At 35.4% G+C, this 144,179-nt stretch overlaps 1 protein-coding gene across 3 annotated transcripts; it reads right to left on the bottom strand.

Moving 5' to 3' along the window:
- Positions 1-9,421: 9,421 nt before the first annotated feature.
- On the bottom strand, positions 9,422-70,803 carry NETO1 (neuropilin and tolloid like 1). 3 transcript variants are annotated; one of them, XM_021530867.3, is made up of 11 exons: positions 70,268-70,803; positions 66,606-66,659; positions 64,940-65,077; positions 56,707-56,955; positions 37,040-37,081; positions 36,799-36,926; positions 25,605-25,833; positions 15,226-15,339; positions 12,364-12,922; positions 11,170-11,220; positions 9,422-9,947 (listed from the first exon to the last, which is right to left on the bottom strand). In XM_021530867.3, exons 1-10 carry the CDS (start codon positions 70,293-70,295, stop codon positions 11,184-11,186), a joined length of 1,578 nt encoding a protein of 525 aa, XP_021386542.1. In that variant the 5' UTR covers positions 70,296-70,803; the 3' UTR covers positions 9,422-9,947; positions 11,170-11,183. The 3 variants fall into 3 exon arrangements, with proteins under 3 accessions (XP_021386542.1, XP_021386541.1, XP_021386543.1); XM_021530866.3 differs by having other exon boundaries at positions 11,170-11,244; XM_021530868.3 differs by lacking the exons at positions 9,422-9,947; positions 11,170-11,220; positions 12,364-12,922; positions 15,226-15,339; positions 25,605-25,833 and having other exon boundaries at positions 36,809-36,957; positions 70,268-70,599.
- Positions 70,804-144,179: the final 73,376 nt, after the last annotated feature.

The following is a 144,179-nucleotide window of genomic DNA, read 5'->3' on the forward strand; positions in this document are numbered from 1 at the left end:
GAAACACGGAAAGACAGAACCAATATCAGAGACTGCCTTCAGCTGGAAGGTTTCAGATACTGTTACCTGAAGCTGTGAATTCAGCTTAATGGAAACTATTCTAAAACTAATTGCCTGTAAGCACAGCACTGTAGTTGTTCTTGCATAGTTCTCTGTTAAATTACTCATGTAAGAATTATTCCTTCTCTTTTTAAAGACAAACATTCATTAGATTAATAGGGAAAGTGAAAGGAGTAAAGAGGAGTCCCATTCCTTGGCCCACTGGTTAGATGCCATTTTCTTTCATGTGGCAGGCTAAGCTTGAAACTTTCCAGATCAGAGTTTCATGAAAATGAATGCAGATGAACAACCACCTGCTAATAAATTAGAAGAATGTCAGACAGCCTTAATCTGCCTCTCATGTTTTCGGGTTTTGTTTGTTTGGTTGGTTTTTTCTTGTTTTTTGTGGGGTTTTTTTGTTTGGTTGGGTTTTTTTGATGACAGGAAAAGACACCCTTTTACAGCAGTGGGACTTTATTTACAGTACTTTTGTTTCTGATGGGCTGAAGAGTTTAAAAACTTTTAAAGTTTTTCAGATGAGGCTGTTTCCTTCTCAACTCTCCCAGCAGTGGCACAGGCTTGAGTCTGTTGTGCTTAAGCCAGAAAAGGTTAAACTTTACAAGTTTTCAACCAAGATTCAGCTTTAAGACATTAAATACCTTTGACTAATATTCATGAAGAGAGATTTAAAGACACAGAAACCAATAGCAAAATGCAAATAAATTTAGGATGGAGTTTCCTTAGTCATGAGCTGGTTGAACAGATATTTCCTAAACATCGTGACATTTCAGCTGTATCTTTTTTTCCCCCAGAATAGAGCAGCTTCAGAAAGTAAACTGATAAGTCTTTAAATAAATTGAAAGACATTATGTAATGCCAAGTATAAAATATTCTGGAAACAGTTTAAAGCCTTCCTTTGTATTTCTCTGTCCAGCTTTGTGTAATATCAGTCCAAATACTTGAGGCATTAGCATGGGCACATTTGCAGTTTTCAGCAAGTTGATGACTGCTTATTGCTCTCTGGGGATATACAAGCTCCTGTAATAGAGTATCCATGTACCTGGGAGAGATGCATTCTAAGTGATGCCACATCAGAATATTGATAGCATATGTCAGCACAAGCACCACATTTTAGCAAATTAGTCAGTATTAAACTCCACAATATGCATGACTTGGAGTGGGGAGAGATTAATGACTTTTGTTCAAACTTGAGCTTTCTGCAGATTTTTTAATCTAGAATGAATTTCCTGCTGAAACCAACAAAGGTAAAATGATATTCTCATTTCATGTTTATTGGATTTATGAATTTTATGAAACTTCAATAACAATCTTGGAGAAGGCTTGCATAAGCATCATCCTTGCGTGTTATGATTGAAAGGCTATATCAGCACTGAATTCTCCCCAAACAATACATTACCCAAGCAGTAGATGCAGAGATAAGCATTACTATTATTATGAAAGAAAAAAAATCTGCTTTATGCCTTTGCTCTCCCTTTCTCCTTCACAATGTTTGCTATTATTGTAGAAATCAGCATATGAAAAAGAACAAAGGAAAGCTTTTTAGAGGTGATCTGTACTGCCTTGTCTCTAAAATGTTCTTTCCTAGGGTTCTGTGGATTGCATCCTTCAATGTGACATTATAAAACATCATTGTATTTTTCCCATTTTTCAAGCAATGCTCTATGATTACAGTACTGACTTGATGTCATAGCTATGTATATTTTTTTCTAGGCTCAAGAGGCATTCCATATTCTAGTTCCTGTGATCTGTATATGACCTATATATGATCTACAAAATAAGTGAAGTAGTGGAAATTGTTGAAACTGTGTTTCTAACACCTTTAAACAGCTTTTAGGAATGTAGAGTCCTTAAATATCAGAAATAGATTAAGACAAATTAATTAAGTGTTAGCAGACAATGCCTGATCCAGGTCTAAAAACAATTTCCATAAACTCATTAGAGAATTTGCAAATTATTCCAAAGGAACAGAAGGGGCTCTGCTCCATATTATGCTGTACATTAACTTTAGGCACTAGTCTACTATTATTTATTTACTTACCACTGCTAGGGTTTTGCTTTCTTTTTTTTCCTTATCATTCTCCTTTGATTTCCACTTTCTCCTCAATAAGCTTTGAAATTGAAGACAAGGACTGTTTTCACATAGCAAAAATACAACCCATGAATTGAAATGTTGGGGTTTTTTCCCACCTAGCAGTAGAAGGCACCACGTGGCTCTAGTACTCAGATTGTTCTTCTCATTGAGAAAATGGATTAATAATCTGCTGATGAAAAGTTTTTCTTCTTTCTTCTGACACGGCTGGTATTCAGCACTGACAAAAGTCAGCTTCAAACTGGATAGCAGATCCTGAGAGGCTGGAGAGCTTTGAAATGTTAATAAATGTCAAGGGGTGAGGTAAGATAACAAAATTTAAATCTTCAGAACTTCATTCTCAAATTAAATGTCTGAGCCATGGCATAAAATAAGAAACATTTGATAGGTGTTTATCAGCAAAGAGGTTTCAAGAATGCTAAAGAAAATCCAGACAGAGTGATAGAACATATTTTAAATTAAATTAGCTACCCTCTAACTTCTACTTTAATTTGGTAAAATGTAAAGACAAATAAAAGGCAATACAGCTACATAGTTAAAGGTTAATTGAAGCAATTTTTTCATCACCCACTAACTTCTGCTATTACTGTCATATCTGGAGGTGGGTTTTGTAGTCCTAACAAAAACAAGAGGTCTGTCACAAAAAGCCTTCTGAATTATCAGCTCATTTAGTGACACCAGCAGCAGAGGGTGCTGAGTTTCAGAGGCTGGATGACAAGATTCTGATTCAGGAGCTCTGAGAGAGAAATTTCCTATTTAATTAATTTCCAGTTTAATTAATTGGCTATTATGCCCTCGGTATGTCATAGCTTTAAATCATATGCCTTATAGTAAGGAAACCAGAGGGACTAAAATTTTGCAGTATTTCAAGGTGTATTTACTAGGTTCAGAATCACACACCATACTTCTGAATACTTTCACTACCATGATCTACTTCTGTTCCTTCTTAAATATTGCATCTTATACCTCCCATTTAAATGGATTGTTCATTACTATGCAGAGATTGTATAGAAAACAGCTTCTTGAAAATATGTTTGATTAATACTGAGACACAAGAAGCACTCGTTTTCTCAAAGCATTGAAAAAGTTTCTAAATGTTCTCTTACTTTTTACTCCATAAATTCCAAACAGATGTGTGTTTAAAACTTGATGCTGTATAAAGCTTATATCCTTCTTGAGATTTCCATAAAAATTTATGCCTGTTGAGATTTCTCTTTTGATCAAATCCAATTGAATAATAAAATCTTAGAACTCTAAAGCTGTCCAGAACTTCTAGAGTAATCTCCTATTTTAATTTTTATGCATCTGCAATCTAATAATTTTTAGCAGCACATTGTGATCCAGATAAACTCTAATGACATTTGATAGACTTTTTATAAATCTGTATGCTATATGCCAGCACAGGAAATATTTTTTCTTTTTGAATCCCTGTAAACTCCTGAATTGCAAAAGAGATGCTACTCTGATAGTCACATAAAGGCTACAAAGTTTGTATCACAAAAGGGAGGAGTAAAACTAAGAATTCTAGCTGAATGAAAGGGAAAAAAATCCCAGATCTGAAAATTGTAGCATATTTAATAATAATGTCATAAAATCCTTGCTGCCTTCTGCTATGAACTCTAAGTTTTCCATGTTAACATCACTCTCTTCTTCAATCATCAAAGAAATGGTGATATTAACACATGGAGATGTCATGTTGACATTTTCAAAATGTAGGATTTAAATTATTTCTAGTGAAACAATATTTGCCTAGATTAGTGTAGACTTTTTACCAAGATACTAAAAGCTAACAAGATACTTTATATCACTGAAGTTATTCTCAAATGACAGTAAAGGTCTCTGGGCCTGGATCTTGGCCATGAAACTTAGATAACAGTTCAAGAAATTCTTCCTGCAGGCAGAGCTGTAATGTAGTGTTTCATTACTAAAGTGGTGCCAGATATGCTCAGAATATCAAACAAAATCACCCCATGGGTGTTTTCTGCACCAAAACTAGTCAGTAGAATGTGGGAGTGAAAATGTTGGAAAGAAGTTAAAAATGTCTTCCATTTGGCAAGGAAAACTCAAAATGCAGAGGCTTGTCTCTGAAAAAAAAGAAAAGCAGTAATTCTTTCTGACCAGCAAAATCAGTTGTGCTTAAAGTAAAGGATGTAAGCACCTTACAGATTTTTAAATGTTAGATTTGAATTTTTAAATTGTATAAAAATATAAAATCACTCATATTCCTGAGCTGAACTTTATCTTATAATAATATGAAATTTATTTAAAAAATGAAGTCTAGGATTGAGCTTGTGTAATAACCAAGGGTTCAAATGTAACTTCTGAAAATATTATTGTTGCTTTGATCATTGGGAAAATATGCTTTCTTTAGAATTCTAGTGTTCTCTTTCATTGTTTTACTTCTCTTTTCAAATTTACATGGATCACCTAAGTATAGAGCATTGAATTTTCTTTAAATTTCTGATTTTTAAAACAAAGGGAAAGAGTAGAAAACTTGTGTTGAAAACTCCTCTAGCACTGACAAATGAGAATGAAACTCTCCTTCACCAGTACAAATAATATTTTTGGCTTCATTAAAAATGGAAATCACTTACAACAAACTGATTTTTCTTCACTAAAACTTTCACTGAACTCAGAAAAAAAGCAGGACCTAGAAGGAGGATGTGACTAAAGCATGAATCAGACACTGCAGTTTTACAAGTAAAATCTCAGATGAAAGTTGTTTTCATTTAGTGATGCAGTTGATCCAACTGAATGGTTCATTTAACCAGATACATTTATCTAGCATCTCTGCAAAAAAAAGCACTTTTTTTCACAATAGCTGCAGCAAGCACCACAAGTATTTTCACATCCAACTAAACTAAAGTGATTTCTTTCTTTTAAAGCCACCATTTTTTAAAGTTGTTAAATCTGTCTATTATGTACCTTTCTGGAGGACTGACTGAAGAATGAAAACTTAAAAGATCTAAATAACTAGATGTTACAAAGGCTGCATGTAGCAGCACAAGACTACCCTCATATGCCCAGTATGTCATTGTCTGCCTACATTTATGCAAGAAGTTTTTAAATCCTTCCAGAGGTCTGAATAGAATTGGTACTCACAGTTGTAGCATCCTTCTCCTTGGGACGAGGAAGGTTTCAACTACAGTTTCCTTTAACTAAGAATGGAGATGAAATGCTGCTGCAGAGTGTTGGTCAGGACTGTTACTTTAGTAAAGAAATCTAAGCAGTCTTGTTCTTTCCATTTTTCATCATGGGCTTCTTAATTTGTCTCTCTTCTCCCAGCTAGGATTCATTGCTTGAAGGAGACAGCAGCTTCCCTTTTTTTCCCATATTGACCTTGTTTGGAGATTGTGGATCAGCACAATTCCTTTTCTTGGGAAAGAAAATGGATGGAAGCAGCAACTCCTGCTTCTTCTGGTAGGTGATGTTCTTACCTTGCTGTTCTTACCTTACCTCTGCCACACTATTGGCAGGTGTTTGCCAGGCTGTGCACTATTTTAATAATTATGTGAAGGAGGATAGGACAAGAATTTATGTTGTATGGAGATACATACTAATATAAATGCAGCACAGAAGAAAACTTAGAGGTGCTGGACATGGTTTGACAATGGTGTAAACTGGGAGAATTAGAATGGTGGATGAACACTGAGGTATGGATATCACAAGAGTGTTCATGCCAACACATGGAGGTAGACAGCCCAGACAACACTGATGCACAGTCATTAAAACTCAGACCCAGTATGCCCAGTATTCCCTAATGAGCCCATCCTCCTGTCCATTCCAGTGCACCTCCACAGCTTTTCTTGTTTTACATACATTGAGAATGATTAGGATATGCTGAGATCTCAGGTTTTCATTTTGCCATTTATAGGCAAGGTATGATTAAGACATCTCTAAAATGACAGATGGGAAAGAGGTGGTGGATTCAAGGGTAACACAAAGGCAGGGAGCTGGTAGGAATTCAGTATTTTCAGTGAATTTTGAGGTAAGACAGGAACAGAGCAATACTCAAACTAAACTCACTGTGGACAGAAATGAAAGGCAGCAAGTGATAAAGATGTAAAGTGATCATCAAAGAGTAAAGAGAGATGATCCTAAGGTAATGATGATGAGCAGTGGAGATGTGAATGTAAGACTTCACATCAAGTGCTGAGCCACAAATAAGGAAATATTTTCAGATCAGATATAGAATTCTATCTTCAAAACAGTTTTGAATGGTGCAGCTTTTGTCCTTTGTATATGCCTTAGTACTTCAGCTCTGCTCCCTCATCTGAAATATCTTTGTAGTATCAGGGAGATTCACACATAAAGTAAAAGACACACACACAAAAAAAATTGTTTGTAGGACAGTGTTCTGTGAAGTATCCTGTCTTTCAAGGTTGGACATGAACAGAATGCTTTTATTTGGTGGTTAAAGAAATTATCAGTCATAAAAATGTTTGCAAATATGGGAATAGGTATTAGCAAAAGTCCTTTATAATCTTCTTCTAATTATACTACCTTTCTGTGTTTCTTTTCTTTGTCTAATTTTTTTGAGCGGTGTGGGAGGGTGTGGGGGCTAACAATTTCTCTTTAACAAGAAACCTTCCTACTTTCTCTTATTGCCTCTCGCAGGCTACATTGTTTATAGGTTCAAGAAAATGTCTCCAGCATAAAAATTGAAGGATAAGATGGTAACATTTATCAGAGACTTTTTTTCCCCAACCTGTTTTTAGAATTGTGAAGATAGAAAAAGTTTAAATGAGGATGATTTACAATATTAACTTTCTGAGTTTTTTAAATGATGCTGCAGAGAGTCCTTGGTAAATTGCAAAGGCCATATTTCCCAGAGCAGAGAAAAAAGGTTGGGTGTGGCTGTTCAACTATCATGCAAAAATAAAAGTATATCCATCACACTACATTTATGGAGGGAAAAAAATAAAAAGACCACAAAACTATAAATAATATTTCAATGTACTATGATAACAAAACCTCATTTTTAAAAAGTATGTAAGAAACAACCATACTGTCAACATAGTTGTAAATCACCCTCATTACACCAAACAAAAAAAATATCTAGTAAATATAATTCTTAGTTTTAGTTTATGGCAAACATGAGGTAAAATGCATGAAGCTAGGACTAGCAGTTCAGCTAATCAGTAATTTACTGTTTTATACAATATTAACACATACAGATGCCTAAATTTAACCCAAACTTCCCTTCCATAAAATTTAAAGCTTGTTTGAACTTCCTTCTGGTTTTAAACATGTGGATTCATAGTAATTAAAAATACTAATAGAAAAAGAAAACTGCTTTCTTATACTTTGAGTTTCATAGATCACATTAAGATATCCTACTATTGTGTGATAAGAAGCAAATATTATCTTTATTGTTTGTGGTATAGTGGACTTGGCTATTATTCACACTGACTATACAAAGAATTCAATTACTTGAAATTAAATATTTTAATTATAGTATTTTATCTGTGTTTGAATTATTTTTAAAAAATATTTTAATAGATACAATTTGACCTTGTTACTCCACTATACCTGTATTTTGTAATTACAATGTTTTTTGTTTAAGGGTATACCTAGATATTAGACACTATGTTTCTAAAGGAGTTTCCAGGATCAAGCATTTACATTCTCACTTTGCTTGACTTGTTCAGTTTACACAGCATTTTATGTTTCTCCCTCCTTTCTCTGTGACACAATTAGAGATTTTTAAAAGAAAACAAGGATGTGCATACAGTATAATTATTAATATCCATGTCTTCTCCGGTTCAGTTCTTTCAGTTAGCACTTCATTGGAAAAATCTTAAAATTAGATTTGTTATGTACTTTCTAGGAGGGACTGGTCAAACTCCATGTTACAGTGGGATTTAGGCACTTAGTTATAATTATACAGTGACTTTAACAAACAAGTTCAGCATTTTTCTGTGTGAACAATATAATTCATTCAAAGCTAAATTTAAATTTAGATTTTTCCTTATTTTATCCACTATATCCAATACTAAATATCTATAAATATACATACAAGTGTCTGCATGTATATACATTTCATTTAGCAAATCTTGAATTCTTCCTTCATTTTATAATGGATGCATGGGTGCATCCATTTTAAGCATGGATGTGGCAAATATCTTAACATCTACTTAAAAAAAGGATGATGAGCTAGGACTTGGAAAGGTTAAGGAAAAAAAAGTCATAAATCACATGAACTTGTGAAGAGCTCCTGATCTGGAAATGAACTTTTAGTGCATACTGCAAACCCATGTAACTGAGGGGTGACTCAATGACTCTCAATGACTGCAGAAGATAAGAGGACTGCTTTTGCAGCTAATATGTGAGACAAACAAATTATTCAAGCTAAAAAAAATAGTTGCACAATACATTGTAAATATAAAAGTAGTCAAGTACCTGTAACCCTTCTTCTCAAGTCACTATTATGTCACAGTTGTAGAAATCAGATTTTCTGTATTTTTAATTATGCAAATTATATATTATATATTTAAATAGCTCATATAGATCACCTTATATTTTTACGTCAGTCTTTTAGTTTTTCTTTTTTCTCATGTTCGTATAGTTTAGGAACATAGATGGAATTATTTACACTTTTTCTAATAAATCTAGCAACATTTTTCTGCAGAAAAACCTAACTACCATGAATGACACAAGATGATTCAGAAGGAGCTGAGATTTGTTTTGGGAGAGAACTTGAAAGATACACTTCAAATAGATAATGAAACTGTGATTTTATGCATGGTTATTGAGTTCTTAAATGAGGAGGCTTTCAACTTTACATAATAGTGGCTCTTCAACCTATAGTAATTCCTTGAAAATTTAACCTCTCAAAATTTGATTTTGGTATTGGTTATTAATACTTACAGCTTGAATTACAAACATATTTTTACCTTGCATAAGGAAAAGGTCTATGTCTGTATTTCTAAAGTTGGAACCATAAGATTTGTATAGCAAATAAAAATCTGCTACTCTCCTGGACAGAAGTAAACTTCCTAACTATTGCCATGGAAATAAATTAGTTAAGAATACAGAATGGAATACACAGATTATCACAAACCTTTTAATTGAAATTAGGGGACCAACCCATTATTAATTAATTTAAATCTTAAAAAATTAAGATCTGTTGGGTAATTGAGGGATGAGAGGCAGTTGATTCTCTGCTATATCTGTGTTTCAAATTCCTAGAAACTACATTTTGAGCTTAATCTCCTGAATTACACAAAATTGGTAAATTAGGTAAAAGAAAACATTGCATTAAACTCAAGGTACGAAATTATTATACATTGTTTTATGTATTTTTATATAAAAGTTACAAGTAGCAAGCATATGACACAGAAATGGAACAGTAACAGCAATAACTGTGAATGCATGCTTTTTACAATGTATCTAATAAAGGGATTTTTGCCAACTCAAATATTCAGTAACATTCATGCAGATTAATTTCTCAATGTCAAATTCAGTCATATTGCTAGATGCTTATCCAACAAACGTTTCTATTGAAGTGATTATGAATGGCTAAATACCTGATTTCAATAAATTGTTCCTGAAATTGGGAATTTTACTTGCAACAAAAAGAAGAGAGAAAAACAAAAAGAGAAATGACTGATAAGCATAATAACCAAAGTCTTATTGCCTTCTAGTAATTTTACTCAACACTGCTGAATTATTTCATGATAAGAGAATAGCTGGTCAGAGTCCATAAAACCTCTAGCTGGTGTTTCCAAGGACGATAGTTTCATATTTCACTGTAGCATGTTCAAAATCACCCAGGAGCGCACTATTCTCAAGCAGTCTATATAATGAAAACAACGTACATATAACAAAAGTTCAATGTAAATCTTCTTCTATATATCACACAACATACAAGTAAATAACAGACATAAAACAGGTCACCTTAAAGAAAACTATGACTTAAAAAAATTAAAATAAATAAAAGGACAGTCTCAGGAACTAATTTCTTCCTCAAGTTTTCAACAAATTTCCAAACACTAAGAAGGACTTTGTGGCCAGATTACAAAAGAAATATATTTTTGTGCAATGGGAATATCTTGACAAGGAAGTAAGATATGTCTATATTCCTTAGGTTTGCATAAAGGCAATTAAATTAAGTTGGATAATTGTCTACTCTCTTTCAGAGAGTTGAGATCGTTCATTATAGATTTTTCCATCCAGAGTTTGCATGTCTGCATGAATAGTTGTCTGAAATTAAAACTAAGTTAAAATATGTTCTTTCTGAGGAAAAAAAAAAAAAAAAAGCAGAAAAATATTTACTTAAACTATCTCCAGGCAATAATACCATTAATGGATTATTTAACTATAAAATTGCTTTATACATATATACACATAAAAACATATATACACATATCTATGCTTATATATACACATATATAAAACTGATAGACTAGCAGCTATCTATAAATCCAATACAAATATCTGAGATTATGTTTATTAATTGCTGATAAAAATTATGCAAAATGAAAAGTCTCGGTTAATACCCCAAAAAGTAAGTTTAATTTGAAAACATTAATCCTAGTGCTACAGAATACTAAATTTATCAATACTAACACACACTCTTTCCCCAAAAATTCACAAGATTGGATGAAAAAAATTAACTGAAAACACATAGTTCCACATCTTACTGATTTGAATTAAATTGCCAAGTTTTACATTCTATTTCACATGCTGAGGCTCTAACTTTTATTTCTGTAAATATTAATAAATAAATAAATAAATGAAATGCAAGAGCCATGCAAAGCACATGACTTCATAATGCAGTTGGAATGAAGATAGTTTTTGCTATGGGCTGACTGTAATTCTGTCAAGAATAAGAAATTGACAGATTTTGCTTAGTTTGCAATACTAAAGTGATCATCTGGCTTTCAGTTTTTTAACATTCAAACCCGTTTCCATACAAGATGACATACAATTTGAGACCTAATACTCTTTTTAGCAATATAACAAATAAAATGGAAAGCAACAGATGGTTCAATTGCTGTATAGGTATGTTTACTTACCTCAGGTTTTTCTCTTAGACCCTAGTTGTGTTGTACTCAGACTCATGTTTGCTTAGAGACCCAATGAGGCAGAACCTGGAATGTTATGGCTATTTCATTCAAAATAATAGAAAATTTCTTTTTCATAGAAAGAAGAAATATATGCATATAGATACTTTATAAACAGTACACTTTGATAATCTGATTGATATTCATGAAGTAATTTACATAGACATGCAATTGGATTAAAATGACAAAATAACTTTTTTTTTTTAAGAGAAAGAAATGCCTTAATGTGCAAAGAAAATATGGAGGTCATGTAAGCAATAACAAGAAATGCATAAATAATGCATGCAAGAGAAAGCACAAATATATTAAAAAAGGGTTATGTGTTCTTTTTCAAATAAATTGTTCATAAATTTTTTGGTTTTCTTTTTCTTTTACTTGTAAACTTTTGATCATATTTACAGTGATTCAAAGTGCAATATACAGAAGAAATAGCTCTTTTATTAAAAATATTATGCTTGATTTTTTTTAATTGATAAGAAATATTAGCTTTGAATTCATTTTAATATATAAATATATATGTGTTCATTATGTTGTCATATTTGACAAATCAAAACACTGTGATGAATAATGGAAGAGATATAGTAAAGTTTTGGGAATAGTACCATGCATTATATAAAAGGTAATGTTCCATGAGGAAAGTGGTTTCCTAACCCCAGGACTCTGTTCCTCATTTTTGTGTCATGCATCAAAATGGATATATGTATCTTTTATTTATTGATGAATTTGTTTAGAGATGGTTAGACCAACAGTGGATGATATTCAAGGCCACCTCTGTTACAGTGAAACCACATGTATGCAGCTATTGCAAAAATCTAAATTCACACAATCTTCTTTGGTTTTTAAAAATTGCACCTGTTCCCTGTTGACCTATGTGTGTATGCATGTAGGTATATGTAAAGCAGTAAAAGAAAAAGAAAAAAAGAAATTAGAAAAGTAAAACAGAAATACAAGATCCCTCAGGAAAGAAGAGCAGAAACGAGAGAGACAGAAAAAGAGATAATGTAATGGCATGTGCTATCGGGAAACAGAAATTTAAAGAATAAATAAAGAAGAAATAAAATATGTCTTTACTGAACAAAGAGTGAATATGTTTGGGCAATCAAGTCTTTACACAATAGTCTTCATCAAAAATCTATTGATACTGACCGCTGAACAGCTTTATCATGTCTGGACAGCCTGTGACTTGTGGTTGGCACCTCTTCAATTTCATCTATCTCGCACGCATCAGCAGCATCTTGTGAGTAGCTATGCTTCATGACAAGGATATTTCTCCTGTTCATGGGCTGAACAAGTGGTTTTACAGGCTGGGGTTGTATTTCTGTCAAGACAGAAGCATCTCTTGTGCTGAGGTTACTACGGCTGCCCTTAATACTAGACACTTGTGATCCACAGTGATGGTCATGAATGCATTTTGAAGAGGATCTCCGCAGTTTATGATAATTTTCAAAGTCATCTGCAACGTCAGCAAGGTCAGCTGTAGTCCCTGTCCCTCTAAGGGTGCATAATTCATAATGAGGAGGCTCAAACACCTCCTGGAATACTGTTTGATCAAAGTCTGTTTTCCTTTGGACAAATTTTTTACGAGGCTGCTTGATCTGTACTATAATAGAGATAACAATGAGGATGATCACAATGCAAGAAGTCACCCCAATTATAGTCCCACTGGTATTGGTAAGTTGGTCCAATAGGTTTGCTTTTCTTTTTTCTGTGTGATAGGGAATAAAAAAAACAACAAACAAACAAACAAGCACAGCATTAATTGCAGTTCGAAAATAAAAATAGCTATGATGGGTTCACAGATTACTACAAGGCTGAGCCTAGTCTACTTCTAAGTTCACGTAATCAATCTCACCAACAAAAAGAAAAGAGGAAGAAATCAGATATTTGTGAAAGACAAAGAAGCAACACACAAATAATTTGTGTGCCTATTCATTTGGAAATTTATTTATTCAGGGTATATTGCAAGTTTAATTAAAAAAAAATAATTATTTTAATTTTTTATAAAAAACAATGACCATAACAAACAGATGGCTTCAGTGTCACCTCTGAACTTCATTTGGCTGCTAAAGCCCCTAAGACTTTTACAGATGTTCTCTTCATTATTTTCTCTCTCCCAGTAAATTTATGCAGCTAGGACATTAGGTCCTATGAAAGAACAAGATTTTACAGGATTTAAGATCTAGTATTTGTTAGCTGAGTGGGAATTTCAACAGCATTCAATGAAAAAGCTAAATCAGGAGAAAATAGAAAAGTTATTAACACTTAGATTTCAGAAAGGAAAAAACCATAAATTTGTGCAACATATTTCTGCTTTTTTTCCCCCCTATTAATTACCAAAACCTTTCTAAACAGACATAAAAATCCAAAAGCTGATCATACCTACTACTCTTTACTCAGGAGCCTCTAATAAATTAGTCAGCAAATTCTGTGTAGTGAATAAAGCAGAAAAATGCAATAAAATAATAAAATAAAAACAGTTTCTCCCACATCTTGTGCATCTTTGTCTGTGGTTTTCACAAGGCTGCAGGCACAATATGGTAACTGAGCCTTGTAGAAATTCAAGTTGAAAGTGTTTGCATCAGTCTCTCTCAGGCATAGCAAGACACCTGTGGTTCAGGTTCAACACCCAGTTTAGTGCAATTTTCCCTGGCTACCTAAAACATATAGAAGGAATTAAGAAAAAGCCTTTGAAATTGAAGTTATTGGCACCAAAATGGTAACATTCATCTCTTCAAAATATCCTAGTTACCAAAACTTAACTCTTCAGTAGATCATTGTCTAAGCTTGTAGATTCACTCTATTTCTCTATTTGACTGACACAGACTCTGGAGAAAAAGCAGAGTTAGAAAAAGAAACACTGCAGAAAACATTTTTGCTGGAATCAGCAAACCTCCTTTTTGCAGTCAGAAAAACAAGGGAGGATAAATGCACAAAACCTGGTAAAAGATACTTGACAGAGGAAAGATGAAAATCATTCTCGAAATTCAAGAGTGATTAAGGTTTTCTGTTTTCCTCTGTTGTGAAGAACAAGAGAATGAATAATCATTTCCCAATTGTCTGTTTAGTTTCCCTGAAGAATATTATGCTATGCCACAGTTTGGCTCTCTTCTTTTGAAGTATATGATTTCATTTTTGTTTTACCATATTGCACTGCTTGTCAGGATTTTACAGGCTTCAGTAGACTAATGGGCTGACTGCTAATCCACTTCATTCTGAATTTTTTTCTTGATTGGTTCCTAAATTTGACATATCCCATGCTTTTAGGAACAAATCTGCAGTAAGGGGGAGACGGGGGTATAAGACAGAAGTGAACTGTCTCCCTAGCCTGCAATGTAAGTTTGTCAAGCTCTTTTCCCTGAAGACTACACAGATACTGTTTTGGGGCTTGTTTGGTTGGTTTTTGTAACAGAGCCACAGAAATATTTAGAAAACATTGTCAGTACATGGGTAGGATACATCACTACCTACCTATGAAATAAATACTACCTCTGATTTCCAGATGTAACATTTATAAGCTTGTTCCTTGCACTTCAATTTCACTTGATTATAGGTAGATTTGGTTGCTTCCTTACAGTGTTAATTCTACCTTCCTTTATAAGACTACCTGGGCTAATATGGGCATATCATGCAGCTAAAAGACATCTGCTACTTATATTTACTCCACTACAAAGGTAACTATGGCAAAGGAACGAAAGTATTACATTTAATTATACTTTAAATTGTATGGAAAGCAGAGACCAAATGATAAGAAAGCCTTCCAGAAGTGCATAAACAGACAGCAGGATACAACCAATGCAACACCAGAGCAAAAAAAAATTAAAACACTGAAAGTAAAATCCGCTGTCATTTTTTTACTTTCCTTCATTTTCTCTGTTCTTTAATGTATTCTCTCCCTGAAAACTCTTCCTGAGTTTTCACCTATTTGGCACATACTTAGCAAGAAAATGAGTATTATATGCTGTATCTCATGCAGTGCAAATGACAACATATTTCAATTCTACATGTTACCTTTGCAGTGGTTTTCATCCCAGGGATACACACAGTTCTGGAGTCCATTGCAGACCAATGTATTATTTATACACATATTACTGTGGCAAAAGAATGTGTTGGCTTCACAAGGGGCTAAAAATGAGAGAAATTATAAATTATATTAAATTAGCAAATCATTCAGCTCTCCTCTACAAACACATCTAGGAGTGGACATGTATTCTATAACAGGACAAAGCTATACAACGTGTGTTTCTTGTGTATATTAAATATTTGACATGCAGCATGGCGAGCACTCAAGTCACAGACTGTTTATTATTCTGTGGCAAGACGTTCTGAGTTTCATCTAAAATGACTGAACCTTCCCCTAGTATGACTCTCCTGGATGTAGTGGGTTGGATTCCAAACACTGTTGGGAATTACCAATGTGCTATCAACAGTTTAACCACAGATCCAAAACATATCACTTTATAGGCTGCTACAAAAATAATTAACTGTATCCTGGACTGATACAATGAATGACAGATAACGTTTTTTAAAGTTTTTGCTGAAACCTCAATTTTATAAGAAAATTTGCGTGACTCAAAGAAGATGTGTACTTGATGGTACATATCAACGGTGTCTGACCATTTATACACAGAGAAAGTAAAATTATTCTAAAATTCTTTTAGTCATAAAAAGGGCTACATAAAAAAAACATCCTTTTGATCATGAGTATGAAGTTAAAGAAGCACAATAGTCTTCAGTGTTCCTGAAGCCCATAACCTAGAAGAATCATGCAGATTAAAGCTGCAGGAAAATGTTTTTACTGATGGCCATGTACTATTACTGTGAAGAAACTGCATGAAAGCTTTTGGAAGGTACTGAAGATGCTGCTAAGCTGTGGTGTTTACAGAAGTATTGGGAGATCATTATGTGTTGGGGTTGTGAAGCTATTGATCCAAATGTGCATTATATAGTTGAGATAAATTACTCCTCATATCTCTTCTTTAAACAAAAAAGACTTCCATAACTTAGAAGAGCTACAAACTTTGTCAGTGTTAAATTGTCAAAAATGAACTTCTTATGTATAATTAGCTCAAGCAACCCAAAAGTGTTAATATATTTATTTTTAAGGGAGAAATAAATAATAAACTGAGACCCCTAGCTAATCAGAAAGCAGTTATGATGCTCATATTACTGGTACTTCGAGTTTGATTCTTCATGGAAATTGTTCTCCTCTGCAATTTTAGAAGCAGTTCCTATGACAACATAAATGCATAGCAGAAAGAATGGTTTAGTGGTTTGCAAATGAAGGACAAGACAAAGGATTTGTATTGTAGAACTTAATGACTCAATAGATCATGTCAGTAAATCTGCTTACCAATAAGTGTTTAAGTTAAGCTATCCATAACTGGCTTATTTGGAGCAGTTATGGTGTGTTAAGCAAAGAGTAAATGCCATCAAAATCAAAAAGCACACCCCAAATATGCAACCACTCATTCAGATATAAAGCTGTACATATACTGTATCTCTTAGCCAGAAGATATCAACCAGCCTGTCGACTGTTCAATTTTTGTTTTTAAATCTGGTATACCATCTCCTGAGGTGCAGGGAGCCTGGTCACATTTTAAGTTTGTTACAGAAAGGATTCTACTTTATGCTGGACAGACCAGAAGAGCACATGTGTCTATTAGAAAGGGAGAATGTTTCAGGACAGTCCTTATCTATCTGTTGCTGTCATTTGGGGACAATGAAGGCTGAGCCTGGAGGATGCTGTGCTGCATCATGATGTGACACATAACGTAGATAACACATCAGAGACATAATCATCCTTTCACACTCTAGCTGCAATCCCTGTTTCCAGGCAAGGTGAGGATCTTTTGGGATGTTTCCCACATGCAGAAACAGTCTCACTGCCTACTCTGAGCAAAAAGAAGTGAGAAACCTAAGATCTAAAGAGGCACCCATTCAAAATACAAAGTGTACCCAAAAAAAAAGACCCAAATATCAAACAGAGAAACTTCAAGGAGTGACACAGGAACAACAGGTAAATATTAAAACAAAAGCAAACAAACATTTGCAGGATTACAATAGGTTATATGATTAAAGCCACAAAGAAAAAGCAAGCAAACAAACAAACAAAACAAAACAAAAAAAAACCCTGTTCAAAACACCAAAAAACATTCAGAGTGGCATGATGGATCTTAGAAATTAAGTCAGAAGAACAGAGTGCTGTCTGAATTCAGAAGTATAGCAGCTATACGTGGAAAAGGAGAACTAAAGGAAGGGAGCAAGGAAGTGAAGTCTACAGGAAAAAACAAAGTCAATTGGTTATTTTGTTCTGCACTAAAAGAAATAGCGAGATTTTCTATAAAATAAAAAAAAAATTAAGAAATGTTCAATAGATAAAAGAAAATAAAGCACAATAAAAAAGACCTTTTTTTCAGGTTTAAGAAGAAGGAATAATTATGCAGAAAGGTGACAGGGACATCTGGAAACCAAAAGCAAGAGAAAGGAGGAAAAAAGAATGAAAATTTAAGTTTTCTTAAATTGTGCTATTGAATGGTGGAGGGAAAAAAATGGTATGTGAATAAGTGTCAAAACAAGATGAATAGTGAAGCAAAGCAATTTCAGAACCAGTACAGCAAACTTAGCATGAGATAAACCCAAATATAAGATTCAGAAAACTAATGACAAACCCCCTCTTGTTTATGTTTGTAAAATTAAAATTTCCAAGTTGTCTCTGTGGTCCCATGAACGCGGAGTGATTAAACTGGTCAAGAAGTCAATATGTTTCCCCTACTCTAATTAAGGTATTTTTTTGAATGAATGAAAACATTAAGGGAAGTTAAAAACTTATCAGTCCTGTTGTACATCGGAGGAATTTGCTTTCTTTCCCAAAAAAAGGCACAGCAAAGGAGCACAGCATCTTGGGATGCTACATCAAGGACATTCTAGTAATATAAAAAAGATAAATGAACTGATGGCAAACCAGATTCTTTCACAGCAAGATGGATCTGGTCCTGATGCAGTCCTATAGCTGTTACAGAACCAAGATGACAGTGGAATCAAGCAATATGTGACAGCAAGCTTGTGGATGCTTTCACAAAAGGAAAGTGCTGCTATCATTAACTTCAGCTACATAAAGCAGCACAAGCCTCTCCACACACCAGAAGCTGTACTCTATCACTCCATGGTCTTCCCCATCACTATAGAAATGCCCTTCATATGAGAGAAGAGCAGGAATGCAGAGAGCTCACCCAGGTGAGGAGCCAAGTGACTTTTTGGTCATGATTAGTGGAAAGCCCAGTGGAAAGGTACCAATATTGTACTTTGTATCTAGACTACTTGATGAGGAACAAGCAGACAATGAAATCTTCTTCAGGAAGTTGGAAGTAACCTCACAATCACAGGCCCTGGTCCTCCTGGGGATTTGATCCACATGATATCTGTGGAGGGCAACACAGCAGGGTACAAGAAAGCCAGGAAGTTTCCAGAGTGTGTTGATAACTTCCTGACACAGGTAATCACAGAGTTGGTGAAGGTAGTTCTACTGTTCCTCATACTTTTGCAAACATGAATCAGTTGGGAAGGTGAATGTCAGGAGCATGAGATGATGGAGTTTGGGATGCTGCAGAGAAGGAATAAACCAAAATGCACAATCATAATTCTGGGCCTCAGAAAAGCAAAAGTTCACTGTTGAGGGGTCTGGGTGGACAAATACCATGGGAGGTGGTCCTGGAAAGATACAAGTTCAAGGAGAGTTGGTTGATTCTGTAAGATCACCTCCTCCAAGCTCAGCAGTTGTCTATCTGGACTGGCCAAAAATCAAGATAGGGTATCAGTTATCCTGCATGGATGGACAATGAGCTCCTGACTACGCTGAAATATAGAAAGGATGTATATGAGTGGTGGCAGTAGGGACCCATGATCCCAGCAGAAATATGACTTCTCTAAGTAGAAGGGACTGAGGTTAGGGAATATTTAATCAACTGGACAGAGATGAACTCCTGGATCCTAATGCGATGGCCCCCTTAGGTGAATCACATCATTGTGAAGCCACTCTTGACTATCCATGAAAAGTCCTGCTGCTTCAGGCCTCAAGGGCTGCTGGGCAAACAGGACCTTCAAGCAGATCAACAAAAGGAAATGCAAAGTCCTGTGCCTTGGGAGGAATTTCATACACTGATATGTGCTGAGGACTGACTGACTAAAAAGCAAGCTTGCAGAAAATGATCTGGTATGCAATAAGGTCACTTTAAAAATCACCTCGAGCCAGCAATGTGCCCTTGTGGCCAAGAGGGCCACCACTGTCCTGGGCTGCATTAAAAGCAGAATTGTCAGCAGGCTGAGAGGCATGATGCTTCCCCTGTATTTAGCACTGGAGAGTCCACATCTGCAGTGTTGTACAGGTTCTGGGCCCCTCAGCACACAAGGGACACAGATGTCTGCAGTGAGCCCAGTAAGAGGCCATGAAAGCTTTAAAGGCTTGAGATATTGGAGGTGAGAGGAGAGAATGACAAAGCTGGGATAGTTTTGAGCAGGCTCTTGTCAATGCATCCAAACAATCACTAGGAGGGAGTGAAGAATTTTATATAAAATAATAGTTTTTATAAAATCATATATACAATATTAAAAATACCAAACATTTTCATTCTGCATTATTTTTAATGATAATATTTTATTTTTATGGCTGTGAATGCTATGCGTAAGAACACCTTGTATCGTAATATACAAACAAATTGTATAGCTCTTGAATTCATTATAATGCAACATCTCGTGCTTTGCAACAGCTATTTACACTGAGCACAAGATGGTGCTCTTATCCTAGAAGATACATAAGGAAGAACATTAATAGGAATGGACATGATATACCAGAGTCTTTTTCAGACATAGGAAACCTATGTTTTAAAACTCCAACTATAATAATGACAATAACTCTGTTATCAAGAATATAAATATATTCTGTTTCTAGTACAAACTAGGAGATTGTTATATTATTCATATTTCCAGAAGATTTCCACCACAGTATGCAAAACAGCTTCTGTTTGGTATTTGAAGGTTACTGCTTTCAAAATTCTTAGAAACTGAACCAATGTAGTTGCCTATGTTTTCTTATTATAAGAATGGTTTATAAATGCATGTGCCCATAATCTACACTTTTTAATTTATTATCAAAAAATTAATATTTTAATTCTGAATATCCCTAAGGCAGAGAAACATAAACTCTGTTAATAGTTCATCCATATGTCATCCTGATAAAAAAAGAAAATAAAAGCATATGTAATTGATATTTTACAAAAGTTATACTGGCTTCACTCAGACAATAAAATAAATAGTCACATGTAAGGGCATTCCAATTTATACTATAAAATTACAGAATTTGTAAAGCAGTATAGAAATAAAATATTCCATGTTATTAATAATTATTGTACCATTGTGATGCTATTTCATAAGTAATAAAATGCTTCTGTCTCTGTAATAAAATCTCTGTGCATTAAGCATCACTTTGTTGGGCATTGCAGGATACTCTGGATATTTATTGCAGTCATAGGCAGGCCAAAATACTTTTACAAGATGGAGCTAAAAGCAGATCTGTTATGGAACTGGTGTGCAGCCTGGCTGTTCCACTTCAGTGCAGTGCTTTCTCCAGTGTATTTCTCACTATTTCTCAGCACCATCCACAGTTAGTGTAACTCCTTTTCTTCCAGGGTGAGAACTGGCTGAGCAAGCCAGCTTGGGTGTCTATGCTGTACTTCATTGAACTGTGTGGATTTACCCTTTGAGACTGTTTCAAGGAAGGGATTTCAGGCCAGGATGGGATAATCTTAGAAAAATGTCCTACCCTACTTGTTATTTTTAGGCATATCTCTCTCCCTCCTTTCTCCCCTTCCTCTCTTGTCATACCATTTTTGAAAGGTCTTCCTTCCTCCGAAGGGTGAATGGAAAAACTCTGAAATCTTAACAATGGTTAGATGTGAGAAACATTTTACACTGAAGTTGTTAGAAATTTCACACCTACTCCTCCTCTACTCAAGATAGCTCATTGCATCATGCTCTGCACACACGAATTCTTTGAGTACAGATCACTTGGATTTTCCCATTGCCCTTTAATTAAGAATAAGACTTTCTTTCCTCCACACGAGAAGGAAAATTTAAATTCTTCAGATGTTCCTTGAATCATCATTGGAAGGAAGAAGTTTTCTATCAGTCTCTTCAAGGAAAAATATTTATTGAGAGACAGTTTCACTTGCTTTATTAAAGTTGTAAAATTATTAGGATTGTTATAGTACTGTGAGCTACAAGTATATGATTTGCCACTAATGAAAAAAAAAAAAAAGGCTCATTAAAATACAGCTATTAGAAACTTGAAAATGAGATGACTTAATACTTATGCTCTTCAGACAGCTCCACAATCACCTTCAGACAGCTCTGTGCAAGATATATGTAACTTTTATGGATAGTTAATACCACATACAGATCAATAATCTAGTCTTTCAAAAACACCTATATGTGTTTTCATGGTTTTTTGTTCAGGGTTTTTTTTGATATACAGACTGACCAGACAATGGCAGGTCAGGAGCCTGTGCTCAGACCTCCAGCCTGTGTTCTGTTAATACACTCTGGGCACCAAAAACAATTATTTTGTTCAGGATCAGAGAGTCACTGGGGTGCTTAACCAGTGAGGGTTTTTCACCAGAGATAGCTGCAAATAGCACAGAAGGGAAGAAAATCACAGCTGAGTGCTCACCAGTAAGGAGGCAATCCCAACGGTTTCTTTTTAAAATATTAGTGTGGAAGCAGAGAGCAAAACCAGCAAAGCTGCAATCTGTTTACATGCCTAAGTCCTTGCCAAGAGAAACTACCTCTTCACAGGTTGCACTAAGCAGCTTGCTGTTCCCTTTTTCAGTACTTCCCTTAGCTTTGCCACAAAGATACAGTCCCTAGGACCGCATGCCTGCCGTCCCTCTTCCCCATTAAGGAACTGCTCATGCTGGGTCATCCTGTAAACAAGGATTTGAGTGCCATTGCTTGATCAAACTGCACACTACTCTTCTAAGCATGGCCTTAGACTTCTGTCCAAATATGACTTTTGTTCATAAAAATAAAATAAGATAGAACTTGTTCTCCATTAGGAAAGTTGAGTGTGACAGGGCTCTAAAAACAGACTTCAAGCTCAAAGGGACAATAAGAGAAGGAATTAAGTTTTCCTGGTCTGGGGTTTCTGGTGCAGGGTTATGGGCACAGAAGGAAGCTGTGCTACCAAAGGGCAGTCAGATGTGAGAAAGTGAACATCTTGTCTGTGCTTACAGAGGGTTTTTCTCTTATGCCATATGCCCTGGTTCTACAAATCTGCTTTTAGGCTAAAGCGTAGGTGTGTCTGCTGAGGAGCAGCTCTTTGAAGAAGCTGTAGGTGTAGCATGTCTGTCATTAATCAGGCTGGAGATCACTCTTCAATCATAGAAAATGAAATGAACATTTAGTCAGTGGGTGAGAAAACAAAGACTCAGTTTTCAAGTTTTCTTATCAGATGAACATACACCTTCTGATTATACCAGATTTTTGTTTACCTTTTACTGATTCTTATATTATTTTACTGATTCTTAATTTATTGGATATTTAAAATCTAGCATAACAGTTACTCCCATGCACAAAGACATGATCATGCTTAGAAGATATCTTAAAGATAAAAAGGTAAGAATATAAGGAGTAAAACCTCACAATGACAGTTGGAATAGTTAATAATGCTGACAATGAAATATCAGAGCATCACTATAAATTATCACCTATTAAGAATTAATCAGTTATTAAGTATTTGAGCTCAACTAGTATTTTGATGATGATGATCACTCCTGATTTTCTGGTGCAGGAAATTTAACAACCTCATGCATTGTATGCCTTTCCTTAAGACATATTTATAGCACTGCTGCTCTGAAAGCATCACTGTGAGAGGTTTGGAAACTTTTAAGACCACTTTTTAGATGCCAACCAAAAAATACATGCATACTTTAAATGGATTTGGAACACACTGATCGAAACATATGAAAATAATCATAGAAGAAATATCTTTAAGACTTCTCTGTTTTACACAAATGTCAAGTGCCCAGGAAATGGCTCTGTAACTGGAATAAACACTGAATAGACTTAGACTTAAAGAAAACAATGGCTTAGTAGCTTGTTTCCACAAGATAACACTTCCAGTACACAGAACCTTGTGTAAGGGAAAACTCACAGTCTCAACAGCCTAACTCCACACTAAGGAGAGGAGCTTGAGGAGCAACAGATCACAACACCTCCTGCCATGGTAGGAGGTGTGGTTCATTCCCACAGGAACAGAAAATACAGGAATTCTACTTTGTCACTCTTTCCCGCACACAGTACTGCAACATAAATGTAATCTTCTTTTTCCTTTCTCAGTTCTATATGAACAAAATAGCATTTTTTCCTCTCTTTGTCCCTGAATAGACACACAGGTGTTTGTTCCCTGATGTACATCTCCCTGAATGAGGTCTGACATTCCTTCTCTTCCATGCAGATGATCTAATTATTCCCACATGCTGCTGAAAGACGCTGCAGTTTACATGCCAAGAGCTGTGTCTCAGAGTGTGTCTCACTGACATCTGTTCTAGCCAGCTCCTGACAGCCAGCACCAGTGTGTGGCATAGGGCAGCACTTAGGGACAACTGACGAGACACAGAAAATACCATCTGCATCACCTTTAAATCTTTAAAGTTAATTCCCAGCATTAAAATCACAGATGCAGTTTCTTCTACTATTTATGAGCAGGCTATGTAGACATATTTCAAAGTATTAAAGCCTAAATGCCTTTAATAAATTTTCAGCCTTTAGTGAGCAATGACTCTTCAGAGCAAATTCACAGAAAGCACATTATGTTTGTATTTTGAATTTCTCAGTCAGAATACTATTCAGTATAAACTATCATCTGCTTACAAGAAAGGAGTAGCTCATAAGATGTAGCATGTCAGATAAATATATTAGGAATACTGTAAGAGAAAAAAAAACCAACATTTTTCCTTATTATCCTTTAAAATATGGGAGTTTTGCAAACATAAGCTATTCAAACCTTAGTTTCAAGTTAGTCATCATAGTGCTTCACTCTTTATATGCTGTGAACCTCCAGTGTCTATGCAGTTGTTTCTAAGGTAACAGATCAAGATGCGTTGTGAAAAAAATGAATCAGATCTTGAATATTCAAGACATCTCCAGTTGCAGAAATGAGAAAAGGGCAGTATCATCTCAACCCAGGGTTCTCAGTGTCTTTTAGACCCCAGCCTGATTTGCAGGCAAGATAAATATAATCCACCCTAAGGCTGCAAGTGTGAGAGTACAGGGGTTCATGCAGTTTCAGGCATGCAAAATGTCAGAAATTTTTTAATCAGAGCCATAATTAAGGAATTATGGAGGCTGTTCTCAACAGAGACTCATTGCTTCATTGCAGGGTACACACACACAGAATATAGATGAAGAATGTATTTGGAGGGTTGAGCCTTCATTCCAACCACTGACAGCTGCAAAGAAATCTTTTTTTCTGTCAGACAGACGATGCACAAACCAAAAACACATTAAAAATTAACACAAACCAGCATGTGAAAATAAATGCTCCTTTCTAAAGAGGCCAAATAGGTATTATTCCTATCAAAGGAAACAAATTGATATGTTTCACAGGACTTTCAAAAGGTTGTCTGGGTCAATAGTTTTCAATTAATGGAACTATTGGGTTTTGTTGAGGGGTTTTTGTGATTTGTTTGATTATTTATTTTCTTAAACTAGCTAGAGCTACATTTTGTTTCTTTAACAGGTTATATTGCCTATTATTTTAATCCACATTTCATATAAAAATATAAACACAAGTAAGGCACATAAAGAGACTATTAATCAAAATATGAAAGGCTTTTAGAAAGTTTTTGTTGCTACAAAAAACCCTAAACTCTTTGCTAAACAATATCTGACACACATGTTCACTGCTATACGCACACACTATCTGTGCTAAAATAATCATAAGGTATTATTCAAATTCATATCATAATGAGATCTAAAAAATCAAATTCAGATAAAATCATTTGACTTAATAAAAACTTTCAGGGCTGTTTTATTTTCCATGTTGTGTAAGGAAAAACTTTCATGTAGCTTGGGGATCAGACAAAAGTCACAGTTATATGACTGGACAGGTCATGACCATTTGTACCTGTTTTGCTGGTTTTGAATCTTGTAGTCTGTCTACTGCATTACAAATTATTGCTCACTACAAATGCTTGGGATAAAAACTGTTTTGAATATTTACATAGCTTGTTTGGCAATATACTTCAGTGACTGCTCTGCATGAAGAAAATATTAACAGGTTTTATGACTTGTATCATTTAACAAACTGAAAGGCAGGTGCATTGATTAGGTCTTACGTTCTTGGAAAGATGTGAAGAGCATCTGGAATCGGCTGTTTCGACTGCCTTCATCTGCCCACATGCGGATTACACCCAAACCTGTCCTCAGCATCACATCGTTAGCAACTGTGCTGCAAAACTTTGCCTTCAAATCCTCCACCGAGCTGCTTCCGTCATAGACTGCTACAAAATTCCTTTTGCATTCATTGGAATTCTGCATCTCGTAGTCCAAAAATCGCAAATAGATCTATAAATCAACCAAACAACAAAGGCAACATGTACAGACATTTGAGAATGACTGAAAAAACATTAAGCAACTTTGCTCTGCATTGCAGAAGAAAGAGTACACAACAATTCCATCAAAATAATTTTTCTGGATCTGATGATCCATAGGGTACTTCCTTGGAAGGCCATTAATATGCAAACTGAGCACTGTTTCTAATTCTTGGTATTTTGTCCTGATTCCAAGTAGAATGTCTCAGAAGATCTAGATATTTCTTTGTTCTTACCCATAATAAAGTCCTAATTTGCAAATACATACTTTTCATTTCAGAAAAATTTGCAATGGTTCTTCAAGCTGGAGAACAGATAAGCTAGAAATTTCTTCTTTTACTGCTTGGCACAATATTGCTCTATTACATGACTGACATGTGAAATAATAAGGCAAATCATTGTTGCTCTCTCCCCAGAGTCAATGTGTCATCTTATATGTTTCTGCTACACTGATTCAGGAAGTGAGAATCTGAGAGCCAGGCAGAACTCCATCATTAATCTTTTTATGTTTCCTCAAGGATCTGGCCACCATCTCAGCTCTTCTAAACAAAGCATTATGGTATACATTTTCATAATTTAACTGGCTTGAAATCAAGCATATTTTGTGTAAACTCCTAGAAACCTATGTCTCTTGCATACAAGCTAAATTGTCTCATAATGTAATAGATATATTTCCCTTTGCAAGGAACTCTTTAAATCTACCTAAAAAGAAGCAGGGGTGAGGATAAAAGACTATTATTTGATATTAAAGTGTAGGGAAAGTGATATTGAAATATTACTTGATATTCAAGTTTAGGGAAAGCCACCAATTTAAAAAGCAATTGACTATAAAAGCAAAATCAAATATTCAATTCACAGAGAAGGCAAGTACTATTTTAAACAGTTTTAAAGTATTTTAAACATAATCAAACTGCCAAGATTTCTCCTGAGATTTCAGGAGAATGATATAGAAAGGTGAATTAGGGCAGAAATTGTATAAAAAGGCAGTAAGCATACAAAACATAGAGTTGTATTCATCTTCACTTGAAAAAAATTACTAAAAATAGAAATCTCACTGTATTAGACATAAAATATACTTATTTCAAAGAAATTTTATGGGCTTAAGGTATTTTTATATGCACAGAACAAATGTTTCTTAAGCTCCTCTTAAGCTTTTGCAAAAAGTACACAACCAGTGCATATCCTAGTAACAACAAGCCTCATAATTTCACCTCATTAATATATTAAAACTCTTATCATTTAAGAATTATGTGCTCTCAAGAAGTCTGCTACAGTTTAATGATAGCTCAGATTTTTTAATGGGCCTTTTCAGAGATTGTATTATTGCATATTTTCATTCCTTGTTATGCTTTGCATGTGTCCCTCTGAAAAGAATATTTGTGAAAAAATTTTACTAGCAAATGAAATTAGGTATAGCAAAGGCATGTTTTCTTTCTAACCCATTATTCTTATGGTGACTTTTACTCATATTCCATCATTTCCATTTTTCAGAAGAGTTGAGAGGAATATATTTCAATTAAAGTGCAGTTAAAGTGTACCTTACTTTCACCATGTATCCTGGAGTTTACATAGTATAAATTAAGGAACCTGCTTGTATTGGTGTCTACAAAATGGAACAACTATCAGAAATATACAAAGACATATTGGGATTGCAATATCTTATATCAAGGTATAATTTTTATAGTTTCTCCCTTCATTTACTGTTTGTTCAGTAAAATGGTGAAACGATACACACTGCTGTGCTGACAGAGAAAGATCTGATGTGGGGAGATCCCAGATGGGGGAGGGAGGTATGGGAAGAGGCAGAGCCATGATACAAACACCCAGCAACTGGTCACATTTGGGACACACCAGAGAGCTGCTTCTGTGTCCCACACACCAGATCCTCTTTCTCAAGGAAGGATGCAACAGCCACTGTGCAACGCTGGCACCCAGCTTTCCTGGGAAATGCTGAGACAGCCCAGATTATATCTCTGCATAATTTAGGGAATTAAGTGTGTCCCTTGCTTTTCTTTTCTCAGATAACTGAAGAAGTCTGCTTCAGACAGGTGTCCCAGTGCCTGCCAGCCTTGTCACAGGCAATGCAATGAAATTTTCCTGCAGGTGATTATACCCAATATTGCATACATGTGAGTGTTTCCCAGGAAGAGAAATGTGTCAGATAGGTGGTTCACAGAGAACAGAGGGCTTGCAACATGCTTGTTAACATCATTATTTTTACTGTCTGTATATGTTTATCATATGTACACAATTTATATTTATTTGCCATATACATACGTATGCATACATATGCATATATATATATATATATATATATATATATATATATGTGTGTGTGTGTGTGTGTGATAGACCACAAAGTTATACTGCAATGTACCACATCACATTTTTGTCTATTCTCCTTTTCAGGAAAGCTCATACTTACTCCAGAAAAAAAGATTACATTAATCAGATGGCAGAACAATCATAAAACTAGACCTACTGGTGAAAGGCCTTGCACACTTTTTCACATGTTCTCTATTTCTATCCTGCTGCCTTTTATATATGCATTTATATGTACAATTGCATGTGCATATATATAAGCATATGTATTTCTTTTAAAGGGCATCCCATTTCAGTACAGAGATGTATTTTTAATGAGTTTTCATTCTTACAAGAAATGTGTGCTAATCCTCACTGTGGTTACAAAATATCAGCTCTCCCAGCAATTTCCAGCATTCATCAATTATTCCTGACCTGTTCAGAAACGCTGTTCATTTAGGAGTACAGACAAAATCTTATTTCTATGGGCTTATCATTCGACATTCTTTAGTTTCTGGAGGCACACCAGCCTTATAAAATAGTAAAATATTTCTCAGAGTAGCAGTCATAAATACTGAAAGGGAATCAAGAGAATATTAACTCATCATTTTGTTTTGAGTCTTCCAGTGAAGAGGCCAAAGTCTTCAGTTTTTCCCAAGACTACATTCTGCTGTCAGTCATACATGTTCATTCCTCTGTGTGAGAAATTCAGCCAACACCATAACATATATAAACCTGATAGGTAGTGGAACCACTAGGAAGAAATATTTGACTTAGAAATTTATGTCTATCCTGTGGAAGAAAGATGCCACTTTCTACAATGCCATGAAGTTTCATAAATTAGAGAGAATAAATTACTGATATTCTGAGGTGAGTTGGAGCTCCTTTCTCATAATTGTCTTTGGAGATGACTACTCCCAAAACTTTATATAAAATATTGAAGACTTGGTACAACACTCGCTGAAATCAATAGGTATATTTCAATCTATTTATTTGAATAAGACCTTTGGCTTAAGACTGCAGTGCATTTTTAAAAATGGGAAACTGATTACACAAACTGACAACCTGATATTGGATTAGATTTTATTTTAAAGAGCTGGAATAATTTAATCGCATCTGCACGTCTCTGCCAACTTGTATGGCTTCACTGCTATATATTTACCATCGTTCCTGTCACTGGCTGTAAGACCCACACTGGCAGAATAAAATGACTAATAATAAATTGAGTTCCCCAGGGAAAGAATAAAACTGATTATCTGACAAACTCTTATTCAATGCAAAATGTTCCCTATACATAGCTTTTTTAAATCAGTGGCAATATTCTCATTACTTTTGCTGGTATGTGGATGTCACTAAAACAAACGCATCAGAAAGTGAGAGAAAAATTATCAGTATTGCTGGGTATTTCATTTACAGAGATCGTAGCCATTACTTCTACCATCAGTGGATAAGAAACTTTGTTCCCCTGAAAGAAAACGAACTAAAGCAGAGGTCACATACTCAAACACCACCATCTACCTTCATTAAGCATTTTTTCATTGATGCCAATAGGAGCTTTTGGAATGTACATTTCCATAGATACTGACTCATTATATTATCATAATCGAGGCATTCTTGCTGAAGAGAACATCTTATTTGAAAGAAGAAGCATAACTGCCATATCTTCTTCTTTCACATTTTTTTGCAAAGTATTAATAAGACACTTTTGTCAAGTCATCAGCTCCACATTACTTAGGAAAGGGGGCTGTTCAAGTATTAGATTAACTAAGTTTTGAGATGTCACTGCAAATGCCAATGTCATTAGCAACAAAACAGATAAAGCCTCCCTGCAGCTGTGGCACATGTAATTTACACTCAGTCACATAATATAAATAATTCTCTTGTCACCTATAGGTTTTGTATGACACATAAATAATAATCAAAAAAGGAAATTATGGGAAAGGTTTACTATTTATTTTCATTTAAATTTGAAAACAAAAAATCTCTGACTGAACATACCAGGAAAAAAACCCCAAAATTATTATAAACTATGAATAATATATCACCCCAGTAAAATAGTCAGATTATAATCTCCTCATAGTGAATCACTGCTGATGAGTTCTGCTTTTTAATCAATCACTGAAGGTTACGGATGACAACATGATTGATCAGGCCAGTCAGGAAAAGCTTCAAACCATATCCCAACATATCAGACTTAATATATCTGCACAGACACTCAGTTGCCTTAAACCAAACCAAACCAAACCAAACAAAAAGCCATTGTTCAGCTGCCAAAAGTAATTTAGACATAAGATAAAAACTTCCTCTTCATCCAAGCATAATGTACAGGTTTTACATATTCTGCTTCTGGTTTCTGTCAATTCACTTGTAAGCACAGGACTGGGTTAAATTGTCCCATTGTTCAGTGATCAGTTGCAGCTCCTGCTTTATATTCTACATCTTTTTCAGCTCTGTGTGATTAACAAAGTACTTTCAAGATGATACCTCCAGTATTTAGGCCTGGGAAACACAATTTTTTTAAAGCAGATTGTGCAGCACTAATTGAACTCCTTCAAGGCAACCAGATACCAAGTACACCAGCCTAAAAAGCATATTACCAATGAGTCTGGAATTTGTCATCTGGAATGGTCTATCCTCTTACTTGGATGCTAGTTTTTTGTTTTCAGTCAACATTACTTCAATGCTAAAGTGTTAACAATACATGATCTGTTTGGATTTTTGTTTGTTATTTAGGGAGATTATTCTACATTTTTGGTCCCTCTCTTACTAGTCTGAGACCATGTTGTGCAAACAGAGAGCTCCATACACCATATTTTCATCTGTTCTGGAGCATGGAGAATACTGTCTGTCAAAGATAATAATTTTATGTGGTACTTCTAAAATACTGTGATTCACAGCCAAGGCTCATGTATCAGAACACCATTTTTCTAGACAGGTGAAGCTCTTTGGATTTCCTTGCTTTGTCCTATTTGTTTCTCCAAACTTCTGTGACTATCCAATAGTTGACATTTACTCTGTCAAGTCATCCTTATTTTTTTCTAGTATAGTCCAAAAATGCTCACAAGTGAGCAACATTTACAACTCCTTGGTGCTATTCTGTTTTTAAACACTGGAAACTGGAGATCAAATCCTGATTCTGCTGTTCCCTTTGACAGAAATTTTATTGCTTTCTTTAATAGCTTTTAAAAATTACATTTCTTAATAGCTATTTGGTTTGAGGATTTTGATGTTCATTATATTTCTATATCTGAATGAAATAGATTCATGGTAACTTAAAAGTGGGGTTTTTGAAAGTGTTACTCTGGCATATGCATTGACATGCCTTCATAGCAGAGATTCTATATACATGATTCCAAACATGTCTTGCACCTTCATCTCAGAAAACTATTTCACATAAGGGATTTTAATAGTTTAATATAGGTAAATAATATTTTCTACTTGTTTAAACATAATTTATTCATCTTGTACTGACCATATATATATATGCTGGACTTTTAAAAATTCATAATATTATTTCACTTATCTGTATGTTAGTAAGCTTCAGAGCTTCTTCAGAGAAGGAAATCATCGGGAGCTTGCAAAAGTATCTCTGGCTGGTAAGTTATTCAGCCTTTAAATTTTATTTTTCTCCAACATTTCAAGAATCACCACTCAAAAGGTTCCTATTAAGTTTTAGTGCACTACTTAAAGCTTCTCTTCTACAACTGATTAAGAAGCCTCCAAAAATTAGTGTATCTTAGTCTGCCAGTGCCAACCGCTTATACTGTTTTTCTTAAAGATCTCATCTAAAAGCACGAATTTCCACTTCACATGGGAGAGCAGAAAATGTTTTGGTTTAGTCAGATCAGTTTAAATAGACTCACTCACAGCTCTGCAATTTTCTTCACCTCATGTTTTCACCTCCTGACTATCTAGGAAACGCACGTACAACAGCCCAGTCTCTCTCCAGACTGCACTCCCTATGAAGGCAGGCACCTGGCACCAGAGTCATCCCTGCATTTGATCAGGAGCGTGCCAGGCAGCAGTGCAAGTCCTCAGTAACCATACAAGTGTCTTGATCACACTGAGCCCCACTGCCCCACTCCCAGCCTCCTTCCTCACCACCCCAGACTGGTCCATTGCCAAACTGCTGGCCAGCTTGGGCTTGGGCCAGCCCCACTGCCTGGACAAGTCCAGCCACCAAGGCCAGGTCTGTCCCAGTCTCATTAGTCATATCCTGGCACTGTGGCCTCCGTCATCCCAGCCCCCTCCCATGTGCTGTGTATCCCCTTCCCACTGCTCCCCAGTGGTTCTGCTTGAAACAGATGCCACCACTCCCTGGCAGCTCAGGGTTAAGGATGATCCCATGATGTGTCAAATTTAGGTACTAATTAATTGACACTATATGTTTCTTTAATCTCTTATGTTATAACCTTTATCCAATATCCTGTTCAGGTTGAGCAAGAGAATTAGACATCACTTTGCATAACTACCTTGTAACTTCATTTTATTTCTCATGGTGCAAATAAAGAGGCTACTCCCACTATTCATTCGGTCTAAATATACTTATTGCTTATTCCTCCAGAACAGATTATTTCCACTGGACTACATTCAAATTAATTCCTCTTTTGATTCTGTTTTCTGAGGTGCCTGAGAACGTCTGATAATAAATGGTGTTTTTAACACCACTGCTTACTGATTTTTTCCCAACATAAGAATATCATATTTGTAAATATTTTATTACTCTTACTATCAAGTTCTGCTGTGTTATTTTTTCTACAGAGCCTCTCAAAGAACAAGCATGACAGAATGGTACTTTGCTGGGGAAGTTACCCACCAAAGAGAGCACAAACATGGTTTTGTCTTCCTGGGGGCTTTGTCAAACCATTCTGTCCCATCCAGCATAGAAAAATACTTGTTGAGATTATCTTCCAATATTTCACTGTTAACAGAAAGCAAGAAAACTATAATTCTATTCATTTTCTTACTTTCTATCCACTGCTTGCAACGAATGATGTCCCTGAAATTTTTCAAATCACTGTGCAACAAGCTTATACACGTCCTTCTTTGGGAAGGAAGTTCCCAAAGAAAGAAGTTCTTCTACACTGAAGAATTTTCAGATCAGGAAATTCCTCCAGAACTTTTTTGTTCTGGGTGAGTTGGCACTTTCAGTCAGCAGCTCTCTTCTTAATTTTCCATTCTTGCTCTGAATACTAATTGTGGCCACATGATGTGCAGAACCGCAGTGTTACTCCACTCAAAACTCACAGCTGTCTTACTCAGCAGGAACTGACTTTGAATGATTACAAGAACCACAGACTTTACAACTAGTCACTTTCACTATATAAGACTCTCACTCTGCATATAAGTTGTGTTCAGACTGCTTTCTTCACTTAGAGAATGTTTGGATTTGGCATGCATTTCAGATTTATTTTTCTCTGTGTGCGTGTCTGTGTCAGGGTGTGTGTGTATGTGATATAAGGTAAACAGTGATGGCTATCTTTTAAGTGTGTGCAACAAATTTTCTGCTCTCTGTCCCATTCCAGAACACTGAGCATAGAAGCATTAGACCCAGACTGTCAGTCTGAAGCTCAAGTTTAGAGTCCTTAAGTATACACTTCCTGGCTGATCTCATTGCTCATATATTGAGCTCAGACTTGGCTGGAATCTGGAATTGGAAACCAAGGGAAGGACTTGCATCTTGCTTCTGCAGACAGCTTAGACTGGATGAGCTTACGCCAAATGAAATTGCCAGCAACTCACATTCTGGCACAGTTTAATTAAGAAACTAAAGATTAAAAAATCCAACACAAATTCCCTCTGAGAAACTTGCCTTTTAGGCATAATTCCCAGTAACAAACTGTGCAGCCCAGGGTACAGGAACATGTGGGTTTAAAGATGTCTACTGAGTTCTCACTGTTCTTTGCAGGAGAGCTTGTTTTCATAGGTGCAAACTGACATAAATAAAAATGATGTCATTAAATAACTGCACTGAATATGTCATTAATTCAAGGTTAGATAGAGACAAAGGAATCTGACTATAAAAAATGGACAGTAGATTCTAGTTCAATTGAAGCGAATCCATAAACAATCTTATCATAAACCTTACTTCATACAAAGTTCTTAAAAATTTATCCACTTGTTCCTCCTTCCTTAATATCTGCATATTTTTCAACTTGTCCCAGTATGATGAAACCATGACTGTATGTGTATGTGTGTGTCTATGCATGTATATACTTGTCTGTGTGTACATAAATATATCTGTTTGAAAACCACACTCAAGATCAAATACTAAATTGGGCTTACCCCCCCAAAGATTGATCTAGGCATGAAAAATCTTTTTTTTTTTGCTTGTTGTGAAACCTTTCAACTCCACATTAAGAAACACTGATTTATATACTTTTATATTGCTCAGTCTCTCCACACAGGTAATTCTGTAAGATGGGAACAGCAGTATCCATCAAGAGATGACCCAGTTCAGCCTTCTACCTAAAGGTAGGATTATTAATGTTTTTCTCATTTTTCACAGGTTGTTATCTAACCTGCACTTTCAGACCACTAATAATGCCAGCTGAACCAATCAGCTCTCCCCGATGTTTGAATTTTTTTCCTTTGTATTTAGTCTGAAGCTTTCTTTTAGAGTATAGGACCCTGAGTAATCTTACAGACACAGGTACAACATTCCTTCTTCCTTCTAAGAGCCTGTTATTTTATTTTATTACTATCCTTCACAAAATCTTCTAGATGACATCAAATAACATTCAGTATTACTTCATTTTTCTAAAACTTTTTTGTTGCACTCCATTCCAGGTGCCCTTCAGCTAGGATATACTTTTTGGAATGCAGCACAACTAAATGCAGATATGGAAGTTTATGAAGAATTAATGAACTTTATATTTAGACCTCTACTAAGAGTGGTAGTTTAGCATTTTTCCGATACACAATGTATTTTCAGTTACATAAATACCTAATTTGGAGTTTTACATCAGAACTGAAGGATGGATAAATACTGCAGGTAGGTAAAATTATGATTTTTAGCAGGGCTTTGTATCATGTAGAACTTCAGAGTCAGGCCAAGTAAGAATATCACAATTACATTATATGATCAACCATAAACTTGAATTTAGACTATGAGGAAATGCTATTGTCTTAATTAACTGTGCTGATTCTAATAACAATTCTGTGTTTGTCTGTTTCATTTCTACTAATACCTAAATAGAATAGTTTAAATTTGAAGGAATGTATAAAGGCCAACTGGTCCAACTTCCTTGTTGTAAACAAGGATGTTTTCAACTAAATCCAGTTGCTCAGAGCCCTCAGGACACAACCGGTTTTCTGGGCTGGATGTGTACATTTCTGGGGCATGTTCAGCCTCTTATCCACCAGAATCCCCAAAACCTTATCAGCTGGGCTGCTCTCCATCTGAAGTTCATATTGATACTGCGATTTGTGCTGAATGAATATAAACTGCCTATAACATATGGAATAATCATTCATCAGTCCAATAATTTCATTTCACTACTTAGTGTAACAAAATGGGAAGCTCATCTACTTAATTGAAAACCTCTATCAATATTAATTTTATCCAAAAGTAAAAAAAAAAAAAGTTATAAGATGAAAGTATATTCTGGAAATCATTTATCTGTAGTCTTTGTGAGCCAGCTCTTTTCCTATACTTTTCCAATAGAAAAATGCTGATACTAATGACTTTTTCTCTTCTGAAAACCTTTCCTGAGGAGAACCCTTCAACATTCATCCATGTGTCATTCTGATGATGAAACAATTACATATTCAGTGCAGTCTTCTCACTGAGGTTATACAAAAAAAAGCCTTGATCAGTTTAAAGACAGCAGAGAGTAGTGCATATATAAATTCTACTTTCTAAAACCTTTCCTGTCCAATAAAGACAACTAGAAAAAGTATACTGTGGGGTGTCTTTTATACAGTGAATGGAAGTAGGTGGGAGGCATAAAGTTGTTTCTATTGCAAAGAGGGGAGAAGTGGTAGTGTAGCCAGCAACAATTAATGCATATCATAACTGATAAGTTATGGATAAGGGAGAAAATTAAGGGGAATCCAAGAAAAGTATTTTTTAATTCATTGCAGCCCTCTCATGTTTCTTACAAAACCCTGGCTTGCTGACTGTGGAGGAAAAGAAATGAGAATACTCTTTTTGTCTCTGTCTCTAAACCAAAGGAATTAAAGGCTTCATATGGAGGAACATTAATTTATTTTATGTCCATTTTCACAGTTCCCAGATGAGAAAAAAAGATGACCTCAGGGAGCCAGCAGCGCTCCCTTAGTTGTCGCTATGTTAGGTATTTAAACATATTGAAAATTTAAATTATAAGATTAATTCCAACTTTAAAGCACACATAGATCCTTTAAAAATATGAACAAAATTAAAGATGAATTTAAGAAAATTACTTATGGCACAAAATATACATTAGTACTGCCCAAATAATCATTTATGAAGAAAGGTGGTTATTTTGGCTGAGATGACAAATTACCCTTCCACAGCAGAAGGAAAAAAAATAGTTTACAGTTCAAGCTGTAAAGTTATTAAACAAGATCTGACTGTACTAAGAAATGCACAATATATTAGAAAAGGCAATTTCTTAAATTAAATGGCAAATCAGCAATTTAATGAAGGACTGACCTTGGATCGGGGTGGTGCTCGGATGTACCATTTACAGTCTACTGCTTCAGTTTCAGAAGCTTTTCCTTCTTTAACAATTTGTACAGATTCCACAATTCCTTCAGGTCCTCCCATCTCAAACTCACAAACTGAATAACAAAACACCAGAAAAAATGAAACCTGAACAGCAAACAAAAATGTTTTCTACAGCAGAGTATAATGGCCTTCAAGTTAGAAAAAAACCCAAAACCAACATACCAACCTGGCAATGGCTTCAAAACACCAAGGTCCTTAAAATCTGGATCTTAAAAATAGAGAAAGACAAAATTAGTTTCATTCAATATCTGAGATGTTATGTTACTATGCTCAAATTTTATAATACACTTGAGTTATATAATTATACATATACTTATTGGAAATGGGAACTATTTCAAAACTATGGCAACACAATAATTATTAATGCAGAAATGATTGATACCATCATACCAAGATTTTTTTTCTGTTATTAAATCCTGCTTTTCTCTGTCTCTCTCTTTCAGAAGGGTATAAAAATATTTCTGCATACATTAGCAGGGGAGAACATCACATAGCTAACCACATGACATTTTAATACCTCAGCATAGTGAAAGAAGATATATTTACAGATCCATTCAGAATCTTTTTGCTTATTTTGCATTTTTAAGAATAACACTCAACTTAACTGAAGAAATCTGAACTTAAATCTGTGTTTATGAATACTATGCCATCCCAACTGACCAAAAGGAGACGCTTTCTTTGTCAGAAGCATCCTTTTGGTCTTACTGGAAAAAAATACCATAGGAATTACTATTAGCAGCCATTGTACAAACATCATAATAACTCTAGTACATTGCTATTTTCCATCTGATAAACATGATTGTATTTACTGTCTGAGAGGGCTTGTATCATGCCTTTATAATCAGGTATAATACAAAGATGAAATAAGTTTGGTCTTAGACCTGTGCCTCAATGGGAAATCATCCATATGCAAATAATAATTTAACAAAATTTGGCTCAGGTTGCAGATACTGCCCAAAACCGGAAATATGGGAGGCTAAAACAATTCAAGAAGTGATTTCTTAGAATAGACTGGTCTTGTCTGGGAAATTATTATCACTTGCACTGTTTTTCTACCTAAAATGAATGTTGTGCGCTGTTTTTCTCATTTATGCATAAAACTGATTTTGTTTCAGAACTGGGTCAGTGTAGAAAGAACTATAAATAAATATTTAAAAAATGAAGAAGAGAAGCTTTGGAAGAAGGACATGCATCAAATGCAAAAAACTATACTCACAAGCAAGCCACAAAAACTGCCCTTTCCCTCTAGCCTTATTCAATTAAGAACAGTAAGAGTCATAACCAAATAATATAACAAAGTAGTCTAATGCTGTATAAGCAAGATCAGCCATTTTAATCTAAACAGTCAAAATGTGACTTCAAAACCTGCAGTTGTAAGATCACTTTTTAAATTACCCCTCTACAACCAGGCTGCTGTTCTTACCAAATGTCTTTTACAGTTGTACAACATAAACCATGAGTAAATACTTATGAACTTACAGGACTGCAAATACAGCTGAGTAGGCAATTAGTATTAATTGTTACACATTTTTATAGGTCAGTAGATAGACATTATTACCAACAACATTAAAGGTAATGAAATATTTCACCTAATGTACTTGGGATGCTGATATCCAGCTCTGAAAGTGAGACACTTAAAGGAAATCTGCTTTTACTTATGTTTCAAATTACCATCCCAATGGTATCTCATGTAACTATTGCATTTCTTCCTTTTACTGGGTTTGCAGGGATTACTCTGATTTACTGAAAACACTCCACCACATTAGTAAAGTACATAGGAGAAAAGAAAGCAAAACTGTCCTGCCAGAAATTTCCCCATATGAGAGTTTCCATATAAAGCAATGTTAGTAGCAAGAATGCAGACTGAAGTACAATCTAAACCATACAATTTGACTCACAAAACAACTCCGAAATTATGTTCTCATTTAACAATACAGTAACACTGGAACAACACATACAGAAATGCACAATTCATTAATATGGTAGACCTGCTCAGTCTTAAAAAATAACTTTTTGCACATTCTCAACATTTCAAGACTGAAAGAGAAATAAAATGTACATCTAAGGTGATAACCCTTCACCAAATATTGCCATTATACCAATACTACTATAATAAAAACAAAATCTCTAAATAAGGTATTATCACGCATGCGTAAAATTCACCCATGTTTGAGCATATTTAACAAGAAAATATTTGTTTTTTAGATAGTGTCCCATCAAATGGATTAGATTTTAGGAGCTCTTCAGTATGTAATTCAATCAAATTTTTATTCTCAGTCCAGCTGGGTCAAAACATTAATGTTATATTAACTGACTAGCTAGATCTTACAATAGACAAGTCAAAATCATGTTCCTGTGTGGAAAACATCCAAGATTGGAAAATTTTCTGTGAAAAATAAGATAGATCACCCATAAGTAAAGGAAAAAAAAAAAAACAGAGGCAAAATAGGAAGCAATATGGAGCTGCTAGTGACAATCCAACAGAGGGTCATGAAATTTTTAAGGGACATATGAGGAAAGGCTGATTGAGTTGGCATGGGTCAGTCTGGATAGGGAAGGGTCAGAGTTGATCCCATCAATGTGTACAAAAACCAAATGGAGGAGTGCAAAGAGAGTGAGGTCAGGCTCTTTTCAGTGGTATCCAGTAACAGAACAAGATGCAATGAGCACACATTGAATCATGGGAAGTTCCATCTGAATATCAGGAAACACTTCTCCAGTATGAGGTAGCTCAGAACTAGCAAGGGAACCAAGAGCTTGTGGAGTCTCTATCCTTGGAGATATTCAATAGCTGTCTAGACACGATCCTAGGAAAACAGCTTTAGGTGACCCTGCTTGAAAGGGGGTTGAACAGAGGTACCTTCTGAGACCAGCCATTTTCTGATCCTCTGATTTTGTAATAACTAAACAATAGAATTGGATAATAGTGAAATAGCCAATCAAAAGTCTAGACCTGTTATCTGAGGTAACAGCAGAAGTTAGACAAATCTCTATCACAATGCAGACTTGGTTTTGTGGAATTTGCTCTGAGTTGCAGGAACATATATATCCACCCTGGAGAAATATGAAGTACTTAGGCCTGGTTTCAAAAACCTCGATTAGGTCTTCATATGAGACACTAAAGATTTTAGATGCTAGCTTTGGAATCTATTTTTTCCATAGAAACCGTATTACATTTCTTTATTTTTCATTTCACCGTTCCTATGTGATAGGTCTGGCTCTTCTAAGTGGCTGGCAAACATGGAATTTAAGTAGAAAAATAGGAGGCCAATGGAAAGGAGTTAGGGCAACTAATTGCTCAAAAATCTTATGAAATTAAGAAAATTGTAAAGTTAGAAGGCATTGTACAACAACTGTACTAAGTCTTCAAAAAGTATGTAAATTACCTTCTTTACAAGTACACTGCAGCATCTTATGGAATTGCCCAACTGAGGTATAACCTCACAGAAACTTTTACCCACACATGTGTGCACGTACGCATGAAATGCCTCACTCTGTGTCACTTACACAGAAAGTGAAATTGTTTAAAATTATATTGCTTGAATAATTTCTGTAAGACACGGGAAAAATATATAAAGTTCAAACTAATTACTAGTAACATGATGTTCTTCTGGTAAGTATTATTGCAAATCAATTTTAAAAGATCATATGTTGAATTAAAAATTCCACACTTATATAAAGGTCATTCAACTTCTCTTCAAAGAGAGATGGCACAAGACTTTTTTTAAAAGTAATGTTGTAATACAGAAAAAGTTGAGTATTTTTACTCTTGAAGGCAAGAGGCAAAATTTGCAAGTAACACCTCTCACATTTGATTCATCTTTCCTTAGCTTTTCATATAAAATTCATCTGGGCACTTTCTTACCCAGCTAACTTCAAACCTGCTGCTTTCACTGATAATAGATATAAAAGATAGATAAAAAAATAATAAATATCTCACTCTGGAAGTCAAAAGTAATAAGTCAAAATTTTAATATCACTTTTAAAAAATGGAATATTGAGTTTGTGTTCCTGATAATATCTGGACTACAGTATACTTAATTACATATTTTTTTTTTTAATATCTGAAGTGCAATACATACAGTAAAGAACACGAGCAATTGCTGTAGAGTTAAAAGTCAAGAGGAAAGAAATGTGTAATACAAAATTCTGGTGCTGAATAACTTTTGAAGTATTTTTCTCTTTTCTTCCATAAATGAGATGTGGATTAATTATTTGAACTATCTGAATAAGCCATACACTACAAAGGGTTGAAGTTTAAAACCTAAGGGGGTTTTTACTGTTTGTGAATACAAAAACCTCTTTTTAATGGATACATACAGAAAGTAGTCACAACAGGTTGAAGCCATATTTCCTAATCAGAAGTAGGCAAGCAGTCCACTTTTATTCACTTATCAGATATAGCTGTAAATATAACTTTTCACTTCTCTGTCTTTGACTAGAAATAGATATTAAAGTCCTATCCATCAATATTTAAGTAATTTTAATGCATGCACATGCTTGTCTGTCAGATAACTTATTTATCTGTAAATTTACTAAGTCAGGTTCTTTTACAATGATTTCTGGGAGCCTAAACCAGCTTTGCCCTTTTGAGGGGTGAGGGATAGGTCTCTATAAAAGAAGAGCTTGCACAGCTCAAAACAGAAAAGCATGATTATTCTAAGGTTATTTTATGTCATTGCCTCATAGTATATTATGATAGAGCAAAAGTATTGGAAGAAGATGTCGAAAAGATTTTAAAAGCATAAAAGTCTTCTCAAAGAATCCCTAATATAATTCTAAAATAGAAGAACATTTCAGTATATAAACATTTTTTGTGTGGTGTTCAAAGGAAACTTTGCTATTCTGCTGGGAGAGTAGAGAAAAAGTAATAAGAAAAACAATATGAAGTGAAATCTCTATGCAAAACCCGATAATTATTTCTTATTAGCCTAAAATAAAATTTGTTTTGATGGCTCTTGTCATATTTGTAGTCTTCTTGAAACTTCCATATGTGTCTATATTTGTAATAATGATATCAAAAGATGTTCAAAGAAACCTATAATTTGCTAGACCCTGTAGTAAGTTCTGTAATAATTATAGTTGGTTATATGTGCTGTATTTGCTCTTTATTTTCTATGTTTTCTTTTTAAGGACAATATTGTGATCAATTGCAGCTCTTTTGAAGATTACATATTTGTAGCCTAAAATAATGCTTCTCAAATTTTTCACTTCTTAACTTCATAGTCATGAAAGAACTCAAACCTGATAAGTACAAATGTAGCAGTGAATATGAATCCTGTTATTTCACCTTGAACACAAGCTATTACCCAAAAGTTTGATTTATACAATACCTTCTTTCTTCTTTAGTTTTTTTTTTTGTTTGTCACTTTATGACTCTCTGTTCATGCTTACAAAGTATCTGTTTAGTGTTATTAGTATATATAGTTATTTGTAAACTAATTATATTGCTATGATGAGCTCAGTAAAATGAGATATACTGCAACTGTTAGCAATAGTTGGACATTTGTATGCCACAATTAGGTCTTTCTTTATTTTGTCAAAATCTTTTTAGAAATTACAAAGACAACATCAGGAAAAAAAAGAACAAAAAATGAAAAACAAAATCCATGTCTTTGCATACCTTCTTGCTAAGACTGGTCAAACTGAGCAAATAAGAAGCACCTGAATAAATTCCACTGCAATAGATCACATGATAACAGAAGTTGCAGTTAAATTTCTATTTTCATGCACACAATGACAGGCTTTGAGATTTTAGCCTGCTTGTCTTTGTTGTCTATTCTGCAAACCCTTTAAAAACTAGGGCCTTTCTCCGATGTAAATTTTGTTATGGATGGGAGCCATGTCAGAAAGCAAAACGTTGCATGAGATTCTGGGTCTGATCCTCAAAGGCTGTTTCAACCCCTTGATATGTGCTCCTAAATCCCAGAGCTGAGAAGTGCTTTTGGAAAAGTGGCCGAGTGGCAAAGGAGAGCAAGAATGGGCAACAATGTGATACTCAAGCTGATGAGTGGAAAGAGGAAGTCCTGGAGCCTTGCTATGTGTGGGATCATTTTTATTATGTCAAATATTTACACTAGCAGCTGAGCACTCCAATTAGGAAATATATTCCCTTTATGCAGCACACTGGGTGGAAATGCAGGGAAAAAATGATCCCATGATGAATATTTCAAGGGCTACATATACCTTCACCTACTGGCTGCCTGAAAATATTGAAACAAGACTGAATGAGCTCAGGAGTCCACTTTATCTGAGTAACACAGCCTTGCTGTGACAGTGCAGCTGACTTGACCACCAGGACTGACTATCAGTCAAGGGCAGCACCTTGTCTGTGTCTCCCCAAGATAATATCCTGGAAGCTTCCTATAATTGACTAATCATCTCTGAACTGGACTATGAAGAAGGATGTGCAACGCTATGGTGCTTTTCCTGAATAATGTTAAATTCTAAGTATTCCTAGTCATGCAATTTCAGCAGGATGTTACTAAAGGCTCAGGATTTGTCTCATCCTTTTTTTTAATAGATGACTCCTAGCCCAGTCCAAGGAAATAACTCTTTAAGTTCATGTCAGAAGACCAGGAGGGGGAAATGAGACCAAAGATTTAGCCACAACTGAGTACCAGGCATTACTTCTGCAGATTGGACCTATTTACGCATTCCTATTTCTTGCTACCACTGAGTGGAGAATCTGCACATCCTTTTCAGGATATTTATCCTGTATCAGTCTGCTGGGCAGATTTTTCAGGACAGAAGGATCTTATGAGAATAACTTCGTGATTTAAAATAACCTTTGTTGTTTTCAAATGTTTTCTCCTAGTTTCACCTCTGAACATTTAACAGAATGAATGCATTCACTGTAGTGTTCTTTTGAATAGCTACATCTTATAGTTAACAGAATTACTACTTCTGCTGCTTAAAGTAGCACTGTATAACCTGTTGCTCACTGCACATTGTGGCACATTTTCAGTTAATAAAGAAATTCAACACAGCGTTTACACCTACTAATATTCCCCTGCTGTAGCTGGCCATGACAGTGGTGGCATCCTTTTGAAGATAACTGCCTCTCATATGAGAAACCCAAATATCTCCTGTAGTTTCCACGTGTGAATAACCCACTTGCCACTTTAACAAGCAAATTCTTCCACTGTCTCCAAATTTTTTTCCTGTTACAGACTAGCAAAACACCAGGTGGTCTTTTGCTAAAGCAAAGAATTGTGTCAGAGAGGACCAAAGGGAGGTGAATTTTGTTTGTAAAAGCAATTGCTTGCTTAATTGTGTGGCCATATATCAAGAGGCTGAAGAGACAAAATACTACAGAAAATAAGAATCTTAGAGTAGAAACAAATTAAATAGCCACAGACAGAAAAACATTAGTTTACTGTCCAACTGCTAGGTTTTTGAAAGCTGTTGGGTGAATCATATTCTACTACTCTCCTGTGACAAACTCATTGTATGATTCAAAAAGTCAATGTCACAGGATGTTTTTAAAATGTATTCTGTATCCAGGGTAGAAATCTTTAAGATCAAAGGGGAAAAATCTAGGTTTTCATCCCCACTGGAACCTGAAGGCTCTCTTTCTAAAGGAAAAAAAATAGGAAAAAAAAAATAGCATATATCAAAGAAAAAGTGAAATTCAGTTTTTAAACCCAGTTGTCACCTCTAATTTTAATTATGTATACACACACCACAGACACTTTCAGTGAGCAAGCAGGGGAATTAAAAAAGCCACACAGCTCAGTGAGTTGCCGAGAAAGGCATATTAGCACCAAGTCCCAAAAACAACTGTAGGAAAAATAAGTCTTCTGTCCTGTCCTTTCAGAATTCATAGCAGTATAAATTTCAGTGACACCAGATATTTCCTTTTTCTTCTGCTACTTTTAGTAGGTTTTCTGGCTAGAAACTCTCCATTCAGGGAACACTGAGCTGTTGACCTCAGCAGTTTACCCAAAAGTACAGAATAAGAAGATATGTTTTTAAGAACTTTAGCTGCAGAGTATATTGGGGAGTGTCTTTGGAGACATTCTAACACTTTTGCTTCTTCATCTTTTAAATACGTAGGGCAGCAGCTCTGTCTGAGGAAGTGTTTCAGAAAGAAAACAGCTCTGTTTTAAACTGTGAATTCCCTACGTAATTACCCACTTACATTACCCACAAACATCAGTTTTACATTTTATTATACAAGGTAACATTCAGATATTAAAAGGATATAAATAATACATCGGATGTAAGAAATAACAATTCCCCCTTTTTCAGTATTATGCAATTCAGCTTCCCCTGAGATTATGAGAGGAAAAAGTTAAGACAATTTTTGCTTAATCTAGACTTTAGAGCCAGGTTTTTTGCCTTACAGTTAATTTGCTTCCTGTTGGTTCCTGAGAGTGACATTCACTTTAACTTCATGAGAGTGACATTCAATTTTGCTCAAATTGATAATTTTTCTCCAATTTCATGCAATTAAAAGTGCCAGAGGAAGTACAAACCACACTTAATTCCTTATACTGACCTAGAGTAGATATAAACTGTTAGAAACAAGAGAGAGGTCAGCTGTGACTTCTATTATTTTGAAGAGAAAAGTCCTACTGTATGCTTTACTATGTAAACCAAACATAATTCATAGCAACTCTAGGCCCAAACTTTTCCATTGAAATTAATGACTAAAAATTTTTTCTCATAAACAACACTAGCATATGTTTTACTACATGCCTGTATGAAAAAATCAACATGAAAATAAATTCTAAACCAGGATAAACCATTGTCTTCAATCTTTTTTACTTTTTCTTTTAACAACATTCTTCTGGTGGATCTTCAGTCCTCTCTAAATAGCATTTATGCCACATGCTCTGTGTTCGCAAAATAACCTCAAAGTGGTTTGTCAAGAAAATCACAAGCAAGTGAGTCTGTGGGTAAGTGAAGATTTCAAACCAAGAATATGAGTAGTTACATTCATATCTATAAAACTCTTTTGCCTCTGACTTTTCCTTACCCCAGAAACTCCAGATTCTATCACAAAACAGTGATTATATTAAGTATAGATTAGTAAACTTTTAATCTATTATCATAACTTTAGATTTTAGGTTTAAAAATTATAGTTTACATGGAATTTAACTGATTTACATTTTTTGCCCCTCTGATCAATATTTACTGGTCTGAAGAAGTAATTTTCTTTTCACTGGATTTACTCACAATTTTAATACTGATTCTAAAATAAGCCAGTTTAGGCCCACAATCTGAGCTGAATTTAGCAATTGATTGAGTCCTACACTAGCTGACTGGTTCAGCCTAATACAGAGAATAAATAGTGATCTTCTGCATCACATTAATAAAAAAGACATTGTGATTCATTGAATCACAACTTAGAAAGGCAGTGTTCATAAGTCCTTATGTCTGCTTTATACAATACCCAATATTGCTCTGTAAGTGGCTGAAGAGACAGGGAAAAGAACAGCAAAGTGGGTACTGATTAGAGATTGTCTAGTTCTGCCATTGATGTGGTAATATTTAGGAGGAATGAGGTCTCAGGAGAGTTTTGACTTGCAGCAGAAGCCGGCCAAAGCATGATGGCCAGTCACAGCTCCCAGGATTGTTATGTAGGGGTCAGCCGCTTACCCAGCAAGTAGACAATAATTAAATTTCATTTGACCAGATCAAGGTTTTGACTGCCAAGCTGCAGGATTTTTTCCTAGCTTGATTTAAAAGAGTCATTTAAAGTTCTAGAGATAAAAAGAAAAAAAAAGAAAGTCAAATATAAATTAAACCTTTCATTTAAAAATACTTGGTAAATAATTGGTCTATACTTGAACTATCACTAATACGCAATATTCTAGAATACAAATAACTGTTTTATTGCTAAAAATTATTTGTGTGGAGGATGCACATAAAATTACAGAGATCCAAACTACCAAATCTGATTTTTAAAAGCCTAGGCCAGTATAAACTATTTTGTACAATTTCAGTATGAGATTCATAGTTAGTAGCAGTTAATAACCAACTGTATAAACCACATAATGAAATCAACTTTTAAGAATAAAATATTTTTAGGAAGTATTTTCTGCATTCTCTTTTAATATTAATTTTCACATAGACTTGAGAAATGAGCTACAGCAAAAGAAAAGGAAAAAAACCCAAAAGACAACAAGAGGAGTATAATACAATCTTTTGTTAACCCACATACTGCAACCAGCAGATTTGATAACATTGTCTCTTGAGCTTCAACTATCAGATAACATCTGGCAAATGATGTATGTAAGTCCTGTTACACAACATCTTCTGGCTTCTCAGTGTCATCTAGGGGACTGATATGTGACTAGAATAACACATTTCACACTGCCTGCTTCTGTCATGCTAGTACAAAATTTTAACCATGGATGTGTCACAAAAAACTACTTTATTAATTTATGAATTCTTAAAAAACATTTTGCAATTCCCTTTTTATCATCTTATTCATGACTCAAGAAAACTTTCTTAACAGAAATTGCTGGATATTACATAGACTTTCGATATCCAAGTATTCAAATGAAGTTTGTGCATCTCTAATTTAATAGCTCCAGTAATGACCTCTGAAGCAATATTTTTGAAATGTTGATCAAAAGTACTTGCTTATTTATTTTCACAAGTTTACAATGAATTTATTACTTTCAATGGCATCTTGAATTGTTTGGTAAATATCATAACTCTATATATTATAAAACAAAAATTAATTGGAAGTACATTTTATAATGTGTATTCCAGAACAATTTTTTCCTCATTGAAGTTAAAACCTCCTTTACAAACCTATTTGAGGAAACCACAATGTCAGGCATTCATCTCCCTAGTGAATTGCAGACTATGCTGTAGTCATGTAAGCAATGTGCATTTGAAATAATCAAGAAGAGTTTTCAGAGAAAGAACAATATAATTATTATTATACAATAATATAATTTTTATCTTTCAAAAAACTATCCACAAGTACTGCTCCATTTTTATTTTAAAAAAGACTCTTTGACAATGGATGCACAAACAAAAGTTGTAGTGGGAATGTGGTAAAAAATTCACTGGAAATTTATGTTTCAAATTTTAAATCCAAGGTGTGGAACCCGTACTCACTGCAAATGATTGCGGAACTTGTATCACTTCATTTTACAACTTGTAAATCTGACTGACCAACTGAATAAAACCAAAAAAGCTTATCTGAATTAATTATGTTCTAAGCAGAAGAAGATTGAAGAAATAATTTCATTTCAGACAATTCCAGGCTAACTTTTATAGGTATAAGGGTATCTAGAGGAAGAATGGCACAGGAAGACAGAAAAATCATTAATAATGTCTTTTTTAATAACAAAAAAAACTTCAGCTTACTGTAACAGAATATTAAAAAAAAATAAAAAGCTGAGAAAGTTGAATCTATTTAAGACTATATTAGTTTGTTACTGATCAAATCCTGAATTGATATAGATCAATCACATAATTTGTGTGAAGGTAAAAAACTAGTTTTAATTCATTAAAAGAGTTGAAGAAACAGTAGTTTTGCTCTCCAAAACTAAGAGATATTTATTTTTTCCTTAGTTCAATATCTAGAAAGGTAGAGCATAGTCTTTAAACATACTTATTTTTAAGTAAGAACCCAAGCCTAGAGATTGCCTGGATTTAGGCACATGCTTAGATGTAGGCTTCCTGAAATTCTTTGCTAAATTGAGACTAGATTTAGTGGCTTGTCAGTGCAGCATTTGAGTATAGTAAGCTTAAGCAACTGTTCTTTGGAATTATCCTTGGGCATATCAGAAAGTAATTTCAGAGATTTTTGATGGATTAGTGTTAAATTATAGTAGCTTGTATTTTTATTTGGCCTGGGGGCCTTTATGAAATGAACAGGTTTTGTAGAGAAAAAATCAGGACACCTAGCATTTGGATTTGTCACAATCAAAAAAAAAAAAAAGTCCAAATTGAAAATATGTATACATTGAACATAAATTGAACAAAAAAAATTACTTGTTGCTTTTCCCCAACAAAAGATTAAGTATATCTCTAACTAAGGTGAATTAATAGTATAAGGGAAAAAACCCTCATTGAATCTACTCAATATTCACAAATATTAAGCAACACCCACAATGAGCAGATGACTCTTGTATGAACCTAACTATATTGAAAATGGAACCCTTTTAAAATAGGATTTAAAAAACATTTAGCCTCTCTCTACCTCAATTTGTCATGATCATTTTTAGGACAGCACACCTTGTTGTACAGGTGTCATCAGTCAATGTTTTGAGAGGAAGTTTGCTTGTATCTCCTCAGTAAGATAAAAGTATAAGATAAAAGTATAAGATATAAATATATGGTGAATGGAAGTTGTCAGAAACTTGAGACAAGCTATCATTGTACAGAGAGAGAGAGACACAAAGTGTAAAAAAGGAAAAAAACAATCGGACTTAGTCAGGGTGTTCATAACTTTGATTCACAGTCTTGATTTTCCAGGAGTTTTGTGTCTAGCAACAGACATATTGACCAGATGTAAACATAGAGATGACACCTACTTTTCACAGAAATCATTGTACTATCTGTTTCTCACATGAAAAAGACTTTACATGATAGTATTTCCCTACCCCATGACAGCAGTATGATACTAAAGATTGCTGACTCTTCAGTATCTTAGTACATAGTAGGGGAAAAAGAGAAGATGGATCAAAGGCATAGATGCTCTAATGGGCAAGGTAGATTTATTTGCAAAATATTTAAAATATTTTAAACAATAAACAATATTTGTGTCAAAGTTGAATTAAGCATGATCTTATTTTTTAGACCTGACCATCAAAGAAGCTCAAGTGTAATATCTAAAATCAATCTATTACATAGCCTGCATTACTCAACAAGACAGTAAACAAATCAAGACAGGTCTCAGCAATCAATATGGCAAAAGATATATTAAGATGACAACACCTACTAGAACTACAAATATGCAAATAATATTCAGTAGCATTCACCTCAGTACTGATAGGCAAAAGAGTTTTTCTGGATTGTCCTCTTTACAAAACTATGAGTACTGTCCTTGGAAAATGAACCAATGCTAGACAATATTTGAGTGTAGATAACAAGTGGTGACAGAGGATTTACATATTATCTGACACATTTAGTCATTTACTAAACATTGTATACTGACAAAATATTCAGTTCTAGAAATAGAAACAGTTTTGCAAAGACTTAAATTTGGAAAGCTACTAATTATTTGTCAAGAAGCCTGTTTATTAGTTACAGGGAACTGAGTGACTTCTAATAACAGTTTTTGTATATTTCTTTAAGAAGAATTAGCTAGAAGCACTATACATACAGGAAAAAATCTGTTAAGGAAAGGTAAATATCTCAATAAAGATCAATATTTATTGCTGTTAGAATTGAGAAATGCTTCATTAAATAATTGAGAAATGCTTCATTAAATAAATTAGACAAATAACAAGAACAATCTACAATCACAGTTTCTTGATTGTAGAAGTAAACTTTCTCTAGAAGTCTATGCAAAAAGGTGACTGAAATGATATAAACATAGGTTTTACCTAACATATACTAACAGCTAAAGAATCAAACTGAATGGCTACATTAAAAAATAGTTTTTCTGCCTCAACAGATGGGGCACACGCAGACTGATAACTCAAAAGCACTGGGGCAATTGCTAAGATTTATTTGCTGTACCAGGAACACCTTATAAACCTGTAGATACAATGCAAAGAGATGAAAATTTAACAGATTAAGAAAAGTATTAGTGAAGAAAAACAATTGCATCAGTGTCAGAAGAATCTCTCCAGGTCCACATTTCCAAGGTCCCTAAGAAAACTAATACAGACAACAGTGTTGTCAGGAGGAGACAACACAACCACCCAGGAGTGCATCCCAAGATGAGCTTTTAGAAAATCTGCCAGATGAGAAAATCAGATGACCTGGAAAATTCTGAAGAGTAATCAAAAACTCCTTATTCATTACATATGAGAAGTTTCCAATTTTTCCCCTGAAGTGCTATAATGTTTGAATGAGAGCTAAACAAGTAACACAGCAACTGGCTTTGGAAGTGTTGAATGTGGGCAGTGAAAATTTTCATTGTAAATAAGTTGGTTTAAAACACTTGTGGAAAAAGGACTACCCAGGCTTTCTGTTCCATATTATCCTCCCTGATCTGCTATTTCCAAGTGCTTCACAATGTTACAGAAAAATAAAGAATTAATAGGGAAAAGAAATTTCCAGGGCCCACTGGTTATTTCCTTATTTTATAAGTGTTTAAAGCAAAGGTTTATATCAGACCTAAGGTTAAGCTAACTCAGCATAGTATTTACATAAAGTCAAAAGTTTATCCTTAGGGAAAAGAGGATAAGAAAAAGACCATATTTAAGGAAAATCCTCTGCTTTAGATTTAATTGTTTTGCAACAAGTAATAATATAAACTATTTCTAGAATGACACCAGTATTATAAAAAATACAGCTTATTCTAAAAATGTTGGTTTTCTAGGACTAATTTTTAATGTACATCAAAGCTTCCTAAAGATCCCTCACAAGTGCTCCAAAAATATAGACTTTTTGTCAGAGAAAAAGAATATTTAAAAAGAATATTTATCATTGCAGCATAATAATCACCATTATTGGTGAGGTCACTTGTAAATGAAGAAAAGTGTTTCCTGTGGAGGTGGAATATAATTATTTGTACCTGTACAGCTGCAGAATATCCCAGTAAACCTTCTCTAGACGTCTATGCCGGCTTCTTATGGAATGAATATAGGGAAGGGATTTTTGTAGAGAACAGGGTGAACTGATGTCAGGGGAAGCAGTAAGTGTCCCTAGTTAAGTTGTCATTTTGCTTTACTCCAGTGCTAGAAATACTTAAAACTGTATCTTATTTGACTCTTGCTCTTGTTTTTACATCAAAGTTCAACAGAGTAGGGACTTAAATGTTCAACTTCTGTTGGTAATACGATACTCCCAGCATGTAGGGATTTCTAAACTAAGATGTTCTGTATTTGTCTTTTGGGTATTGTTGAAAGAAACATATAGCTATGTGACGGTAACACATAATATGGGATCTGAGAACCGCACAAGAGCTTTTAGATACTCATTTGTTCCACATAAGGAATTATTTTACACTTTAAATTTAATAGAAACCTGTGATCATGATTTTCAATGTAATTCATCATCCTACTTGAGAAAAATTCCTTCCCTTTCCCAAGACCAGGATGCCCTAATGCCTTGTAAACAGCAATGAAGTGCCTGACTCTTATGAAGTGCACTTATATGAACACAATAAAAGTTCATAACTCCAGGAAGCTGCTTATAGCAATTTGAAGTGCTGGGAAGTTATATCTCAATAAATAAAACAGATTCACACTTTTGACATCACGTGGTTCTGTCTCAAAATTAAGTTGTAATGAGTAATTTCTCATCTTCCAAACCAAATCTGCTCCCAAAAGAAACCATTTTGTTCTTTAAAGTTAAATGGCTTTGGCATAGTTTGTTGGTTCTCAAAAAGCTTAACTGGATTTCAAGTTGCTAAAAAGTGATTGTCATGCTAATACCAAATTAAAAGTAATCAGATCAGGTTCAGAAGAGTAAAAAAAAAGTACAAGTGACCCAGCTCACATGGATATTCAGATATTCCAGATGTCTGGGAAATATCCCCTGCTTAAACACATTCAAGGCAGAAGATGGACATTAGATGGCAAAATGATTTGATAATATTTTATCTAAGTTTCTTAGAATTGTGATTGAATTTAATAAATTCTCATTAAATTTTTCATGAGTTATAAAATGTGCAAATTTCTCAACGAAGGGGAATTTGGGTTGTTTTTTATTCTTTTCCCTCAAGATAGATGACATAATTATTCTATTACTCTGACATTCACTGTAATGGGAATTTAAAAGTACTGTTACTTTGGTTAGAAAGTGTTTCATATTCCACTTTTTGGAACACAAGAGAATAAATCTTTGTTTTGTTTTCCATTATCAGGCAGTTGAACAGAAAACATTACTGACTGACGTTTATATTAATGAGGCTAAATAAAAACACAGATGGCTTCTACTAAGTGAAGGAACTGAAAGTAATGATGTGCTATCTTAAGCCACTGTCCTGCAAAATCAGGGACCAGGATAAACAGAAATCTGATTATTCTAGCTGAGGAAGAAAGCCCAGATAAGCACAGCCTCTCTCTGCCTGAATTCTTGTCTGTACTAAAAAAAAAAAAAAAAAAAAAAAAAAGATTCTTTTTAAAGAAGAGTTGTCAATAATTTGAAGTAGTACTTGAATTTTTTCTACGCAAAACAGTGATTCAACACCAGTTTGGAAAATAGTCTTGAGATGAAGCTTTTTAGAAAAAATGAGTATAATAAATTGAGTCAAACAACCTAGAGCTGTGAAATGAAATTTCAGGTGTAGGCCTTTCAGTGGCCCAAAGACTGACAAAACAAGAGCAAGGATGAATTATCCTTGTGTCATGGGTTTTTCCCTAGTCAATCAAAATTGTATTCAAAATGAACCAGCAGGACCTAAAAATATTGTAGCCTGATATGTGTTTCTCTCATACATCAGATTTCCTTAAAAAGAAACAACCCAACAAAAATTTTGTATACATTTATGAAGGTTCAACAGTTTCAGGTAGTTCCATTTTGAAATAAACACAGTTAATCAGAATTTTAAAATAAAGAATAAAAATAAAATAGTATATAAAAAGTAAAGAAGTTTTCATTTGTTTATAAACTCTCATGTATGCAAAATGATTGAAAATTTACATCAAAATGCATCTGATTATTACTGATATTAGTTGTAATTAAGCAAAAGATGAATAGTTTTTCCCTTAGCTCGGAGTTTGACATTGAAAGCAGTCTAATACCAAATGTACCATGTCATTCATCCATGTGTCTCTTAAGACTATAATTAAGAAATTACAAAAATGAAAGCCAAAATTATTCTCTTAAAAAGGAATTTTTTTAGCAAAACTTAAGGTAATTTTACCAGCTTCTGGGTGTGTTTGTGTTGGCTATGTATGTAGCTCTGATATTGCTGCTAAAGTTTTTTCTTCTGCAAGATCTCACTTTTTAGAGTACTGAAAAGACCTCCGAAAAAAGGTTCATTTAAAAGGAAAAGAATGTATAGCAAAAGAGTTACATTTGTTTCTGAAACCACAGCCCCTGCTGGACTTTTGCTTTAGTGGATGAATTTCCAACCATTTCAATACCAAGGAGTCAAAGAAATTATTGAACAGAAAAGTTGTCATAAGTGCAAATTATTAGTCTATCCCTTAGGATTTTTCTATATAATTTCTTTTTATAGGACTTAGTCCAAACTAGATTTAAAATGCCTTAGGTGCAGGATTCTTTCCAATTGCAGATTAATAGAGCTCCATTTCAGCATTTTTCATTATATCCTAACTGATCTTTTTTTTCAACTTCATCCAGTTATCTGTTTTTATACACCCTGGAGACATAGTAAATAATTTTCCCTGCTTCTCCAGGTACCATTCAAATAACAATAAATGGTTGCAGCTTCGATTTAGTTAAATTTACTTTTTATTTTTTAAATCCTGGCACACACACATTTAACAATGCATCTTTTTATTCTCCATTAAGATCTCAAATGCAAAGGAGGCAGATGAGAGACATGTGGGGGTAGGTGGGGACCCTCAAAGATTGCTGTTACTCAAGAAATAACTGTGTTGCACTTGTCTCTGGATCAGCAAAGCCTCCTTTGCAGGTTGCAGTTAGGAAGAGTGTCCTGCTTTTGACAAGTGGGATGAGTGGCAACAAAAATCACATATCCCCTGAGCATTCAGCTGCTTGAGACAGCAACAGTTTCCAAATGAGTCTTTGATTTGGATCTTTTTCTTCAAGTTCTTTAAAGAGAGGTCAGCTGAAAAATTTCTTCTCATCTCTTCCTTGTTCATAATTTAATTTTTAAAGTTGTCACTATCGGAGCTGGTTCTAGGTGGTTTAGGTGATAATTTCTGTATTGGAGTCCTCTCTATGTTACTCTGTTATACTCTGGAGTGGAATCCTCTCTGTGTTACTCTCTTATACAATCTCAAAAGCCATCCTTCTGTTTTAAGAGTTGGCAGGAACCACCCCCAGTGCACACATATGGACAATAGATCTCAAAATGTCATGCCTTATCCATGTCTGCATAATAAAAGACTATACAAGTAATAATGTGGAATGTGAAGTTCTTCCTCTTATTGGTGATCAAGAAAGCAACAGTTCTGTTTTGCACTTGTCAGATTAATCATATTCTTATTTTGGCCAATATTCCTATTAAATCTCTACTACTTGCAGAGCTTCTATTGAAATGTATGGAGGGAAAAAAAAAGAAAGAATCAAGGAAGGAAAAAGATATAGCTATTCCATCTGAAGTCTAGAATAATTTATCCTGTTGTACCAATTTACCAGCATTGATCTTTGTGTAGAAATTCTCCTTACATCAGTAGAAAGCGAATGAGGATAAAACATGATCCATGAAATTGTCTTTTGCTTGAGAGTCTTTATACAGACTAAGTTACAGATTTTGCTATTAATATCTTTTCAACCATAATTTGAAAAAAAAAAAAGGTAACAAGATCTAAAGCAAAGTACTTATGTCACAGGGCAAGGAAATGGCAAAAGCCCACAAACCAATGGTAAATAAGAGATAAAAATTTAACTCACTTTTCAGAGTGGATATGCATGGTTATAACAAAATTTTGTCTATTGTCTTTGATTTTACAACAGATACATATACCTGGCTATCAGATAAATTGCTACAGAAATTCTCTATTCTGTTCCTGTTTGAACCTTCTATATATGTTTAGCCATTGAAAAATAGTATCATGGACTTGAAAGAAAATTTTACTATGCTGCTTAGTTTTATAAATATTTTCCTTGAATTAATGAAGGAAAACCAGAAAGAAGAACACACAGAGCATGTAGACCTGCCATCTTCTATGATGCTACTGGAATATTTAAGGAAGAGTTTTGGGTCTGCTAATTTTAGGCAGTATTCTAGAGAATACTGTTCAACCTAATACAACAATTTAGCTGAAAAAAATAGTGACATAATTGGCAAAATTACATAATAATTACAGTGCTTTAGAGTGAGCTATATTAAAGCATGACTCATCACTCAATACATAAGAAGTCACAGAACTACGTCACATCCAGCAGTGCAGTTGCAGTGCAGTATATTAGAGCTGAAGCCAAAGAAGAAATTTCAAATCAGCAATCTTTTGTTAATAAGTGGGGGAGCAGGGGAATTAATGGAAAGTATGACTATGAATTTTGTTTTACTTTAATGAATTAAACAGTGACAAGGAATACTTGTAGAATAGCAATTAAGATTTACAACCTTTTAAGAAAAATATTTAATATATGTTACTCTTTCAACCTCACACATCCTTTGGTAATAGTTGTAATAGTTTGTTTTATTGAGGAAGGAGAAGTATGCCATTCCTCAGCTGGGGAAATGATTGGTGAAGTGGAAAAGCAATGATGGAATTTTCTGAGATAATTACATATTTTATTAGAATACTTTATCAATGGTCTTTTTGAAAGAAAAGCTGTACAGTGTAACAGCAAGCATAAAACACTAAACTTCCCATTAAACATTTTGAATGACCTTCTGTAATAGCATTCACTTGAAAATAATACTTTTTAAAACTGCAGAATCTGAAAATCTTTCACTTGAAAAAGCCTTACTTGTTATGCAAAAGATACATATGACTTTTATCAATTTTCTATCTATTAATACCTTTCTTGAAAATACACTAAGCCCCAGCTAAAGATATTCTTCAACAGCAAGATTATACATCATTAGAAAAGTTACAATGATAAGCTTTTTCTATTAAAAATGCGATGGTTTGTACTTACCAGGTGTAAAATTATACCGAGCAGAAAACCCAATAGATTCCAGTTCAGCATCAGCAAAAAATTTTATCCACAGGAATCTTCCACTGGATTTTATCATAGGTGGATTTTGCTGTCCACAGAAACGTCCAAGGATTGGGGAAAAGCCAAAAGGTCCATCTCGTACTTCTATGTGGTCAAATTTACACTCCCAAGAAGGCTCTATGGAATATTTTTCATCAAAGTGTAGTTCAATGCATTGTCTAGGGGCAGCTAGAGACAAAAAAAGAAAATTATCTTATTATTTTCTAACCCAAGACCTTTCAAAACTAAAGCAAGACTGAAGAAAAATAAATATTTCAATTTTGTATGGATGCTAAAATTTTGTTTAAAAACTTGTTTGAAAATTAGTACATCTGTATTTTTTATAGATTTCACACTGTCAGGCTATTTGTTGTTCTCCTTTAAAAAAGTATTCTTGACAGCAGTGCTTAGTAAAGATAAGAGAGAGATATCTATGATGAACAGAAAAATATTGCCAGGAACATTTTCTTCAAATATAAAATGTTTCTAAGAAACTTACATATTTAGAAAAATACTATTTTATTGTATTTAAGGGAGGAGTGTTAATCAGAATACTTGTTTTATATCTAGGACTGACAAAGATGATGAAGAAAAGGCTGATCAGAATTGTGCTGCAGTAAGGATAGATTATGTTCCCATATGTACTTCAGTCAATGACAAACTGGAGTGTAATTGCATATACTCAGAATAACATCTCATTGGAAACATAAGAAAAAATGCAGTGAGTTCTCACTAAAGGAAGAACTAGATAAGGATGATAACAGAAGTGTAAATTATATACTGAAAATCTTGAAGGAACTTCATAGTGGCCACTTTATTAGACATTTTAAAGAAAATCCATCTTTAATGATAGGTACTAAGTCTAGAGACTGTCAGAACAATCTCTAAAACAAAGACTTCCTGGCATCTCCTGTATAAAGCAAAAAAATTATCTAGTAGAAATACAGTATTTTCTTAAAAGGAGGGAAAAAATCATGGTTTGATCCATTTTATCAAATGATAAAATGCAACCTCATAGAGGTGCACTGTTTTCTGTGCTTAATCCTGGCCATAGCAATAACTGTGCCTTCTGTGTCTAGAGCATGGTGCATTGGAGCGTTTTGCTGACAAAGCCTTCTGCTAAGACAAGGATTTGTTGTGTCATTGCCTTCTGTGCCTCTCATGGGATCATGTCCTACACTTTACACATATCAAGAGAGGTTTATATTGCCATGAGCTTTGCCAGAGTTACCATTCTTTTCACATGAAAATATGGAAGATCAAGCTCCAAGCCAAGTTACTAGCATTGAAACTGCTTAGCATGGAAACTGCTGCCTCTCCAGGAGTCAGTATCTCTACATTTATTTCCTCAAGAGTCATAAGAAAACTCAGTATTACAAGAACAAAGATCTTGTTTAGATTCTGAAATGTTTTAAAATGAAGCTTTTGGTATGAACTCATTACTCACATAAGACAGACTATTTAAAATTAACTGAGTAAGAAGATATCAGGCAAATTTTGAAATCTTTACTTAAAGAGCACAAAGTCAGATCCCTCTTACAACTATTTCATGTAAATAAATACAGCCTCATTTTATAAGAAGCATTTAAGAAGTTAATGAAAAACCTTATTTGAAAAGAAAGATTATTTTAACAGCTTTACTTACAATGTTAATATAATTGGATGATTGATATTTATTAAAACATTTAATTTCACATAAGAAAGAAACCTTTTCTACTATTCTCAATTTGAAGACATTCACACTCAGGGAAATACTTACTAGTGACTTGTCATTATTCATACTGATTTACAGGAAATTTATGATCTTTATGCCCATATAAATTCAATAAAAAAAGCAAAGGTTTATGTTTTACATATAATTGCACCAAATACACAGTCTATGGAAAAGCAACTACTTTGAAAGTATACAAAAATTTACAAAAGTAAGGTCAGATAATAAAGCTCATAAAGGAGATCATAATGATGTTATCCTTGGTGAGATTTGAAGACTAAAGTAAATCTTTTTAGATTATATTAAAATATTAAATACCTGGAAGACATCATCAATTAATTTTCTTCAGATGTTTTTATTCTTGACTTTACACTTTTATAAAAATTATTGATTTAAACTCAACTAAGCAATGCTAGGACAGAAGAGAGCAACCAGCAACTTTCAATTTGGGATTATATTCTGCCTGCTCTTATACCATTTAAGGAAATTTGTTGAGAGCTGTTCATCATCCACCGAAGGACCACAGTCAGGTATCAGAAACTCTATCCTGACAACATTTTAGGTAATTTTAAGAATGCTCATCATAGCTTGAAAATCTTTACACATTCATGACTCCAGTGTTATGCTATTAACCTGTCTAGAGCTTTATTATTATGTTTTAATGTCACAAACTACATATGAGGATTAATTTTCCTAGTACTGTTAGTGACATAGAGCAGTATAGCTGCTGTGCTTCCTGCAGACACGAAGTGATTATTTTAAAAATGGCTTATGCCACTATCAAAACATTTTTATCCTTTAAAAACTTTCTTTTCTGCTTCCTTATTTCATACCAAGAAGAGGGTTACAAGTGCTGGCCCACAGTTAAATCCTTAACAGGTCTTTTTTGTATCCAAGATTCATGTAAGGTTAAAAATGGCCACGAGTCTCCCTCAGAGTTCAGAGTTCATTTGACATGATCTTTGGTGTTGAGAAGGAGCCCTAGAGCCAGCTATAGCCTTGGTATAGGAGGCTCTAAAGTAAAAGGAAAGATTGTGGATAAATAAAAATCAGGTCTACAGAGTTACACATGAGAGCTATTGGCTGGGTGAATGAATGACCTGAGAAAAAAAGAAAATTTCTACAATATCCATGTAGCTTTCTGAATCTTATATCACCAACCAGTTTTATAACCAGAATATTGCTATAGTTCACACTATTCTGTTTTTATTTATTTTTCAACAAACTCAAGGTGAGGCTTTTCCTAGTGAAGCTCAAATCTTGCTAGAGGATTAGAGAGAATAACATCAGCTCAAGGAGAGCTGAAGTTTCCACTTTTTCCTGAAGGTCCTATGAGTAGAGCCTATTTCACTTTAAGAATGAATCACTGAATATTCATTAGTAGCACTTCTCCACTGGGGATAAAAAAAAAGGCTGGGGATTGAGTTTGAGGGCTGGACCACTGTCTGTTCACACTCCTTAAATGTATAGTCATGTTCTGGCATCATTTTGGCCATACCACTAGGAATATTTCATATTTCTGTAACTGTGTGTAACTCCAGGGTGTAACTCACACATCCATGACCTTTTCATTAGATGCTTTTAAATGTTTTTCTTCTTGTGCTTCATATTTAATTAATAGTTAAATGTTTTGTTTGCAATAATCTACATATGACATAAAGTTAATCAAAACTTCCTAGATATGACCATAAGGGATGAAAACACATAATTCAAATCCCCAACTTTAAGTTCCTTTTAGCAAAAATGGTATAATTTCACATGTATGCTCTGGCTTTAATAAGGGGTTTCTTTACTAAACATAAGGTAGAAAAAGCAGCTATTGTTTAAATACACATCTTGTGCAACAGCGTTTGCAACAAAGGGTGTGTAAATGAGGTCACGGGAAAATTTACAGAAAATAAACTGCAAGTCCAGAATAGCCGCTAATAATAGTGTGTGTGTACCTACAGAAAAGAAAGCAAAAAAATCCAGAATATGCAAATCTTTCAGACTGGATTGGCATCTGGACATCTAATCAGAAAGGGAGGGATGGAGTGGTTATTTCTGGTATCCTAATTCACAGGTAAAGCCCATTCACATCTTCAGAGCTTCTGTGGCTACGATGTCAGGAAAAGTTGTGCCCACTCCAAATAAAATATATTGAATAATATACCGTCTCATAAAATTGCTTAATTTCAAATGCCATAACTTCCATATTTAACTTCCAATTGTCTTTCTTCAAAAAATATTTAGAACCATTGTAAGGCCTACTTAATGCTTGCATATGTTGTCATATTTTTCATCTAAGTATCTTATGCAAGTGCTGTCTCAAGATTTTATATCCAATGATAAAAAAAAGTCATTGGGTTCCAGCTTGCAGTAGAACAGTTTCAGCAAAACTACAGAATTAAGGTTTTAATTCTAATCAGCCTCTAAGTCTATGTAGTGACAGCTGAAGTTAAGTGAAAAAAATCTGTTTCCATTTGCCACACTGCATGGAAATGAGAAACAACTCAACACCTACTGCAATCTCTATGATCTGTTACCCTACTAATATTTTCAATAATCCTCATTCTTTCTGGTTATTCTGCTATTATTGATAAGGAAACCACATTTATCTTCATTTGAAAATAGTGTTCTTTCATTGTTTTGGTAACATTTTTTTTTTAACACAAAAATCACTGTGAAATACAAAAGAACTTTGAGCAGAGGCTTTTAATTTGGAGATAACATGACAATTTTCTAATGTCTGTGAAATATGAGGAGTTTAATGGTCTTTTGTGAGATCATGAGAACTTCAAGAGTGGTAACTCAATATGTTCACAAACTTGTAAAGTGGAAGATATATTTTATATCTCCATAAAGCAACTCTAGTCCATAACTATATTTATAAATAAGCACTTAATTATTAAAAGCAGAAGAGTGGTTAAAATTTTACAGGTATTTTACTTACAAGATAAACTGATTCTCAATTTATAGTGTGTATAGTATGACTATCCCACTCCCCAAATATTTTAATGCAAATAAAATCCTTTGCTCCTACAAAATCTCCTGTGCAAATTTCCTTTTGCAGCACACATGCCAAATGTTCTGCAGTCTGGCAAAGGCTATTGCTGTCACTGCTGTGATTGTTCTGGGCAGCTGTGAATTTTGTCAGGTTAGAATCATGAATATGCAAAATAAGGGTGAAATTTGGCCAATTTTTCTCAGCTCATTATCTATGTTTTCTATATGCCAACTAAGATTGAAAGAAAAAAAAAAAAAGGAAAAAAAGGAAAAACAAAAAAAAAGAAAAAATTCTCATTGCATTTTGAAAGGCAGATGGGATTCATCAGAAATTCCTTGGGGAGTTGTATCCCCCTCTTCCAAGCCTTACATGTGACACTCTACTGTAGCATAACAATTTTTGTAACGAGGCCGTGATTTCTAGGTGACTTAGAGGATTTCTTTTAGAAAGGCATTCGACCTGTACTTTAAAATTCCTAGTTGTCCCAAGAGTTCATTATCATTATTAATAAATCAAAATTAAAAAAAAAAAAGAGAGAGAGAGAAAAAGCAGAATAATATAAGAAACTTCAAACTGTTTGATTTGGTTATGCTTTTATGTCTTTGACTGCTAAGATAGAAGGCTCTGCAGTCAGGAATCTCCTTTTCTTTCAGAAATTCAGATTCTATGATCATGGCAACCTTTGCCAGTTCCTTTACTTCACCAAAATAATTTTGACATGATAAAAAGATTGCATACACAAAAGTTGAGCTACAATGGGAAGGAAAAACAATTGAGATGAAACTCAACTGCTTACAACACACTACAAGCTGGAGTCTTCAGTAAAGACTACTCAAGTCATAGGAATTTTGTTTGAATTTGCCCTAAGACTATGTTTCATAGCAAATAAATGAAGGAATGAATGCAAGCAGCCAGGCAAGAACCTAGTGATTCATATATGCATTTATACTCACATCATACAACTTTCAGTATGTTATATACAGTCCTGATTGGCTGAATTCCCTGAGACATACAATGGGGAGATAGTGATTGGGGGATTATATTATAGACCACATCAACACTCCATCTAGTTTGGTGCTTGGCATTCAACAAGATTCAGAAGCTGTTCAAGCATATGGAAATTTCAGTACTAAATATAGAAATAAAATGCATAAAGAGACATTTCTGTCTTACTCTAAAATATTTATTTCCTCCATTAGTCATAATTATCCACAATTTCTGTAGATTGCTATCTAATATCAAAGACATTGCTGTCAGAATTTTTTTTTTAAATCCTTTACTATCATTGCCTTATGACAATGAGTTTCATGGAATATAAAAGATGTGGGGAAAAATTATACTTGGTAGACTTCTTTATCATTTTCTGTCATTTTATATGCTGCAAAAAGAATAAATATGGACAAATAATTAATTCTAATTACACAAAGATTTTGTTGACCTTAGGTAGTTCTTTTGCATTTTTTTAAAAATCTGCCACATTTTGAAATATTATTGCTCAGATATCTTTCTATATCTTTGCTTATTTTTGTGACATTTTCCAGACAGACATGACTATTTCTGATTTTTTTTAGAAGACAGAAATAGACATGGGGAGATCAGAGCTGAAATGTTGTGCAATGCCTATGGTTCATTGTGGGTTTTAAAATGACCATCTGTAAACCAAACTGTTATTAGTCTGGGTGGGAAGAAGAAAATATCCATGCCATGAAAAACTTGTGTTCTACTGCATTTTATAAGATTGAATTTTCCAAAATAAATTATGACATGATATCTGTTGAGTTTACTCTTTTCTTTATACATTGCTCTAAACTTGTCAATGTGGAATTTCATCTTCGTCATAGAAGTGGGTTGATTAAATCTTTCCTTTGTAAATTGTCCTTTGGCATTTCAATTTTTAGATATTTTAAATCACATTATTTCAACAGTGTATTTTGCAGTCTTTCAGCATATTAGCTATATTTTTGTAAGTACTTAATTACTCCAATAAAGACAAAAGTCTTTACCATATTGGGCTTTCAAGTACCTTCCTACTGTGAGGAAGAACATCTCATGACCTGAGATGTGGGACTAAATTTTACAAAAAAATGGTGAGTTATTTTCTACACCTTTTCACTTTAATGAAAAAATATCTTGTGTTTCAGATCTTTGAAGATAAAGCAGGCTTGCTTCTTCCCAGTCTCACATAGTGTTAGATAATTTGATCAATATATGCAAAAAAAAACTGGATCTAACAACATAAGTGTAACTGGAAAAAAATCATGCAAAGTTGTATATTTTGAACCTATACATTTATCTTCTTGAAAAAAAATTATTATTTTAAACCAACTATTAAACTATGCTGGAATTAAAATATTTACCATATTTCTGCTTAAATTTCAGACATATACAGACTAGCATCAATTTTATTTTAAGAGTTTGTTTGGCTACTTATTTATAATCACCTCTTCCGACTTCATTCAAGTTATCTAGGACCAAAGTGGAATTCAGTCATTTTGCCATGACTTTTGACTTTCTAAAAGTACATAGTGTGTGTGGGCCTAGAACAGTTCATTCAATTTAAATCAGCTATATATTTTGGAAATATATCTTGGTACTACCTGCATCTTTCATAAAATAATTATTTCTGTGATTCCTTGTTCCAGCATTAAATAATTAATAATTCTCTAAATGAAGCATGGATAGAAGACCATCACTGTTTTATTCTACATGTATTCACAACTCATGAAAGAAGTTTTTTTATTCCAGGGATTTACTATACAGTACCTGATTCATTTTTTCTGAGCTCTGAGAGGATCTAAACTCTATTACTTTCCAGAGATCCATTATTACAACAATCTCTGCAACATCCATTGTACTAAGACTAATGAAAAGAAACCACATTGTTTGTAATACACCTTTAGCCTTTCCTACATCACTTCCATGCCTGCAATTATATATACACTTTAAAATGTAAGTTTTAGAGATGCTTTGTGCTAATATTTATTCTCTTCTAGTTCTATTTTTGTGGGTTGCATTTATTTCATTTTCATTTCTTATGAACAACAGGATGGAAAATCATTTTAACATTCACTATATGGATATTTTCTGTATGACTTCTTTTCCTGTACTTTGCCTAGCTAAGCTTGTCATCCCTGGTTCAGTTACAGTAAGTTTAAAATGTCTGCATGAAAGTCAAAACCATTGTTTCCTATGTCCACTTTTACTACTAATTTTAAAATATCCTTTCTTCTGTCACATTAGATTTTAGGCTCTGTTCATTTTCTAAATATCCTGAAATAAATTGTACTGTTTATTGCTGAGTCTCACACACCACCTTAACTAATTTATGAGTTATATCAAAAAAGAAATCCAGAGGTTCTCTAAATATTTTGCCTTGAAAAGATTAATTACCGTGACTACATACTCTTCACATATAAGAAAACTTATTATTTTTAAAACAGTTGATGATAAAATATAAAGATTCTTCTTTTGGTCACCTTCTATAATGTAGACACATTCTCTGTCCGGAGGATACTTGTTGGGGTAATTTGGAGAAGTGAAGATGCCTCCTTCTGCATATTTTGTCCAAGTTCCACACTGCACTGGTCTCTGTCCTTCGGACACAGTTTGCTTTTCTGTGAAATGATGATATTAAGCATTATATAATTAGTCCAAAAATCATTTTGTCCATGTGACACTTAACAACTCTCTAACAGGATAAATACAACAGCCCCTTTTCTGTCAGGAGCCTCAAACATTTACTTGTTCAGACTGAGTATGATAATTGATCTAGGGGAAAAGAAGGCTGTTTTAGGGGTACAAACATGTAATTCTTACTCAAAATATGTTTTTCAAAGCAGAGGAAAGGGGGAAAATAAATTTGCATTGCTTTTAAAGGAAAGCACATTCCTTCTAAGGAATGTGAGCTTTTTGAAATGTATGAGTGGGAAATTCATGCCTTCCAATTCTCAAGCATGTGCTCTATCAGCAAGCTTTGTGCCATAATACAGGAATATATCAGTCACAAAACCAAGGAAATAACACAGAGAATTATGATCATATAAAGAAGCTGTTTTAAATCTTTGTCATATTTCGTCTATATTCACTGGACAGAGGTAGACAGGAGAATTCCTGGAATCTAGTTCGTAGATTATTTTTATCTCACTGTTTGCTGCAAAATTAATAAATAGCTCTGAGGCCAGGAATCACAGCCCAGAACTTTCCTTCTCCTAAGTGAATCCTCAGAGAGAAGAGTCAGACCTTCTTGTCTGCTTTCTTCCTAGCCCTGAGTCTCTTGCATTTCTTTCTGCTCTCTGGCAGAGAGACTGGATTTAAAGGTTTGGGCCAGCTCAAGCTGAACAATACCAAGAATCCCTTCCTAAGCATCTTGCTTTTGACAAGTAGGCTAAAATGAGGTGGATTATTCAGAAGGAAATATATCTAGGCTGCTATTAAAAGGAAGGATAGTAGGTTCTAGACTGGTGTTTCTCTGAATGAGGTATTTAATAATCAAAGAGTTGTCCCATATAACTTAAGCCCCTGGTGCGTAAGGTGTTTGAAGCTCCCTCTTAGTGTCTATGGATGAAAACAAGCAGTTTCCAAGGATGATATTAACCATCTGAGATCTGACTTATACTCTGCAAGCATTTCTTTTTCACCCTGGTCAGTATCCAGGCAGAATATGACATGGAGCCAAATTTCCTACAATGAATTCCAGCCTGCAGGGACTGTGCGTTCAGACACAGGTTCAGACACGCACTGTGCTTAGCAGCATTCCTTGCTAGGCTCTCCTCACACTAAGCATCCAAGGCTTTCAAGACCCTCTTTCTCTACTCCCCCTGCACAAATGTACCCATGATACCAAATTTCAGGTTTTTAATTATACTTCAACAAGAAAAGAGGTTTTAATTGTAGGTAGCTGAGTGCCCAAACTGGACTTCCCAATTTGAAAGTGGGAGTATTGTATGATCTTTAGTTAGAGTCAGACTGAGCCTGATGAGCATCCCTTTTTTGTGTGTATACAGGCATATGTATGCTCCAAACAAATGGGCAGACACTGGAAGTAAATGAACTACTAAAAATTTCAAAAACTAAACTAAAAACTCAGGTCCATATTTTGGTCTTTAATAAATTTTCTGACAAAAATGTTTGAAGTTTACATACCTGTTCCTTTTTTGGTTGCCCCAGACAAATGTAGGATGATTAGACTTGCTACAACTGAAAGAGAAATATGCATTAAATATCACAGAGTGATAGTTTCTGCAATCAAATTACTTGTATTCATATATCTCAGAAGAATACAAATGAAATAGCATTGCTGTAAAGAAAAAGTTTCATTTTTACTTGCATCTTTTAATTGCACATATTGTATAAGCAAGTTTCTTCATGGCTTGTTCTTGTAAGTACTTATCTTTGCAAATGTATGCAAATAAAGAGGAAATCTTCTGGGTTTAAAACAAAATCCACAGGCACTGATGTTCTCAACCTTGGGTTTTATTTTTATTTTTATTTTTATTTAATATTAGAGAAACACATTTTTACCAATATCTATTTATATAATAAACGTTCATGTCAGTAATAGAAAAGTGGCTGCTTTTAACAGAGGGAGACTAAATTTCAGTGCCACTGTATGTACTAATGTCTCTCACTGTGGCATAATAAAATTTGAAAATGAGTACTGGGAGTAGGAAAGAAGTGAGAGGTTGGATTCTTTACATCCATCAAAGCACTTGCAAATCTCTAGTGAAGTAAATTATTGTGTGTGCTTAACAATCTCATTAATCTAGTTTGACTTGTCGAGAGGGTGTTGCATTTTTGCTGCAGTGAATCTGCAGCCCACTTTGCAAACAGGTGTCTGCTGTCTCCAACTGTGATAGGACAACTATGCCTCTTGGAAACAAATGCAACCTTTCTGAAATGGACTTTGACCTGGAAAAAATGACTGGGTTTCTGGGAATTTCCAAATATAACAGTTTGACTAGAAAAGGCTAATAGGCAAACCTTTAGTACAGTCATAATGAGGCTATTTTGGAAGATCAAAGTGACTAGCAAGCTACCTGATGAAGAAATCACAAACTAATTTTCTTGTCATCATTCATACCGTCTTTGGCTATCAAGGAAAGTGGAATTGCAAGTGCAGAAGAGAACAAATCCATCAGTTCTTGGAGTGCTTAGGGCTTTGCCCCAGCTAGTTTGGCATTAGGCCCAAACACATTGCCCAGGCTGCACTGACCTTAAGGTGGAAATGAAGTTGCCTTCTTATTCAGAGCATTTTGGATCAGTCAGCTATCATTTTGTTGATGACTGTGATGAGGAACTGATCAATTAATAAAAGTAATTGAATGGCATACTTATTATTTTCCCTAAGAGACACCAAAAGCCACCATGAGCCCACGGTGAGTAACTATGATCCTTTCCAAGATGGTGCTTTCAACATTTTCAACTTTTTAATCACAATTTATGTGTAATTTTAACCCCAAAGGAAGCCAGTCTCCATATTTCCAGTATTCTGGTGGCATTGAGATCCCTATTTCCATGTCTTTGACCTTTCCCATGTGACAGAGCATTTGAGGCGTGGATGATGGCTGCCCTATTAAGCAGGGTAAGATTGAAATTCTGGGAAGATGAAGGCTTGGCTGCATATTCACTATTTCTTGGTCAGGCTCACAGCCCCTAGAGACAGATGTTGGCAGCATTGATAGTTAAAACTCTTGTGTGCCATGGGCATTCAGTGAGAACACTACACCTTTTACTCAGATCTGAATGCTACCTAGCCATTCATGCCCTTACTCTCCTCAGGGATGAATTCTGGAAATTCATGCTAGCTGGGACTCTGCCTGTCAACTCTGTCAAAATCCAAAGGCAAAGCAGGAGTCACCCCTTTACTGAGTTGCTCATTTACTTTAGCTCTGTTTCATGCAGTGATCATAATGCATCTATGCTTGTAATCTTCACCAGCCTACACCTAATTTCTCAATAGTGTAAAGTGGATTGGTATTCAAATATGGAATCAGCTGCTGGTGTTACTTCTGCCAAGAAATTTGTGGAAGCTAGAATAGGATAACTGAACAAACTCCATGTGAGAAGTGTTTCTTTTAGGCAATTAATAACAATGCATACCTGATTCTTACACATTCATTTCAAGCATCTTTATCTATTAGGTCTCCTCTCATTTTCTATACAGAAAAAAGTGAAGTTCAGAGAAGTAAAGAGAGTTGGTCCAAGTCACAGATCTATTATACCAAGATGACAAAAGCCCCACAGGTCTTTCCAGTTCCAGCTGTAACTGCTAGAAAAGAAGTTTCCAAACTACAGAGCTGTTTTCCTAAAGCACAGAGCTTTACTTAAATGTCATATCAGTATTTGCTACTAATAAGCTGTCAAAATAATCTTGGTAGTAAAGTCTAATAGACAAGCAGATACTAAGAAATTAAGTCTTTGGGGGTTTTGGTTTTATTCTAGATGTATAATATCTAACATTTGGATAGATAAAGTGAAACACTTCTTCCATGCTATAGAAAAAAAAAAAAAAAATAAAAAGGCTCTTGTTTTAGTGTTATTAACAGCAGCACCAAAACATGCAAGTTGTCAGAAAGTAATTAAAATTGTGGTCCTCTTGGGAAAAGCCAACACAAACACATATTATTTAAGTAGACAAGGCAGACCATTTTATTCTATGATCCCTCTGCACAAACTCACGCATGATACCCAATTTCAGGTTTGAATTTCTCACGCCTTTTTCTTTCTCAAGCCACGGAAAAATAACAGTGCTTTTCGGCGGGGGGGGAGGGGAGGGGGAGGGAACAAGACCCCAAAGACACCAACCATGGAATCTTCACTCATTGAAAACTGTCACTTGGGAAGTGTTGGCAGCATAGCAACAATATTGACATTATCTCGGTTTGGGTATTATTTTAAAGAAGTTTCCAAAAAATTTCTTGTTGCATTCTCACTGTCTTCCTCCTCCCCCTTTCCCTCCTAATCACGGGTGTAATTATAATCGTGCTTTCTAGTGCCGCTCTGATTACACATCTTTCCATCTTTTTTGGATCTGTGCATTTTTTTCATTACAAGATGTACATTAAGTGATTTATCTCTTGGCCAGGATTTTAGGAGGCTGTGATTTGGCATAGACGTGGCATAGCCTGGCGAAGAGTTGTTGGACAGGCAATACCTGGTCATAGCGCTATTGTACAGGTGTGGGCGCGCAGAGAAGCGCTGGGAGGAGCTGGGGCCAGTCAAGCCCCTTCAGAACAGCGGACCCTCTGCAAAAGAGAGGCGGGAGAGGGAGTCCCACCTCGCACTTGAGGCCCCTAAGGTCTTGGAAGAGTAGGTGATACATTTCGGTGCCTCCTTGCTAATCCTGGTGTATTTCAGCCGAAAGCGCCGCCCCCGCCCCGCAGCTCTCCGGGATGCGTGCCCGGTGCGGCCGCCCCCGCCGCGGCTCCCGGCCCCCTCGCCCTGCCGGCCGATCCGAGCCGCGGCCGGGGCCCCGCGGCGCCGCGGCCGGCGGGGGCAGCTCCCTCCGCTCTCTCCCGGCGCGGCAAAAGCCACCAGACGCGTGGCGCCCAGGTGCCAGCCTCCAGCCCCCGGCAGCGTGCCCCGCCGCCCGCCCCACGGCGCTGGCAGACACCGGCTGCCCTCCGGTGCACCGCAGCGTGCTGGGGAGAGGATGCGGTGTGTGCGTGGGGGGAGTTCGCCCCCTCGCTGAGGGAGTCTGGGCGTCCCGTTACGCCCGGTGCGGAGGCAGCGGAGGGCAGGAGCCCGTGCGCGGCGGCGGAGCTCGGTCGGGGGTAGGGGGTGGGAAGGGGGAGATTGATACTCACTGTGAAAGAAGCTGCGCCCATGGGTCATGTCTGTTCCTTACACAAGGGGCTTCGGTCTCCACTAATTCCATTTAGATACGGGAGGACTTCCAGTGGCGGGGAGAGGATGGAAGTAGGAAAAGAAGAAGAAGAAAAAAAAAGAAAAAAAAAAAGAAAAAAAAGCCCGAAGCCCCCACACACACAGCAGAGCTGAGCAGCCTTTTCTCTCCCTCGCTCTCCCTCACCGCCTTCAAATGATCACCGCCGGCTCAATCCCATCACACCCGAGCGATCACCAGCACCGCCACGAGCGGTGCATCGCGGCGGCGGCGGGCAAGGCGGCGGCGGCGGCGGCGGCCCGCGCATCCAGGTGCCGGCGGGCGGCGGCGGCGGAGCGAGCCGAGCCCCTAGTCACCAGTTTCATACAGAACCAAAAGCAGATCGAAGCATTTCCTGCAGGACTCCGAGCCCAGCGACTTCCAGCCCTTCGGCTTCTTTTGATGCATTGAAGAAGGGATTAATGGGTCCGTCATCAGCTCCCTGTGCTTGCTCCTCTGAAGGGGTGGGGGCGGGCGGGAGGGAACCCAAAGAGGAGGGGTGGGGTAGAGAAAGATTTACCAAATAGGGGATTTAGTCATATTTGTGTGCAATGAGAACCTTATTAGAGAAGAAATCCTTTAAAATAGAATAAATCCATTTCTGCAAAATCCTCTCCCTGCGCATAACATAGTATCAAGTGGTAGCAGCGGCAAGAGGCTGAAAACACATTGCACGGTCTGAAATCCCCTTGAGAATGGATGGAGCGAGAAAGAGATGGATGAGGATAGATGTCCCTTCACTTCTCCAGTCCAGGGCGAGAAGCAGAAGAAAACCGTGGAGACTCTTCCATTCATTCAGTGGAGGGGAAGGGGAAGGGGAATTGGACGGGGAAGGACGGGAGGGCGGCGGTGGTGGGGATGGAATAATTTCAAAACTGGGAAAGGAAGGGAAAGAGGAGAGGGGTCGCTTCCCCTCTCCTAAACAGATCATGGATCAGACAAAATGCTCATGAGTTCCTCCTTGACCTGCACCTGCCAAAGGGAAATGAAAAAGATTTCCCCCCTTGAGAGGCGACTTCTTCCTCTACACACCCACACCCACGCACGCACAAAGACACGCACACACACGCACAAAAGGGAGCAATAAAAGTTTATCTGCTAATCCTCCGGCCAAAGATACAATGATTACCTCTTCCAATCAGCCCAGAGACGACTGCAAAATCTCTCCCTTTCTCTCCCGCCCTCTCCCCGCGTCTAGGACTTATCTTCCTCCCCAGCTACAACCCACCCCAAACACCCGTCCCTTTGACGAGATTGCGGAGGGCTAGTGGTCAGAGCGGGAAGGGAGAGGGGGAAGAATACAGTAGAGAAAATCTATTATTTATAAGAATCTTGAGGAAGCCTGGAATGATCTCAATGGAAAACAAGAGGAGAGGAGGAATGGATGAAGAGAAAGGGCTGTGTCCCCTCTTGGCCTCGGGAGCCGGCCCTGCAGAGCCGCGGCAGCTGGCACCTCTGACTCCCGCAGCGCCGCGGCCCCGGTACTCCCGGCCCGGGAGAGGGGAGGGCGGCAAGAAAGGACAGAGAGCGAAGCGCACGGCTGGGGCGGCGGGGAGGGACGAGAGAAGGGAAGATTTGTGTCACAGAAGTGCAGGGGGAACAGGATGGGATCCCCCGGCTCCTCTGCACCGCTGTCGCGGCGTCCAGGCTGGGGAACAGCCGGCGTGGGAAAGCCGCCGACCTCCGTGGGGATGGGGGCAGAGTCAGGCGACCCGGGATACCCGCAGCCCCTGCCTCGGGCTCCCCACGCCGCAGCAGCATCTCGGAGGCGGGAGCGGCGCCGCTCCTCCTTGCCCGCACCTGATGCTCACGCCGTTTGCAACAGGAAAAGTGTGTCTGGAAGCGCAGCTGGGGCAAGGGGAGGAGCTGGGTGCTGGGAAGGAGGCTGTAAGTCAATTAAAAATGAAATGCAGCCCGGCATCCTGCTTTGCGCGGGTGCAGAAAAGCGCGGGCGGGGGCGAGCGCAGGTCGGACGGCAGCGATGGCTGCGCGCCAGCGCTCCGCGGTCGGGCGCGGAGCGGCGGTGCGCGCCGGCGGAGCCGGGCTGCCCCTGGGGCCGGGAGGGTCTGTCCCGCGCCCCGGGGTCTGCCGGCGAGATGGGGGCAGTGTTAGCGTAGGCAGGAGGCCTATTGTCTTCAGGACACCTTTTAATGACCCTTGCTGCCTTTGGGACAGCACTGACTAGCCCAGCAGCTATTCTAGAATGTGAATGATGAGGAAGCCTGGATAGTTACTAATGTATTTATTTATTTATTTATTTATTTATTTATTTATTTATTTATTTATTTATCCCAGTAAAAAAACATGTTTTAATAAAAAGCCTTAGGGTTTTTCTTCAGCCAGTGGATGGTCTGCCCCATACTCTGAAAAGAAGATTGTATCTGCCATCAGTGCTTATGATTGCAGGCAGTCAGCATATTAGAGTAAGTCTGAGGTGATCTTGCAGGATTCACCGACTCAACCAGCCAGTCATCAGCCCAGGTAGCCTGACTGAGCACTTAAAAATCCTGCAGGGTGAGAAGGGCACAGGGTTTTGTTACAGGGCTGTGAGTAAGCTCCTTATAATAAGGAATATAGAAGATATGGGACTTTGTGAAAGCATTCACGTGTTTTGTGTAATCCATCTTGCCATTAGCAACATCAAGTTTGGAGCTGTTAATCTCAATAAACTGTCCTACTCTGCTTTCTAACCCTCTCAGCACTTTCTCTGACCTTCCTTATTCTCATCTACAATGAATTACAGAACTTTATTTGTAGAGTAATTGAAAGACACCTGATTTTTCCATAGGATAAACTCTATACAGATGTGCAGTCTATCTTCATCAGGGAACAGCAGAGTAACAGAAAAAGGGTAGTGTTGAAAACAGTCATACAAATGTTTATGGACCATCAGATGTTTCTTCTGCAGGATGATGCAGACATCCATATGGCTAAGTTTCAAGTTATAGTTACTTAAAAAAAAGGTAATAGAACAAGTAGGCACAAAACAGCTGATTTTGCTGTTCCGGGAAATGTGCTGTGTCACATCATATAACAGTGAGCTTCACATTTTTCCTTTACCGAAATAGGATGTTTTCAGTTTTAAAATTCCTAGATCTTTTATTGTCACTCATAATTTTAAGGACACCATTGCAATAGTATTGAGAAACAGAAAGTGGTACATACCAAGTGTGTTTATGCCAAAATGTAATCACTAACCATCATTATGGAGGGAGACATCCACAAAATAAATGAGGCATGACCACAATGGCCACTGAGTGTTCTCATTAGCAATGAGACCTTAAGGAGCTATCTCAATATCTACATCACTGAATGCTAAAAGCTTATGCAAAAGTGTTTATAAGCAAGTACCCAGGGTTTGCAATTTAGAGACTGTTCAAAATTGCTTTCTGCCTCAATAGGTATCACTTCTGTAAAGAGTTTGAAATTTTGAACTTCATACAACTGCTGAAATATTCATCACCATATTTTTTTCGGCTTTATGTCTCCTTCTGTTGAAAAATCTCTTTATGTGAGTTTTGATAAACACTCTTTCTAGTAAATTAGTAGCTCATGCTCTTAAATGGGCTAATCTTCCATTACCCTGGAATTCTACAGCTAAATTTTTATAAACTTAGTGTGTATTTTTATATCCCTAATTAGCCAATTGCCAGAACCTTACATTTCTACTAGGTAGTAAATTAAAAAAGAAAGAAAAGGATTGACATTTAATAAAACATGAAATGTTTTTTAAAAATGGGAAAGCCTAATGCCCATTAAAAATTATGTCAAATGGCATCTTAGTAGCATTGGTAAAAGTCCTTTTGATTTTTAAATGAGTTTAAGGTGTTTCTTTTTCTTAGAGTTACAACATTGGCTTATTTTATTATATAGAATGACAACTACACTTTTAAATTAGAAATGTACTTTTATTAGTTCTATATTGGTTGTCAGCTGAATCTTGTTATTAAAAATAAGCAAGAAAACCCAACAGAATTATCTCCCTTGATTCAGGACATACAATGCTATTCCTTGTAGTTTTAAACCATCCATTACATGGTAATCTCTTTATATAGCACATTTTGTTGGCCTCTCTCTTTCACATTCACAGATGAATTTTTCTATTGATTTTTAGAGCAATATGTTTGAACCCATAATATTTTATTCAGCAAGACATGAAGCACTTCTTGTTGTCTAACATCTTCAGGCCAACCTAAGACAGTGATCAGCCTGAGGGTGGTTGGCTTGGCAGCAAGGAGATCACTCTTTTATAGACCAGTTTAAGCACTGTGAAACATTTCCAAATTGAGATTAAAAGATGAAAAAAGACAAATAAGCATGAAAATAGCTAACAGTTTTTTTCCAAAAGAGTAGTGTACAATCTCCTATTGAGATCTATGTGAAGCACTGGACAGTTTTCTTCAACAGATAGAAAAAAAGCTTTTGCCTCTGAATGTGTTACGCTGGTGTTTCAATGACAAGAAAAGAAAATAAAAATTCTGCTTTACTATCCCCTCCTTTCTGTGGTTAGCCCATATGTTTGTATGCCAAAAGCAGAAGTCCTGGGTGCCGCGCTCCCGCCCCAAATCCCTGTTCTCAGCCCCGGCTAGCTCTCCTCCTGGGGCGAGAGGGGCGATGGAGGCACCCTCCGCCGCTCCCAGCTGGGCTTTGGAGAGTGCCTTTGTGGGTTCCGGGCAGCGCTAGCAAGCCTCGCGGTGGTAAATGAAGAGCGGATCCTGCTGGGGGCTAAGTCTGAGTTTATTGTAGCCCAACAGGGCCAAATATCCTAGAACGATGCCAGCCAACAGGAACCCAGACAGGGTTCTGACACCAGCTTATAAACTGTGAGGGAGGGGTAACCGACGACTGATGGGGATAGGGATAGGGAGTGGCTCCGGGATGGGGTGATACAACGTGATCCAATGGGGGAAGGATATGGGGGGAGCCCCAGGTCCTCGCCCAATCACCCGGTGCCCAAGGTGGAAGCTTCTGGATGGATGGGAAGGGACACCGAGTGATAGACAAGGCACCTGGGGGGGGGGTAAAATGCCTCTTTCAGGGTGATGGATAGATACTGGGAAGGCGGGAAGGGAGGACAAGGCGGGAAAACTGGGGATAAACCAAGTTGTACATGGGGGTACAAAGGAATAAACTAATACATAATACAGGGATAATAAAACATACAAGTAACGCAACCTGGGCAACTGGCTGTAAGGGGTCCTGTATAGGCAGGGGGTTGGACAAGACAATCTCCATAAGTCTCTTCCCACATCAAACACTCTGTGATGCTTTGAGTCTGTAAACAGTGGGTGACAGTGGATCGTAAATTGGGGGAACAGTTTCAGAGAGAAAAAGAAACTCCTTAATATTCAGGACTGATTTGGCTTGCTTTCAGTTGTAGTGTGTAAGAAGATAAGACAATATATCTCTATTATTTTCTCCTTGAACCACAGAAGATTATTCAGTCTCTGTTAAAATGGTAAATTATTCACAGTTAAAAATTCCTCAGCATGGGGGAACCTTAGGTAAATTACCTCCATACCTTTCTCAATTAAATTCTTCCTTGTGAAAACAAAACCTACCTAGAATTTGTCCATCCTTTCCTGGCTACTTTGGATAGCCTTGTCTTATCCCAACTCTGCCATTGACAACTGTTCTAACTATACCCCATAAAACCTAAATAAATTAATTCTTCTTTGTGTAGATAAAAGACTGAAAGTATTCAAAATAGCCACGAGTTTCTCCCACATTTTCAACAAAACATTCCTCAACTGGAAGAAACGGCACAGTTAGAAAATGGAGAAGGCACTGGCTTCCTTATTTGTGGAAAGCAATCTATGCTTCTGAGGGTGGGAAGGAAGAAATACGAGAGTGGTGTTTCTCTTCTTTATGCCTTCTTTAAAAACATTTTGGATTCTGTGTCATGTGTAATCACAGATGCACTTTTTGCTACAATCTCTTTGTGAATTTATTTTTTTTTTGCTAGAATGTAGCAAATCCAAACTACAGTCTCAGTATAACAGTTATACACAGTATGACATTTGGAAACACTGAAATGAATCATCAAGCTGATCAGCACATCTACATTCATCGTCTACATTAATGGTTTAGTTCAGATAAAAAGTGTAGTGCTAAAATGAATCCCCCAATTGCCCTCACTTACCGCATTTTTGATTGCAACTTGGAGCAGATTTTGAGTGTGTGAGCTGTTTTTCTTATAGATGAAACTAAGCTGAGAGATATGTTGCTAGAGCAGTCTGTTTTCTAAGTTCTAAAGGGCATGCAGTCCCACAAGAGCAGAGTAAAACTAGTGCTAAATAAATATAGGTACAGAGCAGGCATGGAGAACTCAGTACCAACCATTTCACCTTCCAGATAGGCTTTTTTTTGCCCTAAGTTGTATATTAATACAGACTTATTCAGTATGTCTTTCAACAGTTCTAGTAGCTGAAACATGAAAAACTGAAATATATTCCATTCTTTGGTGATGAAACACTTACAGAGAGGCATGACATATAACTTCCTGTGTGGTATCAGTATAATGGAACCTTTTAGTCCCTTAAAATAACATCCTGCCTCTTATCCTTTTTCTGGTCATTCACAGACTGTCTCTTGTAAGTGCAAAAGGACCTTGAGCCTGTGCTCTTCCAACAAATGTGCTCCTGAATACGACACATTTAGAACATCTCTTCTGACACAGTTTTCTTGAAAACTGAAGAATATTTCCATTTTGCAAACCAGTCTCGGGAATAACCCTTAAATATGAGAAGAAAGCAGTTTAAACAAAGAATGAGAAAAAATCTGACACTTTTCACCTGCAGTTTTTCATAATTAGTCTTGTATTTAATAAGGGAAACTTGGATTTACATGACACCACACAATTTCAAAGGATAAAAGTCTTCTACAGTACACTTTTTATTTCTTCTTCTCTTTTTTTTCTTTTATCCTGTTTGATTAGTGTTGCTCTGAAATGGAATGAATTAAAAAGTAATTTTTTTGGGTGATACAGGAATTGTCAAGGTTGCCTACTGTACTCACTTTTCTTTCTTTATTTAGAACAGTGGTCTCCAATAATGGGGGGAAACTGTGGACTAATAGAGTGTATAATACAACCTGTTGGGGTGCAGAAAGAATTTTTTTATATACAATTAATAAAACAAAACAAAACCATTTAAAAAAAGTTTGTTAGTTCATCCTTATGTCATCCTTCTTAATTTCTATTTTGTATGTGGTTTATAAATACAGTGCATTAGTTCAGTAGCCTGTGTATGTGTTTTATAAATAAATACATGAATAAATACATATATTGGGTCACATGATTAAAAATCTCTTACTAATAGGGGTTAGCTACCAAAAAAAGTTTGAAGAACACTAAAGTTCTGCCATCTATCCCCTCTGAAGCAAATGAAGCAAATGGCATTTGCAAAAGTGCTAGCTCAGATTCCACATTTAAGACAGAGATAAATTTGTCACTTAAATTAAGGCTTTCAAGAACCTTTAATTCTGCCATTTCAAGAACAAGGGCTATTCAGAAGGAAAGGGGTGTTTGGTTTTGTTTGATTAGTTGTTGTAGTTTTTTTCACTCAAATGCTGATGATTTGATTAATTAATTAAACACAGAGAGGTTGCTATCTTAAAGAGCTCAAGAAATTCCATACCTGTTATTGGCAAAGTTTGGAAGAAAGCCAAGGAAAGCCAAGGAGAAAGCCAAGAAAGGAAGAGTCAAAAAATTTTTCAATTTTCCAAGTCACCTAGTAAGAATTTTGTGATTATTACTCTCTAACTAAAACCCCAAAAATATAAAAAAAAGAACAAGAAAAAACTATAAATCAGTCAGTTTTCAAAGAAACAACTCTAAGAGCACATGAAACTCATGGCAATTCTTCCCAAGATTGTATTCTGAATCATCTATCACAGGTTAAGAATTTGAAGAAAACAGTGGAAAATAAACCATGACAATCTGCATAATTTAAAACTAAAACCTGAAATGGCAGAAGTTAAAATTAATTTTAAAATATATAACTAGTTTTTTACAAAACTACCATGATTACTATATAATAAAAAATTATCCAAAAATTACTAGTTTATTATTAGCTGATTCATCTGCACTTATTCTGAGCCATTCCATTGCAGCTTTTACTGCACTCTTTTTCTTATAACTCTATTAAGAGTAAATAAACCCAAATATTCAATGGGGCTCCCACCTGAAAAATGTATTTAGAAACAATGTGACATATATAGGGACTGTATGAACCTGTTCTTCATTGTAAGAATGAAGAAGAGTACTTAAGAGAAAGTATAATTCAGTTATATAGAAACTTGGATGTTTTCCTGAAATAGTCTCCTTAATACTGACAAAAGAAATTACCTCCTTAATAAGACAAAGCAGTACCATTTCTCCTACACAGTAGTGTGGAATCTTAGAAGGGTTAATTGGAAAGTTCAACTAATTCTTATTTCATTAATGTTCCAGTGGAATGCTGTAATTAAATACATTTCCAGGCAATTGTTAATAGGGTTCAATTTACCATTTAAGATAAATACTCTTTTTCAAACTAGGGAGGCAGGGTGAGACATATTTATTATTTAAGTGGAATATTTATAATATTATGCCATGGAAAGAAGTGCATGAATCTTGCTGTCTTGCCAAACATTTCATCTTTGTGGGAGAGTAGCAGAGATGGTGGCAAATCATATATTTCAGAGTTAAATTAGTTATTGCAAGATACTATGAAATTACTAATTACTGTAGACCTGGTTAAAAAAAAGCATTTATGTATAATCTCTTATGGAAAAGGAATTTGAAAGCTTCATGCAATTTTCTAACTTCCAAGTCAGCATCTTTGCTATATCTAGCACATGAGTTATACACATAGTGCATGCAGCAAAGCTACAAGTTAATAAATGATGGACTGAGAACTAGACTGAGATGAAGGCAGAATGGGAAGAGTTATTTGGGGGCACTGAATTAGAAGGAGCAGCCTGGCTTCATCGGTAGTTGTAAATCAAAAAAAATTCACTGAAGATGCTGGATACACATTTGTCAGTCCTAGTGAAGTCTTATTTTAAAAGACCATTTTCTAGACTAACACATAATTCAGACTTTCATTGTATTGTCCTTTTCTTAATCTTGAGATGGGGACAAGGGGGAAGGTTGGTAGAAGATGGAAAGAGTACATATATAATGCAAGTAGTCACAGTCCTAATGGAGATACTTGGATATTAATGGATAACACTGAAGATTTAAAATGTATTAATTACAAATACTAACAGGTCTAGGAATCTGTATACATGGGCTTTTGCTTTCAGGGAACTGGCATCAAAATATTCTAAGTAAGGCAAAATGATTGCATTATGCTTTGGGGCAATATATCAGTATGCATTCAAGTTGCAAGTTCTTTTTCCAAGAAGGCAACTAAAAATAGAGTCCTTCTTTGACTGTTATTTATATGAATAAGTTGTTACACTTGAAAACTTTTCTGTTTCTAGTTTAAAATGCCTGTCCTGTTATTCAAGTCCTGTAACACTTTTTCATAATTAACAAAAATATGTTGAACCCAGCATTTTTAACACACATCTCCTGTAAAAGTTAACTATTTCTTTCCAAGGCCTGATGTAATGTAAAAATAATAATCTGTTTTTAAAGTCATAGCTAGGACAAAATTTAGTATCATTAAGTCAATAACATTAAAATTACTTTCAGTTTCCATCTTCTGAATGGCCTTTCATTCACAGTGTGCATATGCAAATTTTGACAGAGGTCTTCATCATTAAATTAATAGTATGCTCTTGCACATGACAGTTTTTTAAATTACAGTTAATCTTTCTCACTGTATTCTTCATCACTCTACTAAACTGAATAGCCTCAAGTTTAGCTATTCTATTTTAAAACTGTCAAATATTATTAGCAGAGCAGAGAAGCAGTTCAAAAAGTAATTAATTCCAGGGCTTAGAGTAAACTGCTACTTTAATTAAAAGAACACTAAATACTAATGTCCTGATTCTTTGTACTTAGAGCATGAAATAAAAAGCCTAAATCACTTACATTTAATACATTTTAAATACAAGTTGAAATACCTGAAATGCACATCTACTATTCCTGCTCCTTATATGCTGACTCAAGAAAAGGAAAATATTATATGCCATATTTATTGGTTATGTTGTGCCATTTTTCTTATTGATTCTCTTCCACTCTCTGCTGAGTAGGAATATCAACAGTTACACCATAATTGCACTGTGTAGGATGCCAGACCTCAGCTGTGCAGTTGTGACTATTACCACTTGTAAACCCACAGAAGATGTGAAGTCCAAAATTAAGAAGATGTGAGGTTCTCTTTTGAAGCCATGAAGTGCTTTCTATGCTTTGCAAATTTACAATTTCCATCTTGTGCAGACTTTAAATTATACACAAGGAAGACTCTTTACATGTGAGGAAGCACTGCTCAGGGCACTAGAACAGAGGTGTCCTCCTCTGGAGATATTCAAATCCCTCCTGGATGTGATCCTGTGCAATGTGCTGCAGGTGAGCCTGCTTTAGCACTGGGGTTAGATGACCTCCAGAGGTCCCTTCCAAGCCTCATCACTGTGATTCTGTGAAACAAGACTTTTAGGCAGTTTGGTTTTTACTACAACTTTACAGTCTCACATTTTTCTTTGGCCTCTCTCCTCATGGAGCAGTTGAGGTCAGCAGATATGACTGCAGTGTGCCACAGAGCACAGCATGGCTGGTCCTGAACTAGCCTGATTCCCTCCCTGCCTGATAAAAATCTCCATCAGGATCATCACAGTGGCCTGAAGAAGCTTGAGCTACAAGGCACGCATGAGATCAGGAGCAGGAGGCTGTGTGTACCACACGGTGGTGTCAGCACTGCCTGGGGCTAGCTCAGGTATCTGTGTACAGATGTGTGCACAGCACAGTTCTGCCTCACTGCTTGTGTCTGTGATGCTCATCCCACCCCACAGCTGAACTGCAGCACTGCAATACATGTCATCACAAGGACTTGTGGAGAAAATTCCAGCTTGGGCAAGATGATTGACAAGGACACAGACTGTTTGTCCTTCCCTCTCCACAATACTTGAATTTCTCTATAATTTCTAATTCAGTTGCTACTTTATGGCCAGGACCCAGGGAAACTAAAAGATCAATTCCAACTTTACTAAGGAAGACAGACAACAAACTTAATCATCTATTTAAAAACAAAATAAAACAAACAAACAAAAAAACAAACCCCACAAAACAAAACAGAAAAAACCCACCTAAAACAAAACCTTAAAATTTTATCACAGTTTATATGTCTAGTCTGCAAGAGCATCTGATAAAATTTAAGTAACTGATCCTTCACTGTGAAGGAAATGACAGAAAAATACTCCCTTTTTATCCCAGCTGCAAGGTTCAGCACTTTGACCATACCTTCTCTAAAAATTTTAAAGATTTGGACAGAAAAGCTGCATCTGAAATCCTTGAAATTCTGATTAGAGGGTTTTTTACTTTTCTTTTTCTGGTTTAGACTACAGATTTAAGTTAGAGGTTCTGTATCCTAAATAATTGTAAAGAGGCTGACCATAAGGTTTTGTTTTATATATTTAAATTTCCTGGAAAAATCCAGTGCTGGACATAATAATCTTTTGATGTTCTTCTGGGCACTTGAGTCACTGTTCTTTGCTTCTGGATAAAATTTTATGTCAGTATTGATTTTTTTTTTTTTTTTTTTTTTTTTTGGCAGAAAATTTAATCTGAAATATCATGATATTATATAAGACAATTTTTTTTTCCATCTGCACTATGGCCACATGGCACGTTAATATTGGTCCAGTATTAACAATATGAGAAAAAAATCCTAGGAGTATCAAGTATTAAGGCTTATCCCAAATGTTTTAGTATTTTTGATTTTAGGGTCCATTCTCAGTTTCTTATACTTTTATAAGCTTTATCTACCTTTGTAAGCTTTCTTCTGTCAAGTACTTGATTCTCTCTTTATACTTTGTAAAAATGTCAAGAATGAGAATATTTTCTTAGTCTAATATAAAGAAATAAAATTCTGCTAATTAATTCTTTATCTGGAATGATTTTAGAGACCTTTCTTTACATAGGAGAATATTATTTTAATTTAAATTTTGATACTTCATGCAAATAATTTCAGTATTTCAAATGTATACAAATTTGAGCAAATTGGAAACACAGAAGGGCTATCTTCTATCCAGTGAGAAAAAGAAGGAGGAAAAAAGTTAGATATGAAAGGACTAAATGAAATATAACTAAATATAACTAAAAGTAGACTTCTTCTAGATGGTGCTATTGCTTTGCTCTTGTGTGAAAAAATATTTTTAGAAGAAAATAGATTGTGATAAATTAATTAAGATCTATATTATTGTTACACAAATGAGAGACATTATCAGGATATAAAATAATCTCACACATAGCATACCTAACTTCTAAGTGTATGTTATATTTATATTTTCAAGTACTTTTCAAGGTAATTTTCAATTTCATATATATTATCATATCTAAATTACATTGCATCAATTAACACTATCACTTGATTTTATCTTTAACATTTATACAAAATGAGGCTTTGACCACAGAAAACTACCATATTTTCTGCTATTAAAAGGCTTGAAAGAGTCATAAAACCCCCTGGGATTGGCATGTATATACTATTAATCAAATGACCTGCCCATCAGTCTAAATTGAGAGAGGTCAAATAGGAAAATATCTATATCACAGAAATGTTCTTTATAGAGCTATTTTTTAATATTTGTAGAAAACTGCTCAAATCCTAAGGATCAGAATGTGTTTCCCCTCTGTTCAGATGCCTAATTTCTTTAGATGGATTTAAGAATGAAGGATTCAATGAAAAAAAATTGAGGGATTCAGTAGTATAAGTGTTCAGAAAAGCTGTTGTTCAAAATCACTTACCTGGCAAAAGTCCCAGGAAGATAGCATTGGTGTCATCTATTCAAAACATTATATTGCTCCTTTACTGCATCTCAAAGCTTTTATTGTATTTATTTTCAAATCTTCATGGAATCATAGGGAAATAAAAATGAAAGAGCCTTTAAGAGGTCAGTAAATTCTCTGGCACAAGGCTTGATGCGCTATATATTTGTCATTCCTGATACACGTTTATGTAGCCAGTCCTTAAATTCTCTGTTGAAGGAGATAACAAAGTCTCAATGGGAAGTTTCTTTCCATGTTTCAGTAACCACATTATTGCTAATATTTGACCTGAACCTTTCTGGATGCAAATCCACCATATATGTACAAAATTACACGGGTCAGCTGAGTGTGTTTAAGCAACAAGAGACTCCGGGCTTACGTTGCTCAAGGTGTAGTGATGCTGGTCAGTGGAAGCTTACTTCTCCATTAATGGAACTAGATTTTTCACTTTAACATTTTGATCAGTCTACTACTTGGCTCTGAGATCACATAAGAAAAGTACAAAAATGGAGATATCCCAAAACACCAACTGCAGGTTTAACAATCAGAGCTCTTCCCTCTAAATTACCTGCAGAGGAACAGTTTGCCAAACTACTGCCTCTGCAAGCTTCTGTGTGGGACACTTTAAGTGATTTCTCAGTGGTCTATGAAAAGTATTTTAGTTTTAGCTAAGTTACACCACTTATGCTGTTTGTGGATGGTATATTACAGGTGATACAATTTCTGGTTTAAAATTTAATTCAAGAATGCTCTAAGTCATAGAGTGATGATGTTTTTTTTCTTTTTTTTTCTTTTTTTTTCCCACATTTTATCTGCCCTTAATGTACAATGCCCTTAAATGCTCTTGGAAATGCATTTTAAATGTGATCTGAAATTCATCACTAAGTTTTTACCCTTGCAAAATAAATTATTTCATTTTTAAAAGTCCTACTGAAGAGGTTTAATTTCCACAGTAGGTCTGAATGAAATCATAATATCACTCATTTCATTGAATGAAATTCTTCATTTCCCAAAATAAGCCACCACAAGTCACATTGACATTCTGAGTTACAAGATGAAAATTTTAATAAAATTAATATTGCATTTCATACTGCTTTCAAAATCTGAAATACATGATGTAGAGGAAAAGGGAATATGTTCATTCAGTTATCATTGCTTCATAGTTTAATGAAAATCTGACAAATCAGACATATAAGGCAGATACAGACAATAAATAGAATATGTGAGAACACTAAAATTTTATCAGAAAGAGAAGATGATGAATCCCATTTATTGGTTTTGCTTAAAAAGGAGGTGAAGGTTTTCTCTCTCTGGAACTATTCTTTATGTGTGAGTTCAAAGTACTGCTTAAACTGGAGTTGGTGTTAGGAGAATAAATTGTGACTGTAGCAATTCCAACTTGTGAAAGAAAGCTAGATAATGATCTGGATAACTACACATCAGCACTATTATCCACAGTGGACAAATGGTAGAATACTGGATAAATACTGGTGCTACAAAGACTCAACACAGCTTTTGTACAGAAAAACCATGTCTGACACATCCTCAAGAGTTCTCCAAGACAGCAATAAATGAGAAAATAAAAGGCAATTTGGTTAATAAAGTATTCTTGGCTTTTCAGTACATTCTGAACAAAAGTTTTTAAATAAACTGTCAGAAATACAAGGGAAGATTCAGTCATGGTAATAGGAAAAACATAGGAATTAATAGTCAGTTTTCACAACTACAGGGACTTGTCAGAAGGACTTTTTGATCTTTCTCTGTTGTCAAATATGTTTACAAATAAATCTGAAAGCTATTGGAGCAATGATGTGATACAGCTCTCTAGGAATACAAAATCAGGCAGAAGGGTCAAAGCTGAATGTGAAGTATAACAAAGGAATTTATAATGTTTGAATTAAGCATCAAAAAAAAGGAAGATAAAGAGGCAAATTAACTCAAATAAAATAATACAAGGTAATTAATTTTTAAAAATCAACCAGTGACATACAATAAAATATTCTCTTTATTATGATGTGAAAGTGCTGCTGATATTTCTGCAGGTAGCTCTTTAAAATATCATACAGAATTTTCAGCAGTCAAAAAGACAAAATAAATGTTAGCCATTCAGGAATATTAAAAAAGAACAAATAAGAACTTGGTTAGAATCCATATTCTTCCATGTTGTCTGCATTCATGTTCATCCCATTTAAAAAAAAAAAAAATAGCATCAAAATTAAGAAAAATATGAATCAAAATACAGAAGTAATTTTTAGAGAAATTTAGTAACTTCTATGGGTTTGGAGAGTGGCTACTGACAGAAGATGGAAGGCCCATAGAATTATTAGTGAAATGAAGTGGCTGAATTGGGAAATCTAGAGGTATCCCAATTCAGAAAAGAATTTTCTGAATTGGGAAATTTCTAGATTTCTAGAAAAAATAAATTTGTATTTCTTTTTTTTAAGAAAGTGCTCTTGATATTTATGAGGGACAAGACATTGAACGAGATCTTGGTTTTATACAATGTATAATAGTTGAAAAGTTTCTTATTAGCATGCTTCTCATGTTCCGTTTCAAAGAAAAAAAAAAAAAAACAACCAAAAAACCCAAAAAATATTATTTGCAATCTATAAAAAGCCTGAAAAGATGAAAAATTTTACCTCAACCTGGTCATATCATGTAGCACTGGCCAAGTACTGGACTTCCATTGGGTGATCCTGGCTCTTTCATGGCTGTCTGTTTCTCTGTTGGTTAAATGAACTCATATGAAAGACTTGAAAGATTCTTTTTTTCCCCTGTGCTGCCTCAAGCAGGTCAAAAGAGTTTGAAGATACTCAGATTCTTAAGCTCCAAGGGAGCCTTGAGAAACAATCTCCTACCTTGGTGACCACAGAGCTCTTGCAATATTCAAGGCTCCCTAAGATGTTTGGGAGTCTCAAGGGCTCTTCGCCTCTTTAAATCTCAAGGGCTCCTTGTCTTCCTGGAGTGAGCTTAAGAGTCTGGAGTTTTCAGGTTTTTCCTAATTCAGAGTTAGCAGGAAGGTTTTCTCTTGGCCAAACACCCTTCCTGGGAATTCTGAAGTCCGTGTTTTGACACTGAGCATCTACAGAGTCTGTAAATCCTGGCTTCTAGACTAACTGTCAGTACACCAATAACATTTAACAGCCTGGGCTTATTCTACAATTTGAGTAAAAGCTTGTAGTGGTATATACAGCTTTAGTCCTTTAAATATACACTCTTATTTGTTCTGATTAATTTACATTCCCTGAGGCAAAATATCAGTTTGAACTTAATCAATATAGAGCTAAAACAGTTAATTCAACAACTCAGGTGTGCTGCATATTGTTGTGAAGAGCAAAGAAACCTTAGCCAACCAAACAAAATCCACAAAAACTAACAGATCAGCATGATTTAATGAACTTTACAGAAATGTTAGCAGCTTGACTATAAAAAGTTGTGTCTTGAGTAAAATCTTTTCTGTGTTCATAACTCTAAGTAAAATAGAGCTTGCTTATTTTTTGTCTTTTTTTTTTTCATAATGCCACATTTAATAGCAATATTTAAAAGAGAAAGACTGAAATTCTCTTTCTTGGTATGACTCAATGTGTGAAAGCAAAGAAATGCAAATCATTCATATGTTGTGCTGTTCCTTAGTCCTCAATGTACTTTGCATTTACATGTATTTTGAGTGCATTGAATGAATGCTATTCCCAAAAATCTTGCTATAGCTACAACATACAATCCAATACTCTAAACTATACGTTAGGAAAAAAAAAACAACAACCCAAACCCTTTTTAAATTCTTAATTTCAAAGTCAGTCTCTCATCCTCAAGCACACTCAGATTCTCCTTTATTTTCTTGATTTAATATGGACCAATAACTGATGCTCATATTTTCCCATGTTTAATTACAGATTAACTGGATTCATCTTTTAAACAGCTTTAGGTTTGGAAACTGCTGATCAGATGGGAGCAAGTGTTCTGATTTTAATGACTGACTAAATGAAGAGAGATAATAATGAAAATAAAAATAAAAGCATGATGAGAACATCAGCTCATAAGTTTATTCTATTATGAACCTTATAGATGTCACAGATGAAAGAGAGTGTCTGCTCCGTGGTGAACCTGACATTTTTAAGAACTGCATTAATGAGGTTTGGCCATATTTCCGAATAAGCAGAGCATCTGTCACAACTTTGCTTTCATTCTCCTACAATACAAAAGAAAACTCCTCTCTTGAAAAATCTATCATACCCATCCCATATGCCCTTCTCAAAGTATAATATGGATGGGAATGATCTGACTTGAATGGCCAGGCTTGAAGAATTGTGTTAATTTCCCAGGTAAAATAAATTTAGAAAATAATTTATTATAGTTGTGTGTTACCAAATGCAAAGGTAGAGTGAGATTTTTTTAAAGTTTATTAAATTGATGATTTTTTACTTGAGTAATAGCAGTGGCTATATAAAGAATGAATGGTTAAAAAATGTGATAGGATACTTTATAAAAGATAATTTTGAGATAATTTTGACTGGCTTACACTCAGTGAAATTCCAAACAGCTATTAATGAACAACCAATTCACTGTGTTAGAAACTATGAAGAATTTGTCCTCTGCATTCATGTAGCATTAAGTTATTTCAAAGACATCATAACATGAAAGTTTGAACAAGGATGGAAAATAATTTTCAACACATGTACATTAAACATATAGACATACAAGATGGTTTTAAGCTTTAAAATTTCAGAATCCTGACATGCATTAAAAAGATGCAAAATACACATCTATACATATGAGGTTAGCAGACTTAAATAGCAGGCTACACACTTACCAAAATACAGCCAAGATCAATTGACCCCATGAAGAAAAAAATGTATTACACAAAGATTTGATGATGACCATAGCACTTTGCAAAAATAAGTTCTCAGTATCATAGTCTTCTCCCCATGGGTTCCCTTAAAAATATTAATTGATGGGGAATTGATGGGGAGAGGGATAGTCTGCCATAAGAAAGTGATCACTAAAATGATCACATTTTGCAAGCTACAAAACCTGTTCTTCTGGCCCTGAAGGACTGAAAGGTGACTAATTAGTCTTCTCTGCCTTGTCACCTACCGTTGACTGTCCTTGGGGCAATGTGTGACAATTTATCTCTGCAATCTTTAGTAGCTTGAAAAAATGAGATAATCAGATATATTTAGGGTTTTGACTAGTGTTCATGTGGTCACAAGAATATCTTACATTGTCAAATAAATTAACATAACATTAGTGTTTCCAAATCAGCAGGGTATTCCATAATGTAAAAGTACTCTATGCAGAAAATGCCTTTCTCTCTGCAAAATACCCTTGAACAGATACTCTACTATTTCCAGAGCATAGTCATAGCAAAAAGAGAATATAGTTCCTTTGGAAGGTAATGAAAAGTCAAAGAAGATTTCATTTAGCATTTACACCTGCATACACTCATTTAGGGGTTTTTCAAATGGTGTCAAATGCTGGTGGTAGAGAATAATAAGACAGATCTGAATATATCAAAAAATGCCATGCAGGAAAACAGATATTCCTAATGGTATGGTCACATGTCTGGGAATATGAAAGCTTTGATAGTGATTTATTTTTGAGAGATTCACTATACAAGCTGTTCAAGTACCAGTTCATGGGTAAATGGCACTTAGAATGTTGATAAAGTCAGCCTAGTAATAGTGACATGAATGATAAAGTGATATTAATAGCAGGTCCTTGTCCCTTTTCTTGTTGCAAGTTGAAAATAAGCAACCACTTGAGTTTCTGGTGTCTTATGAACTCCCAAGTGACTGCTGTAATCCTCTGTAAAGCTGATATAGATCATTACCTTAAGCTAGAAGATCTGTAAATAGAACAGTAAAAGATAATCTAATTCCTATTACAATTGATTTTAAATTTTTGATTCAAAATAAAATAGAAACCTTTGTTCACTTTATGTGTGTGCTTTTAAATGTAAAGTTTAGGATATTCCCTTGGATGTTCAGATTCAAAACTGGTTTTTGTTGCACTGAAAAACCTCACTCAAAATATCTTATAACTTCAGGTCATGACCTTGAGCAATCAGCCTGTGATAATGTTTTCACCAACATAGGGAAACAATGCAATACAACAAAAATGTTCTGACATAAGATGAGGTCACAGTTACTTCTTTCTGAGCACATTTTTGTCTCCGTCTCCACTCTAATCTATTTTTACCACAACACTTTCAGAAGACCTCTAAAAGTTACAGCCAGACCTTTTTTCTTTCAAATGCATTAAAGCAAGAGTTCTTTGTCATATGGTTTAATAGTCTATAGAGAAACAAGTCTGATCATATTTACTGTCAGCAGGGTGTTATACTTCCATTCATTTCAAGTTTAGACAATCAGTACACTGAATTGTATAAGTACATAAATTAAATTTGTTAGGAACCAAGAAACAGCTACATAATCTATTTTACTCATATTCTCAAAATATTTTCTGAAATATTTATCATCATATGTGGTTATGACTAGGAAAGTGTCTGACATGTGCAAATGATAGCACAGCAAATCTGAACTCAAAAATTCCCTGCAGGAGATCAAGCTACCAAGCAGTATCCACATACCCACCTTGCATTGCTCTATACACCATTTTCACTCATATAAGAGATATTACCCATGCATGTAGTTCTCTTTTGAAACACTTTGAAAGCTAACAGGTGGATACATTAGGAGTTATGTTCTCTCTGATCTTCCAAAACAGCTCCTCTGTTTTCTCAGACCTGTGAAGAACCACAGACCTGTTGGAGGAATCTCTATACATTTAAGTTGAGGAATAACTAAGGAGACCATTCTGTGTTTGCCAGCTGGATAACTGAATTCTCAAGATAAAATCAGTATTAATTCAAGGCAGATGTAGACAATTATCCTGCTAAAGAAATACATCCATAGAAGTTGTTTAACATTTTATGGCAGTTTTTCTAGCTTCAGAAAGATACAAAGTTTTGCAAATATTCATGTTAATGCCCTAAAAGAAATAATTGAGCTATCTTACTATCTCTCTTCCATGACAGACTGGAAGGATGAATAGAAATTATGTCCAAGACAATGTCCAGTAAATATTCAGTGACAAAGTGGGTTTCTCAACTTATCAACAGGTCTCGACATCACAGGTTCAGAGATGTGAATGAATAAAACTCTTAGTGAACAAAAACATACAAAAGAAACACTAAAATAAAGCCTTTCTTCACCTCATCATCCTGATTTTTACATCTTATATGTTTTAGGGCACAACGACTCTTTTCTTTAAAATTCCAAGTACATTTATGACCTTACTATCTCCCAGTTAGGGATGTCCAAATTATCCCTATATAATTTTAGAAAAACAGAACTAGTATCTTCCCAACAATTGCTTGCAGATTGGACATATGAAAAATGACTCATAAGCCATTAAATATATAGAAAGAATAAACCTTACATTAAGATTTTCCAGAGAGCATACTTAAATAGACAAGGCAGACAAGTCAATTCCTTAAATTGTAGGCAGTCGGAATTTCTTGATTGCAAAGGGGAATGAGAAAAATTGTGTCAGTGAATGCAGCACAGGTTTCTAATATCCAGACAAATCATCTGCCATGAACATTCAAAGTTCAATTACCCAAATATATATTGGATTTATTGCTTAGTTTCACTGCAATTGCAATGCATTTTGTTTTTGCAGATTTTCAGTATGTAAGAATTCAGTATCCTATTGCCAGCTGCATTGCAGTAATTGCAAAAATTATTTCATCATATTGTGCAAGGTGAGCTGAAACACAAGAGGACTCCTTTAACAGCTGCTGTTCATGAGCTATTGTGTGGTAATTTTGCCATCTAAAAATACTCCTCTTTCCATGACTGATGCCGTGATTCAGTTCTTACCATCAGTAAGTGAGGAGATTGTCTCAAGGAATCTGAATCTTCTCTGGTTTAGATTGTTAGGCTTATTTCAGTGTGAAATGGTAGCCTTTGGCTGCAAAGATCTCACCACATCTTTTCACAACCTGATTTCAGGAAAGGGTTTTATCAAACCAATAAAAACTAAATTTAACAAAGAGATACTGTGGAAAACAGTGTTTCAGTCGCTGATCTTAATTCTCTTCAGGCCCTTGACAAGGAGTGTAAACTTACAGTGGCCTTTACCTTATTACAGGCAAATCAAACTAAAATTTAAACATCTCTGGTCTGCATTTACAAAAATAATATTTCTTTTTTTTTTTTCTCACAACAATACTTTGATAATTTTTTTATCAGATGCTCACACATGACAACAAAACATTTTTGGTAGAATAATTACATGATACACACTGTAAATTTGCCACAATATCAGACAGCAAAGTGCTCTTCTTTTTAATACATACTTTTCTTCTTTAATATTTTTCTGTTACTTGATGAGCTGCAATAAAACTTTGTTAGAGCTACAGTGGGTATATGAGATGTGAGACATTTGCCTTTATTTTTCAACCACATGCAAAAGAAAGCTGGAAACTAGGTAAAAGTGAGTAGAAAAGTATGCTTCAAAATATGGTCAATACATTTTTTAATATTACTGAGATATTAACAACTAATGGGATCTTCTTGATTTATTGCCTCAGGTTGCTGTTACCATTCTCTAGAACACTTAAAGGATTCATTCTTAGTAATATTTCTTGGTAATCTGAACACGAGATTTCTTAACCCCAGACAATCACTGTTAGACAGTAGATCACTGGTAACTGCCTACTGAAAAGACTGCAGTAGACATATATTATGAAAAATAAATTATAAAAATGCATATCTTGATTAAAACCTTGATTACACTGAAACTATAAGAAAACAATTTTTTTACTTACCTTTCTTTCCAATCAACTATTATACGATATATTTTAAAGAAAATCCTCTAACTTGCCATATAAATAAGTCTTTCGTAGTTGATGATAAATTTGTAATTATTCCTTAGTGTAAGATTTCTCTTTACTATCTATTTATATAAATATAAATGTATATAATATTTATATAAATATTTATATAAATATACATGATTCCATATTTATATAAATATAAAAAATACACACACAAATGAAGTTTGCTATGCACACCAGCAAGTCTGATTTCCTTTTGCACAGGGAAACTGGTTTTAGACACAGGTAGACACAGACCAATGCCAAGAGCAAAAATTACTTAACTGACTTAAAGTCAAGTGATTTTCTTTGTCTAACATTGTCTCTCCGAATGCAAACACTAGGCCAACTTCTTCTAAATTTCTGTACTTGCAACTGTGGAATAGCAAGGAAAAAAACCACATGGAACAGAGAAAGATGTTCTGAAATGAAATGGGAACTCTTCATTCAGTGAGAGCTGAAAAGAATATGACAAGTTGGCTTTAAGGATACTCTTTTTTCCTGTTAACTACATGTTTCAGATAAAACTGAAATCATGCAGAAGATAAAAAGAGATGTTAGTCATTTACACTTCAAAAGATTTTCACAATGACTAAATTGTCTGTTCCAAGTGTTAGTGTCACACAAAAGGATTGTGCATGATTCAAAATGTTTTTTGCAAAATATGTATAAAAGCTAGTTATGCTTCATTTTCAGGAGCACCCTGGTAGTTCCAGGGTATAAGTCAGTGAAGACAAAGAAGCAGATTGGACTCCTTATGTATTAGACAAAATATTTAGTGGTTTTGAGGCTTTAAATAATGTATTTGCACCATGAATGTCATTACCTCTCATTCAGATATCTTGGAATACTGGTTAAAATGAAAAGTTATAATTCAACAAGGGCATATAAAAAGATAGTTATCTGCAAGAAGTGTTCTTGCTCTTCAAGTGCAACAATAGATATCAGTGAAAATAACAAGATGTAAATTTTTTCACTATATAGTCAGTTAAATATGAGCAATGATTCTATTCCTTAAAATACCTAATGGCCATTCAAACTAAATGAAAACAAGAAGAAGATCTGCCGTTCATTCCGTATCACTTATTATCCTAAATGCAATGTCTCATTACATATATAGTAGATTTCATCAAAGCTATAAGGTTTTCAGCTCTCTCTATGATCATTAGTTTGAACCTGCAAAGCCCTTAATGAGATAAAATGTACTAGCATCAAGACATGGTCTAATTTTTTCAGACAGAAATAGGATACATTTCAGAAATACTGGCTTGTAGAGATCCTTTTGGCATTAACAGTTGGTACTTTAGTAATTCTGGAACATCTGTAACCATGAGAAGATTTTAAAGATCTAAATTTTGGATTTTGACATCTGAAATGGCATTTATCACTCACAAAGCTTTGTGTCAGTAATCTTATCTCTGTCTTATTTTAAGATCAAAAACTGTTCAAGATAAATAAATTCTAGCACTCTTATTTAGGGTACTGTGATCTTTGAAAATATGTTTACATACTCATTTGAATAGATTTCACCATCTGTTCAGATATGAGTGGCTCCTAAATGATGATCTGTATAACGGTACTTGAAGTTTCCTTCACATGTGGGAAGTCTTCATTGCCAACCCATCTTTACTAATTTACAAAGCAACAGTCACTCACTGAGAAGGGCAAGAAGGGTTTTTATTTTAAAACTGCCTTTGCAAATGCATTTAGTGCAGTTATTCTAGCTCTTATTAAATTTAATTCATTTACATGCAGTGAAATTAAAAAAAAAAGCATAAATGAAGTATATATATTCCATAATTTGAAAAAAAATATTCATTATTAAAGAGCTATATGAACTATAAAAAGATAAAAAATATGTTTACATAGATTATATAAGTGTAGAAAGAATATTAAGAGACCCTGGAATTGTTTCTCTTCATAAAGATAGTGATCTAGGACATCCTGCATGGTTTTTATCAACAAATAGCCACACTCTAATTAATGATGTGTCATATTTTAGGTTTGTCTAGTAGTGACATGCAAAGACTGAGGCAAGATGCCTTGATATTTTCCTCAGGTAATCTGTTACTAGTGGGTCAAAATTTAATTTCTCCCAAATTTAATTTTAATAATCCTACACCTTTTAATATTAAAATGCCAGCTTCAGGTGATTTAATTTAAGAATGAGTTTTAAGCCAATTCTGGATCTGATTCCCACTTCTGACATTTTGAACTATGCTGAAACCCACTGAGTTTCATTCCTCCCAGTGCATCTTTTCTGTCCTACTTTACTTATAACTTGCTTTCATTTCTTGATCAGATATTGTTACCACTGTTATAGTTTTCAACTTTTAAACCCTTGAGAAAATAATTCTGGTCTTTGGTAATGATTAGACAGGGCAGGCATACATTTGACACCAAAAATGTTGAGCTAAATAGTGCCTAGTGTAGTAAGTGAATGGTTTTGTAGAGTCTGCAGTTTGAAATGGTTGTTGGGAGTGCAACAAAAAAGCCAAAGAGGAAAATTTTCCAGAGGGAAGCAACAAGAATTAATGCAAAATTAATTCATTAAAACATCTTACAGAATGAGACATCACTGTCTATAAGAAGTCTTGTCTTTTCTTCAGCCTAGAAACTCACATCTGCCTTTGTGTGACACTGAACTAGATGTAGGAACTGATCTGGCTTTATTTTTATAATTTTTATTCTTGATTCATTTCACCAGTTAACTACCAACTCATGGTGAAAATTGGTTTCATTTAGAGAGGGTCTGCAAAGGTCTAAGTGAAACTCAAAATTAAAAAAAATCAAGGTGACTTAAAATTTATTTAACTGAAAGTTGAATTGATTTCTGAATTGAAATGAATTAATGTCTCACTCTTAATAGGTCAGATTTCCCCAGCAGTTATCACTTTTTCTAGTAAATATCTCAAACATGTAGAGGCCTTTATGATTTGTTTCTGAGATATTTCTGTGTTACTTTGGAAACGTGTCAGCATGCTAGCACCCAGAGGTTTTCCTGGATGAAGGCTGAAATGAAATGGTCAATGGCTTAATTAAACTGGTTGATGAGAGAAGTAGAATAGCCTCAGGCATACATGGGTGGAAAAGAATAACTAGAATCTTTTTTTTTACAGAGTACACATTTTGGCTCTCTGAAGATCTTTAAGAGGAAAAAACCTTCATAAGTTATTATCTGAGTCTAACCAAAAAAGAATTTTAGGAGCCCATTATTGCATTGGACATATCCATCAGGATTTTTTAAGGAACATTTTAAAATAATAAATAAATTTAATTGTGAGGCTTTTTTCCTCCCTAAAATTTCTGACAAAACCATCTCCATCTTAGCCATCCCTTTGAATGCATCTGTTTGTCTGATGTAACTAATGAAATTTCTTTCTTCATTATATTTGATCAAATCCCTTTAAAACCACTGGCTTAAAAAATCTGACAAGCAGCTAAGCCACCCTCTTGTGTGTGTGAATACATACATATGTGCTGCAGTCCCCAAAACTTTACTGAATCAGTGGAAATGATACAGTGGTAGTGGTTATTTAGATCAGCCATTATAACTTGACAGAGAGAGGTGAGCCACACTTCTTTGTTTTGTTCTCCTCTAATTGCAGTTTAGTTTGCTCAAAAGGTCCTGAGTTGAACTATGGAAATCAAGGTCATATGTCTGCAGTTATATTTGTCATATAGAATACAACTGTCAATACTGAGATTCCTGCATGAACAAACATCAACTGATTAATTTGTGCTTGTGTTCAAAGCACAAGTTAAATACTTTGTAATTCTCTGATCTTATCTCAGAGAAAATTTGTCTTAATGATCAAATGCAGTCTTTTATGAAGATTTCAGGTGTGAAAATATAGCATGACACATTAGGTTTTCTCTTGCTCCCTTAGCAACAAGCACTGTGTATTGTTCCTTTATTAAGGTATAGCTTTGCTATTCCTGAATCATGTGAGAGGTAAGACACATTTATTCCTAAGGAAGTCACTGAAGATTGGTAGTGAGTATCACACCACAAAGGAGATTACATGCTCATAACATTATGAATAATTTTATCATATTTTATCATATTTCTTCCAGTTTTTGATGTAAGATTTAATGTAAGATTTCATTATACATTATATTACATATAATTATATTACTATTTGATGTAGGCTTCTGGTCTGGAGCCTGATAATTCCTTATCTAAAAGTTTAAACTGTACAAAACTCTATCAAAAACAGGTACAAGGTTTTCATTTTCTATACTTTGTTCTGTTTCCCCTGTGAGAGATGGAGGGAAAAGAGAGGAAATGGGAAGAAAATTCAAGTGAGAAACAAGTTTAATGTTTCTACTTGTTCACAAATTCCAATACTGTAGAAATCCGCACGAGTTCCATCCACACCCAGAGCTGAAATTCGCAAAGAATTGATTATAGATTTCTACTGTGGTGCATTGTAAATATAAAGCTGCTGTATCTGTGTTCAGCTATATTTTAGACTTTAAAAACAAAACAAAACAAAACAAAAAACAAAATAAACCCCAAAAAACTATCCAAAACCCACAACCCAAACCAAAACAACCCAAAACCCACAAAATACCTACCAAAACCAAAATGAATACTCCCTCAAAATCCCATTTACTGTAAATTATAGATAGGATGTTGTAACCATGATTTCTTATACTTTTAGTTCTAAAATTTAATATAAATAATCAGGGAGCACAGAGACAAAGTTTACATCAAGCTGTTGGTGAGCATGAATCTTTGAATTAACTTTTGCACATTCAGGAACTAGAATACTCCTTAAAATCTTCATCAACATAGATTTTCACTTTCAGCTCTGTACTATTTTGTCAGTGATTTCTATTGTTAACATAAACCTGGAGGCAGATGTGTGGTTTCAAAATTTAGCAATGTGCACACTGTGTATTTCATACATAAATATTTTCACAAAATCAGTTCATTGTAACATTAAGAACAGATGCAAGGTGCTACAAGACTAATATTGTGGAATGTTAGTGTTCAGAGGACATAAAAAAATTTACAAGAATGAGACTTTATTCCTAGGGACTGAAAGAGAAAAAAAATCTACTGATAGTCCATTTAATAACACTGTAAATGAACTAGGAATTTGGAGTCAAAGGACTTTTGGAATTCTTGAAACATCTAAAGTAAGTGTTTTGTCCTATTCACTTTGTTTAGGTTTTCTTGGAATTATCAGACCTGAATAAAAATTAGGATGACATTTTAAACAAAAATCTTATGCATAATAGGAGTGCAAGAAAGCACACCATACATGGTATTAAATAAAAAGAACAATCACTCTCATTCCATAACACTTTTCATTCATCATTAGGAATACCTTTATTTTTTGGTGACCTCTATCTGCTCACCTTGCTGTCTCTAGCTGACTTTCTAGCACTGGAAGCTCTTTTCATATTTATGAAGACTTTGAGAATTTTATCCGTGTCTAGTAGTATGAACAGGCTGGAAAGAATGAGGTATATCAAGTTATGGCCAACAGGTCCTTCATGTAAGCCAGCAAGGAAACTGTTTTGTAAAATCTCTTCAAATATGAGTGCATTACTATATCTGGGAACAGAGAATTTTCTTTCAGTACTCCCTTTAAAACCTTTATAAAAATTCAGAAACATTGATCTACAGTTAAGGATTCTATAGAGACCATTTGAGAGAAATAGGTACCTGTTCAGCCACAAAGTGATTCCAATTTTAGCAGCAAATTAATCTCATGACAGAGCGCTGTGTTTAAAAGATTTAAGGAAGGACAGCTTTCTTTGGGTTATTTTGCTTGGTTTTGTTTTGTTGGTTTTTTTGTTTTGTTTTTTTTTTGTTTTGTTTTGTTTTGTTTTTTTTTTTTTTTGTGTTTTTTTTTTTTTATGTTAAATAAAGGAGTTTGGAATTTGTACCAAACAATGTTTTCAGAGAAAAGTCTTGGGACATTTTTACAGCAAGACATCAAGTCTCCAATGTCCCTTTAGGGTATACTCCTGTCTAAAGGATTCACTCTATGTTACTACTGCTACAGGTAACTGAGCCTTTTGGTCACTGAAAATTTAAAAGTTATTAAATTTTATACAGTATTGACTAGGAAAGGTATAAGAAATTGGTGCCCAAAACCCTGACTTCTAGTTGGCATTTTTAAATTAAAACAGAAGCAAAAGTGAGAATCGTTGGTTCTGCCTATCCCATATGCACAATGCTATATATATATTTTGCAGTGCTTTGAATAGGATTATGTTCCTTTTGACTTGAATATGGGAGGGACTTATACACTACACATAAGTACTTTGTTAATTTTTAATTTTATTTCTGATTGAGAAGATGGGAAAGTGAAGGAATCAGAAAAAATATTAGGAATACTCACACTACAGAATATATATATTGTCACAAAATCTCAAAGAATAAGATGTTTTCTACCATCACTGATCTTGCTTTATACTTTGAAAGGACTTGGGCACATGACCAAATTTCTCCAGGAATAACAATGTGCATCAGCTGATCTCTGCTAAAATTAACATCCTCCACCCTGTCACACTCAACAAAGCTAGCAAAGCTGAACAAAACACATCTTTGAATGAATGTTTCCACAATTCATGTAATTTTGATAAAGATATTATTTGGGAAAAAAAACAAGATATATGCACATATTGTAGAAAATCAGTTTTAGGAAGGAATACCCATTTTCACTGGTAGAAGATTTTTTTTTAAATGCCACAAATGGGAGCTCTTTTCACTTTGACAGCTGCTGTCTTTTATCTTGGAAAAAACATACTTCTTCACAGAGATTATTGCAGTATTATCACAGTCATGAGTAGGATGGCTATGAGAAGGTAAATACTAAGAAAAAAACAAATCTGAGAGACTGACAAAAGAAATATTTCAAGAAATACAGTTGCTACCCATTGCAAATACACAGTGATACACTCTCACACTTATGCTCATTCCTCGAACTCTAGCACGCACTAGTTACTCATTTTGGGTGGGAAGGAAATCAGTCAATTATTTGTACAACTCGTTGAAAACATACACTCCTACAAACTTATGTCTCTGGTTTCACATTTAAGTAAACTAAATCAGTGCCAGCCTGTCAATAAATGGAGTTCTTACTTGGAGGTACCTCACCCCAAAGTCAAGGAAGAATATCCATATTCATATCCACCTGCAAAGTGTTTCCTCTAATAAGGAAATTTTCAGAGGACAAACTACGATGAGGGATTACACAGCCCAAATGTCAGCTCCCTTTTTTTAATCTGTAGTTAATATTTGACAAGAAATGTGATAAATACAACAGAGAAAGGATCTGATTTTTGGTTTTGCCTCTGACCCAAAACTTTTCTATAGCCAGGACACCAAGCTGTGAGTTAAATGTGTAAAAAACATCTGAGAAGATGACAGGTTCCTCATAGATTCACAAGCCCCAGAAACAGAAATTGCTGAAGTATGGTTGCTCTGGACTTGTGCTTTCAAATATCTTCCCAAGTGAGCTGGCAAGCAGGGGCTGACAAAACACTGTTTATTGTGCCTGAGAGCTGCTGCAGTGTCTGGACTAGAAGTCTGGACTCCTAAGGTCAGTCATGTCTCAGAGCCTTAGAAAAGAGGTCCCCATTTTATACGAAATGAATTCCGGGCATATAGTGAAAGTTTGATGAGAGGAGAATTTCATGTCATCATTGCTACATCCTAAATATAATAAAGCATTTAATTTGCTGCTGATAAAAATACACAAAATTGAAACACACTTACACAATATATAGACAAAACTAATTTAACTTAAATTATGTAGATCCCTGCAATAGGTACTTGTCCAGTCTCCTTACCTTCTGCTGTGGTCCTTGTGGTGCGGCTGTGTTATTCACTCAGTAATGATGTGATGACACATTAATTCAGCTTGTTAAAAAGCCTGGAAATGAAATATATTTAGAGAAAGCAAGGCAAAAGCTAAAACTCAACAGGAGTTGGCAAGTCTGACAGGAAATTATAAAGGTCCAGTTGCACACTGGAAATACTCAAAGAATAAGATGCACAGGCTATTTTTCTGAAAGAACTGTTTAATTGAATATTTCAGCTGTGTTTCTCTAATCAAAGCCAGCCTGATGGGTCCAGAAAAACAATTGCTTTTCCTATGCAGTATTAATACTCCTAAGTGGCTCCTGCATCCCAGATTGCATCATATCTGTCATTACTTGAAGGTTGTGGTTTAGCAATGAAGCACCTGCAGCATACTAAATGCATCTCAGACATTGACTCTTTTACAGTATAGTCAAATAGTGTAGAAGTAAATTGTGTCAAATAGTTGGAATTATCTAGTCTTCTCTCTGTAGCTGGTCTTACATAACCTGCATTAGGCTTGTGAGTTCAGAAAGTCACATTGGCAGTTTGCCAATCCTCAAGAATTCATTGGGATTTTAAAGCTCCTAATGATCTTACTTGATATCACTGCCAAATATTTGTACAAGTGACTTTGGTTTGTTGCTCTTCAAATGAAAAGATAATCAGATGAGAGATCCTCCTAGGCTTTTTAGAGTGTGGTGGGGTTTTTTTTTCCTTTAATTATTCCTCGAGGAGAACATACTGAAGTCATAAAAAAAAAATTCTGATTCAGAATTTGTGGAAATTGAGGCAATTCTTATCCTTGTGAAACCTATATATCTTCAGAACTTCATTGGAGAACAGTGGTTCTCCAGACATTTACATGCAGTGCTAGAGGCAACATGCTTCATATCAGCATATATGGCATTTCATCCTAAACATTCTGTTCTACCCCCAGCACTGCTGTGGCATGTACTGGAAAAAATCAAAAGGCAAATGAAAGACTTCAGTCTGCAACTACCTAATCTCAAGATTAGATTCCAAGATAATTACACATTTCAAATAGAAATTAGATTAAAACTAGACTGATATTCTAATCAAGTTAGACTTCAGTTTGGTAACTCTTATTGCAACATATTAAAAGAGTCTAGTACATGTAAACAAAGGCTGTAATAGTATAGCTGAAATAATTCAGACTCCTGCATATTTGTAGACACTGGTTTATTTCACTTCAAGGAGATGGCTCATCCTTAAAGAGGTTAAACTACTGGGGAAGTCTCGAAGAACTTGCAAAGATTTTCTCTAAACTGGCTCATCCACCTATGTGTGAGCATGTTTTACATATTGAAATACTCCCATTTAAATATTTCTATGCTTTTTCAGTCCAGTTTGAGCAGCTAAATATAAAAAGAGATATTTAAACCTTTCTGTACTCCACTCACATAAAAAATTGTTCTTTGACATTCACTGCGCAGGGTGGAGTTAAGTACAAAGAATGTTGGCCTGGGCTGGGATTGATGCACTAGGTTCTCAAAGAAACAGAGTGAGATGAGGGGCTAAGGAAAGTATGATCTTATTTGGTTAACTAGCTAATTTGTACTCACAGCGAAGCTTGGCAAACTAGCTCAGCTGCAGAGTACACAGTATTCTGACAGTAACCTCACAACTTGGTATCTTAATGTTCATTAAGAAGACTTGACTTCTCCTGCTCTTATTAAAGTCAGGTTGTGATTTCCTGGAGTGAATTTGATTGAGTATTCACACACTGGAATTATACCTCTCCTTCTAGCATCTTTTTCCACAGGAAACCTAAAGGGAATAGCTTGATTCCTAAGCAGCTCTTTCACATTCATGGTACTCAGATGTGCTTTACCAAGTGTGGGTTAAATACTGAAGGGGCAACAACCATATGGAAAAACAAAGGAGTCACTATGCTTTCAGCAAAGCCTGGACAGCATCCAAAGATAGGCTTGTTTTAGCAAGAGGAGATCTTGGCTGGAATTCCGGTGGCCCGATAAGGAAGAGGAACAAATGCAGAAATCAAATCAGATTCTCTCAGGCAGAAAGTAAAGAGTATTACTCATAGCACTTTATTAGCATTGACTTTCTAAACTTTTGCCATTTATAATATTTCAGGTCCTCAGTTCACTGGAATGTTAGGGATTTTCTATCAGTCCTTCAGCCCTTTCACTGATACAAGTGAATTAATTCTTATTTACCAATATAAGAACTTTATATACTTCTTATTTTGCTTCAAAGCATAGAATCAGAATTATAGAATAACTTGGGTTGGAAGGGCTTTTTAAAGGTCAACTAGTCCAATCTTTCCTGCCATGACCAGCAGCATCTCCAACTGGATCAGGTTGCCTCAGGGATGCCTCAAGCCTGACCTTCAATATTTCCAGAGATGAGGCATATACCACTTCTGGGCAAATTGTTCCAGTGTTTCACCACCCTCATTGTAAAAAACTTCTTAAAATCAGATCTAATCCTATCTAATCTAATCAAAGATACCCTCCTTCAGTTTGAAAACATTATCGCTTCTCATATTGCAACAAGTGTTGCTAAATATTTTGTCCCCATCATTCTTATAAGACCCCTTTATGTATTTCAACACCTCAGTAAGGTCTCCCTGGAGACTTTTGCTCTCCAGGATAAACAACCTCAACTTTCTCAGCCTTTCCTGACAGGAGGTGTGTTCTATTACTCTAATTATTATTATGGCCCTTCTCTGGACTCTTGTCAATACATTGACAGCCACAGATCTGTATGCAATACTCCAAGTGGAGCCCCATGAGAGCAGAGCAGAGGAGCAGAAGGTCTCCCTGCTGCCATACTTGTTTTGATGCAGCCCTTCTGGGCTGTAAGTGCTCGTTGCCAGCTCATGTTCAGCCTCTCATCTACCAGCACCCCCAAATCTTTTTCAGCAGGGTTGCTTTTGGTCCCTTCTCCTCCAGCCTGTGTTGATACTGGCGGTTGCACAGACCAAGGTGGAGCATTTGCACTTGGCCTTGTTGAATGAACCTCATGAGGTTCACATGGGACTGCTTCTTGAACTTATCCTCAGGATGGCATCGTATTTCTCAGGTGTGTCAACACTGACTCAACTCACCACTCAACTCACTCAGTGTCATCTGCAAACTTGCTGAGGATGCACTTGATCCCTCTGTTTATGACATTGATGAAGACATTGAACAGTACTGGTCTCCATACAAAACCATGTGCCATATCCCTCAGCACTGACCTTCATCTGGACATTGAGATATCAACCACTCCCTCTGGATTTGACCATCCAAAAAACCCTCATCCTTATGGTTGCTCCCTCTACAAAACTTCCTTTTCATTTTCAAAATTTGTTACTTTTAACTCTGAATGGTCAGTCCTTCATTTACAAACTCATGTTTTCAGTGTTCTTTAACTTTTCAATCTGATACAATTTTCAAGGATTGTGTTAATTTGAAATAATGGGTGGTTTATGCACTTGAGTAGAATTAGATAAATTTGTTTAACAGTCTGTATGCCACAAAAGCATAACATGCTATCAGTTAAGAACAATGCAATGATTGTGAGGTAAGATTTGTTTGAAATATTAAATAGTTTTTAATATTTAATTTTAGCTACAATAGAGTTCATTGCAGTCATTCACACATAATAATGTCAAACAGTACAGAATTATGCAAAAGGTTTCTGGCATGACCAAGACACACTGTGAGTGTCACTGCCTATTGCAGCTTAATGGGCCTCAATTGCTGTAACTAATATATCATAATGTGAGAAGAAAAAAAGCATAATTAAATGCTATTTCTATGTTATTACAGCATCCATTATTCATTACTAAAATTAAGGCAATTTTTAAAGCCTTCTACCACAATAAATTGTTAGAGAAAAATAAAGATCATTTGAGATGAAACCTTGTTTTTATGTTTTGTTATATTATATGTCTGAGTGTCTGTGGCCTGTGCTGAAAAAGGAACACATTTAATTCCTGTGAGAAGAAAGTCATAAGAGCACAGCAAACCATCATTTTCCAACAATATCACTTAGATAGGGGAAAGGATACTACAGAGATATCAAAACCACCCACATGAGAAAATCATAAGATATCATGCATGCAATTTTTGTATTCAGTACCCATATTGGAAGAGGGTTGTACATACAGCAAGAGGTGCTAAAAGATAATTGTACACTTGATAGTCTATGAGATAAAGATAATGAAAAATCATAATTTTTTCCAACCTGAATCTGGGAACCTAAATCACAGAAATTTAAGTTTTTCAAAATTGTTATATCAATATATGGAATATATGTCATGAGTAACAAAGTGTCCTATAAAACCCAGTAGCATACAAGACCAGTCACTCAAGTGTTCTAAAATTGTTTTTTGTCAACAACAAAAAATATTAAAAAGAATATCCTTTCCTTTGCCCCTCTATGCCCGCCACTAAAAACATCAGAACTCTGTTGAACTGCCACAAAAATGTCAGAGACATACTTCAAGCATAGGAAAATTCTACTTGTCTGTTATAGCACTGCTCAAATGTTGTGGCTTGAAATGCAGTAGTGACAGGATCCCAAAACTAAATTCTGAAGCTTATTATTACATAAGGCCAACAGTACCCATAAGATAAGTTGGCTGAAATAAACCTCTCTAAGAGCAAGTTTATCAGCAAATCATTTATGTTTCTAAGAAGAAAACTTTATGAACACTGAGATCTAAAGAGATATACATAAAACATTTATTGTGAAAACTTTCACAGAGGTTTGGTTCTTTCTCAGCAATTAGGTATATACATTAAGGACAAGTGAAGACCAGAAAATCGGTGGTAGTGGGATCCAAGTTCCTTTCATATTTTATTTTTCCTATCAAAAGAAGTATGGCCATCAGATTGAGAGAAGTGGTTCTTTGCCTCTGCTCTGCTCTCGTGCACCCACCTGCAGAGCTGCATCCAGCTCTGGGATACCCAGCACACAAAAGACATCAGCTTCTTGTAATGAGCCCAGAGAAGAGTCACCAAGATAATTAGGAATGGATCATCTTTCCTAGAAGGAAAGGCTGAAATAGTTAAGATTGCTCAGGCTGAAGAAAGTAAGGCTTCAGGGTAAACAACCTGAGGGTTTCCAGTACCAGAAGGGAACAGACATGTTCCCTATCTATTTATCCATCTATCTATCTATCTATCTATCTATCTATCTATCTATCTATCTATCTATCTATCTATCTATCTATCTATCTAATCTATCTATCTATCTATCCATCCATCTATCCATCTATCCATCTATCCATCTATCCATCTATCTAATCTATCATCTATCTAATAGAAAGATAGGGACTATTAACAAGAGTGTGTGGTGACAGGGCAAGAGCTAATGCCTTCAAACAGTAAAAGAGTAGATTTAGATTAAATATTTGGAATAAATTTTTTACTATGCAGGTGGCGAGGCCCTGACACATGTTGCTTAGAGAATTGCTGGATGCCCCATCCCTGAAAGCATTCAATGTCAGGCTAGATGGATCTCTAAGCAACCCAGTCTAGTGAAAAGTATCCTTAATCATGGCAGGAGATTTGGAATTAGTTTATTTTTAAGGCCTTTTCCAACCCAAACCATTTTATGATTCTATATTCAGATGGTGAAGACAGGAGTAATGATGCAGACAGAACGGTGTCCTCAGTCAATCTGGACATTGGCTGGCAGCAAAGGAAAAAGTGAATCAAGATGTGAAAGATATTCTTGGAGGAGGAGGGGGGAAAATACTTTCCCATTTATTGATCTAATTTTGAAGTGCAGGTCTCTATGAAAATATCATCATTTGAAAGAGAGACTCCAGAACAAGAACCAAAAAGAGCCTTTCAAGAGAGGGCAGACAGCATACAGGCAGTAGAAGGATAGTGATACATTTTTTGTCACAGTACTAAGAAGATTATTTTTACTCTTAGAACAACTTGAATGGAAAAGATTACAGAGTCAGTATAACAAAACATTTTCCAGCAAGTGCCCGCAGAGAAAATGACCCCAATTACATGCTGATAACAAAAGAAATAGGCATTTATAACAGAAAATAATGTCAAATAGATAAAATTAGAGAAATGTGTGAACTCAGTAACAAAGGCGGAGATGGATTACATCTGAAAAGAAATGAAATTAACTGTGGCCATAAATTGGACACCATACCATGACATGTACTAATTCAGTGGTCAGACCCATTTTTCATGGATCTGCTAGAAGATAGGAAAACTCCCACCAAAACAGCTGGACAGCTATTCAATGAAAGAGATGTCCAGGCTGATAAACAAAAAATTCCAAATCTTAAAGTGATTATAAGACTAATAATTTCCACAAAGGAAAAAATAGCAATAAAGCATGTGAATTTTTAGAAAATATAAATAGGACATGTTCAAAAGAAATTAGAGGCAATGAAGGGAGAAATTTTTTTTTTTTTTGCATAGTTCAAATAGTTTTAGATCTTCTTTTTAATATTACTCTGAGTCTAATGGCACAGAGGCTTGAAAAACACAGAAACAGGCCCACTATAACAATACATAAAATCATATTTTGCATCCAATGTGACAGATTCATATCAGTAGTTCAGATTTTAGTTCAAATATTTTTAGTTTCTAGGTATACAAGGATATTTTGAAACCTTAGTGGTATAAAGAAATAAATCTATTCAAAGACAAGATTGCTGCACCTTGCAAAACACTTTTAGCAACTGAAAATTTAAATAACCATAAAAGTACAAAACATATTTCAATCTGTTGTTGATATATATTCTACTGTAATTTGTTTCATCAAACTCTTTTATTGCATACAGATTGCCAACCAATTTCAATATGTAAACTAAAAGAAGATTTCCACAGCCAGTGTTGCTTTCTCAAAATATTGCATTTTACTGGCTGATATAAATAAATGCTATCATAAGAAGAAAAAAGGGCACAGAAAGTTACAGAGAGTGGCACCTTTGGAATGTATTGATTCCATACAATTTTCATTAAAGGTCTAGAAAATTATTCAGAAAACACAGCAAAAAATAAATATAAACTTAAGTCAACCTCTACAGTACAACTTACAAGATAAAATCAAAGCTGCTGTCAGGTGATGCTCGGTGTTTTCTGACTGCAATCAAAACAAGGCATGGGATGTTAGAATGTGGGAAAGAGATCTTGCCCTCTCACTTTACCTACTGTTGCCTCTCATTATCTAGAAACATAATAATGTCACCATCTGGCCTTCAATGAGACTTTTACTACAAAATTAGCTTAATTGCCAGTGCAAGTCAAGATGTACTATCAGCCCAGTGTGGCAAATGTCCCTTATGCACTGGTCAAAATGTCATCTTTCCTACCAAACACCAAGCAAACTTTCTCATTATTTTCTTTAGAGTTCCTGCAAAATAAGCCTCTTGCTGTGCTATTTCCTAAATACTTCCAAAACATGATGCTCACAAGTGCTCTGAGTAAAATCTTGCAAAACTGCAAAGCATTTCATTGACAGAAAGCAAAAAGCAACCAAATTGAAGCTACAGAGTTTTTAAACCAGTGGTCTAGAAAAAAGTTGCTGCTGCTGCTACATGACTGCAAACCTGAAGCTCTTGATAATCACAGTGATGAGTCATTCTCCTGGTAATCTCAATTAAGTGGTTTCTAGTGTTCAGCAAATTCTTCTTAAATGCATTTTGCTTCACAGAAGTGGACAAACAGCAATATAACATTGTCCTAACCTTGCAGGAGAATGTCAAGCTTCATTAGTACTTTTATGAAGATTTACATCTTCAGGTAAATGACACCATATGCCTAAATATATTTTCCCCAAATCATACTTAGAAAAACACTTAGGTAAAAAGGTTAAGTAGCTAAGGATGGCTTAAATTATCTTTATTCAAATCAACTCATATCAGTCTTACATTGCATTCACTTTTTTGTCTAAATGTTTTCTAGTCATGTCCATTTGACTCAAATGTCCAACTTCTAGTGGAGCATTAGAAAACTTGTTGAAAGTATTTATAGAGTAAAAGCAAACTGCCTTATCAATATATTTTACCATGTGCTAGAGGTATTGCAACCCATTTTAAAACTTCCATTTTAAAGCAATATAAGTCCAAACAAAGTTATGCAAGTCTGATATAAGATGCAAGAAACCAAACACATTTCTGAACTCTAAAGAGTTTAAGTTTTAATGTCTTGCTTAATTTCATGCTCCAACTGGCTTCTTCTCAGATTTAAAAAGAAGAAAAAAAAAAGACTGATGAAGAGAAGGGAAAAGAAAGTATTTCCCACCACTTTTTCTCATCCAAGAGCAAAAGGGCATCAAATAAATGAGCAAGAACAAAAGAAACTAAGGAAAACATGCCCATACACCATGCAGAGAGGACTTGTGGAATCCCTTGCCACAAAACTTTTGCAGTACTTAAGAAGTTTGACGTTTTCACAGAAGAGGATCCATGGCCTTTCATGTACACCATGGAACATCCTGCTTCTGTCACCAAGGAGCACCTGGAATTCAGCTCAGGAGTTACTGTGAATTTATCTAGACAGTATCACTACAAACTTGCACCAATTTGTATTTTTTTCCTGGGATATTGACAAAGGGGATGCTTAGCTGGGACTTTGAACCTGCAGTGTGCATCCTACACTGTCAGGAAATAAATCCCTGTGCTTTTTCAAGTAGTAGCTCATAGAATTATTTCTACACGGAAGGGCAGAGACCTGGTCTAAATTTGTACAAGTCACTAAGTCAAGGTCTTGAACTCATCACCTAGGTGATTAGATTGTAGTCTCATCTATGAACTAATTACTTTGAGAAAGCATTCCTGTAATACCAGTTAAAAGCCATTATAAGTTCTAGGAAGTATTTTGTATTTTTCCAGAAAAGTCACAGTTTTCTGAAAAACACCTAGGTGTTGTGGTTTGACACAGAAAAAGAATTTTTCTCGGAAGGAAGAGGTCAATTTGGATATTGACCATTTGAAGGTGGGCACGCCTCTGAGAACACAGAGGGGTTAAAAGCAGAATTCCCAGGAGAACTCGCTCTCTTTGATTCTGGTCAGCCGCAGTGCAGCCTCTCCCCTGCCCGGCCGTGGCTGGTGGGGAGGGGAAGGCCCATGACCTGACTGAGGTGGGCCCACGGGTGGAGGGACTGGAACCCCCTGCAGATGGTAGGGTGGAGAAATCTGGGATGTCTCCGTTTCACCCCCCCCTCCCCCCCCCCCACCGCCACCAGAGTCTCTCTCTCTCGAGAGAGAGAGAGAGAGCAAGAGACAGCAGTGGTTTGTCAGCAGTTTCACCGTGGGGAAGGAGAAGAGCGAGGGGGAGGGGGGGCACAAAGTGTCCAGCTGGCCATGGGAGCCAGAGCCTGGGCATCGAGCCATCCTTGGGAGTCGGGACTTTTAACCCTTCCTTGAGAAATGAAAGCTTTGTGAAATTTTTCTCCTCCTCAGTTTGAAAGAGAGGAAGAGAGACAGCTTGGACCCTGGGATGTGGGAAGGAGATACTCTAGGTGGGAGGAGATGATGGAGTGGCTTTTGGCTGGACTTTTTCTTGGTAGCCACAGACTGAACTGATCTCCTCCAAGAGAGACTGTATTTTAGGAGGATGCTGGTGAGCCAAAGAGACCTGCTTCAGCTGGGAAAAAGAGAGAAGTGGAGCGAACAGAGAAAAGTCAGGGGGTTTGTAGTGGTGCCCCCTGTCCTCAAAGATGAAGAAGAGAAGAAGATCTCTGTTCTTGGACCCTTGGCCCCAGGGGAAAATGGGGGGCACTGGGGTCCCAAAAATGAAAAACTGAACTGTTGCTTTTTTTTTTCTCCTCTTAGCAGGGCATCCTTGAAAGGAAAAATCCTAAAAGCAGTCTGTCCATCCATGCATTGGTGGTGAGAGCACTGTGCATGGAAAGGAGAAGGGCCACCATGGCAAACTTTTCCCCGGGCGGTGCCATGTGTGACATGGAAACACAGGAGGTGGCAGCTGCGTTTCCTGGGAGGTTTGTGGCACAGGAGGGGCTCCTCTCTCCCTCGATGGACTATCAATTGTCTGGAGGGTGGAAACCTGATTGGGGTCTAGGTTGTGTCTCACTGTGGTTTGTTGGAGTTGGGTGGTGGGAGGAGGAATGCTTTGGAAGGTTTTCATTTTGAATTTTGTGTGTGTTCCTTTCTTTCCTTTTTCTTTTATAGTAGCATAGTAGTAGTAGTTTAATAAAGTTTTTTTTTTTTTTCCCTTTGTAATTAAGATTGGGTCTACTTTGCTCTGTTCTCGATTGTGTTTCACAGCATTCGGTTGGGAGATTGCATTTTCACGGGGGCACTGGCATTGTGACAGTGGCGAACCATGACACTAGGTTACATGGCCAGGGACTAAAAGCTAAATTTCAGAATGGAAATAATATTCAGCAAAATTTGCCTTTGAGTGGTCTGCCATAAACTGGTGGGTTTTGAAGGTGTTTATACTGACTGACCATTCAATGTATTGTGCAGCTTTTCTTGCTGTAATTATATATGTTGCCATCAAATTAAAACTAAATGTCATATTAACCTGACTTCCATTGGCCACTGAAATTCTCAGAATTTGTTTCCAGAGTTGACTTAGCAACATGGAATCTAGATAATAGGACATCTCCTCTGGGCTGAGATGCAATAGTGCCAGAAACCAAAATACCAGTTCTACTCTACCATAGGTTTTCTATAATTGCTATGAGATCACAGACAAGTTATCTGGGGTCCCTTTGCAAGGGCCTAATATTTATAGCATTTTTGGTTAAAATGTCATCTTGGCATGTTTGCTTAGCCATTGAGAAGGCACAACCCCAAAATAATTTATTATTGGTACTGACTCTCTGGAGTCTAAGCACAGAATCATATTGTAGAGAAAAGAATTTCCTCCCCATAGTCAAAACATCTCAGAAGGAAGATCATCTCAGAGCACATAAATAATTGCAGACTGACATATTTTTTTTACTTTTTTTTCCTGCCAAAAGGAATCACAGACAAAACACAGAAGAATAAAATTAAGCATTAAGGAGCTGTCAAAAAAATAGCTTTGGTTTGAATATTTACTCTATCAGAATTATTCAAGTCTATATTAGGCAAAATCTGTCTTGTACCAGTTCACTCCAGGAAGGAGGAGGCCAGTGATGAAGTGATGGTTGTGATTTACAGACAAAGCCTAAACTAATAATTTTACTACCTCTTACAAAATTACTGTGAATTGTGCATAGTGGTTGGTGGTGGTAAGGGGGAAGAGAGAAAGAAAAACTATATGTGTGAAAACCAGCACAGGCCTGTCTCTTTTAGCAGTGACCTAGTGAGTTTCTCTTAGCCTGGGCTGCTGCTCCACTACAGTTCGCAGAAATGAGCACTGCACACATACAGAAGCCAGCTGCACATGAAAAGTGAATCCAACACATCCCAAAAACAGTGAATCATTTCATGATACAAAGCCAGTGTCTGATGGAGCTAGCATAACTGGAATTTGATGTGCTATCTGAGACAAGGGATGTATTGGAAATGCTGACTAAGCTGTACAATGGAATCTGCACTCAAAACCACCTCTTCTTACAGCAAACCCGTAAGGCAATTTAGACTGAAGGCTGCACCCAGAGTATTGAAAAGTTTGGAAAGTATTTAGTTCAATGCAGTTTAACATTACAAAAGCCACTGTTGGAACTCAAAATGTCTCTCAGACATTTAGATGTTCCAGGCCTTGGTCAGAAGCATTTTAGACCCTGGCAGACAGCTGGAAACAGCTGTGATTTTGAGTTTGAGCCATGGAATGAGTTACCAACTTTGGAGGTGGAACAAGCATTCACAAAAGGTTAGATAGTATAGTAAAAGTAGTTACAAAACAAAGGGGGAATTCTTTTAGTATTGTACAGGGGGATTTTAACACTTGTACAGGGGGGGGTTTACTTTGTACATGGGGGTCAGAAGTTCTAAGATGGAGGAAAGTGGGCTGATCCTGTTCTTCCTCCTTCTTCTTCCTTACCTCCATGTTCTTGACGATGTTGGCACTCACAGATTGGTTTAGAGTAGAAAAGCACTTTGTAATATAGGTAATAGGTATTGGGGGAAAACTATAAACATGTAATACATAATATATCATATAAAAGATAGCAGCAACCCTGGGCGGGTGGGAGAGAAGAAGAAGACAGCAGACAGTCAGGGTGTCAGGGTGTGTGTGTCTCTGCCTGGGTCGCTGACCAAGCAGCCACAGCCCAAGAAGACAATCTTTTAGATAACTGACAATAAACTGCCTTGAGACCGAACAGCAAGAGCCTGCGCAGTTTTTCTTAGGAAGCACGGGTTGGAGGAGAATTTCACCACCATATGGGACCCCAGAGCAAGCCTGGGGTTCCCACACCACAGTTTGTTCAATGTTACTTGGAAACAATAGAACTAGATGAACTGAAACACTTGTTTCTGTTGATATCTACCCCTTTTCTTAGTGATATGAAACAGCTAGTTCACTAAAATGCAAAATTTATTCAAAGAACTTATTGACAACTGGAAAGGATACTTCCTATGAAAACAGGAAAGTGGCAAGAGGGACCCAAAGTAAGAGAGAAGCAAGGAAACAAAATGATGACAATAAAGGAGAAAAGAACATGCAAATAATAAGAAAGGAATGAAGGTTCAAAGCTAGTGCAAGTCTATACATGAAGGTTAGTCTTGAACTGAACATATCAACAATCAATTTGCTTTATTATTTACACAGTTAATAATACCAAAAGTGTGTTATTTATACCAATAGTTACCTATTTAAATCTCAATTTCTTAGAAAGAGTAATATATCCTCTTCTTAAAAACTTGATGTGCAAGATAGTGAACATGCAAACCAAGGAGCACAAGATATTATTCACCCAAGAACTGTAAGCTACTGTGGGAGTAATTCCTTTAGACTGAAAATAACTCTCTACAAATACAGTGTAGGAATCTTCATTTTCACTGGAAAAAATAAAACCAACCTTAAATATAAGTTTATATTGTATAGGAAAACCAGCAGCCAAATCATTAAAATTAACAACCTTAAAATGAAAAACCTGGAATAGAATAAGGAAAGGAAAAAATGCAACTACCACAGAAAATATATTAAATTTCTCATTAATTTTAGATATGATTATGACTTTGCAAAAGCAAATAGAAAATTTGTTTAAATATATTAATATATTAAAGGAATTGTAGTTAATATATTTATTTATTCTCTTTATGGATAGAACCAATATATTTTAAATATAAGAAGCAGTATAACCATTTAAATGCAATAAAGTTGTCAACTTATTATCATATGGCATTATGGACACCTCTGCCCAATCCTTCCTTCCCCTGCTCCATCCTCTTTCCATCAGATATCCTTTTTTTCTTTCCTTTTTCTTTCTTTTTTTAGCATCATCTGTCTTCATATTCCATCTTTAAAATATGTTTTAGGAGGAGATGTAAGTCCATAACTCAGAACAGTCCATTATGTATTTTGGAGTCTGGTTTTGTTCTGTCCAATTTTACTGGAAAAATATTTGATCACATGGCAATAAGAAATCTCTGTTTGTTTCTATTTTTGAAGATGAACACTTTGCAAAGAAGAACCACAAGCTCATTGGAGAAAAAAAATTGAGGAAAAGAAAATTGCCCTGATTCACTCTGTGAGTTTTACTATGTACTCATCTGAGAAGAAAGAAACCTGTTTTCCCATCCCTGCTCCAATTGCTCAGTATTTTTATTCCATTTAAAGCAGAAATGCTTATTAATTTAGCTGTAATATTTTCCTTCTCCCCAGGAAATTAATTTGATACATTAATACTGTTTTGCCATCACCAGCATTAAACTCTAGAAGAAGGAAGAGTTGAGGACCTGCATTTTGGATTTGTGCTTGCAAATTCCATTTAACTGTTACACCAGACAGTGAAGGTTTTTATAGATTAAGGCTTTAAACTTTTATACCTCAAATCATAAAACAGAGATACATAACTTTCAGTGTCTCACAACATTGCTGAAGGTTTAATTCACTGAATGCTGAAAGGTTTAATTCACTGGCACTGACTGAAAATTGCTTGAAAAAAACTTGAATGAAAGACAGGGAAGTGCAAATGTATCTGTCTTTGCAGAGAAACTGTGGAAAGGATTTCTTTTAAGCCATACAATACACATTGCTTGCTAGGCATATCTGCTTAAAAGCCAGAGCAGCTCTACTTTCCCTCCCATTTTTTCTCTGTTTTAATGAACAACTTAAGTGGACACTCATTTCATAAAGAGAGTAGATAGCTTCTATTTTCTTTGCCAAACTGAACCACTTTTAAATTTTTCGCTTTTCCCTAATCAAGAAAATAATCTTTTTCTGGATGAAAGAAGTGTGAAGTTCATTCATCCCTTTTCACTTATATTTAGGAAAAAACACCCAAACCAGAAGCTATGTTCTTCTGAACTTTAACACCCAAGTGAAAAGGGAACAGTTCCATATCATACTTGATAGCATATCTCATGGTTAAATGGGATGAAATATCATGCAATCCTTGTGGAAAAAAAATTGTATTTAAATAAGCAATGAAATAAGCACAGTCAAATGACAAGATTTACAATAAACTCCTTTAAATCCATACTGTGAATAAAACCACTTTTATCTTCTTGTTCTTATGTCCTTTCCCATTTACTTTCCATAGGGAATGATTCATAAATTCAATGTAGTTGTACCTTTATCTTCCTTGATATGTTTTCTCTAGAGTATATTGCTGGCTTTGAAAGAAATAACAGCTAAAGAGGCTTTCATTCTTTAATAGTCATAAATCTGTTCATTTATATCTCTTATAACATGCTACATTTATATTTTAAATATTTTTACTCTATGTTGTTTGAAATATTGAGAATGGCATAAACTCTAGATACATGGTTTATGATTTGGATTGATAAATCCTTCTTTAGATTAAAAAGCTTAAAAAATTTATGATACAACTACAGCATAAAGATGAAATGTCAGATTTCAGGGGATAATTATGTTGACATTAAGTGATCACAAATTCTAAGACAACAAATAAACAGATGACTGAAATTAGTTGCAATTATTAAGTACAAAAGCAAACATTTTCTCCCTCATTTCTGACGAAAGAATTTTTTTTTTCTGAAGCAATCCACTTCCCCTCACAAATTTTAAGATTTGCAGATTGTGTTTTAACAAAAGTAGCAGGAGTTGTTTACTTTCAAAATTCAAAACACATAAGTCTTTTTCATGTCACTACCTTAAACATCAATATTTTATTCCTAAATTTAACTTATTGGATGAATAACTCATGCAATGCACAGAGTAAAAACAGAAAATGAAAAATTACACCTTAAGGTTTTCTTTGGGTTTGTGGAGGATGGGTGTGATTTTCCACAGAAGCAAATTAAAAATAAAGGATAAGCATTTGTTGGAAGGGATATTTAAAATGTCAGATTGCCCTTATTTAATTAAGGCTTTTGTATGCTTTATAAAAATCAACCCAATCTTTCTAATACTTTCAGTATTGCTGTACAACTGCTGTCATTTATGTAATCTTAGTGAAAGTCTTAGTGTAAGTGTAGCAGTGCAAAATAGTCTGAGAATAATTGTGGGTTTTTTTAGGTCCCACTTTATTTTCATAATTTGCTTTTGACTCTTTCAACACTTTTAATACATTTTTTTGAATTGCACTGTGCCTGTTTGAAGAGAAATTTACTCTTTCTATAGTTATGTGTAATAAGGTACTCTGAGCACAATGCTTTCCAAAAATGGACTGGATTTTCGACTGTAGGAAGAAGCAGAGTTTAGGAATGATGCAGACTCATTATCACAGGTATCTGAGAGAAGTACCAAACACATTCTTTAAAATGGCTGTTTCTCAGTTACACAAAAGTTGAAAAATTAATGATTCTAAGCCTAATGACAGGAAACTAATAAATTGTGAGAATTTTCAAAATGTTATAATAAAGTGGGCTGAATAAGAACAGACAAATATCAAAAGTATAAATTCACCCTGTATTAAAGTCAGCTTTCTTTGCCCTGACCTTAAAAAGGACAGTCCAAGAATAAAACTTACAGTAAAGAATAACCTTGACCATGAGCCAAATGTGACCTGCTGATTCAGGCATTAAAATTGACTGCCGTTGTCCAAATGCATTTAAGAGAAGCTTTGTTACTAAATGTATTCTAGATAGAAATCCCCCTTTATAAGAGTTTAACAAGCTACACAAATTATCTCAGAATCATATCTACATAAACCAAGGAAATTTCAAGCTTCTTGAGTATTTAAAAGCAAGGCAGGTTGAAAAGATAAGCAACTTTACTCTTTTTTGTGGGAAAACATAAAAACAATAGATATGGAACAAGTTCTGAATTTAGGAATCAGCCTCATATGGCCTGGATTTCTAAATTCAGAAAACACAATTTTCAATGGAAAGTCCATTCCCCTATATTTGGACTGGGATCGTTTTGTGACAGTCATTCACTCAGTTGCAATGCTTCCCTGCATTTTGTTTTGTAGAGTATGATTTTTCACCAAAGAACTTAATTATAACCTTGTGAATTGGTCCTGGTTTCATGTTTGAGATGTATGCATATAACTAGCAACAGTCAGAAGGGGCTGACATGCACCTGCCTATACTGAAAATATTGTTAATGTTGGGTCCTAGCAAAGTTTGACCCCTAACTGCTGATACTGACCATGATCTTCTGTGAGCTATTCTGTCTACCTTCTTCCAATCAATATAATATCTACTAAGTTGTGATCTCACCAAAAGAAATGAACCAAAAATGTTCTGTGGAAATTCTGTGGAAGAAACTTCACCTGATGTGCAGAGCCACAGCACCCTATTCTTTCTAACCTAATCATTGATCTGGAGAATGCAAAATGAAAAACACATTAGCTGCCTGTATGACATAGAAGAGTGTCAGGACACTGAATTTTGTAATGAGGAACAGCAAAACAGTTTTCTGCCACTCTGCTTACTTTAACAGTGATGCTCATGAAATGCATTTGAAAATTACCTTTGCACAGTTATGTGCTTAACAAATATCAGAGCTAAAATTTGGAAAAAAAAAAAAAAAAGAAACCAATACAAACCTCTCTCCTTCTACCCAGGGTCAGCTTCTCTCCTTCACTTCCAGCCTCTTTACTCTTCTACCTCTTCCCAAAGTGGTATAGTGGAATAGGAAATGAGAGTTGTGGTTAGTCCATAAGAGCTCCTTTATGATGCTTCCTCCTCAGACTTTTCCACATGGATTTTTTCCATGTGCTACTGTCCTTTAGGATAGTCCAGATCCTGCATGGTTTCTTTATGAGCTGCAATTTCTTTCAGGGAATATGTGCCTAATCTGACATGGGCTTCTCCATGGGCTGCAGGTGGACAACCTGCTTCACCATGGTCTTCTCCAGGGGCTGCATGAGAATTGCTGCTCCAAAACCTGGAGCACATCCTCTTGCTCCTTGTTGTCCAGCTTGGTGTCTGCAGAGCTCTTTGTCTCACTGTTGGTTTTTCTGTTGCAGTGGTTCTGTGAGGGCTTTATGTTTCTTGTCCTCCCTCTGCTCTGTCCCCAAATTGTCCTTGTTAAGTCCAAAACCTCTTTACAAGTTGGTTGTCCTACTTAAGGAAGCACCTTTATTTTTCATCAGATAAATCTAAGTCAATGAGCATATGATCCCAAGTAAAACTGCACTTGCTTACACTTGCAAAACTGATATTCTTTATCAAGGATACATGCTCTTACTCTTGATCTGGCTTAATATAAATTGTCAACTGAAATATTGAAGAACTTCCCATATTCCAAATTTCCATGCTGGAGTTTTGTCTGTGAACTCCAATACAGGTTTTTTGTTTTTGTTTTTGTTTTTGTTTTTGTTTTTGGTTTTGGTTTTGGTTTTGGTTTTGTTTTTTTTTTTTTTTTTGGTGTTTTTGTTTGTTTGTTTGTTTTGGTTTGGGGTTTTTTGGTTTGTTTTTTTTTTTGTGTAAAATCTGTGCTTCATCTGTCAGAAATGCTAAATTTAGCAGCTACTTATGTTCTGTATAGGTAACAAGAGGATGCTTTTCAGAGAGTTGTTGCATAGTATTTCAAAGTCACATTATTTATAGTAGGAGTAAGGCATTCACTTAAGAATAACCTTTTTTTTTTTTTTTTTTACTTTTTAAACTATATTTCAACTTTGCACTGTTTCATGAGACAGCTGTTTTTGTGAATTTTTAATCATATGCAAGACTTCCTATTTGAAAGAACTTATCTGTCCAAAATGGCCATCAGCTACCTTTCCTATACAACAGAGAGAGTGGTGATAAAGGGAGAGGAATTGAAAAAACTTTACCACTAAAACATATTTTACAGGACTAACATTTTTTGTGGTGGAGGATGCTAAAATAGTAATGAAGATAGTTGTTGCTATTATTATTTAAACTATAAAATCAAGAATTAAGAATGGATATTTAACATGTGCTCAAATCATCCATAGTTACATGCTGTTCTTGTGGTGTATATTAAGGATTGTTCAATAATCCTGGGTTTATAGTGATTGACCTTTCTTCATCAGCTCTGATCTGTACCACAAAAGATACAAAAAACCAAGTCCTATTTTCAAGAAAATATCTGCATTAAAAGAGAGTTGCCAATTCTTAGTGGAATCCAAAGAAATTAACTAGAGGAAAGAATTTTATCTGTCTTTAAAATCAGAAAATCAGTACACCATAACCTTATTGTGAATTAACATATAAAAGTGTTACCAGGAAGGTGTGATGTTAATACATTACAGTTAATGGATTGCCTCTAAAAGATTCCAGCAGAGTGAAGACAATATACAATAAAAAACATGGGGCTTACAAGTTAGTGCTGCTCTGCCAGCACTGTGTTTGCCAGATCCTTGGACTGGAATACTAATTGTAAAATGGATCCTTAACTAGGGGCTTCAGAACAATTAGCCAAAAAACCCAATATTGAGCACTGCTCTGTATAATGTTAGACTGGAGGCTGAATTCCTAGCTCTTCCTTCACCATTTTACACAGAAAACTAAAGAACAAAAAAAAAAAAAAAATCCCAACCAACCAAAGAAAACCCACAAATCCAAAAAAAAAAAAAAAGAAACAAAAAACCAAACAAACAAAAACAAAATTCCCAAACAAACAGCTGTCACCTCATTAATTACTTATTTTTTTTTTTAATTAAGCAAACTCAAATGCCCAGATAAGGGGATCTGACCATTTTGAGAAGCCCCAAAAATCAGTCCTGTAGCTCAGATTAGCAGTGAGAAGTGTTGCTCATCCCTCTTTAGGGAACCTGGAAGCTTCTTTCAAGGGATCATCAAGGTGGTTTTTTGGATCACAGTTTCAGAGCTGGGTGCATGTTCTCTTTGTGTGTTCTTCATCTCATTCTTTGGAACCAATGTCACAATTTCAGGGTCATAGTTCCATAATATGCTTTCCCTTACATCTCCAGATCTTCCAAGGGTGACCTCCCACTGAGGCACTGCAAGAAGGGTGAGCCCTGTGGACTTCTGCGCCAGCCAGTCTCTGTGGGATACTGTTACAGACATGCCAGGGCAGAGAATTGATCAGATATTGATCAATGCAGCTGCAAACAGTGCTTAGTTACTTCAAGTTTTCCACAAACGTTCAAGGAGATAAATCAGAAGGGAAGATGTGCTGTAGATCAGCCAAGTAAGATGCACTTTATTTCAGAAGATTTTGGAAAAAGTTGCAGCTTGCCAAATAGCCTTTAGCAAACATTATGCACTTGCGTCATTTGGAGACAAGGGATGACAGCCTGATCTTGATACACCTGTGTTAATAATTTTTGGTGGGATTTTTCCTACTTGGAGACCAAGGAATATATCTTAACACATTGCCTGAAGACAATTGCCACTGAATATTGCCACAGCTCTTCTGAAAACTATGCTGGCTCTTATTCTAGACCTTTCTTATACCCAGAATTTTAAATTGTCTGGCTGTGCTTAATGTAATGAATGCATTGAGAAAAGGAATTACCATTATATGGTAATATATATATACCATACACATTACATATATGTGTATGGATATGTGTATATCCATACACATATATTGAAGAATTTTCCTGAAAATTTAAGTATTTTATCAAGTCCTTCTACATAGGCAATGATATGAAAAACTCAACTGAGATTAAACAGTAATTGCAGGCAATACATGTGAAAAAGGTGCAATTGCCTTCATTAAGTGCGAATTATGTGAGAATATGTGTTGCTAATTGCAGTGTTGAGATGTCACAAGACACACAGGAGTCAATATCAAGTGTTCCAGTTTTCCAGTAATTCACCTGTGTGATTACAATTTAGGCTTTATTGTTAATATGCTTTCTTGCAGATACTAAGAATAATTTTTCAATGCATGTATTTTATCTTCTAAATTTAGGAATATGCATATTATTAATCTTAATATTTAATACCTTGGCATTCAGAAACAGATTTTCTTTCAGGTTCATGAAAAATTCTTTTGTCTTAATGCTACACATCATTGAGCTTGATGCTAATATCCTTCTCGTTTGTGGTAGTAGAAATTACTATCTACTGAATGGGTGTGCTGAGAGTTCCTTTGTCAATATCTAGAACTACCTGCAGAAGAAACAAATCCTAGTATTCTATGAGCCTTTAATACAGAGAGAATTCTTTTCTCCCAATTATTTTTCACTGAGTCTCAGGATGCAGAGATACTGATTTAAAAGAGGAATCATTTGACATTCTTGTTTTGTGTTTCAACTTGTGTTTTTAAAGGTTTAGTATATAAACAAAGAAATTTGACTAAATTGTTGTGACAAATAAGTCAGTGCATCAAAGAGGTAAAATAGTAATAAAATATTCTAAGAGCTACAGAAGCAAGGAAGCATATCCTGTAGGGGCTCTGAGCTCCATTTGCCATTAATTTATTGGCATAGCTTTGTGAATATTCCATTATAGAAACAACCTAAACAGCTATCTGTGAAATTCTATGTCTGCCAATTGGTGATTTTTTTTGGAACTGTCAGCACTTTTCACTGTACATAAGGCAACTTACCACAAAGGATGAAAGAAAAAACAAAATCAATAGCTATTTTTTTTTTTTAATGTTGAAATGCAGGTGTAGAAAATAGTCTATTAAAAAGGAGCACAATTTAATTGAATCACATGAAAACAATGTCATATACTGCTTTGGAAACAGTACAGTATCATACTATTATTTCTAAAGCAATAATCATGTTGCCCTTCTTATTCATTCTCTTTTGCTATTCATGGAAAAAGTAAAATTACTGACATAGCACAAGAACAAGACAATAAAATCCCATTTAACATTTTTGTTCATCATGAACATGTACTGCAGATCTTTCCTCAGGCACTTTGATGATATTTTTTCTAATATACAACGTTCATGAACATAACCAGAACATGTGGAACAGTTTGACTTTCTGATACAAATCCCTCTCTACCCTGCCTCCTCTAGAGATTGATTTCCAGATTATATAATCTCCACTGAATACACCAGTAGTGCTGTCTTTCATTATTATTAAATAATATATATTAAAAAATAATAATTATATTTTAAAAATTCTTCATAACATGACAAGAAGAAATTAGTTTAATGTCTTGAAACAAAGCCTGGGTGTTCAACAGCAGTCTTTTCATCCCTCAGTTTTTCAGCCAGTATCCCATAACTTTGATCTTTTGTTTAAAACTACTAGCAATATGATAATTTCAGACTTGGCTTTTATCCTTCTTAGCCCACTAGTGATTGTCTTTGGCACACAGACTGACAACAGTATGGTTGAGGAAGGAAAGTGGAATGAGCAGCAGGGTAATAATATCAGGAAGTTGTTTTCTACACTACATGAAGATAAAGCCATAGCATTACACTGTACTATGAATATAATGATTTTTCCAGTTACTACCTCACAGCACTTGAATCTACCTATTCTTTCTCCAAAACAAAACAGTAACTTTGGCTCCCTCAGTCCATTATTTTACCATGGACATTTAAAAAAAATATGTTCCAAGTGGATGTAGTTCTGTGGGATGTCTGAGTTGTCATCTTTATCCATCATGAGCACTATTAACAGCTTTTATAATGACTGAATCAGATGTAATACGAATATATCATACAAACATATATGAGGCTATATTTATATATGCAAACAAGTATAGCAAGAAATACAAATTTCACACAAAAAGTTATAAAAGTCTTGTATTTCTCTCTGAAAGGAGTATTCAGTTTTCAGCAACATAATGGCAAGCTGAATCTGTCAGTCCCTTGAGTTTCAAACTGAACAAGCTCTGACTCTACTAATAAATCTAGTTTTCACATATTTTTTTTCTTTTGCATATCTCATAATCATCCTGTATTGCATTCCATCTTTTCCCTTTGCTTCCTTTTTTCATAGTGTTTACATCCTATATATATTTTTTCCTAATATATAATCTTCACTTACCCAGCCAGAGCATGTGGTTCTTCATATACTCTTCCTTGCAAATCAAAATCCTCCAGCAAGGCATACAGAAACTTTTTCAATAAAGCAGGTGTTGATTATAAAAGCAGTTTTGTCAGAAGCAAAACATGCTAAAAAAACCAATGTTCTTAGAAACAGTACCAAATAGTCAGCAGGGAAAGTTTGTTTGTTTGTTTCTTGAAGCATTTCATTGACTTTAATAATTAAAAATGGTATCAACATTTTCAGGTTTATGTTTGCTTGGAGGTTTTGTGTTAGCTTGTCTGTTTGTTTGCTTTGAAATATTGGAATTTTCAGGTCAAACAAAAGTCCCTTTTTGAAGAAACACTGTTTTTATTTCACTTTACAATCATGATCTATTTTTCCTACAGGGACACACAGATGTATGGGCTGAACAGGTTTCTGTAGGAAGTTTACCCAAAGGGCAGAGCCTATGCTGGGTCACTGTCAAGTCCTGGCTTCCCATCACTCAGCATCTGACCCTCACCGCCCCCTGACAGGAATAGAGAAGAATGGCCAGGTATTTCAATAATTAATAACTTTTTCAATGTCAGGAAGCAGTCTTCTTAGTTGGCCCTTAGCAGAGATGGTTCCTAGCTCTTCTTCACAGAAGGGGCAGGAGTTCAGGGGAAGGACAATGACAGAAACCAGCCCTTACACTTCTGGCAGTGAGGAACATGAGACAGAACTCAAGGGGAGCTTTGATCTCTGTCCCTTCTACCTAAGGGAGCTGGACAGAGTTTAAACCTGCCAGCTCAGTTTTGTCTGGAAAATTGTGTAACATTTCCCACAACTGGAGGAACTTTCTTCGGTTACCAAGTAAAGCCAGCTTCAGCAGGCAGAACCTATCGTACTCAAGACTCAGAAAGATATTTGAGATTTCCATACAGAGCTTTGAAAGTATCTTATCTGTTACCTGCAAAAAAGTCTGTAATACTGTGAAATCTACAGTAAGCTCTGTGAAAAAATGTATTTCTACTGAAGATTGACTCATAATAGAGATATTTTTGTGGTCTGATGAGGAGAACATTTTGTTTCTCCTGATTTTTGTCTGATGTACACACTCCAGTCTTGAATTTTTCCTTTGGAGCAAGCTTATCATTTCTGTGATTATTTTTCTTTCCATTAATATGAAAAATGTTTGAAGTCTGAGCAACTCCTTTCTTAAGAAAAATCTTCATATATCTGTGGAAACCCTCTTCAAAGCTTCATGTCACAGTGGGAAGAAAAGCCTTTTATAAAAGCTCACATTGTATGAAGCAATTATCTTAATCTCCTGGCACTAAGTGGGTATATAATTTTTAAGATATATATGTAAGTGAGCAGGGCTCTTCACTCTTCTCAGGCACTTCATTTATTTAAGGTTTTTTCACTGTCATCAGTGTCAATATATAAAGCAAATGTATCTCATTAGCTAAGAAATGTGCATATTTCAGACTTTAGAAAACACTATAATTAAAATTTATAATTGTTTGAAGCATTTTTTTTAAAGATCAAGGCAGTACTGGATAGCAATATAAAATCCAATATCAAGGGAAAATGTTTTAAAAAAAGTAAGGCCAGTTATTTTGTGTACATATGCATCTATGTATTGGAGCTATCTGTGCAAGTGGTTACTGTGACTAAAGTACATAAAAATATTGACAAAAACAGAGCTTTACTTGCTGTCTTGAAGCAACAAGTTTGGAATTGGTTCAGAATAAGTTGTGCAAATGCTATGTTCAAATTCATATCTGAAATATCACCAGCTAAATCAATTTTGAAATAATTGAAACATAGATCTGCAAAGATGCTAAGTATTCATTATATAAAATATCATCTGCACCTAAAGTGATGGTGATTTTGTGGTTGCTTGTAAACCACAAAACTTAACTTAAAATGTCAGGTTTCTGCTACCAATAAGAGACATTTTGAACTTAAACCAACTAAAAATTGAAACAATCTGCTTTATCATCACATAAAATACTAAAAATATTTAAGAACAAAAAAATTGTAGCCAAGTTGTAAATTAGGGTTACACACACTTTTCTCACAGCACTAAGCCTAGTGCTTACTATAAATTGTTCATTTATTGTCTCACTCTCAAAGAATATAGGATAGTTTCTTTCATGTTTAGATATTTTTAGTCCATTTTCAATTTTCAAATGAATTTACAAGAAATTCTCAGACTTTTGGAATACTGCTCAGCTTTTAAAAATAACCTCAAAGGCATTTATCTGTACTTCAGTGTTATGCTTTAAATATTTTATTGGTGGCATAAGTGAAGAAACAAATACAGCAAAAATACGCAAGTAATAATAATAATAATAATAATAATAATAATAATAATAATAATGATGATGATGATGATGATGATGATGATATTGTTACTGCAGTCACTGAAATTTTCTTTGGGTTTCTCAAACTGTCACTTTTAAGATCCTCTGTTATTTGCTGACTCTATTCTTTATCCACTCATTGCTCATTGATTAGAAGTGCAGAGGTCATCAGAAATATTCATGACTCATGTGCCAAGTGACAGACAAATCACAAGAGAGAAGTGAATCAGGTATTTAAAGAACTGAAGCAGCATTCACAACTTTTACTTTGAATAAGATACAAAGAGCTATCCACAAAGCTCAGATCTCAGATTTTTTAGAGTTTTGTATGTGGGAGTATTTTCTTATGGCAATGGTATAATCTAAAACTTTAGTTATTGCTTATTTTATAAAAGACAATCTTTTCTTAATTCTACCATTTTTGTAATTTTTTTACCATCAGCCTAAATCCAGGCATGTCAAAACATTGTTCTTTCTTCAACCCCAAAACAGATGTCACTAAACTAGCTTTGAAAAGAAAAAGCATTTCCTATTGCACTATAAGCCTCAGTACCTCAAGAATATTGGAATTTATTGATCTCTTGAATAAACTTATGTCCGAGCAGTACTGTGATGAGTGTATAGAGGAGTAATTTTCCCCACTTTAAACCTATTCCACTGGGTAATATGCATTTGCATTTAGGTTCCAAACATTGGTATTGGTATAACAGTGGAATTGAATTAGAAATTATAACTTAGAAATTAGAAATTAGAACTATCTTTAGAGCCAAAACCTGACCAGATCTTGGACTTACTGTTGTGTCATGACATTTTCTGAGTGCAGTTTTTAGTAATTTTAATGCAACATTGTTTTTTATATTTGTTCTTTTCTGTGCATAACTTCAAGATTTGTTATTGAAAAATAACACCTACTAAAGACAAGAACACAGGAATGGTATCCTGCCATCATGAACATCAGTATTAGGCAGCTGTTTTCCTAAAGTGAGCAAGCTCCACTAAAAAGTTGACAAATGGTGGGGGGTTTTGCATGGATTTTGTTCCCCCACTCTTTCAGAAGGATGCTTCTTCTCTTCTCTTTACAGGGCTTAGATGCTTTTCATATTCATAAGGGCTGTCCTAGTGGGCTGGCAGCTCTGCCACCCACCACGTGCTCACAGCTCTCTGCCCTCATCTCCTTGTAAAATATTTCAATCCTCTTCTGTGGTGATTTTGTCTCTCAACTTTGCGTCATCTGTGTTTCATTAGCATGATCCTGCTACTTGCACCAGTGTCATTAGTAGAAAGAGACTGCCCCTAAGTCTAAACCTCAAAAATTCCAGACAGACAAGTCTATCCAGCAAAATCATTGTCCTCTCAGTAAAGGTGTTTACAATCACCTTTTTTTTTTTTTTTAATAGAAATTGGGCTACCTTGAATTTAATAATGAATTATTTTATACTAATGATCCAAATATTTGTTAATGCTGAGTATTCAAATTATTTGAGTATTGAAAGATGTCCTGGAAATTTTTGTGTTGCCAGAAATGAAAATTGAAAAAATTAAAAGTCTTTTATGAAAAATTCAGGACTCATACTATTATACATCATTTTAACCAGTCAGACTATTTAGCCTTGATGATTTGCTTATTGTGTATTCTTTGTAGAATGCACCAATATAATATTTGGCAGAATTTAAATAATGCATACAAGCATACTCTCACAGACAGAAACACATGCTTGCTCACTAATTGCACACAAAATAAAGTGGTTGTAAACTCATATAAAATTATATTAACTGGAAGTTATTAACAGACACTATCTTCACTAATGTTGGTAATGTAATCCATGTTTATCTGCCAACTATCATATTGACAAAATACTTATAATGGCCATAAAAGATCAAGAAAAAGCTTTCTTCAAAAAGTATATTAAATAGTCATGGGATGGATATCTATATTCTATTTGCACCACTGAGCACAAAAACAGTTGTTGCTTTTTCTCCTGAGGCAATTTCTAACCATAAGGCACTCATTCAGAGAAATTGCATCCCTAGCTCCTTAAGGCTAAACATCTTTCTACTGTAGGAAATGCAATCTAATTACACTGGCAAATAAGCAGTCTTCTCAAATTGAATTCCATGTGACAGTAACATGTGATGACATTTAGCAGTGTTTATTTTTTCAGAGTTTCTTTGTATTACAAGAACAGTCTAACCTGTACAGGAAGAATGTCTTGTACCAACTCCATCTGATTTTGTGTTGTCAGGACAGAAAGCCACTTAGGCCTTATGGAAAATATTTTTTTCAATAGAGGTGTTTATGGGATTTAAGTAACAATATCTACACTGGAATATTAGAGTTAACGTACCACTTTAAAATTAAAAAAAAAAAAAAGACATTAAAAAGCTTTATGTCTCTTGATTTGCAAACCCTTGCAAGTAGGGAGACTAATACCAGAGATAATCTCCCAAATCTAAAAATCAAACATTTTTAATTACAATAAGCTAGAACAGCAGGGAGAAAAACCTCTAGAAGTGACTATTAACCAGAGATACAGATACTTAATATGTGTGATAACACAGACAACTACTTTTTATCCTGCCTTTTAAATAAACCAGTGGCTTTAGGGAACTATCTGCTAATGTTGATTTTACTGAACACTGCCTTGCTATAGGTTTGAAATTAAAGAAGAAAATTCAAAGGCAGAACAATTATTCCAGTTGGAGAGCTTTAGAGAGTTCATGGTTATTGCACTGAATTTAAGATATCCTTATTGCTCTAGAGGTAGGCTATATCCATACTTCAGATGGCACTGTAGCATCCTGGTAAATTTAGACAGTTTAAATTATCTACTTCAGGTACCAGGAGCAGCCAAACAGCAGCTGCACAGAGCTCTTGCAGCTGCATGAATGTGAGCTAATTTACCTTTGCTGAGAAGATCTGAAAATTCTCTCCAGCTGAGCTCTGCATTAGCATGGTTAGCCTGCCTGCTTTTTTTAAGTTATACTGACTAACTTCACAGTGCAGGGAAATGCAGTTGTAAAAAGAATCACCTAGGTCTGAGAAGTGTGAGTGTGGTGAATGGTCTCAGGTTTAGCAGCAGTTACAGGTATCCAACAATGTGGGGATGTCCGAAGCATGTAACATACAGTGCTCACTCTCCCTCTGCACCATGATATCATGTAAGAATGCATGTGCTCTGCATTATTTCTGTCTTTAAAATACACCACTCTGTCATAGCCTTAGTGTATATTTCATCTTTTTGATTCAATGGGAATGGCAGGAATAAGGCTGAAGCAGAGTGTCTTCCATGCCACAGCAGAAGTCTTCTGTTCAATCCCTCTATTTCCTTCCTCTATTTTTTTCTGTAGCAGTCTTTGATTTCTTTGATATTTGCCACAGGAACCATTCACCTGATTCTTTAAGCCTTTTCAACATTGCTCTCAGGAAATGCTTTCTCTATCCAATAATATTTGGGTGACAGATGGTGCAAATGACCACCACATTGATGTTAAAATAGTGTGAAATGATGTAATGATGTTGCTTACTGCTTGATGTTTCACCAGCTGACAAGGGTGGATGCCTAGCAATAAGTCATTAATTATAAGTCTGGGAAAAGAAAAAATCACATCCAGATTTCTCTGGATTTTGGAACTTTGGAACTAAATTTTAAGAGTAGCTCCTCTTCACCTTTTTCTAAATGTCTTATGCCTATCTATCTCCTGTCAATGCTCTTGATGTCTAAGGACATTTGCAAAGCAAATCTTTTCCCACTGGAAGCAGATCTCACCATCTTAGTCATTCTTTCTCCATAAGCAACCTATTATTTAAACACTTCTATTCTTTGTAATACAGCCAGGTTGTCAGTGAATGTGTGGAGAATACATCATTCCATCTGGACACTACCAGGTTTCTTAGTGTTTGGGTTGCTAGCTGTTTTGGTCCACCAAATACATCAAGAATTCACTTGTCTGGAACAATGAAGTCTAAATGAGAGAAAATGTAACATTTATAATCTCTGATCTTCTTCCTACTACGCACATCCTTGCTCTCCCTGGAACTAGAATACAACATAAAAAATATGCAGATTTCCAGCTTTAAGATTGAAGTCTTTTATTTCTAAAAGACATAACTTTTCTTGTCAGATTAAGAAGTAATTTTCCTATTTGCTCTGCATGTCTCTATTCATTATGTCTTGATCAAATTCCCTTCTCATAAGATCCAAAACTCTGCTTGTTTGCTGCTCTAAATTCAACTGTTTCCAGGCCCATGAAGACCCAGGCTGGTAACTCTTCCATGTAACTTTCTTTCCTAATTTCCATGAGAATCCTTTTAACAAACTGTTGGTGTAAAGACTGATGTTAGGTCTTCTCCTGGTTCTTGAACTATTTAATAAGATTTATTATATTTTCTTATTTGTTATTTCATTTAAAAGACACCATCTCTCTAAGGCATATGAAAGTCCACAACACATAAATAGCATACATGCAACAGAACTGGAGAGTTCCTTTTTATTCCAAAAGAAAGACATACAAGTATCATACAAGATTATTCCAAATTACTATCAGTCTGTTGGTAGAAACTTATTTTGTAAAATGAACTTTGATTAATAAGGCAACATTTGGCTTCTTTAAGCTTGAATCCAAGGTGAGACTTCTGTTTAACTTTGATTTCTATACAAAGTAGAGGTCTGAGAATGCTTTACAGTGATTTATGACAACTGCTTATTCTCAAATGGAGCTGAGTAGAACTGTATAAAATGCCTCCAAAAGGAATCAAGAGACTTAGAAACACTGAAAGTTATATTTTCAGAATCATTCAGCAAAAGATGTCTGAGACATATTTTTATTCAACTAAAAATCTCACTCATTTTACATTCCATTTATTGCAAAAGTCTTTCCTCTGAACAAGATCAGGGTCCTGTTGCTAACAATTCTGAATTTTGTCTGACAGTTCAAACAACAGATTTGTCTTTCTAACCATATGATTCATATCTCTGAATGCTTTTATCACTTCTTTCCTTTTGCAGTAATAGCAAACTTCTACAATTGTTCTTCAATTTCAGTTGCCTTTTAAACTATTCCTATAGTAAATAAGAAAGATCAGTTTCACTTCTGACTGCTTCATGACAAGAGTTGTCATTGCCCTTTTTTTTTCTGTGTGTTTGGTTTTGGTCACTCTATTGTCCCTTATGCTGAAATTCATCATTTGGAAAATCAGCACCACAATATCTTTCTGCAAACCTCATAATGCATGAAACCTTCCTAAGGAGCAGTAATAAAGCTGAAAATATGTAACAATGACTACTTCTTATATCCACTACCCTTTAATTTATCTTGCTTTCTATTTATGACCACAAATTATCCCTTGCATATCTATTTCATGTGATAAACCTCAAGCAAAGAATACCAGGCATTTTTTTTCTCCTGCATTTGTATAATAGCTACAACCATAGCTACACAAAAACATCTTGTTGGAATAAATGAAAACAGAATTTTTATTTAGATCTGGCAGAGTTAGAGAATGTAAACAATATTGTGTTATACATTCAGCCTTTATTCATGAAACCACTTTTACTCTGGCATGTCCCACTGCTTCAAAAGGACAGATACTCTGTAAAATCTACCATTCAAATGGATTCTATCAGGATGGAAAAATTCATATTCTATTGATTATATGAGGCCAACTGCTGGAAATAACAAGATTCCATTTAGAATTAAGAAAAAAGAAAGCAAAAGCTTTCTACAAATATTTTTACTTTTAAACTTCATTTTTTAAACAATCCACATTTTTCTTTTAAATATTTGTACCATAGTGTGTATTTTTTTAAGGGTAACAATTGCTATAATCCAAAGTATAGAACTATTTTGACATTTATTTTCTCAGACTCTGAGTAGCATTTTTAGTCCTTTAGAAGGCAAAAATTGAAAAAAGTTTGGTCATCGGGAAAGGTTATCAAAAAGCAAACAAGAATCTCTATGACAGAAGAAGGAGAGAAAGATGTTCATGTTCTCTTCCAGGAATAATGATGCTGATGTTCACAAATTTGCTTTTCTATTTTGTCTCTGCTTAACCTTCACTCTCCCAAGAGGAATAACACTTGCCACTGACAAATTATTCACATTGTGTCAAATGACACTAATCAAGTAATTTATTAGCATAAGTTTTCAACTGTTCCTCTGAACAACAGGACTAAATAGACAATTAATCCTCAAGTCATGCTGTTTGTATTAATAGTAGCTGAAATAGAGAAGGACAGTTTAGCAGGAACAACTTGGTCAATTGGGTAAACAATACATATAACCTCAAGTAACTGATTTATTAGTTATCTATCTAATATTCAGGTTGAACTATGAAGTCCATTGGAAAAAAAAGAGAAAAAAAAGGTTATTTTGAGGATCAACAAGAACACACTGTTCACTGCTCCAGGAATAATTGAGATTATGAAGATAATATTTGTGATAATTTTGTTTTAGAATTGAGAATAGTTGAATTATTATTTAAATCATAAAGAAGATTTTGATTTCCTTAGTGCACCTTCCCTTGGTTTCAGACTGATATTGTAGCCAGATTTTCAGAATTGTCCTTCATCATTCCCTATCTGTAAATCAGTTACAACAACTGGACACTGACAGTCCCCTTCAAAAATTGTCTTTATACTCTTACTATGCCATTTCTTTTGCAAGCTCTTTGTTCACAGCAGTCAACTGCAAAAATCCTTGAAAATCATTCTGTGGGAATGTCTAAAATAAAGATCAAAGCACTGTGGAGCATAACTTGAGCAAGCTTCCCCAAATGGCACACAAAAAGAAATCTGCCAACAAAATGCCTAACATATTTTTGGTCTGGAAAAAAGCTCAACAAATGATTCTGATCTTATTAACTGCCATAATTACTGAAAGATGTGATATGCAGTAGTCTTGAAAAACCATATGAGTTCTTCCATCAAGGTTTATGCTATGAATTGTTGATATCTCAGGTATTCAAATTCTGTCAATCTCATATTTGAAACTTCATTAAAAAAATCATCAAACATGGAGTATAAAGACCTTGCACACATCACAAAATTCACAAAGATTTCCTCTTCTTACATAAACAAATTTTAAATTTGCGTTTAGGTTTAGTGCTTGCCACAAATTATCGAGTAACAAAACTATCTCATGGGATGAGAACCTAAGTTAATGCTTCAATAACAGAAACAAGGCATGTTTTACCATCCACCATCTACTATCAGCAAAATTTAAATTCAGAATTATCTGTATTCTTTTATTTCTTTGTACATTGTTTCAGGCTTATTTACATCATATTTCCTAAAAGTTACCATTCTCTGCAGCTATCTGAGCAAAGGACGATATGCAATCAGACAAGTTTGTCACAGTTTCCATTGGCTCACCTCCTCCCTGACTCATCTGGTTAAATCAAGCTCATGTCATTCAATGGTAATGAGATAATCAGAAGTATGGCAAATGAGTAGATGTTCTGCTAATACATAATGCTCTGGTCTTGTCATTTGCCCCTGCTTGGCAGAAATCAGGATGGGAATAACCCTTCAAGTGCTAAACAAGTTTGATTCTATCTCAAAATGAAGCAGCTAAAGAAAATTAACTAATTTGAAACAGAATTATGATAATAAAACAGAAATCTTAACAGTACACTAATATTACCATGTAATATTACAGCAATTTAATAGTAAGAAATATATGACATAATTAGACGTATATTTTTATTACTATTATTTGTTTTACTGTTTAAAAAATCCATACTTCTATGCATTTAAGGAAGACTAATGAAAGCGAAGTATGGTGTTATTTGTTTGCTTTTGGTTTTTTATTATTATTAAAACATAAATTGTCTAGCTATCTGTAAGGACTCTAGGTCACCAAGCACACAGAGAGCTGCTACTGAGAATATCACTGAAACTTAGGTGCTTCTGTATTTGCTCAACTAATTCTTCAGGCTGAAAACAAACACCTCCCTGAAAAAAATCTAGATTTACAAGGCCTCTGCCAAGATAAGCATTGCAGCAATATCCAGCTGTCTGAGTTATATTTGAAACTCTGATCTCTGTGCTGATGAATAAACTCTCTGTCAAAAATTGAGAACAGCAGTAGTGCTGCTCTCATCTGTAATATCTTCATCCTGGCTGACAACTGTTTCTCTTCTCCTCCTCCTAGGCTAGTAGGAAGATAACTGCTGAGGAAAGGTTGGGCTCATTCTGTCTCCATCAGGCTCAACATGATTGTTACTTCTTCCCTCCCTCTACACATTTTATCTTCCCACTAACTGCTGTTCTGCTCGCTTCTTGGTTTCCACTGATACTGTCATTGCCTAGAAGAAATCTGGAAAACCCAGGTGATCAGAAGGCCAGATCTTCATTTATCTCCTGTAGAGCTGCTGTGCATCTTATTCCTCACTCCCAGCATCCTATTTTTAAACCAAGTACAATTTAATTATTTTTAATTGAAATTACTTTGAATATTTCACACCAACATTTGCCTACTACTGTGTTGATTGAGCTATAATTTTCATTGTTGGAGCTGGCTTTTGAAGGATAGCTCTATGGTGGCAACTGAGTCTGTGTTTTTTATATTTGTTTAAAATTCAGACAACAGTTTGGTGTGCTATAATAACACTTTAGAAACATATCTAATGTGATTACCTGGACACATGCCATGAAGCTGCAGTCAGTTCTCTGTGCCATGAAACATTTTCTTCCTGCCTACCCAGCCATGCATATTTGGGCATTGTCAAGGTACAGGTGTCCACTGAGTATCACAGTTGGTGGGAATTCACTGATAATTCAGAAATCATTTTCCCTGGAGTCCCCAAAAAAATATTCACAAGTCCTTGAAGACTGACTGAACATTAACCTGCAGGATGTACACTACTGCACCATTCTCATTTCTCTGCATCACTGTAGGAAAAGGTAGGCAAGTCAGATGTTGTCAAAACAAAAGTGGTAAGAGGTAGGGTTTGATGGAAAAGAATTTTTATCATTCTTCTCTCACACAGAGGTGTGAACTGAGTGGAAAGGGCATGAGAGCAATCGCCTAAAATTATACTTCTGATAAACTAGAAAAATGTCAATAATTCACTGAAACTCTCAGGGAAGCTTAAGTGGAGACACTAAAACAAATGATAGTTTATGTCTTATCCTTCAAAAATTTCAGAAATATTCCTTCTATTTAGAAATTTCACAGCTTCCTGAAAGTGTACATTATACATCTAGAATAAGGGAAAAAAACTCACTAGGCAATCAAGAGTCATTTCTTTAAATATTTCCCCTACAATTTGGAACCAAAAAACCATATCTGTATCAAGAACTATGTGGCCAGAAGGACCAGGAAACAGATCATCCCCTGCACTGGGCAATGGTGAGGTCACGCCTCAAGTGTTGCATTTAATTTTGACCCCCTCAGTTTATAAAGGACATTGAGGTGCAACAGTGGGTCCAGAGAAAGGCCACAAGGCTTTAGGGTCTAGAAGGATCTAGAACCCACGACGAGGAGGGAACTGTTATGACCCACCCCCACAAAGGCAAGGATAACCCAAGTTCTTATTAACAGATCCTGTGGGGCATATTAGAGTGAAGCAACAATGAATGATAGCCGTTTGTAAATATAGATATATACAGGTTTTATTTTAGAACAATCTAGATTCAAGGAAGGGCAGATATGTATCCATTTTTGTTATTATCTGTAGCAACATAGCAATATGAAAGCATAAAAATATAACAAAAAAAAATGTGTAAAGAAAAGATAGAAAGAGAAAGAAAGGATAAGAATAGAAACATACAAAATCACCACCCATGGATCTCACAGCAAGACCTGATTGTTGCAATTTAATTGTCCATTGGTGGAAGTGATGGTCTTGATCTGTCAGGAGTGGGGGAAGGAACCCCCAAAACACAATATATGGTAGGTTAAAATACACTCAGGCTAGATGGAAACACCCTAGTGATTCTCCTGTGTGGGGACAAGTTTTACACAGTCTCTTGCAACAGAAACTTTTGGATCAGGTGCAGTCCTTTGGTGAAAGGCTTCAGAAATGGATCTGGGCATCTTTGATGGTTTATGACAGTTTGGCTTCCTCTTACATCAGTGCAGTTGAGCCAGTTATGCCCCATCAGACTTTCCCTGGAGGAAGCAGTGTGGGGCAGTTTTACAACTCAGAGAGTTGTGTAAGGGAAGGCAATTAGCCCTCCTAAAATCCCACACTGCAGGATTTGCCTCTTATTGGCCTCAAAATCTGGTCTTTAGCCCCCAGGTGGTGATAGTTCACCCCCTCTGTCTTATGCAGACTAGCCATTACACACCCAAATGCTCACCTCCTCCCTCAAGGGATGCAAAAAAAGTCTCAGCAAAGTATCCTGGTGCCTCCTCAAATGGACAAATGTTTTGAGAAATTAATCATTAATAGTCCAGTCTCTCACAGGAGCTAAGATCATTTAGTCTAGAGAAAAGGAAGCTCAAGATGAATCTCATTGATCTCTACAATCACCTGAAAGGAGGTTGCAGTAGGTGGGGATCATATCTTCTACTATGCCTGAAGTGAGAGGACCAGAGGAAATAGCCTTGGTTGAGGCTTGAACTGAGATGGGATATTCAGGTTAGATATTAGAAAAAATAAATACTGTTAGGGTGCTCAGACATTGGAATATGTTGCCCAGGGAGGAAGTGGAGTCACCATCCCTGGAGGTGTTCAAGAGGCATCTGGATCTGATACTGGGTGATGATTCAGTGATTTATGGGTTTCAGCGGTAGTGCTGGGTGGATAGTTAGACTGGATGATCTTGAAGATCTCTTCTAGCCTAGATGATTCTATGACTTTCTTATTCGAACATTCTTTCAGAAACAAAAGAACACAATTCGGTCTATAGAGATATCCTTTAGAATACTGATGGAAATTTCTCGTGCCAAATATCTATAACACTAATTTTAGTTGATTCATATTCCACAAAGGCTCAGGACCTATGAAAGAAAACTCCCTTCTGCTTTCAATACTTTTCCCAAATATTATTTTAATAGATATTTGAGGGACAGAAAGAGGAATAATTGTATTCTTGAGGGAAATAAGTGTACATAGAATTCTGCAAAGTCTACTACAATACATTGCATATCACCTTTTTAGATATGTAGGACCCCATGTTTATGCAAGGAGAATTTTAAAGTCATCCTTGAGAGGAAAATACCAGCTGTCAGCTTTTTTATGACTTATTAAACAATTTAATCACAATATTTCATTAACCAAAATACACCACTAGACTAATTTCTCTCCTTAGCATGGCTTGATGATCAGGAGAGGTGTCTACTGGACACATGAGGTGTCTGCTGTACATATGGTCTTCACATGAAAGCAAATAATTTTTAAAATCTGCAGCCCGGGGAATGCCACAGATTTTATAATTTCTCAATTAGAAAATAGAAGGATCATCATGGGGCTCTGATTTTTTTAAAGACTTACGAAATTTTGCACATATTCCTAGGGATAGGTTGTGATTTAGGCAATTACAAATTATTTTGACAAGTGAGAATTGTCTCTTTCAGTGCTGACTTGTGAATAAAAGAATGCATAAATCATTATGTTTCTTTCTTGGTTCACCTAGACAGCCCAGCAGACCAGTACATGAAGCCCTGTGATGTGATGCTGTAGCAGCATCTGAGGTACAACTCTCCAGTTTAGCCCATTCCAAGAAAATTATGAAGGAAACTTTTCCAGTTGCCAGGACTGCAGTTTAATCTAGCCTTCAGGTATATAATGAATAGGTAGATTAGGACTTGATCAATCACAGCCCCTCATTTTAATCTAAAAACTTCTTTTAATGGAGTGGAATAAAAATATCTAGCAAACAATATTTGTCAGTCCTTTTAAATAAATGGTAAAATTTTATTCTGCATCATCCAATGCAACACCATAATCCAAAATACAAAGTCCTTATTCAGCCTTTTTATTAAAAGACTGAGACATTTAGCCATCATAAACCTACCAAGGGAATCTATGCCATCAATTTTAGAATGTACAGAAGTAATTAGGCTGACGTGTCCAAAGTGGATTTCTTGAGAATTGAGGACAAATAATGAAGAGAGTGAAGAAATTTACATTTTGGTTCTCATGACTGCTCTGTGGAAGGACTTATGCATTTTTTGATATATGTAAAGAACTTCCATTGAAGTTACAGAAAATCCCTAATTTGTTTAGTCATCCTCATTCAGTCAAAATAACCAGGGAATATAGTCACACTTACAGAAGCAACCTGTCAATTTTTCCCCCTTTCCTCTCCTTGTTCCCAGTATTGAGTCTTATGACAAACATAGAAACAGTAAACTTAAAAGAAAAAAAAATCCATCTTGGGTTTAATTCCTCATGAAAGCACACAGGTATCTAATTCCCTTTCCTTTTTTTCCCCCATCATGCAAGTATTTGATCTCCAAAAACTTAGGCTTGAAGTTTCCATCCAGAAACTTAGCCTTTAGTTAATAATTTCAATCAAACAGTGAACTCTAAGAAATAAAACCAAATCCTGTCTAAGTCAACCCCTCTTTTTCCAGAGATAGACAGAATCTACAGAGGGAATTTCTTGCCACTGTGCTTTAGGTTCCTCACACTAGCAAGGTATTTTGGAGTAAGCACAAGAGGGAGCAGTACAAGATGCACTCTTCACTCTCCCTTCACAGGTGCTGCCATATGGTACAGCTTTGTGCTGGTGTATGTACATCTTTCATTCTTTGCTTTCTCCCATGAGCAAACATCCATCATCCATCAGTGCACTGTGCTCAGCATGATGCCAGTACTGCCTGCACCTCTCCGAGGGTGCATTCTGCTTCAGTTATCCAAACCCCAATGTTATTGCTGATTTCCTACAGGCCAATATGTTTCCCTGTGCAATTTAGCTTCATTAGAGTTACTGTACAGCATGCACAAAAAGACCATTTCTCTTTCAAAGTGCCTCTGTGTAAAACATTACAAATTCAAATTAGGAGTTCATGACTAAACAAGAGATAACCCTGGCCTTTCTCAATGTAAGGTCAGTAAAGATTTTCCTTTACTGGTAAAAACCATGGTCAGTGAATAATGATTTAAGAAATTATATTATAGTTAAAAGGGCAATGGAAATAGTTTGAGCATGTGCAACAACGTTACCATTAAATCCAAACATCAAATTGAAAAATATGAAGTGTGCCGACATCAAAAGCAGCAGCTCACTAGGTAACAAGATGAAAGCAGTGTGAAAACTCAGGGAAGCATTTTGAAAATTACATGTCTGGAATAACAATAATTGTAATAATTATATAAATATTTCATATGCTAATAGCTCTATATGTACTTACATATCTATATATCTACATATTCACTTTTACATGCCAAATATCAGTATGTAATAATCTCCCTTTATAGGGATGTATATATACATATATATACATGCACACACGTGTATCTGTACTTTTATATATGCATGCATGTGTATTATGTGCAGGAAAGCTTTATTTTATATATATTTCCAAGAGTCATTCATTTGAAACTGTGTGCATTTTTGAGCTTTCTTTTACTAAATGCAATCCATAGGGCAGTGATAGGTGTGGCAAAGAGGATATGCTGATTACGGTTAAGTACAGACCGACCTTTTATAGAAGCGGCAATGATTTGCATGTAGTTATCTCTGCTCTGTATTTTTTCCACCTCAGTCTTCTTGCTCTTTAAGACTTGTTAAATTAGTAAATCACTTGTGGCTTATTTACCTAACAGGAGAGGTTGTTTAGTGAAATGTGGACCAGCACATCCTGCTTGAACAGTAAGTGATATTCAAAATCCCTTTCTCTCCTGCAGGGAAAGCAAAAGCTTCATCAGATCCACTGTGCCAAATGCATTCTCTTGCAAGTGGTACTTCCCACAAAAAAAGGAGTGAAAATCTTCACTCAGAAAGAGGCACCCAAGTTATACCTTGCTGCACCACAGTGGAAGCATAGACATCCGTCTGCATGACAGCCCTGCAGGGATCACTGGCAGAGCTACAGTAATGCAGAGGGACAAGACATTGCACCACGCTTGTGAAGTACATTCTGTGAGGAGGCAAATGGGAGGCAAAGGGCCAGGGAGGTCTGGGGTCACTGAGTCCATGATTACTTTGCCCAGGGGCTGGAACCACAACATCAGAAATGTCTCCAAGCTCCTCTGGGTGGGCAGGCAGAAATCTGGAGCTGAGCCCTGTATCCAGATTTATCAGTGAAACAGTGCCAGTGAAAAATGTTTCATCCTCAAAACTGTTCTGGCAAATATATATTAAACATACAATTCCACATTCACTTCTAGGTAACAGAAGTGCTTGTTTTTTCAGGCTCTATGTCCCAATTTTGTTAAGTTCATTTCCTGTGAATTTTAGTGTAATTGCCTACTGCTGTCTTTAAAAGCTAACACTTAAAAGAAAAAAAAACTTTTATCTGGGTCTCAGTCAGGCCTCTATAATTAATACTCTTCCGACAAAAGAAAATGTCGTGCTAGTGCACGCAGTGAACTGCAGGGGAAAATATTTGTAGTTAGACATCTAAGTGGCTAATTTGCTGCTGCTGACACCTGGTCAGACAGATACAGTGTCTAATACCTAGCAATTAAATTACATTGAAAATGAAAGGAGATTTGAAACAGAGTCCATCAAGAAAAAGAGTACTTTAAAATTTGAAATATCAAGTACTGGAAGAGTACATTTTGTGTTTTCTAATCTAGTATCAACACTTCAAAAAAAGAAATCAATATTCAGTAGTCAGTGGGCAATCAGTAAACTAAGCACTCTATGAATTTAGTACTCATTCTACAGAGAACTGGGACATGTACACTGCTAGGCAGAATACAATAATAATTCAGTGTCAAAGGCAGAGTTTTTATTCTGAAGAGCACTTTTTGGCAACAATTTTTTATATTAATCATTAATTCTTACATCTAAAAATATGTATCCTTGAGCTATAAAATATATGGTTCTTTACAATTTGCAAAAAAACCCCCATACTGATACCAATAATTTTGAAGCAGATATAAAGAATGACAGCACTAGTTGATTTCAGTAGCATGTACTGCATTCTTTTATAAAGCTATTTAATACAAGTCTGCCTTCTATAAAGCTATTTAATGCAAGCCTGCCTCATGCTGGTTTCCATTTCTACTGATGTTCTCTACAGCTCATCTGCTCTAAAAAGAGCCAGACCTATTTTCAGGATAACCAGGGTAAATTGAAAGGATCAAATTACTCTCTCCTGTCAGAGACCAGGCTCAGCTTTTCATAGTTGCTGAGTTTTGGTAGGTGGCTGCTGCCCCCCAACACCCAAAATATCTGTAAGGGCTGCTCAGCAAGGTGCAAGCTGCTATTCACATAATTTCAATATCCACCAAAACATCCTCAATGATAGCCATGAATAGAAAAGACAGGATGTGCAATCAATGTAAAGTTCCATACTAAAAATCAATACTTTAAGTGTTTTCCTACATTTTCAAAGCAATCAAAGAAAGAAGTTATTAAGAGCAAAACAAATCCACAATAGATTTTTGAGAAATTGGAGAGAGCTTTTCCATCATGAATGGTTTCCCATTTTTTATATTTTATATAACAATTCTTCAACACAAATTATGAAAGTTATTTAAAATTTATTTTTATCAGCCTCAGGTTTATCTGTTTTAATGGAATTGTATTTTCCCACAACAATTATGGATTTCTCTTTCTTTTCTGTAACAGTCTTGTTTCATGACTCAAAAAAATCTTGTTGAGCTTCTCTTTGTCCTAATACAAGAGCCAGCAGTGTTGGATGGATTCAGTAACAAATACTTAAAAGAGGTTGAATATTCAGTATCAGAATTAAAATGCAGACTCTTCCTTTCCATCTGGGTAACAGTGAAGCTGATAATTGAAGACATTCTAGGGGTAGGTGTGTTTATGAGTCTTATTTACAGAAAACAATTATTAAACTTCTAATTACTAAACTTCTACATCATGTGAAGATGAACCTTGATCTGTTAAGTTAATGAACAGGAGTTTCTTTATGCTTAAAAAAGATGCCAGGGTATGATAGGCAACCCTAAAACTCCAAGAAATGACCAGGCAAATATGGATTTTTTTGTCAGTGAAGCTGATCAGACAGACTATAGAAATATCTGAAGAGGGAATCACAGTTGTTTTGATGGTTTGCAAAAGGGATGGCAAAAAAAATTTATGGGGTTTTTAAAGTGCTCTCAGAATATTCCCATATTCTTCCACAGACATACTGTTATGTTCTAGTTGCACTGAGAAATGCAGTGGGAAGATGAGACCTTGAAGATGCCTAAAGTTTAAGGCTAGTTCCACTTATCTTTTCCTTAATAATATGTTTAGGCTTTAGTTACAGTATTTTGTGATAGCAGTTTGAGAACCAAGTAGTGTCAAAATCTTAAAGATTTAGGGCTCATAATATGAAAAATACCAATTAAGTATATTGCAAGTGTATATTTGTTCATTTACTCACAGTACAAAACATGGAATTTGGGAATTCTTGCTTGAAATCCTGTTCTTGCTCCAGGTTTACAATTTCTATAAGCATAGTTAGTAGGTGAAGTTGTGAAGTTCATGGACCAGAGTTTCTAAGATACACAGATATCTAAATATGCAGCTAGAATGACTAACTTTATGCATGTAAATTCTGCAAAATGTTTAAAACCCTCAGTAATGACCTCCGACAACACAAACCTATGCAAAGACACATTCTGAGATGCAGAATAACAAATACCAATTAATTAAGAAATTAAGCAATTCAGATGAGCTAGCTGAAAATTTCCTATATACAGTTAAAAGATAAATACTAATTTTTTGTGCAAGGCGTACTTCCTTTATTGTATGTGAAAAATATATCTGTTCATTCAGATAGAAAAGAAATAGGCATAAACTACATATCATAAAAATGCAATAAAATAGGTTGTTACTGTCCTAATACAGCTATACAGAAATAATTAATACAATTTCAAACAAATGAAAAAGTATAAGAGATAAATGCAAGTTATGGCAGCATAAGACTCCAGTTTATATTGAGGTAGTTGATCCTCTGTTTTGGACTCCAAAATATATCACTATGAGACTTAAACTAGTTTTACACCATCTTGTTAGCAATATTCTGTATTGTATACCCTTCTGCATCTTCCATGAAGGCACACTCTCTCAAGTTATGTTGTTAAAAGGACAAAAATTCAGTTTTATCTTCTTCTACATGGAATACGTGAGGTTTGCTGAAGGAAAATACACATATATTTTTGTAGCCTCCACTGGGACCTGTAATTCAAGTCGTGTCCTACATGCAGGCACTGTCCTTGTGCCAGCATATCATATATAGTCAGCTGGAACTTGTACTTCATACCAAGGACACAACAGTACTTAATGGCCATTAAAACTAATTAATGGTCTTAGAAGTTACATGTTTGGCAATCACTGCCTATGACTCCTTAGCAGAGGTGTCTTTCTATAAGCCATTTTACACATAAACCATAATCCCAGACCCCAGAGCTATTGAAAATACTTTTATAGCCACTTTGACATGATAGAAATTCCAGTCAGAGACTGTAATTTTTCCAACAAGTATTTCTTCTCAGAAAACCTTTGGTAAGACAGACTGGTAGCTGCCTGGTTTGGAAACTTTCCACAATGAAGTATTTTTTGTACCTGTCACTAGTAAACTCCAGGCTCTGTGAATTTACTCAGGATTATATTTCCCATCCTCCCTGGTACTAGTCATCACTTCCCACAGCATGCCAGATCTTATGACAAATATTCTGTCTTTGTCACCAATCAATAAATAAGAATCCACCTCCCATCTACTGACCACTGCATGTCTGGACAGATACTGGCACAGAAACAGAAGCACGCCATTTGAGGTACAATATATTTTCTGTGCACAGCAGACCTTCCCCTCACAATTTCAACCACAGCACACAGCATTTTTACCTTGGTTTGCAAAAACATAAATTAGATTGCAGTTCATTATTTTATCTAACACTGAAAACCAAGTCACAGAATTAATCTCCATCAACCTTCTGCAACCTTGAATTTCAAAATACTCTGTGGGGAGAGGTTCTGTTTTCTTTATTTGCCTCATGTTTACAAGGTATGATTTTCTATTCTTCATGTAATGGTAATGGCCAAAAATACCCTTCTTAAAAAAAATATATAATAATTCAATTTTTCTGTTTTCTTCATGCTCGTTGACATCTTAGACATAGATAGTACACCACATGCACGTCTGAACATTTGTGGACTTTTCTCAAGCAGAAAATATTGAAGGAACATAAAAATAATAATAAGGAAAAGTATATAAACAAGTCAAACATATAATGATCATTTCCTAGCCCCTGGATAATTAGATGGACTTCCTGACCCGGAAGTAGTATTTTCCGACAAAATCAGAGAAGGAAATTTAATCCAAACCTGTGTGAGTCAATGATTCCAGAACACATCCAAACATTTAACAAGTAACCATGAATGCACACCCCTAAATTTTGATGATAGTTCAAGTCCTAACTACATAACTATAGAAAAATACAAAACATTTAACGAGTTAAACAGGCATCCCACACCAAAAAGGAAAATGACATACAAATTTTGAGTTTTGTTTAAACATTTTTATTCCTCCCAACACCTCTTAATAATCAGAACAGGCAAAATCAAAATAATTAATTTTGAATCATTAGCAAAACAAGAATCAACCATTAGCAGTGATAAAATAATAATAACTCTAATCAAGTTAGTGAATTACAAAGTCAAAAAATAAAAGTGATAAGAGCATGGTTTCTGTTTGAATTAATTAAAGCTCTACCATTTTATTTCAGAATATTGCTCAGGAGTAACTCAAACATATGATTACCCCTAGAGAGACACAAATGATGACATATTTCAATAACTAAAGTGACCTGAAAGAAGTTTTCAACACAAATAGGTAGCATCGGCCTTAATCTGCTTTTAATTTATTTTACACACAGAAACGAGGTGGTGTCAAGACCAAAGTAATACTGAAATCAGTGTAAAAACAGTGGAAGCACGACAAATAATGATGTCCTATTTTTAGCTCTTTGCCCTAGCAGCTCCTTTTGCTATGATTTGTTAAAGAGAGCAAAACACTCATTAAGACCACTTTCAATTTGTTCTTGCCCTGTGCTGCAGGTCATCCTTTATTTTCCTCAGGCTGAAAGCCTCTAGGTGCTCCCCACCCCACAGCCCAGCTGGCACAGCCGGAGTGACTCACCCTACACTTTGGCCTTTGGCGACACATTGCAGCGCGAGCATTTTGTCTATGAGGAGCAGTGGAGTAATGCAGCTACACTAGCTGCTTTCATCTCAAGTGGAAGAACAGCACTGTGAAAAAGGACCTGTGCATCTAGGATGTAATATCCTAGTGAAGTTCTTTCTAATTAAAGAAAGATTCTATCAACTAAACAAGCAGCTAGAGCTTCACACTGTGCATCGGAAACATGAACACATGAACATGGCACATGAACATGAACATGGCTCATATCCACATTCA

The sequence above is a fragment of the Lonchura striata genome, chromosome 1 (genome assembly GCF_046129695.1).
Source record: "Lonchura striata isolate bLonStr1 chromosome 1, bLonStr1.mat, whole genome shotgun sequence".
Classification (NCBI taxonomy): domain Eukaryota; kingdom Metazoa; phylum Chordata; class Aves; order Passeriformes; family Estrildidae; genus Lonchura; species Lonchura striata.

Bases quoted from the DNA above. Each gene is read 5' to 3' on its own strand.
- NETO1 (XM_021530866.3), bottom strand. From the start codon at position 70,295: ATGACCCATGGGCGCAGCTTCTTTCACA. The intron at 37,082-56,706 runs GTAAGTACAAAC...TCTATTTTTAAG, and splicing joins TCGGTATAATTTTACACCTG to ATCCAGATTTTAAGGACCTT. The intron at 36,927-37,039 runs GTTGGTATGTTG...TTTGTTATTCAG, and splicing joins TGTTTTGAAGCCATTGCCAG to TTTGTGAGTTTGAGATGGGA.